This window comes from Hemibagrus wyckioides, linkage group LG17, assembly GCF_019097595.1.
Source record: "Hemibagrus wyckioides isolate EC202008001 linkage group LG17, SWU_Hwy_1.0, whole genome shotgun sequence".
In the NCBI taxonomy this organism is placed as follows: Eukaryota; Metazoa; Chordata; class Actinopteri; order Siluriformes; family Bagridae; genus Hemibagrus; species Hemibagrus wyckioides.
Window position 1 is genome coordinate 13,369,842 of NC_080726.1, and position 113,363 is coordinate 13,483,204.

At 39.1% G+C, this 113,363-nt stretch overlaps 7 protein-coding genes across 21 annotated transcripts in view; 5 read left to right on the forward strand and 2 right to left on the reverse strand.

Annotated features, from left to right (window-relative positions):
* Positions 1-743: 743 nt before the first annotated feature.
* LOC131367972 (galectin-9-like) lies at positions 744-5,808 on the forward strand. The gene is made up of 11 exons (XM_058413701.1): positions 744-881; positions 1,724-1,812; positions 1,967-2,174; positions 2,374-2,493; positions 3,305-3,393; positions 3,654-3,810; positions 3,990-4,124; positions 4,233-4,262; positions 4,355-4,443; positions 4,694-4,850; positions 4,996-5,808. Exons 1-11 carry the CDS (start codon positions 846-848, stop codon positions 5,140-5,142), a joined length of 1,257 nt encoding a protein of 418 aa, XP_058269684.1. The 5' UTR covers positions 744-845; the 3' UTR covers positions 5,143-5,808.
* Positions 5,809-15,841: 10,033 nt separating this feature from the next.
* Positions 15,842-20,763, forward strand: LOC131367973 (galectin-9-like). The gene is made up of 11 exons (XM_058413702.1): positions 15,842-15,965; positions 16,553-16,641; positions 16,833-17,040; positions 17,241-17,360; positions 17,990-18,078; positions 18,300-18,456; positions 18,563-18,697; positions 19,016-19,045; positions 19,141-19,229; positions 19,543-19,699; positions 19,873-20,763. Exons 1-11 carry the CDS (start codon positions 15,930-15,932, stop codon positions 20,017-20,019), a joined length of 1,257 nt encoding a protein of 418 aa, XP_058269685.1. The 5' UTR covers positions 15,842-15,929; the 3' UTR covers positions 20,020-20,763.
* A 1,274-nt stretch (positions 20,764-22,037) lies between these two features.
* nf1a (neurofibromin 1a) lies at positions 22,038-77,967 on the forward strand. Of its 3 annotated transcripts, XM_058413119.1 has the most exons (59): positions 22,038-22,315; positions 25,377-25,520; positions 26,109-26,192; positions 27,262-27,452; positions 28,553-28,659; positions 28,784-28,851; positions 28,937-29,012; positions 29,517-29,674; positions 29,951-30,124; positions 30,254-30,382; positions 30,675-30,749; positions 31,661-31,792; positions 32,646-32,774; positions 32,990-33,103; positions 33,218-33,297; positions 33,400-33,523; positions 34,138-34,384; positions 34,994-35,067; positions 35,150-35,233; positions 35,311-35,655; positions 36,147-36,286; positions 36,488-36,610; positions 36,748-36,831; positions 36,921-37,037; positions 37,321-37,502; positions 37,718-37,929; positions 38,013-38,174; positions 39,000-39,103; positions 39,278-39,413; positions 40,674-40,736; positions 43,598-43,756; positions 43,849-43,946; positions 44,307-44,453; positions 44,941-45,087; positions 46,007-46,117; positions 61,524-61,956; positions 62,060-62,400; positions 62,758-62,960; positions 63,074-63,267; positions 63,376-63,516; positions 65,299-65,578; positions 65,786-66,000; positions 66,120-66,181; positions 66,288-66,429; positions 67,606-67,707; positions 68,070-68,210; positions 68,386-68,512; positions 68,781-68,912; positions 68,998-69,133; positions 69,675-69,832; positions 70,031-70,153; positions 70,422-70,540; positions 70,905-71,005; positions 71,954-72,096; positions 72,472-72,518; positions 72,925-73,141; positions 73,471-73,548; positions 74,025-74,078; positions 75,825-77,967. In XM_058413119.1, exons 1-59 carry the CDS (start codon positions 22,256-22,258, stop codon positions 75,965-75,967), a joined length of 8,412 nt encoding a protein of 2,803 aa, XP_058269102.1. In that variant the 5' UTR covers positions 22,038-22,255; the 3' UTR covers positions 75,968-77,967. The 3 variants fall into 3 exon arrangements, with proteins under 3 accessions (XP_058269102.1, XP_058269101.1, XP_058269100.1); XM_058413118.1 differs by lacking the exon at positions 74,025-74,078 and having other exon boundaries at positions 73,471-73,614; positions 75,825-75,962; XM_058413117.1 differs by lacking the exons at positions 73,471-73,548; positions 74,025-74,078 and having other exon boundaries at positions 22,039-22,315.
* On the reverse strand, positions 46,104-54,350 carry omgb (oligodendrocyte myelin glycoprotein b). 2 transcript variants are annotated; one of them, XM_058413121.1, is made up of 2 exons: positions 51,699-54,350; positions 46,104-50,304 (listed from the first exon to the last, which is right to left on the reverse strand). In XM_058413121.1, the coding sequence occupies exons 1-2, from the start codon at positions 51,728-51,730 to the stop codon at positions 49,137-49,139; spliced, it is 1,200 nt and encodes a 399-aa protein (XP_058269104.1). In that variant the 5' UTR covers positions 51,731-54,350; the 3' UTR covers positions 46,104-49,136. The 2 variants fall into 2 exon arrangements, with proteins under 2 accessions (XP_058269104.1, XP_058269105.1); XM_058413122.1 differs by having other exon boundaries at positions 51,392-54,350.
* On the reverse strand, positions 54,495-59,079 carry LOC131367683 (protein EVI2B). The gene is made up of 2 exons (XM_058413120.1): positions 58,918-59,079; positions 54,495-57,417 (listed from the first exon to the last, which is right to left on the reverse strand). Exon 2 carries the CDS (start codon positions 57,385-57,387, stop codon positions 55,537-55,539), a length of 1,851 nt encoding a protein of 616 aa, XP_058269103.1. The 5' UTR covers positions 57,388-57,417; positions 58,918-59,079; the 3' UTR covers positions 54,495-55,536.
* A 2,551-nt stretch (positions 77,968-80,518) lies between the features above and the next one.
* akap1b (A kinase (PRKA) anchor protein 1b) lies at positions 80,519-95,884 on the forward strand. Of its 2 annotated transcripts, none has more exons than XM_058413894.1 (11): positions 80,519-80,679; positions 84,679-86,324; positions 89,037-89,158; positions 89,829-89,955; positions 90,051-90,178; positions 91,535-91,712; positions 91,794-91,944; positions 92,030-92,097; positions 92,195-92,268; positions 92,366-92,431; positions 93,322-95,884. In XM_058413894.1, exons 2-11 carry the CDS (start codon positions 84,704-84,706, stop codon positions 93,382-93,384), a joined length of 2,598 nt encoding a protein of 865 aa, XP_058269877.1. In that variant the 5' UTR covers positions 80,519-80,679; positions 84,679-84,703; the 3' UTR covers positions 93,385-95,884. The 2 variants fall into 2 exon arrangements, with proteins under 2 accessions (XP_058269877.1, XP_058269878.1); XM_058413895.1 differs by lacking the exon at positions 80,519-80,679 and adding an exon at positions 81,005-81,774.
* An 8,282-nt stretch (positions 95,885-104,166) lies between these two features.
* The window catches only part of msi2b (musashi RNA-binding protein 2b), a 246,492-nt gene continuing 237,295 nt past the window's right edge, over positions 104,167-113,363 (forward strand). For 3 of the 11 annotated variants that reach the window (XM_058413323.1, XM_058413322.1, XM_058413324.1), the window contains exons 1-5: positions 104,169-104,352; positions 104,707-104,747; positions 105,022-105,103; positions 105,867-105,951; positions 110,529-110,570. In XM_058413323.1, coding sequence (XP_058269306.1) covers positions 104,291-104,352; positions 104,707-104,747; positions 105,022-105,103; positions 105,867-105,951; positions 110,529-110,570 — 312 coding nt within the window. In that variant the 5' untranslated portion in view covers positions 104,169-104,290. Of the gene's footprint in view, positions 104,353-104,706; positions 104,748-105,021; positions 105,104-105,866; positions 105,952-110,528; positions 110,571-113,363 lie in introns of all 11 variants that reach the window. The other 8 variants (XM_058413321.1, XM_058413325.1, XM_058413329.1 and 5 more) reach the window with 5 other exon arrangements.

Below are 113,363 nucleotides of genomic sequence, written 5' to 3' on the forward strand. Positions count from 1 at the left end.
ACGAGAACCAGAGAGTACAGAGCTCTTCTGCAAATTTAAAATAGAAATGCTGAAAAGCCAGACAAGCAGACTTTCACAGTTTCCTCTTTCATGAACCTGCAACACTGTCTAATTGTCTGGGTTCATTTGCATTATGTAACTGGTGATGTTGCAATATTCTATACTGACCTTCCGCAGCTGGTGTCACTGTACAATCTACATTATGCACTTTGGAGTTTACTTTACCCTAAAACAACAGACTCAAGTAACTCAACCATTTGGCTAGATTTGAACATTAGTTCTTTGGTCTTGCCTTAATTCCATCTTTTAGTGTATCGTCTGAGTATATTTACATGGTACATGTATTTACACAGTAATGCATTATTTTAAGTTATATTTTGTTCTGACTTTTTAAGTATCAGTGGCATCCATATGAATTATAAGCACATCCCATTCACCAATAGGTTTCAGAACAGGAAAATGCTGTTCTAGCATTTTTTCCCCTATCATTTCCTCCATATTCCTTATCATATCATCCTCCCAGTAATGTGAGTGTGGCAGTTATCTCTGAACAACTTTAAGGGCAATCATGTTCCTTTTGACCACTCCTGGTGGATATTAAACACAACTGAGGCATTCATTTTAAGTTGACAATCTATACACAGTTAGAACTATTCACATTCTCTAATAAAAAAAACAACTGATCAGTGGTTATTATTAATCGGCTCTGACTGGTTTCAGCAAATCACCAGAACAATGATGAAATCCAAACGTTATCACATGAACAAAGTTCCTCTTTATAAGCTTTAAAATAGGTTGAGCTGACAGACCAATTTTCAGGTATAACGCCTGGAAACTCCTGCAAAATGGCACACAAATGGCAAGAGACGTTTTACAATCCTGTAAGTATTTTTATATAGTTTTGCTATATTTTCATACTAAAAACTTATAATACAGTCACATTATTCTTTGTGAATATAGTTGCAATTGTGATATTTAATGTATAAAATTTCTATATCATTTCCATTCCTGTATTATTTTGCAAAATGTGTTAATGAGACAAGATTTCATTTACTGAAGGTAATTTTTCCTCCAGATCTTCATAATCTTTAAGCTGCATGCACCATGATAGTCTTAGAGCTATTCACCCTAAAGTGGAAGTTACAACAGAAACAGTTAGACTGAAAAACAAAAACAATGTGCAAATAGACACGATTTTAATTGATAGATTAAGACCCGTGGCTTCTGATACACAATGCGTCCCTCATACCTGCCAAAGTTTAAGATTATAATGTTTTTATAAAATGATTTAAAAAAAACATTTTTTTTAACTTTTAAAATTATTAAACTTTTCCATTAAACTTTTTAAAATTATTAAATTATTAGACTAATCCACTTTTGCTCCATTTTGCCTTGGCATCACACACTATCCTTAACTATTAAGCAGGTGCCTAGATGTACTTCTGCATTGCCTGATTGGCCTCTGTGTTATCACCAGAATAATGAAAAGAAATAATTTAAAAAATCAGTCATGCACACACATTGAATGAAAATTATTGTTTTTTTATTTTTTCACTTAAAACACTTTCATTGTAAAACATCATAGCTTTTTTTTTTTAACTTTGTGTATTATGGACATATGCTGCATATATTTTTAAGAAGTTATTTTCTTTTTAATTTTTTGATATCTGTCAGTAACACTTGCTTATGTGAAATACTTCATCATCCTATTGTCTTTCAACAGAAAATACGTTTTACTGGATCAATTAAAGGAGGACTGCAGGACGGCAAGAGTATCACTGTAAGTGGGCGAGTTTTACCAGAAGCCAAAAGGTAAGATAGACTTTCATGTTCATATGGGTTGACAAATGCATGACTTTACTCAATGTTTTCCTGCCACCCCTTCCACCTATTTTTAAAGGTCCACCATTTCATTATTATTTTTATGCATAAATAAATAACAACGTCACTTTCTATATATTTTCAGGTTCTATGTGAATCTCCAGTGTGGTTCGACCCCGGATGCTAATTATTCCCTGCACTTTAACCCACGTTATGAATCTGGTTCAGAGCACACAGTAGCCAACACCAAGCAGGATAACTCCTGGGGTCCAGAGGAGATCTTGAAACTTGCTCTCCTCCCCTTGGGAAACCCTTTCAAACTGCAAATCCTGGTGACAAGCAAATTATACAAGGTTACATCCTTTGAATTTTCCCACATGAAAAGAAATGAAATGCTTAAGAGTTAGCTCATATCTCAGTGCAGCATTCTGTATTATATGTTACATGTAGAACATGTTTGAGGGTCTCAGTGTCTCATCTTCTGCCTCTGAATAAAATACCATAATGCATTGTTTTAGGATACATGCTGATCTTAACATTATGTTTTCATAGATAAGTGTCAATGGCATCCATGTCAAGGATTACAAGCACCGTATCCCATTCAACATGGTGGACACTATCGTAGTGGATGGGATGGTGGAGGTTAAGACCATCAGTTTCCAGGATCCTGTGGTGAGAAGGACCATACCCTTAACTTAAATATAAATACATACCTATTGCTATCTATTCATCTAGTGTAAAGTAGAGGACATGAATGTGGAACTAATTAACTCAATATTTCTTTTCTGTTATGGCCTACTAGTTTGATCATGACTTTTGCCCAATTACACATATACGTAAGAGGAATGTCAGAAACTAAGCTATTTTGACATTACTAGGCATAATGGGGTTCAGTTTTGATTTGGTTGAGAGTTAATTAAAATCTAGTTCATGTAGTATTATTTTCTGGGGGGTCAGTGGGTAGTGGAACACAACCACATGTAAAAACTACAATTAATATCCCGTGTTTATGTACAAAGCACATCAAAGATTTCATACAGTTGATACTAACATGCATGTCATTTTCTATCCAAATGCACTTCAGATGCAAAAATTGTCCTTAATATATCAAAAATCATTCTTGCACAATAATAACTAGTAATTTATTAAATATATTGTTATTTGCATATCTGAGGCTTCTAGAATATATGGTGAAAGTGATATAAAAAAGCAGAGGTGTCCAAGCTTAACTGCAAAGGGCCACATGGGTGCAGGTTTTCAAATTAATCCAGCAGGAGCCACACCTGAGTCCACCTGTTTAATCAGTTGATCTTGGCTTTCAATAGACTCAGTTGTAGTTTCTGTTTGGTTGGAATAAAAACCTGCACCCACACCGGCCCATTCCAGACAATTGGACACCCCTGTATGAAAGTATAGAAGACGTGAATTTCATTTAATCTCATGATTGCCTGCAATAACCATGTCTTGTATTCTTCATCATTAGTGTGTGCCATACAGAACCACCATGTATGGTGGAATGTGGGCTGGCAAAAACATTGTCATTCAAGGGCTGGTTAATCCTCAGGCTTCCAGGTGAGATGCTAGACTTGTTCTGTGCCTCTGCAAAATTATAGTCTACATATTTATCTTTTATCTTTGAGCTGAAACTGTGTTACCAAGTACCTGGAAAGCCTGATTGAAAGAAAGCCAGATTTGATCTAAAACAAGGATATTCTGGTTTGGAGAAGATCACCACCTGCAGATCAGCATGCCACATTCTAGGCCTAGAAGATTTTGGTATAAATGATGTGCAAAATATTTCTTGAAATTGTGTCTGGTATTTGTGTTACCAGATTTCAGATTAACTTGCGCCACAAAGATGGGATTGCATTTCACTACAATCCTCGCTTTGATGAGAACACGGTTGTACGCAATACACAAACAGTGGATCAGTGGGGCTCAGAGGAGCGCTCTGGAGAAATACCGTTTGAAAAGAGAAAAAGCTTCCAGGTATGTACTGCAAACTAAAAGGGAATTTTGTTCATTTTTTACCTTTGTTCATATTTTATCATTTACAGAACAAATATATTCAAGTTTGTTTGTGTGGCTGAAATAAAGACTTTTACTTAAAGTAAAAATTAATTTAAAACATCTGATCATATCATTTACCTGTGTCACATTCCTTTCAGATGATCATCTCCTGCACTACTGAGCAGTACAACGTGTTTGTCAATGGTAATCTCGAGACTACCTACAAGCACCGCTTCACCAACCTGTGGGAGATTGATGCTCTGGAGGTGTCTGGTGACCTGAGCTTGATTGATGTAAATGAAACTAGTTTTTGCTTTACAGTTACATTATCCATTTACTTTTGAACTCAATAGGATATGCTTAGAACCTACTTTTTAATGTTTATGTTTTTCCATCTCTAGGTGCCTTCATCTGATGCTGCAAAAAGCTATGTAAGACCAAAAGACTTCACATAAGTTAACATTATGTTTTACCTTAAAGTAATCAGCGTGTAATAACCATGTCCTGCATTCTTTATCATTAGTGTATGCCATACAAAACAAACATAAATGGTGGATTGTGGGCTGGAAAAAACATTTCAATCCAAGGGCTGGTTAATCCTGAGCCTTACAGGTCAGATGTTAGCATTTTTCTACTAATTACATTAATTACATTGGCTGACATAAATGAAAGAAAGCCATATTTGATCTAAAACGACTAGTTTCTGGACTTCCCACAGATTTAGTCTGAACTTGTATGATATTCAGGTTTGGGGAAGATCACCACCTGCAGAGCAGCATACCACAGTTTAGGCCTAGAGGATTGTGGTATAAATGATGTGTAAAATATATTTTTAAATTGCATCTGATATTTGTGTTACCAGATTTGAGATTAACTTGCGTCACAAAGATGGGATTGCCTTTCACTATAATCCTCGCTTTGATGAGAACACGGTTGTACGCAATAACAGAACAATGGATGATTGGTGCTTAGAGGAGCGCTCTGGAGAAATGCCGTTTCAAAAGGGAAAAATCTTCCAAGTATGTACTGCAAAATAAAAGGGAATATTTAGAGGACAAATATGTCTGTGTCTGTTCGGCTGGTTGATACAAATAGTTTTACTTAAAGCGAGAATTAATTTAAAACATCTGATCATATCATTTACCTGTGTCACATTCCTTTCAGATGATCATCTCCTGTGATCCTCAGCAGTACAACGTGTTTGTCAATGGTATACAAGTGTGTACCTTCAAGCACCGCTTCACCAAGCTGTGGGAGATTGATGCTCTGGAGGTGTCTGGTGACCTGAGCTTGACTGATGTATACGCTTAGCTAAGAAATTTTAATTGGATATTTTTGTGCAATATTTTCTCTGGCACAATTTTACCAAGTCACATTTTATCTGTAAACAGAGAAGCAAAAAAAAAAATCTAAATCAAAATAAATAAATAAATAAATAAACGAAATTGGTCGATTTCAAAATAGAGCACTCTTTAATCATGGCCTGCTTCTGTTTATTTTGTTTGTTTGTTTGTTTTTTTTTGTTTTGTTTTTTTCCCCATGAATTTATTGATTTAAATGTGTTTTAATGAGAATTTAATGAGTTAAATGTTTTATTAATAAAACTAATTAACAAGAAGTCAAGGTTTCTGTCATGCACTTCTATTTATGGCCTGTGTTTCAATACCCTCATATATTGGGCCGAGGCAGGTGGGCTCACACAAGGCATTACAAACACATTCTTACACACCCTGAGGCAATTCAGAGTAGTAAACTCACCTACCAGCATGTTTTAGGGAGGTATGAGTAAACTCAAATAACTGGAGGAAAGCCACTCAGACACAAGAAGTTAAATTGTTTCCGAGTTAATCCTATTTCTTTTCTATTAACATATAGAAGCAAAAACAGCGCCGCCTGGTGTTACATTTCTGTAACTATTCTGCTTTGTTGTACTCATGTCTTGCCTGAAGATGGTAGTAAATGTTAATACAAAAATGATGACAGTAATCTGTCCAGTTTTTACCACGTGTCTGGTCATTTTTTTTTTTTTTTTTTAAACTTATTATTAATTCTTCACATTGACAGAAATTACTGGAAAATCTGAAGAAGAGAACATAAGTTCATTAGAAAATGAGAACCAAGATCACATATTTTGCACTTACTAAAAATTGCTGCTTTAATCATAAAGACTGTCATGTGCTTATCCTCTCCATTTAGGGTTTTCATTTTATTTATTTATTTTGAACAGCAGTGACTTGAATAAATAACCAAAAATAAGATGATCAGATAGAAAACACATGGGGAAAACACATACAAAATAAATAGATAAAAATTAATAATATTTTTTTTAAAAAGAAATAAAAAATATAGGAAAAAGTAATAAATAAAAAATAAATAAATAAAAACACAAAGTATAGTTCCTCATTGATCAGTTCATTTTCAATGTATCAAGAAATGTAATAATAGGTGTTACCTTTGTATGAAAATGTCCAGGTTCAGTTGGAGTAGAGCAGTCATATATTCCATTTTATAAAGTTTTTCAATTCACTGGGACATTTTTGGAGGGTGTGGCTTCATCCAGTTAACTGTTATGGTTTTTCATGCACTAAATAAGATTACATGGGAATATATCTCTGGTTTTTCAGATTCCAGCTTTTTTTTATTTCTTTCTCTATTTCCAATTGTTTAAGTTCCTTTTGTTTTTTTATTCAGGTTTTAAGAGCAATTATTGTTTCCCAGCTTTGGCTACAACACAGAGGGAGAGAAAGATCCATTGTCATTATTTTAATATAATCATAAGTGAGAGATTTTCTTAAAGAGTTATGGACAATCTTCATTTGGTGCATATACATTTAAAAAAGGTATTATAGCTCCTCCAACTGTTCCCACAACCATGGCATATCTGTCATTTTTATCCTAAAACAATTTTTCAGCTGTGAAATAGACAGCCTTACTAATAAGAATGGCAACCCCCCTTTTTCTCCCTCCACCACAGGATGCACTGAAGACCTGATCCACCCAATTTGTTTTCAACTTTAAATGTTCTTTGTCTGAGAGATGAGTCTCTTGTAAAACGGCAACACTACACTTTAATGTATGGAGCTGGTCCGGTATTTTTTCCTCTTCACAGGGCTACCTATTCCCTTCACATTATAATTAAAACAAATTAAACTTTCCATGGTTATTATTAAAGTTAAATGAGTCTATTTAAGTATATACTTAAAGCATTACTGCTAACTTGAACATTAGATTGATCTTCACCACATCCAACTGTTTGCACTTTGCACAGAGTAAATTCCCCAAAACAGAAATAAAAAAGGCAACCATTTCCCAATTGAAAGTGGGCAGAGAGTTGGGAGTTGTCTCTCTAAGGGAAAAACAACACTTTGCCTGTATGCGACCATGTGATTTAAATAGTTTCCTTTAGGGGCTTGCACCCCAGCGGGCAAGTTTCGTCCACTCATTAAGTGTTATTATGTCTGCTATTATTGAAAAAACAACAAAATTCGGTATCAATCGCATTACAGACTCTATTATAGCCCTCCTGTTAACAGACAGGAGGTCTTACCTCACGTTCACGGAGATGGTAATGTGAAAAGAAATAGGAACAATAATAGATCTTGCCTGTATTTGTTCATGGAAACAATACAACTATATCATCTGCTCAGGAAAGAGAGCTTTAACATCTGTGTCTGACAACGCTTGAATAATCTGGCGACGGCCTCCTCTCCACATCTGCCACATGGCTTTTGACAGCTCCATACCCAATGCGTCATGTTCCCCCACTTGCATCTTGATACAGAGCTCCTGTAGTGTTGGCAGGGCATCTGCCAGAGTAGAGTCAAAGTTTTGTCACAGGTATTCAGACAATCTTCAATGTTCTGTTGGCTGTCTTTATTTTTATGTCAACATCGGTGAGAGAGTTCAAAGTTGTAGTGAGTAACAAACTCACTAACTCAACTGGATCCTTCCCTTCTTCACTGTTTTCCGGCACTTGATAAATTCTAAAGTTGTACAGTCTTACCTGTTTCGCAGATCGTAGCACCTGACAGATAGTTCTACCTCACGTCGCAGCAGGTATCGAATTGCCATCTCGTGTCGCATTACCTCGCTGTTGCTAATACACTCCTCAGCTCCTCCGATATTTTCAACTTTATTATCTGATCTTTAAATTCTTCAACCAATGTTTCTAGTCCTGTCTGCGACTCTTTTGTACTAGTATGACCCTGCTGATTTTCCCTTCACATTTGTTTAAGTTTGCCAACCAGATCTACAATGGCTGATTCGTAGCTAGCCCGCTTCTGGATAGGACTTGGAGACTTTTTCTCTTCATCCCTCTCTCTCCAATTATGATGCTTTGTCGCAAATTTGGCATGTCTGCCAGATGAACTCATTTTTAGGATTCAGTAGGTGTTTTATTTATGGTAAGGTTTTAATTTATTTTTATTTGGTTTAGCAATAAATTCACAGAGACCACATGTTCTGGTGTCTATTTAGTCATGATGTCACAGGAAATCCAGGGTTTTCATTTCAACAGCAGTACATGCTTGCAGCTCACAAACTTACAATTTTGCTGCATCTTTGTCTTTTCTTTAGTTGTACTATAGCCCCACAGCAGCCTCATGGTGGTACAGCAGCAGGATCCTGTGCTCTCATTGCTGTGGCCTGGGTTCGATTCCCGGGCAGGGAATTACCCCAACATTTAAAGAGTTAACTCTCAGTGCCAGTCCCAAGCCTGGACAAAATGGGAGGATTGTGTTAGGAAGGGTATCCAGCCTAAAATCAATACATGTGCCAAATCAAAACATGCAGACCAAATGATCTGCTGTGGGACCCCACAAAAGCACGCCAAAACTCGGTAGACAAATCAGGCATGTCGCTTAAATCTTCACCCTCCAAGAGAAGAAGGTTGAAGAAAGCCAAGCTCAGCACTAGGGGGAGGTAAGGAGTTGAGTTTGGGGTGATAGCTATTGGATGCTAACTCTCTGCTTGTTCTAGGCATGAAGAGAATCATGCTCCCCAACCTGCAACCCCAACCTACCCATGAGCGTAAGCCACACTCATGGGGCCAGCCTTGCTGCCTCTCTGCTTAGCCGCTTCACCGCCACTCCATTAAAGACTCTTCACCACTTCACCAGCACCTTCCACAGAGTGATGTCTTCCTTTATTTTGCTTTGCACCTTATTTTAAATAAAAGATTTTTTTTTCCTGGATCCCTGTGCTTATTTTCGTGTTCTCCTTGCTAAGCGCTAAGTGCGCTAAGTGTCCTGTGTTCTTTTGTGTTGTCTTTATTGTATTTATTGTCTTTTTTGCACTTTTTTGTCTTGTCTATGCTCTGTTTGCACCTAGCTGCACACTGTGCACTTTACGTGGCTAAGACAAACTTCTGTCCTAGCTCTGTGGTGTTGTTTGTTGTTTTGTATTGTACTAGTAGTTGTATGTTTATGTAGCACCAGGTCCTGGAGAAACGTTGTTTCATTTCACTATGTACTGCGCCAGTTATATGTGGTTGAAATGACAATAAAAGCTTCTTGAATCTTGAATCTTGAATCTTGAATCTTGCTACTAGTGGGTGTTACACTGGCGGAGAATGTGGGAAACCAATATAGAGCCTCTGCAAGGAGTAAGCATAAAGCAACAGCTACAACATCTGCTGGAGACCAGCATCCACCAGCATGCAGTAACCCACAAGCTGGCTTGAAACGTCAAGACCTCCACGCAGGAGCTGCTTGATTTAAAAATAACTTCACAGGCCGCTGCTGTCCGTCTCCCTGACCCCGTTTGTAAAGCACAGCAATCGCTGCACAAAATGACTGCTGAGGACAATGTGTAAGCTTTCCTGCACATGTTTGAATGCACCGCAGCCCGAGAGGGCTGGTGGAAACATGTCTAGGCTGATCTTCTGAGCCCCCTTCTGAGCAGTGAGGCCTGTCTGACAAGGAGACTTGGGACTACGACACAGTATGCAAGGAAATCCTCAGTTTGTGTGGCCGATCTCTGTGATGTCAGAGTTCTAGAAATGGATATACGCCCAGGCCTCAATCCACGTGCCCACATGGATGAGCTTCTTCAACTCACCTGCCACTGGCTACACCTGGGGCCCCAAAAAACCTTAGAAAAATTGCAGGATTATTTCACGTAGCTGGGATGGATGCTGAGGTGAAGGCTTTCTGCCAAAGGTGCCCCCAGTGCCAGTGCACAGGCCCCCAAAAGGCAGCACTGTTAATTCCTCTCCCCATTATTGGCATTCCATTAGAACAGATCGAAGTCAGCCTGGGTGAAGTTTATCCTGGTAATCATGAACTACACCACCCTCTACTACGAGATGGTCCCACTTTGGAAGACCACCTCCTGGAACATCACCAGGGAGCTCCTGACATTCCTCAGTTGAGTGGGCATCCCAAAAGAAAACCTGACAGATCAAGCTACGCCCTTTGTGTCCTGATTAACGGTGAATTTGTGTCAGTTGTTGCAGGTCAAACACCTGAGGATGTCCATCTAGCACCTAAAAACCGACCAACTGGTAGAGCCGTTCAACCAAACCCTAATGAGGATGCTGCGGAGGGTGGTAGATGTGGAAGGGTAGAACTGGGACCCACTCCTTGCCTATGTCCTCTTCGCCACCCAAGAAACACCACAGGCCTCCACAGGCTTCACCTTATTTGAACTCCTGTTTGGACAGCGCCCTAGAGGACTGCTGGATGTGGCCTACACAACCAAGAGAGTTCAACCCAGGTGGCCAAGTGTTGCTGCTAGTCCCTTGCACAGCATGTAAATTCCTGGCAAGATGGCAGGGCCCTTACACAGTCCTTGTGAGGGTAGGACCAGTGAACTATTGCCTGCAACAACCGGGTAAGCGCAACTCTATCATATCAATTTCTTAAAAAGATGGACTGCTCCTGGGCCTGTTGTGTCTGTGTTTGCTTCAGAGATCCTGGAGAGCATGCCACAGTTGGTCGAGCATGAGATCAAACACCCCCCTCCCCGGGATTGTGGTCCACCAGCGGCCTTACAGGGTCCCAGAATCCTGACAGCAGCTGCTTACCTGGACAATGTGATTGGGGTACTGCTTCGGTTGCAGGCTGCTAAAACCACAGGAGAAGAAGATTGAGGCCATCAAAGAGTACCCCCGAAGTACAATGAAGAAACAGGTACGTGCCTTTTTGGGTTTGGTTGGGTATTATCAATGGCTTGTGCCTACCTACTCCTCTGTAGCCTCCCCATCTCAGATTTGAGCAAAATGTGTCAGCTGAACCGGGTGCCATGGACCGTTCCTCAACAGCCAAAGCATAGGTAATTTGATGGTTCCTTTCTCTGCAAGTCTACTTATTTCATGTCAAGAATAGAGCAGGGACTCACTATGGGAATGCAGACAGCCTGTCCTGTAGGTACTCCTTCTGGGCGTGACAGCTGCTAGATGGGGACTTAGCTAGGGGGCCATGTGACGGTAGTGCTCACAGCACTGCACTCAAGCCACAAAAAAGAACTCCTTGCCCCATTAAAACAGCAGCTCTGAAGTGACAGCGGCAATTCAGCTGAGTGTGGCTGCAAGGCGGGGAGGCCAAAAGCGTGCCAAAACTCGGTGTGCCAATTAGGCACATCAATTAACTCTTCACCGTTGAAGAGAAGACAGTTGAAGAAAGCCTATCTCTCTGCCTATTTTTTTTCCCAGAGGCAACGCTTAAAGAGGATTACGTTTAATCTGGTTTGTCATTTAAACCCTTCCACTTGTATCGGCTCTTTGTCGAAGTCATTGCTCACACCGTGTTCACAATGTCTGCTATTGTATACTGCTGCTTTGGTTTTCCATGTTATGTTTATTCAGGATTGTGCTTTTGTTTCTGTGATATGTCTATGTTTCCAGGTCTTTGTGCTTTTTATGTTTTCATTAATAAAACCAAGATTGTTTTCATCCTGCAATATGGGTCTGGTTGAAAATGTTCTCCGAATGCATGACATCCAGTTTTCTCCCCCAGTAAAGAGACAAGCATTACAGGCTGAATATTTACTTAAGCCTCTTTGCATAAGGCATTGACAAATCTTCTCCAGCCATTTCTGTCCTGGTGAGTGTTGCCCTGGATTTGAAGGATTTCTGAAGATGTAGAGGGCATTTCCATAGCAAGAGAATTTTACACAATGGGTTGTTAGCCCAATGTGCAACCCTCGTCCTTTCACATCCTGGGCTTGGGAACAGGCAATGGCGGAGTTATTATAGGCTGATTGGCATCTCTAAATTGTCTGTAAACGTGGTTAAATGGATGAGTGATTGTGCCCTAGACTAGCAAGAGACTGTGTAAACGGATGAGTGATTGTGCCCTAGACTAGCAAGAGACTGTGTAAATGGATGAGTGATTGTGCCCTAGACTAGCAATAGACTGGCATCCCGTACAGGGTATATCCTGCCTTGTTACCCTGAGTCTCCTGGAATAGGCTCCAGCTTCCCTGTGACCCAGTAGGATAAGTGGTGTAAAGAATGGATGGATTATATATCTTATAAATTAAACTTGTACAACCTCATATCCTGCCTAAAAAACAATAAGTATTACTTTGTTGGAAATTTAATTATTTCACATGTAATATACAGTAGAGCATATAGCAATTTTTTTTTAATACACAACAGTTTTGATACATGAATATTTTTTTTCACTACTCTTGCTGTGGGATAATACAAGAGAAACCTTTAGCTCACTTACTTCCCACATTTATTTTCAAATCAGAACATGGTCTTCTTCCTTTCCCTTGAAGTACAGTCACATACTTGTTCTCATGTGACCAAGGTTAAAATTTTATTGTGACAGTTTCTAGAGGTTTCTGGAGTTTATATGCACATTTGTAGCCTCCAGATAACATGCTATAAAAGAACTCAGTTAATCTTACAAATTACTTTGATATAAGTAATAATAATAGACATGATTTGATTTTTCACATAAAATACTTTAAAGACTTGGATCACATACTTTTGAGGTTGTCACTCCTGTACCCCAGCTTCCTGTGTTTTAGACAAACAGTTTCTCTACTCTCTTTCTTCAGTGAACTGGTCCATTTTTATCTTTTTTCCTCTAAAGGCCCCAGCATTTCACGCTCCAGCAAGTAAGAACTCAAGGCCGTGTCACATAATTAGTTCACATTCTGTTTTACTGTAATGGAATGAGCTCATAATAATAATAATTACTTCTTGCATTCTTCATCGTTAGAGTGTGCCATACAAAGCCATCATCAATGGTGGAATTCAACCTGGCGAGGTGTGGTTAATCCTCAAGCTTCCAGGTCAGATGTTATTCTGCTCTTTTGCATAATTAGAGCATATGGATGTATAGTTTAATCTATAAGAGAAAATGTCTTAAGTTTTTAAGTTCTTTTAAGTTTCTAAAGTGTTTTTGTTCATTTACTACATATTTCCATACACTGACTGTGAGCCACTTCCCGCTTTCTGTGGCCGGAGATGAACAGATCCCAACCAACTATTCCATGGATTTTTGTTTTATGCTAAACAATTTAAGTCTTTCTATTTAGGGGGAAGAGTTCCATGTTTTTTTCATAAGCTGCAAATTTTGTTCAGTTTTATTTGGTATTTATATCACCAGATTTGCCATTAACCTGCATCACAGAAATGGGGTTGCATTTCATTTCAATCCTCTCTTTCATGAGAACGTGGTTGTTCTCAATACCAAAACAATGCACGTGTGGGGCTCAGAGGAGCGCTTCGGAGGAATGCCATTTCACAAGGGACAAAACTTCCAGGTACACAATGTTTTGGACCTTATTTCATAAAATATGTATATTTGTTTGTATAGGTGGCTGATCGACAAAGCAGTTTATTTTAATTCTAAGTGCTTTAACTGAAAATTAATGGATAAAAAGAGCATCATAGCCACATTTCATCACATCAGTGAGTCACATTTAGTAATGCCTATTTCAGATTATCCTGCAATCCCCATCATTACAATGTGTTTGTCAATGGGAACCAATTGTGTCTGAATTGGTTCTACTTTTTTATTTAATGTGTCTTTTCTAGAAATGGTAGTAGATAGCTGTGTACAAACATGCCCACATGTGATAGAGTTCTCTGACCCCATTTTCTCCAATTTGGTCAATTGCTAATTCCCACCAAAAAGCTAGCTCTCTCCTGTCACATGAAAGCTACCACCCATTGATGAGGAGGCTTTGCACTTACTACAGGACACATAATGCCAGCTATTGCATCTATTCAAACTGCTACTCATGCTACATCTCGGGGCAGCTGAACACACTCAGAAGAAAGCTCTAGCTACCTTCTTCCACATGCATGAGCCCACAGCTGATCCCACATCCATGGTCTGTGATACATTTGGCTATTGTATCTCTGATTAACCAGGAAGCAGACCTAACAAAAGGTGTTCCAAAGGGAGTAATGTCTACAGATTCCTAAGTTTTAGAGCAGGTAGGATATGTCCCCCTAGGGTAAGAACACTTCACAATTGATTTTAGAGTGGTCCTTCTGAGAACCAACAAGTTCTTGCCAGTTCTCAGACATATACCTGTTTTGTCATGCAATGTTGTGATGGTCAACTGTAACAATTATTAAAGTAACACAAGTTTGAGCTGCTCTCTGTTGCTTGAGCAGAATTACTTCGGTTTCAATGGTACAGCAGATGTATGATTAATGTCTGCACCATGAGGTGATCACTCAGATTTGGAAGTGGCTTGACAAGGTGCACATTAAATGTCCCCTGTACAAGCTTACGTGTTAGGCTGACTTTAAATGGCCATTTCTAAAACAACAGTCACTTTAACTCAAAGAGTTAGGGGTTCCATGTTCCGGTGAATAGCTCACCTTCTGTTTATTGGTAGCCAGATGACTCTATAAATGGCCAAGTAGCTAAATTTAAACCAATTGCCTGGTTTAAATTAGTTTGTTTATAGTTTGGGAAATATAACAAATTAGAGTACTGCTAAATTCTATCATATAGAGGTAGGACCAAAAGCATTAGTTTGATGACAGTGGAACAAGCGACTGCAATATTGGACTGCAACCATAACATGCTTGCACAGAGCACTGGGACAAAAGTACATGTTACCATATAAAAAGAATGTAACAAGGAAATACAGATGTAATTAAAAAATGCCTTCTTCGTGGAAGTGAGGGCGTGGTTGAGCACCAGTTTGTAAAATGGAGGGAGAAGTGAGTGGTAAGAATCACACATGTGCTAAATTGTATTAATGACTGTTCTCTGTTGCAGTGAGCTGTGGCAGGGATAAAAGAAGGGAAGAGGAGAACCAGAGAAGGAGAGCTGAGTATAGAATTCTTGTGCATATTTAAAATAGAAACGTAGAAAAGCAAGACAAGCGCACTTTCACAGTTTCCTCTTTCATGAACCTGCTACACTGCCTAATTGTCTTATTTCTACATATCTGCATTTTGTAACTGCTGATGTTGATATTCTGTACTGACCTGCTGCAGTTGGTGTCACAGTAGAATATACATCATGCACTTCTGAGCTTACTTTAACCTTAAACAACAGGCTCAAGTGACAACCATTTGGCTAGATTTGAACATTAGTTTTTTGGTTTTGTCTTAATTCCATCTTTTAGTGTATTGTCTCAGTATATTTACATGGTACATGCATTTACACTGTAATGCCTCATTTTAGGTTGTATTTTGTTCTGACTTTTCAAGTATCAGTGGCATCCATATGAATTACAAGTACATCCCATTCACCAATAGGTTTCAGAACGAGGTGAAGGATCCTGGTTTATTTTTTTTTTCTAGCATTTTCTCCATATTCCTTATCACATCATCCTCCCAATAATGTGAGTGTGGCAGTTATCTCTGAACACCTTTAAGAGCAGTCATGTTCCTTATGACCACTCCTGGTGGATATTAAACACAACTGAGACATATATTATTTTAAATGGACAATCTATACACAGATAGAACTATTCACATTCTCTAATAAAAAAAAAAAAAACACTGATCAGGGGTTATTGTTATTGGCTGGTTTCAGCAAATCACCAGAACAATGATGAAATCCAAACATTATCACATGAACAAAGTTCCTCTTTATAAGCTATAAAAAAGGATGATCTGGTAGACTGATTTTTAGATACAACTCCTGGAAACTCCTACAAACTCCTGCAAAATGGCAAACAACCAGCAAGAGATATTTTACAATCCTGTAAGTATTTTTATATAGTTTTACTATAACATAAGACATTGTTAACCTTTTTTAACGCTTACAATTATTTTTTTTACTCTTTGCAGCTCCACTAATCCACTTTTAATGGTAAATTTTAGGCTAGGCATCAGACGCTATCCTTAACTAATAAGTAGAGGTCTAAATGTACTTCTGCATTGCCTGATTGGACTCTGTGTTATCAGAAAAATGAAAAGAAATAAAAAATTAAGAGTTTTTGTTTTTAATTATGTATACATCAGTCATGCACACATTGATTTAAAATGACATTTTTTCACTTAAAACCCTTTCATTGTAAACCATCTAGAAAAGATACAGATACGCTTGATGTCAATTTTTGACTTTTGAAAATAGCTCAATTCACTATAGTTTATTCATCATAACTTTTTTTTTTTACTTTGTGTATTATGGTGCATATGCTGCATATATTGTTAAGAAAGTTGAATAAAGTAGAAGTAAAAGAAGTTTTTCTAAGAATTTATTTTCTTTGTCATTTTTTAATTTTAATTTAATCTGTCAGTAACACTTGCTTATGTGAAATACTTCATCATCCTTTCGTCTTTCAACAGAAAATACGTTTTACTGGATCAATTAAAGGAGGACTGCAGGAAGGCAAGAGTATCACTGTAAGTGGACAAGTTTTACCAGAAGCCAAAAGGTAAGATAGACTTTCATGTTCATATGGGTTGACAGATGCATGACTTTACTCAGCTTTTTCCTGCCACCTCTTCCACCTATTTTTGAAGGTCCCACCATTTCATTATTATTTTTATGCATAAGTACATCACAATGTCTCTCTCTCTCTCTCTCTCTCTATATATATATATATATATATATATATATATATAGGTTCAGTGTGAATCTCCAGTGTGGTTCGACCCCGGATGCTAATTATGCCCTGCACTTTAACCCACGTTATGAATCTGGTTCAGAGCACACAGTAGTCAACACCAAACAGGATAACTCCTGGGGTCCAGAGGAGATCTTGAAACTTGCTCTCCTCCCCTTGGGAAACCCTTTCAAACTGCAAATCCTGGTTACAAGCAAATCATACAAGGTTACTTCCTTTGAATTTTCCCACATGAATAGAAATGAAATGCTTAAGGGTTATATCTCAGTGCAGCATTCTGTATTATATGTTACATGTAGAACATGTTTGAGGGTATATGTCTCAGTGTCTCACCTTCTGCCTCTGAATAAAATACCATAATGCATTGTTTTAGGATACATGCTGATCTTAACATTATGTTTTCATAGATAAGTGTCAATGGCATCCATGTCATGGATTACAAGCACCGTATCCCATTCAACATGGTGGACACTATCGTAGTGGATGGGATGGTGGAGGTTAAGACCATCAGTTTCCAGGATCCTGTGGTGAGTAGGACCATACCCTTAACTTAAATATAAATACATACATATTGCTATCTATTCATCTAGTGTAGAGTTGAGGACATGAATGTGGAACTAATTAACTCAGTATTTCTCTTCTGTTATAGCCTACTGGTTTTATTATGACTTTTGCCCATTTACATATGTACTTAAGAGGGATGTCAGAAACTAGGCTATTTTAGGGCATAATGTCAGTGTTGGGGTTCAGTTTTGTTGAGTTGAAATCTAGTTCATGTACTAACAGAATTTTTTGGGGGGGTCATTAATACAGTGGGAAGTGGAAGACTATCAAAACACCCAAAATGTAAAAACTACAATTACTATCCTGTGTTTATGTACAGAACACATCAAAGATTCCATACAATTGATGCTAACACACCAAAGTTTTAAGAAATGCTCAAACATTTTTTAGAGATGCAAAAATTGTCCTTAAAATGTCTAAGTAAATTCTTGCACAATAGTTAATTTAGTAAATACATTGTTATTTGCATATTTGAGGCTTCTAGAACCTATGATGAAAGTGATATGAAAGTGATATGAAAGCAGGGGTGTCAAAGCTTATGGGTGCAGGTTTTCACACTGCAATAACCATGTCTTGTATTCTTCATCATTAGTGTGTGCCATACAAAACCACCATGTATGGTGGAATGTGGGCTGGCAAAAACATTGTCATCCAAGGGCTGGTTAATCCTAAGGCTTCCAGGTGAGATGTGAGATGTCAGCTTTGAGCTGAAACTGTGTTACCAAGTACCTGCAAAGCCTGGCTGAAAGAAAGCCAGATTTGATCTAAAACAATGATTGATATTCTGGTTTGGGGAAGATCACCACCTGCAGATCAGCATGCCACATTTTAGGCCTATAGATTTTGGTATAAATGATGCACAAAATATTTCTTCAAATTGTATGTGGTATTTGTGTTACCAGATTCACTATTGACTTGTGTCACAAAGATGGGATTGCCTTTCACTACAATCCTCGCTTTGATCAGAACACGGTTGTACGCAATACCCGAACAGTGGATAAGTGGGGCTCAGAGGAGCGCTCTGGAGAAATGCCGTTTGAAAAGGGACAAAGCTTCCAGGTATGTACTGCAAATTATAAGGGAATTTTGTTCATTTTTTACCTTAAATTGAGAATAAATTTAAAACATCTGATCATATCATTTACCTGTGTCACATTCCTTTCAGATGATCATTTCCTGCACTACTGAGCAGTACAATGTGTTTGTCAATGGTAATCTCGTGACTACCTACAAGCACCGCTTCACCAACCTGTGGGAGATTGATGCTCTGGAGATGTATGGTGACCTGAGCTTGACTGATGTAAATGTTTAACTCATTTTTTAATATTGGATTGTTGAGTGGCAGCAACACTACACTCTGCACTACCACGCTAATTCATTAAGCTAGAATTATCTGATCCTGTAATTTAGAAAACATATAATTATTTGCATGTTCGAGACATTTGTCTCATGATCGCTTGTATCTGAGGTCACTTCTTCAACTCTGGCCACAACCAAGAGCTCCCTGTTTTTTTCTTAAACTTCTTTGTTGCTTTACAGTTATATTATCCCTTAACTTATGAACTGAATAGGATACGACCTACTTATTTATGTTTTTCATATGTTTTTCCATCTCTAGGTGCCTTCATCTGATGCTGCAAAAAGCTATGTAAGACCAAAAGACTTCACATAATCAGTTAACATTATGTTTTACCTTAAAGTAATCAACTCATTATAACATTGTCCTGCATTCTTTATCATTAGCCTATGCCATACAAAACAAACATAAATGGTGGACTGTGGGCTGGAAAAAACATTTCAATCCAAGGGCTGGTTAATCCTGAGCCTTACAGGTCAGATGTTAGCATTATTCTTCTACCTTGCATAATTACATCAATTATATTGCATAATTATATTTCATGTTTGCACTGAAACTGTGTTACTAAGCACATGGATTGTCTTGGCTTAAATTAAAGAAAACCATATTTGATCTAAAATGACTAGTTTCTGGACTTCCCACAGATTTAGTCTAAACTTTTATGATATTCAGGTTTGGGGAAGAGCACCACCTGCAGAGCAGCATACCACAGTTTAGGCCTAGAGGATTGTGGTATAAATGATGTGTAAAATATATTTTTAAATTGTGTCTGATATTTGTGTTAACAGATTCAAGATTAACTTGCGTCACAAAGATGGGATTGCCTTTCACTACAATCCTCGCTTTGATGAGAACACGGTTGTACGCAATAACAGAACAGTGGATGAATGGTGCTTAGAGGAGCGCTCTGGAGAAATGCCGTTTCAAAAGGAAAAAATCTTCCAGGTATGTACTGCAAAGTAAAAGGCAATTTAATTAAAAGGAAAATAAAAAATAAAAGGGAAAATTTAGAGGACAAATATATCTGTTTGGCTGGCTGATGCAAATAGTTTTACTTAAAGTGAGAATTAATTTAAAACATCTAATCATATCATTTACCTGTGTCACATTCCTTTCAGATGATCATCTCCTGTGATCCTCAGCAGTACAACGTGTTTGTCAATGGTAAACAAGTGTGTACCTTCAAGCACCGCTTCACCAAGCTGTGGGAGATTGATGCTCTGGAGGTGTCTGGTGACCTGAGCTTGACTGATGTATACGCTTAGCTAAGAAATTTTAATTGGATATTTTTGTGCAATATTTTCTCTGGCACAATTTTACCAAGTCACATTTTATCTGTAAACAAAGAAGTATGCAACAAAAAAAAAAATTCAAATTAGAGGATATTTTGATCGTGGCCTGCTTCTGTTTTTCATGAATTTAATGATTTAAATGGGATTAATAGAAATAGTTACCAAGATGTTAACATTTCTGTCATGCACTTCTACTTCTGCCCTGTGTTTCAATACCCTCATATATTGGGCCGAGGCAGGTGGGCTCACACAAGGCATTACAAACACATTCTTACACACCCTGAGGCAATTCAGAGTAGCAAACTCACCTACCAGCATGTTTTAGGGAGGTATGAGTAAACTAAAATAACTGGAAGAAAGCCACTCAGACACAAGAAGTTAAATTGTTTCCGAGTTAATCCTATTTCTTTTCTATTAACATATAGAAGCAAAAACAGCGCCGTCTGGTGTTACATTTCTGTAACTATTCTGCTTTGTTGTACTCATGTCTTGCCTGAAGATGGTAGTAAATATTAGTATAAAAAGATGACAGTAATCTGTCCGATTTGTGACCACATGTTTTTTTTTTTAACTTATTATTAATTATTCACTTTGAAAGAAATTACTGGAAAATCTAAAGAAACATAAGTTCATTCGAAAATGAGAACCAACATCCAATATTTTGTATTTAATAAAAATTGCTGATTTAATCATAAAGACTGTCGTGCTTATCCTCTCCATTTAGGGTGTTCATTTGCATAGCAGTATGTGCTTGCAGCTCACAAACTCACAAATTTTGCTGCTTCTTTTTCTATGAAATTGTACTATAGCACCACATCACATATATGCTGACTGCATTAATCCACTTTCCAGTTTAATCTAGTTTCTTTTGAACTAAAAGAGTAAACATATTAGGTTACATACTATACTACTGATATATAATGGACTGATATTTTTTATAGAATCGTACAAAAACATGGGGTACATGATGAACAGATAAATTGTTTTTGTTATCCTTGACATCACATTAGTTAAAATGTCTGTTAGTGTATAGAAATTAGGTCTAGGAGCATTAAAAATGTGTCTACCAAATCCAGCACAAATCTGAACAGTGGCTAAGAATAAAACATATACTTTTCCACTAATTTAACCAACTAGCATGCATAAGGCTATCCAGTGGGTAAAATGTATGTACTCAGAGAGAATCTCAAAGATTAAATGGGTTGGCAAACAGCCCTTGAATTAGGTAAGATTAACCTCTTTTATACAGATATGACCTCTAAAGGTTATGCTCATGAATCTCCTAGAATCTCAGGTAGCCCATATATCAGGTGCCTATAAAAAGACTGACAGGAGGCGCATCGAAACACGAATATTCTGGACCAGCGACTTCATAAACTTTTGCTAAGGCCAAAGTTGTTGCATGTTCTACATGTTATCCAGGAATAAAAAAATCAACTATTGTACCTTTAAGAGATGAATTATCACATGATCATAAATCACATGTTTTGCGTATAGATAACACAATGAAAAAACTACACTCAAGACTAATTCAACTTTATACAACTTTATACAATTTAATATTTTAACTCATGCTGTATTGCCTCCTGATCCTTTATAGTATTGCATCTTGTTTTACTGATGCATATATATCTGATTCCCAAAAGGCCACAGATTAAAGCAGGTCTGAACAATAGTCTGCTGGATAGTTAGGAGTTAAACTCATTCATTTGAGAGCTTAAATCCCTGCATTTACTCCAGGGCTGAAGGAAATGTTGTGTAGGCAAATGTAAAAAAATGAAAAATGTAATGTGACCTGATACTTTATGAATTGAGAAACTGTCAGCATTACAGCGAGAAAGTTAGTTCTTTGGCCTCGTTTTGTTTCCTTCATAAATTCAGCCTCCACAGAGAGTACTCTGGCCATACAACGTATTAGACCCAATGTACGAGTCTGCCCAACACCAATGCTAGTGCGCATGCGCAGCACCAGATTGGGGAGAGTGAGAGAGACAGAGCGAGAGAGAGAGAAGGATTCAAACTTCCGGTCGTGTGTCATGGCGGCGCGGTGGAGTATACTTGAAGCGAAAAAGCTAAACCCTGCCACTTATGCTTTTTCGCTGTGAAATTTTGCGTGGTCTTGGGCTGGTTAGTGTGCTGCATTAGACGAAGCGGTTCGGATTTGGGACTGCCAGGCGAGGGAGCGCCTGCAGTTTGCATCCGCCTGACCATGGCGGCACACAAGCCCGTGGAGTGGGTCCAGGCCGTAATTAACCGATTCGACGAGCAGGTAAAGGGGCAAATGTAGCATGGCGGTATTGGAATAAAGTCAGCACAGAGGACACTGTTCATTAATCAGTGGTCTTTTGCAATTTGGCTTATGCATGATGCTGGGAGGATATAAGGATGCTGCTATAACCGTGTAGCACAGTAATAGCCTGTCAATAGTGTGTAATGCTACATCAAAAAAAAACCGCATAATAAATATTGTGCCCGGAAATAGCCCGCCTGTACTGGTGTATTAATAATTATTGCTTAACATATTGTGTATCCTAAAGTGCTGTAGTAAATGGATTGGAACCTAGCTACTAGCTAGCACACGAGTCTGCCGTTCACGTCTATTGGATTTGGCTTTTATTCTGTAACATTTCACGTTTCTGGGGAAGTATAATGCCGAACAGGAATGTTGTAGGGTTGAGTTTTGGGTTTATTTGCGATTTATTTGGCGTAGCATTCGTGCTTCGAGAGGAGCGTTTACACTGAGGCTAAATATAAACAACGGTAGCGGCCACGCACTGTGTGTTGACAAGCTCGGCTCTGCCAGGCAGCTGTGTTAGCTAGCTAGGTAGCAGTGCCTCCCATTCAGTGTGATGGCCAGGATGTGGTTTAGAGTAATGTCTTGCTTTTAAATGACTAGTTTTCTTCACGTGTCTAGCTGAGTAAAACTACCTGTTTTAAAGACGTTTAAAAAGGGCATTGGTAGAACTTTAAGTAAGTGAGCCAGGAGAGAACAAGCTGGTTTTCAGATTTAGGAGGTCAGGCTTTGAGTGTAACTTTAATGAATTAATCCAGGCAGCTTTCTGATTTCCTCCACAGAGCCACAATAAACCCGTGGAAAGTGAAAACCCGTGGGTTCAGTGGCTATTCATTTGTGCTTGTGTAGGGGCTTAGTGGCTGCCCGAGGCTCATAAGAGTTTGATGAAAATGTAATGAGGGATTTGTTCAGTGTTTACTGTTAAGCCAGCTTAGAGCTTTTAAATTCAGAAGACTGTGAAACAGTTGTTCAGAGCGGGCTGAGTTAATGTGCAGGCCATGCCTCTCTGCATCTACTCTTGTCTAATTTATTCTATTTTTTAGGCTTTTTGTGGGGTCAAGATATTGTAGCGCTGCAGGGAAAATACAAATGATGACGACGATGCCACAAATCAAGACGGCATCACCTTTTATTTACTCCGAAATTGTTGTGGTTACACGTTAACGCCTTCTTTTTCTTCATGCCTTTTCGGTTGTGATCAGAGACGGGTATTGCCATGTCAGCGGTATGAATCCAGAAAGCACCTTGAAACAGTGACCTCACGAATGTCTGTGCGTGGTCATGGAAAACCAATCTATCCTCTCTGGGGAAGGTTCAGACAGCTCGGAAACAGGAGCTGGTAGATTTGTATTCTATAAAGTAAAATTGATGTGAATCACAGCTTTCTGAAATTATAGTCATTGTACCTGCTTTGTCAAACACTGTAGAGGCTTTAAGCATTTTTCCAACAGCTCGTTATTCTACTTTTCTCAGCTGTTCTATTATAGTGGATGGATGGTGAGCACAAATACATATTTTAAGGCTTTAACGCTTATTTTTTCCAGAGTTCAACCACTTTTAGTAGGGATGGAGTTGGTCGATGAATTTAACTGAATTATTCTTTGAGACACAGACAGCTGAATTGAATTCTACTGAATTAGGACTGGAAAATAAATTTGTTGTAAGTAAGAATCCAGAAAGGGTTTATTTACGGAGATATATATATGTATATATAATATATACATACAATTTTATTGATCTTGCGGGAAATTGGCAATGTTACAGTAGCACAGGCATAGAAAAGTTCACAACAGGAAATGTTTGCTAAAATAAGATTGCCAATGGGAGAATCACATTCATAAAGTAATATTAATAACAACATAAAAAGGCAAATATAAACATGAAAAAGTGCAGAAATATTTAATTTCGAGTAATTACAATGCAAAAAATCCCCATGTAACCAGTATGGCTTTCCTTGTGTAATTTTACTCTATGTATTGTGTCTATGGAAATATGTAATATCCATATTGCACTAAAAGTGCACATAAGGGAAATGATTGGTCTGTGACCTTTGTGGAATTTTAAACCGTGCCTGGGAAACAAAGTGCTCGCTGTCTCTTGGCATCCTGCATTAAAATGGATGTCAACAGGGTTGGGCTGTGTGTGTGTGTGTGTGTGCGCCGGAAGCCTGACTCTTCTCTGGTCTTGGGACTTTCATTTGCAGCCACATGCTTTTCCCTTAGGGCTATGCAATGGAAGAGAGAGAGAGAAAGAGAGAGAGAGAAAGAAAGGGAACCCCAGGGGCCTCTCCGTCTCTCTTCCTGACTTTTTGTAAGATCCTCTAGCCACTTCTGTAGCCAGACTTTGCTGAGTCTTAAACTATTCATATCAGCTGTTTAGGACAGATAGATGTTTTCTAAAACAAACAGAAATGTGTAGCAGATGTACCAAAATTATATCTCCCCATGGCTGTTCATCTACTTAGCAAATCCAGAACGGTTAGTATTTTTGAAGGAGCTTGTTGCTTTTCTAAAAGTATCTGCTTGTTTGGAAATTGTTGTACATGTTCTGGACAGAGAGCTTCATGCAGACTGCTTTTTTTGACCCAGAAATGTGAAAGCAATGCACAAGAAACTGATTCCACATCAGGGAGCATTTAGCAGTAAGAAAGTCTCCCCACCCCCTCAGTCTCCTTATGGTTCATTAACGCAGCCAGGCCTAGTGTGCTTTCTGCACAAACGCTACAGCATGTCTGGCTCCAGCATGCTGTGTCTGTGTGTATTAGCAGATGTGTTGACTTGCAGGTGTGCAGCGGAACTCTGAGGGCGGGAATCACAAGTCTGGGTGCACTTTAATTCCTTTGTTTTAGTTTCTTAGGTGTGGGAGGTTGTGTTTGGAGAGGACGGGTGGGTCTTGAATAATCTCTGTGTTGAGCATGGTTTTATTCTATCCCATATGTCATACTATGGCTTTCTCACACAGTTGAGGTTCACCTAAACACACTTGAAGAGTGAGCTGCAAATATCTCACATTCCTCTTTTCTCTATATATTTTTTAGCTTCCTATTAAGACAGGACAGCAGAACACTCACACCAAAGTCAGCACAGAGCACAACAAGGAATGCTTGATCAACATTTCCAAATACAAGTTTTCCCTCGTCATCAATGGCCTGACCAACATCCTCAAAAATGTTAACAATATGGTAAGATCATGTGCTTGTTCTGTTACATATACATATATCTGCTTGGCTTGTCCCATGTTTTGGTTAACCATCAGTGCTAAAACGTTAGCTATTGTCATTTGTATATTTACAATAATTTTCCTGCAATAAAGTTAGTTTATGCCAGTCTCTGTATTTTAACTGGTGTCCTATTCGAAATGCTTGCAGTATATATTGACTAATTTGAAAAATAATACAAATATCAAGCAAACATTTTTCTTTAAAGAGAATTTAGAGCATTTCAGAGCATTTCTCTGATTGATGATGAGGGGGGAAAGGCTAGTAATGTCATATCAGCAGCCACATTAACTTGCCTGTCAAACAATGATGAGGAAAATTTATATAACACAAACACACAGAGACAAACTGCTTGTCCCAGCCTAGTTATTTGCCAACCCTTAATTTGGGATTTTTGAAACCATATGATGACCTCGTTCCCACACAGAATGTCTACACTGTGATTACTTGCGTCATGTGGTGTGGTAGGATTTTGATTGACAGATTTGAACCTGGTCCAGATTCTCTGACCATCGTACATTTTAAATAGTCTTTGTATGTGATCCTTCCCAGCGGATAATTGGCGAAGCTGCCGAAAAGAACCTCTACCTCTCGCAGCTTATCATCCTGGACACGCTGGAGAAGTGCTTGGCAGGGGTGAGTAGCCAATCATGTTTCACTATTGACCAGTCACCCAGTTACATACAAAATTACAGTTGTTTTTTTTTTTTTTTTTTTTTTTTTTACTACTACTAGGCTAAAGTTGACTGTGCAACAAATTACACCATGTAATCTATGAAGTAGATATCGAAATACAGAGTAATAAAAAGTGGACTTAAAGTAATACAAAAATGGTTCTGTATCCATCTTAAATCACTCCTCTGTCTTGCTTATGTCTGAGGCACAGGGGTCTGTTGATACAATTAGAGCTTGTTGTCTCTTCTTGTCCAGAAAGACTACTCTGGGTATGCCTGCACAGATTACATTTGCAGATGTTTCCTCATCTTGAGTTAGAATTTTCTTTGCTTCCAGAGGGATTGACAGGATTTTCCTCTATAGATATTTTATTAATGCTCTGTCAGATACGAGACAGCTGTTCCCCTTCTTCAGTTAGTCATTGCTTTCTGTTTAGAAAGATTATCGTATAGCGGATGGGTGGGTTTGCTGAGTTTTGCTGGGATGCTGACTTTTGCTTTATCAGTATGAGCGCACAGATCCATTTATGAGTTGGATATGCTTCCTAAAGCATCTAACTCTCATCAGTGAATTTCATTTCATGGGGGCTTCAAAGACATGTTGTATGTGCTTGACCAGATGCATGCAGATCATTTAAAAGAGCTAGGATTGTTTATTTGTAGAAGAATGATCAAGAAATATGAGGACTATTGCATGTGAATGTAATGTCTCTTTACTATGGAGATATTAGACATCCACTTCTGTGGAGATAATGTAGATGGGCATGTTCATGTTATACAGAGTAAAATAATGGTGAAATTGGAGCTTTCCCTATGGTACTATGTGGATTTCATAAATATGAATTTTCTACCTCGCCATGTGTTCTTTCCATAGTAATAACTGGAGTGATATCAGGCACACCAAATTTATGCAGAAGCCATAAACTAGTTAGGCCACAGGTTTAGACTAAACTTATTTTCCAGATGTTAGGCAGTCATTCTGTGTGTATGCGTGTGCGTGTGTGTGTGTGTGTGCGCGTGTGTGTGTGCAGCAAACCAAGGACTGCTTGCGTCTAGATGAGGCCATGCTGGTGAAGCAGTTGCTCCCTGAGATCTGCCACTTCCTGCACTCATGTCGTGAGGGGCAGCAACACGCCAACCAGCTGCGCAGCTCTGCCTCAGCCGTGCTCTTTTCTCTTAGCTGCAACAACTTCAATGCCGTCTTCAGTCGCATCTCCACAAGGTATTGATTTGGGTGGACATCTGTTAACACTATACGCCTCCTTAAACATCAAACACACACCCTAGGTAGAGTGTAGGCACACATCCGTATCCAAATCATGGAATTGAACAGTAGTGATGGAATTCAGGACTGGAGTGCTCTTCCAAATTACCGGTGATCCCACAATTTATTTTCACAATTATCCTGAATTTGTTTGCCCCTCCTGTCCAGGTAAGCATGCAAGCTGAGTCAAGACATATGGATAGAGTTAGAAATAGTGTAGACCATTGTTCTTACACAGTTGTTACAGAATCATCCTGTGAATGTCTCCGGCTAGAATAATTTTTTGAGCAGACAGTCGGGCATTCCAGGCATTACAATCAGTGTGGTGATGATCAGACAAAGTTTCTTTCTCTTTGAAAATCTAAACATTTGCTGCCAGATTTAAGAGGCAACTATAAAATGTTTTTCTGCAGTGTAATGTAGATTGTTGTTTTCATTGTTTTAGTCAGGATTTGACTTGACTCATATTCTAAATGGCTTCATATTCATTGTGTTTGATCTGTGTAGATAATGTATAATGTGCTGGATGTCATACATGGTGACTGTGCAGTAGAACATCTTTGTGGTTGATGCACATGACCATGTTTGTGCCTGTATGCTGCCTTTAAACCAGCTTTACCCTGTAAGGGAGACGTGCAGAAGCACAACACACAAAATTAATAATAATTTTGTATCATCTAAGGCATTAGAATGTAAATATGAGCTCATACAATTTAGACTTTTGACTAAATTTGTACCGAGTTCTTCATGTCCTGATGCGTTTTTGCATTCTAATGTTTCCCAAGCCACAGAACTAATTAAGATAACCAGAATATCCTTCCAAGTCTATGGTGCTACATTTAAGACTTGGACTCATCTTTGGACTTGACTTGGGTGTGGGTGTGATGACTTGGACTCAAACTAGGATTTCTGTCTTACCCTTGAGGCTAAGCATTTGTGTGTGAATTTATCCAGCGAACTCTTGTGAATCTATCTGGTACATTCAGACAATACTGACGTACAGTATGTTTTTCATAACATGTTGACACTTGTTTATGCCTGCTGTGTCCCGTTTGCAGATTACAGGAGCTTACGGTTTGCACAGAAGATACTGTAGATGTCCACGACATAGAGCTTATTCAGTACATCAATGTTGACTGCTCCAAGTTAAAGAGATTACTGCAAGGTAAACCAATCTCTAATATTTAACTACATTTTCCTCTTTACATAGAAGACTTTTAGGCTGTGCTTGTCTTCTCAGGAATTATCTAAAATCTTCCCTTTAACACATGGCATTTGTATCTCAACAGAAACTGTATTAAAGTTTAAAGCTTTGAAGAAGCCTGCACAGCTTGCTGTCATCAACAGTTTGGAGAAGGTCTGTGAAAAACAGTTAGAATTTCTCTAGCTGATGAGAATGATTTTAGATTATTAATTTGTCCGTCATGGGTTTGCTGTTTCAGGCTTTCTGGAACTGGGTGGAGTATTATCCTGATGAATTTACCATGCTCTACCAGAGACCGCAGGCTGATATGGCGGGTGAGTCTTCATTCAGAAACATACAGAATCCAACCAATCTGGTATTGTTTGTTTATGATGTGTGGTGTAAAAAAATGAGCTCATGAGTTTGCAACGTTAAGAGTTTCAACTATTTAAACCACGCACAGGGGAGACACTGACCTACTCTTTGTTCTTCCTCTTAATTCTTCTACATTTGTCTTTATTTCTGTTTAATTTTTACACCTATACAAGTACACCAGCATGCATTAATCCCCTGTTGACACGTTTATTAAAGTGGTTATTATAATAATAGCAGGTTTAACTTACTGCCACACTGTAGCCCCCCTGAGGTTTATAACCAGCTTTTGCACATACTGAGTATGTGCTTTAGAGCATTCAACATTTGTGTTTGTAAGCATACATGTACTTGTGCGGCATAGGTCTCTTTCCTTACACGTGGGTTTTTTTTTTGTTTTTTTTTTGTGAGTTTTTATTCCCCAGCCTTTATGAAAGCTAATCTGTATAGTTCTCTGTTTTACACAGACTCTGCAGAGAAGTTATTTGACCTGGTAGACAGTTTTGCAGAGAGTGCAAAGAGGAAAGCTGCTGTGTGGCCGCTGCAAATTATCCTTCTCATTCTCTGTCCTGAGATCACACAGAGCATCTCTAAAGAAGTGGTGGAGGAGAGCAAGGCTAACAAGGTCGAAATTCTCTCTCTGTCCCATGTACATACACACACAAAAAACTGACTACATTTTTCAACCATTTATATCAGCTGTTCTGTCTGTGACCTCCCGTTGTACCAAAATACCTTGGTAATTATTATTATTCCATCCGTTTAATTTGATGTCTTCTGATTTTTATTGTGTTGGAAACATTTTTTTTGCGCTTGTCTAGTTTTTCTTATCGTAGATTTACAGAAGAAAAAATAGTTTCAGTCAGACTCGGGTTTATTTAAATGTGCTGTCTCCATGCAGAAGTTGTTTTTGGAGAGTCTAAGAAAGGCCCTGGCTGGTCACAGTAGCAGTAAGCAGTTGACTGAGAGTGCAGCCATTGCCTGTGTGAAACTGTCTAAAGCCTGCACATACATTAACTGGGAGGATCATTCCGTCATCTTCCTTCTGGTGCAGTCTATAGTAATGGACCTCAAAGTAAGTTTATCAGTGTGAGGTTTTCCTATCAAAACCCTTTTCTGTAATGAGCTGTGCTGAGAAAAAAGATCTTTTGTGTGTTGGTATGCATGCATGTTTTTAACCTGTCTTGTGTGCATGGACCCCCAGGCTCTCCTGTTCAACCCCACCAAGCCGTTCTCCAGGGGCACCGGGTGCCAGAGTGCTGACGTGGACCTGATGATCGACTGCTTTGTGTCCTGCTTCCGCATCAGCCCACACAACAACCAGCACTTCAAGGTCAGCTGCGCTCTCGCAGTGCTTACTCAATGCTGGCTCTCAGAGTTCTGAGTAATTTTTAGCAAAACACACTGTACAGTGACCGGTCAAGGTGAAGTGTCTATTTGTAAATTAGAAACATTGGATTGGTTAATTTTTAGATCTTTGTGAAATAGGGTTTGAGGAGTATCTGTAGCTGAAAGCTCATTTTTGTTTCTTTTAGTGTGTTCAATGATTGGCTAGTTTTGTTTGAGTATTATTGCTGTGTGTGTGTGTTTTTGTAAGTAAATAAGTCTCTTGTCACTTGTTTCAGGTCTGTCTGGCGTCCACCTCCCCTCCCACCTTCCATTTTGTCCTGGTCAACTCTCTGCACAAAATCATTACTAATGTGAGTGTAAATGTAAAAATGGCAGATTTCAGCTGTCATGAGGAAGAAATCATTTATAATGCTGTACGCCTTTATTGCAATTTTAATGTTGTGTCTTTGTTCCTGATCCTGACAATATGTGACAAGATGTAAAACAGTCTTTTTTTCTTTTCTTTTCTTTTTTTTTAATTCTTTTCTAGTATTCCGTCTGTTTTTCATGAAAAGGGCATATATACTGTGAAATAAAAATGAAACAAATTATGTGGTTCAAAAAATCATATATATACATATATATATATATATACACACACAGTTCCGCTCAAAAGTTTGGGATCACTTGCATATTTCAGCTTGATTTTCAGCTATGGAGGAAGACTCCATCAGCCAATCCATCTTGTGAGAGATGCTCCAGGAAGCATGGGGTTGAAATCTCATCAGATTATCTTGAAAAATTGACAGCTAGAATGCCCAGGCTGTAATTGCTGCAAAAGGTGTTTGAAGAAAACATTCATCATTTCCATCAAAACCATTATTTCTAACTCTGACATGTCAGCATGTCCTGTTCTTTTGCTATATTTTCTATTCAGACTAATTTCGTGTGTGTTTCCTTTGAAAGCCAAAAATTCCTAAACTTTTGAGCATGTGTGTGTGTGTGTGTGTGTGTGTGTGTGTATATAATATATATATATATACACATACATACACACACATATATATATATATATATATATACACATACACACACATTATATACTGTGTCCTACTGTATTATGATCATAACATTTCAAAATATTTGCTTATTTAAATAATATTTATTTAAAATGATGTACATTCAGATTCCAAAATTATTAAAATGGCACTTGTTTTTTTTTTTGCCAAAAACTTTGTACTCATTACCAACTCTGGTTTTTATCTTCCTCTGATGTCTACAGTCTCACTTGGATTGGTGGCCAAAGATTGACACAATCTACTGCTACTCTGGAGAACTGCGTGCCATGTTTGCCGAGACGCAGGCCAGAGTCGTCCAGAGCCTTAGTGCCCACCCACCATTAAGGATGACACCAGTGAGAAATGCCATCCTTCATACACTTGTTCATGAATATGTTTTATCATAAAGCACTACACAGTACATGAAGAACTGAATGTGCCACTTTAAGTATGAGTTAGGTTTGGATCTTTACCATCTTGAAGCTTCGTCTTTACTTCCTTATATACCAAGCAGGCAATAAAATGGCTTATTCATTTTGTGCAGTACACTACATTTTCAACTTTTGACCAAATTTGGATTCAGCCAAACATTTTAGAATATTTTTAAAAATATTTCTTGTAAATAAATATTATTTACAAAATACATTTTATATTTTTTAAAGTATTGTTCAAACATATGATGGACACATTTCACACCTAGTCATAATCTAAAAGAAAAGAATTATTGATTTATTTATTTTTTCTTATTTTTGCATCACAGACTCTGATACATTCTTGGCATCTTCTTAAAATATTTTGAAATGCATTAACAAATAGATTTATAATTATGGGTAATGAGTATGTATAAATATTTTAAAGGTGGTTTGAAAATAAATATTCATATTTCTATATGTAAATAGTCCATAAATGAATGAACTGTTATAAAAGATTATATTATATTATATTATATTATATTATATTATATTATATTATATTATATTATATTATATTATATTATATTATATTATATTATATTATATTATATTATATTATATTATATTATATTATATTATATTATATTATAGGAGAAACGTCAACAGGGATGTTCTGGAATAATTAGGAGTATGTCTACAGCCAATGATTATTTCTGGATGTTATCATTTAGATTTTTCTGAACTAACCGTTAAGTGTTGAGAAAATAATAATCAGATAGAAATATATATTTCACAGAGTTTGACATTCAAAGAGAAGATGACAACCAGCCTGAAGTTTAAAGAAAAGTCTGCAGACCTGGACTCACGCTCTCTTCTTCTGGCTTTGGTGAAACTCATCCATGCTGACCCCAAACTAATGCTACATGTGAGTGATGTTCACCTGGCTCAGACACCTTGTTCACCCTCACTTGCTAAATCACTAATGAAAGTCCAACAAAGCTGATGGCTCTCCAGTAATGCTAAGTTGCTCAGTTCTGTGCAGTTCGGATGATGCATTTGGTTAAAATTATAGTAAATAGTAAAAAAAAAGAGATGTGATGTAAAATGTAAATAGGTTTGTGTGCATGTGTGTTGTACCAGAACCCAGGGAAGCAGGGCCAGGAGATCCAGAACAGCACAGCTGAACTCATCATAGGTCTGGTCCAGCTTGTGCCTCTTACACATACTTCAGAGCTCTCCCAGGAAGCCATGGAGGTAAAGCACTATATTTTTGCAGTTGTTGTGATTTATTTATTTAGGGATTTGTGAAGATGTTTTTTCCACTATGCCATGGTGTCAAGTATGCCTTTGCCTGTTTGTGTTCTTTAGGCACTTTTGGTGTTGCATCAACCCGAGACCATTGAGCTGTGGAACCCTGATACTCCAATTGAGACCTTCTGGGACATCAGGTAAATCATTCAGTAAACGGCTTATTCCCGTTAGAATCAATCAGAGCTGTACTGGGAGATGTGTGCATAGGGAGGGTTTGTCTTATCCTCTGAACCTCTCAGCTCTCAGGTCCTGTTCCTTATCTGTAAGAAGTTGATCGGCCACCAGATGATCAACAGCACAGAGATCTTGAAGTGGCTGAGGGAGATTCTCATCTGCAGGAACAAGTTCCTCCTGAAGAACAAAGTGAGTGCACTGAACATGTACTCCTTAAAAAGATCACAACTCCAGGCTCTGTATTTAAATTTTGCCGTCAGTACATAGTTAGTATTAACTATAAAATCATACTTGGATATGATTTTAATCTTTATTCCCCAAAAGAGGACAGTGGTCTTCGAATTACTGGCATGATGTATTAGCTGACATTGTGTCAAAAAATGTCTGTCTTCTGTCAAAAGTTGCACTTGAACACACTGTAAAGATGTATAGTAAAGTTGAATGGTCTACGAGCGGAAGGTCAATATCCGGTATCGCTGAAAGAAAACCATATGTCTTTTGGGGCATATGTTTTCTGTCTGCAGTACCGAGTCTTCCGTTTAACATTTTTTGATTACAAATACAGACTACTGCTGCCTCCTTGTGTGACTAGTCATTTCCTGTCACACAGGAGCAGATTGTACATGCGTACCGTCTATTAGATGTGAGCATTGCTTTATGTGCAAATCTTTCCACAATGATGCAAGGTGACAGAAAATGATCCTTAGTCAGTCAATGATCATTGATTGGTGGTACATCTTAAAATGTTGGCTTTGTCTGTTTCATTTTATAATGAAGTTCTTCATTTGTGTCCTAAACCACAGGAGAGTGCCACACAGGGGAGTCTAATCCCCATCAGCAGACAAGCACAGACCAAGCTGGAAGTGTGCCTGTATTCATTTCTGTGGAGCCCAGACGCTGAGGCTGTGCTAGTGGCCATGTCCTGCTTCCGGCACCTGTGTGAGGAGGCGGACATCCGCTGCAGTGTGGATGAGCTGCCTGTACACACAGTCCTGCCCAACTACAATACTTTCATGGAGCTTGCCTCCGTCAGCAACATGATGGCCACAGGTCAGGTTTCAAAGTAGCACCATCCACATTTATGTTAACTGTTTCCCAGAATCCTGGTATGAGCAGTGTTGCTTGTTTGGAATAAAACAATCTTAGTACAGGGGAGTGGGAAGGTGTGTTTTAAGGGGTGCTTTAGTTTTAAGCAGAATGCATGGGCTGCAGCATCTGTAAAAGTATATGGTTTCTTCTTTTCCCCTCCTCTTCTTGATAGGATTGTTTGCATTGTTGGCACTTCTAGTTATGGGACAGGAGCAAGAAGATTGTTCAGAAAATGTGATATATAAATATGATATTCTTCTGCTCTCACTTCTCAGTTTCATCTTCCTGTCTATTTACACATTCAAAAAATATTTACAGCACGCATTTAGTGTGTTTGGTTTTCCAGACATTCCTTTAAATAACATTCTTAAATAGTGTGTCATTACTCATGGATAAAATAATTAAAATGTTAGTTGCATCTTATCATGTTGCAACTCAGTACATTTATAATTCTTTTTTTGGCCTTTTTACTAGATAAATTGTGAAAATATTTTGTCACCCCAAAACTACAGGGGTTGTATGCTGACTGTGTGTCTGTTTCTCTAACCATGCCTGTGTGTGCATGTATAGGTCGCTCTACCCTACAGAAGAGAGTGATGGCACTGTTAAGGAGAATAGAGCATCCTACAGCTGGCAACATAGAGGTGAAGAGTGCTTTTGGTTTAATTTCTCAAGAGTCACTTTAGCTTTTGACTGTATTATAACCTTTATTCTTACCAACCTCAGGCTTGGGAGGACACGCATGCTAAATGGGAACAAGCAACCAAACAAATTCTAAACCATCCAAAGAACAAAGTTGAAGATGGTCAGGTGAGTGATGCAATAATTCATATTTTGTTCCCAAAAAGCTCTCTAACCTCTAACGCAAGGTTTCTCGTATTTATTAGGAGTGGATCAACATGACAGGCTTCCTGTGTGCTCTGGGTGGAGTGTGTCTGCAGCAGCGCAGTACTCCCAGCCTTGGTACCTACAGTCCACCAATGGGGCCAATGAGTGAGCGCAAGGGCTCCATGATCTCTATGGGCTCGTGTGAAGTGAACAGTGAGACACCTCTCAGCAGGTTCCTGGAGAGGCTGCTGTCCCTCATGGTGTGCACTCATGAGAAAGTGGGTTTGCACATCCGCACCAATGTTAAAGATCTCTTGGGACTGGAGCTGAGCCCGGCCTTGTACTCTATGCTGTTTACCAAACTGCGTAACAGCATCGGACGTTTCTTTGACACCCAAGGGCCGGTTAGTCTCACTGTAGCATTAATAGCTGGAATTATTTGGTGTGGACACCATTTTAATGAATATAATTGTTTTCTTATTCTTACTTATTTTCTTAGATGTTAGATGTTTCCAAGCATGTAATGTGTATTGTGTGGTGCATTTGCATAAAATTAAACTGGCTTAAACTTCATGTCTATAAATTGATCAAATATGCATTATTTATTTCCACCACAAGGTGGCAAAGTTGCTTTTCTTTCAGTATAGTGATTTGCAATTTTCCAAAATACTTCTTTGTACTGCACATTAATTTACATGAGCATTACCTTCATCTGTGATGCACCATATTAACAAACTAACTAACACTTAATTGTTACATGTTTTTTTTTAAATCAGGAATTTATTGCAGGAAATTATATTACTTTTTATCTTATTAGTTTACATTACAATAGTTTACAATGCAGTTGTTTACAGGAGTTTACGATACATTAACTTCAATGTGTTTCTCCCATCAGGTACCGATAAATGACACAAATACATTATTTGTGGAGCAGACTATAGCCATCATGAAGAACCTCCTGGACAGCCACACTGAGGGCAGCTCTGAGCACCTTGGTCAGGCCAGCATTGAGACCATGATGCTCAACTTGGTCAGGTCAGACCTGCTAAAGAATTTTATGCTAATGCTCAACATCGCAGTTATTCAAATCAAACTATTTACATTATTACGTTATAATATTATTTTGATATTCTTTTCTGATATGTAATGATCGATCACACCACAGTGTTGTTGAATGTCATTTGAAATTTAGTTGTTCTATTGTAATGTTCTGGTGCATTTTTTCTGTCCCCATAGATATGTGCGCATTTTAGGGAATGGGGTTCATGCAATACAGATTAAGACTAAACTTTGTCAACTCGTGGAGGTTATGATGGAACGCAGAGATGATCTGTCTTTTTGCCAAGAAATGAAATTCAGGTGAGTATCCTGTTAAGTATATCTAGTACTTTATTCAGTGTCCTTTATGATCATCTCAGTAGTGGATGATGATAAGTTTAGAGTCATTGATGTATCATAACATACAAATTAAAAATTGTGAAATACTTTGTTCCCAGGAATAAGATGGTGGAGTACCTGACTGACTGGGTGATGGGCACCTCCAATCAGGCAGCAGATGATGATGTCAAATATCTCACACGGTACAATTTCTGAATTTTCATTTATGATTCGTAATTTGCAACTTCACTTTGGTAGTTCACACAGGTTCTTTGGTGTATTTGTTGCTCAGGGACCTTGACCAGGCCAGTATGGAGGCAGTGGTGTCTCTGCTGGCTGGTTTACCTCTACAGCCTGAAGAAGGAGATGGAGTGGAGCTGATGGAGGCCAAGTCTCAACTATTTCTGAAGTAGGAACATTGCCTTCTTTTTAGGTTTTCACTTGTAATATCCCTTTATTCAGTCTCATTAGTATTTGTATGGTCCAAATATGAACTGTGATTTCAAGTTGCTTGAGCTGATAATAAACTTTGTTTGTTGTGTTTCTGTATTCATCATATTCTTTTAGATTTGTGGTACGAGTTTATGTAGGAAATGGATATTTTGTGAAGATGAAATATTATCTTTATTTTTAAACACCTGGATGATTATCCATAGTCCTCACCTTTAGCTTAACTCTTTGTTCTTCCTCAGGTATTTCACTCTGTTCATGAACCTCCTGAATGACTGCAGTGAGGTTGAGGAAGATGGGCAGCAGGTGGGCGAGAGAAAGCGGGGCATGTCCCGACGCCTTGCCTCCCTACGCCATTGCACCGTACTCGCCATGTCCAACTTGCTCAATGCCAATGTGGACAGTGGCCTCATGCACTCTATAGGTCAGTGCTGACAAACACTATAATGTGCTAAACTATAATGTGTGTTAGCCTGATAGCCTGATGTGCTTTTCAGTTGTTTTGAGCTACAATGGGGTGGTTAGATGCATTTTAAGAATGCTGTGGTGACCCATTATCATTATTTTACCTCCTTTGTGAAAAGGGCAATAGTTATCTTTGAAGTATCTCTAGTGACCGCTGTTTCTGTCTGTCTGCAGGTCTAGGCTACCACAAAGACTTACAGACCAGAGCTACATTCATGGAGGTGCTGACTAAGATCCTGCAGCAAGGCACGGAGTTTGACACTCTGGCCGAGACTGTTCTGGCCGACCGCTTTGAGAGGCTTGTGGAGCTTGTCACCATGATGGGGGATCAGGGGGAGCTTCCCATTGCCATGGCACTGGCCAATGTGGTGCCCTGCTCGCAGTGGGTATGTAACCACTGTACACTACAAAGGGTCATTGGATACCAAGGTTGAAATGGATATTGAGAGTTTGTTGGTGTCATCTGCAGGATGAGCTAGCCAGGGTGTTGGTGACGCTGTTTGACTCCAGGCACCTGCTCTACCAGCTGCTCTGGAATATGTTCTCTAAAGAAGTGGAGCTGGCTGACTCCATGCAGACTCTCTTCAGAGGCAACAGTCTGGCTAGCAAGATCATGACCTTCTGCTTCAAGGTAAATTGACGCTAGGTTGACCAACAAAGAAATGTTCTGCAAAGCACACTTGGATAACATGAACCACAGCAGATGTTTGACAGTTCTTTCAGTTGTTAGTTGTGCAATATGTACAAGGAGAAAATTAAAATTAACATCTAACAGTAAACGATTATGTTGTGGATTAATACAACTAGGACTATGGAATAAACGGTAGCAAGGAAGAGGGAGGAAAGCAAGGTAATTGTCCTCATTTTATCCAAAGACTGTTGTAATGAGGGCTCTCTTGGTGGACACGCTTCTGCTCTGAGGAGTCTCAGTTCCTGGGTCCTGATACAGTCATTTTAGATGAGCAACCAGCTTATCTATGCAAATGCATTTCAAGAATTATCACTTTAAATAGATTAAGAGTTGTTCCAGCACTGTAAGCTGCACTGCTGGGTCCTTATAAGGCTGTTAAACTGAGTGTTAAGTTGCTGTAAATAAGAGCATCTAACAAATGAATTGTAAATTTTTCCAACAGTGGCAGAAAGTGAGAAGCTTAGGAAAATGAAAGATGTAGATGGACATAGAAGTAAACAGATAAAAGAATAAAGCTGTTATTTCATAACATTATATTTGTTTTTATTAATATTGCATCACGCAAAATTTGAATTTTAAGGTAAAATATAATTTAAACAAAAGTCTTAATAGTAGAATAGGTTAAACTTGAATAGATAAATTGTAGATAATGTTTATACTGACATTTTTGCTGGCAGTGCCATTATTAGTATTACAAGTTCATACACCTCAACTCTGCATGAAGGATTGCTTAACCATAGCATTTGCTTGTTCTTACCTGTGCAGGTGTATGGAGCTGCTTATCTTCAGAAGCTGCTTGAGCCTCTGATGCGAGGCGTCATCACGTCTCCTGAGTGGCAGCACATCAGCTTTGAGGTTGACCCCACCAGGTAGCACTAGTTTTTACATAGTAAAAACACTGTTGTCATTTTTCACGAAGAGCAGCTTGTTAATCATTAATGTAGCCCATCTGAAATTCTCACAGCAAGTTGACCTCCATTCGCATTCTTCACGCATTTTGTAGTAATGCATTTCTTTAAAATCATCTCATTTCCTTTTTGTAGACTAGAGCCTCCTGAAAATCTGGAGGAGAACCAACGGAACCTGCTGCAGATCACAGACCGTTTCTTTCTGGCCATCATTAACTCCTCCAGCGAGTTTCCTCCTCAGCTGCGAAGCGTATGCCACTGTTTGTACCAGGTATGCTCTGCTCTGTCCTCACCCACGCTACCTGGCACATCATGCCGAGCTACTTCACACTTGCTACCGCATCACTCTGCTATTGGCTGCTCTCAAAATGGAGAGCATGCTTAAAAAAACTGCACTAACTGAAGCCTTCACCCAGTTTTCCTGCCTCCATTTTATACTCATGCAGCATAGTCTTGTACAGTTTGTGTGTGTTTGTGTGTTAGCATCATATTTTGTAGCTATTAATTTGGGATTTGTTAGGCACGTATAGGCTACTACATAGGGTAGATGGTGCTTGTTACTGACTTGATCAAGATGGTGTTGAATAGAAATACCCGTTCACTCGTATGCTGTACTGTCAATGCGGAAAGCTTGCATAAAATGTAAAATTAATATATTACTTGATGTCCTTCAGTAAGAAGTGTAATAACATGAACATTTAAAGCCTGTTAGTGTAAACTGTAAACATCATCTAGTTAATTTTACTTTGGTGAGAGACCTTGCATACCTAAAATAAAAATTTTAGACCTTGCATATCTAAAATAAAAATTTTATTTAAGAAAATTTCAAATTGGTTAGTTACCTGCTCTGTACTTTTTACAAAAAGTTAATTTATTGGCCACTTGTAAACATTCAACCCACGGTTTATATTTAGAGTCATATTCATATGTTTGGTTTGGTTGAGACTGCAGGGGAGGTAAACTGGCAGCAGCAGTAGTGCTGCATAGTGTGTGCAATGTGTGAAAAGCCTGAAAGCAGATGTTTGTGAGCAGGAAGGACACCTACTGCCTGTTTCCTTTCTGTTTACAGTATGCATACTCTTCTCATCTAGAAGTCACTCATTCACCCGTCTGCCACGCTATGCTTTGCATTCACCAGTGCATTAATAAATTATTTTTTAAAGCTTGCATTCTCAGGAAAAGCTCAGTTCCACAACTTGTGGTCTCTTCTAATTTAGTATTTAAAGAATATGTATCGTGTGTATGTTTGAAATCTCTGGCTTTGTTTTTAGTAGAATTGAACCATAGTAAATAATTTTTACCACATAGCTAAGGAACTAGGCCTGAGTAGATGGTAAGTAGTCAATGAAACCTAACATTAAACCTTACAGTAAAACTTAGTACCCGTGCAACTCACTTTGTGCTTCAGATTTCCGAACCATTAAGCTCAGATGGAGATCTCTCCTGTATGTGTTTGCATTATGGCTGTGTGCGCTGTGCTTAATGTTGTGTAGCCGCTGCTGTGACTTCTGTGCCCATCTCTGCCCTGTAGGCTACTTGCCACTCCCTACTGAATAAAGCCACTGTTAAAGAAAAAAAGGAAAACAAAAAATCCGTAAGTCACCCAGAACTTTAATTTTTTCCTAGCCACCATTTTTTTATTCATTCTGGAAATCAGCAATTTATTTTGTTCCTTTTTTGGCTTTTTTTTTGCCTCAAAACATGTTCATAAGCAACATGGCCCTACTAACCTCTTACTAACTTCAGAGTCATGGTTGAAACAGCATAGCTGTTTGGATCACCAGTATCCTGAGCCCTTCAGGTCTGGTTTGTGACTGTGAGAGGGCTGGCTGTGTGGAGGGCCAATGGGATTGGTCAAGCTTTTCCATTTGTCTGTATACAGGTTGACCTTTGACTGGATATTCTCCATAACATAGGAGCCACCACCTCTGCCATGGAGATCCTTGCACACCAGGAGCAAAAAAAAATAAAGATTAAACCAGATTGTCCAAAAGTCATATCAATTTACTGACCTCAATATAATCTCCCTGCTGTTGAAGAGTGTACTGACATCAAACACTAAATAACTGCTTATGATTGAGAATTATAAATGTGAACACCACTCTGAGACTGTGTTCTCTGACTTGAATCTGGCTTTAAACTTCTTGTTTTTATTTTTGCCTGTTAAAAAGGGTCAGAGTTTCAAAGAAGCTGGTTAATGACCTTATACTTGGTGTGCAATTAAATAAAGCATGTGCTTCTCTGTTGATGATCTAGGTATGGAGCAGTAGTTTCACTAGTCGTACACATGCATGAGCTATATTGGTGTGGTAAATATGCTTACGGTGTGGTGTGTGTGTGTGTGTGTGTGTATATGTGTATATATACACTCTCCGTCTACTTTAGATACAACTGCACATTCATACAATTATGTGATCAGCCAAACATGTGGCAGCAATGTAATGCAAACCATCAAATGGAGCTGCTTCACATGAAACATCAGAATGGAAAAAAATGGTCACCTCTGTGACTTTGATTGTGCCAGTAGGCTGGGTTGAGTATTTCGGAAACTGCTGAACTCCTGGGAATTTCACAGAGAACAGTTTTCAGAGTTTACACAGAATTGTGTGAAAACAAGAAAGAAAGAAAAAAAAACTGAGCAAGCAACAGTTCTGTGGATGGTCAGCAGAAAAAGGCCATATTTGCTGCTAGTAATTCAGTCACTAGTTACAACCACGGTGAGCAGAAAATCATCTCAGCATGCAGAAAACATCTAACCTTGCAGTGGATGGGCGAGAAATTTTGGGTTCATTTGAGCGTTCATTTCAGTCACTATAGATGACACATCAGCTCTTCCTTTTTTTTTTTTTTTTTGCACCATTCTGTATGAACTCTATAGACTGTTGTGTGTATGAAATTCCAAGCAGCTGAAATACTCAAGCCATCCCTCTGCTAGCAACAACCATAACACGATCAAGGTTGCAGAGATCACACTTTATCTTCACTGTGATGTTTGATGTTTTCTTGCATTACGCTGTTTCCATACAAATAGCTGATTAGATAACTGCATGAATGTAAAGGTGTTTCTAATAAAGTTGGCGGTGAGCATATATAATAAAGTCTTCTCTCTTATTTAGATATTTTCAAGAAATTCTGTATACACAGCTGGTCCCAGGGAACAATCCATTGCATGAATGTTTCACACTTTCTCATACTTTCATTTGTCGTCAGTGGTTGATTACCATGCTTTCTTAATTCTCCACCACAGCTCTTTAATTTAAAAGGTTTTTATTTGAGTGTACAATTTCTCTTGGAACATATTGAATCCATATATCAGTCTTTACAAATCCAAGTTATTTTATGTATGTTATTTCATCTGCATTTTTAAAACTTCAACTGTTATACCATACCTCATGGATCTGAAAGTGTGGAAATCTATTTAAATATATTTTTTAAAACATATACAGTGAAAGACTAGTGGTGTTTTCATTTAAGAGACTTATGCTTTTACTAACTTAGTCAAATAAATCTAATATTCTGCAATACAGACTATGGATTTTAATTATGCCAATGTATAGTACTTGTTTGCTGTATAGTTGGGTGCTTGGCTTTGGATTGCAATGATACCACAGCCATCCATCAGGCAGCAAAAATTTGACCATAGTGACACTGGCGATTGCTGCCTATAAATTTATATATGCAGAAGACAGCAAATAGTACTTTCCTCCAAGTGTGTTACACTGCTCTCTGTTGCAGATTGAGCAGCAGGTTGAAAAGCTGTGGTTTGCAGGTTTCACATGTTTTGGAGGAAGCATGTGATGGCCCTTACCCTACCTGGTTCATGGCTGTTGTATGATAGGGGAGACCTGAGTGGTGAAGGGAATTGGCAGGCGTCTAAATATGGAATACATTTAGGCATTTTCAGTCCTGAGGGGTATGTGATACTTGGTTAGTTGGTTAATCTTGGTATTGATGTTTTCCTATCCATTTAATACCAATAAATGGGGGGTTCTGATTTATTAAATAATAATAGATTTTTTGATCTCATTGTGTGACTTCTCGTTTGATCGTCATACATTCTTATTTGCCTTTTGCTTTAAATTAGCATTGTCTAACTTTTTTGATTCATTCCATATCTTTCATTTACAGCCTTTATTTTCCCCATCTGCAGCAAAACACTGCCTACTGTCTCTACGGTACCATGTCTGTTTGGCCATCTAACTTTTTTTTTTTTTTTTTTTTTTTTTTCCCCCCCATTGTTTTATTGGTCTTCCAATCCTAAACATATTTTATGGCTTAAGTCATTTGAAGGTTTAAAATTGGTTTAGCTTTTGTAGGTCTTGAGGCATTTTGTGAACATCAGGGGCAGAGAACCCTGTCTTTCTCTCTCTGCTTATTGCATTTTGCTTGCCTAAATTTTTCCCCTTCTTTTTCTTTCCTTCCTCAACATCCTCCATTCACTGTGTGTCCATGCAGGTGGTGAGCCAGCGATTTCCCCAAAACAGCATCGGCGCCGTTGGTAGTGCCATGTTTCTGCGATTCATTAACCCTGCCATAGTCTCTCCATACGAAGCAGGCATCTTGGATAAGAAGCCTCCTCCTCGGATTGAGCGGGGCCTCAAACTAATGTCTAAAGTAAGGCATTTATCCAAATGCATGTTTTGCAGTGTGATCATCCAAGTGATTGCTAAACATTGTTGTTTCTCTTTTTTTTTTTTTCCCCCCAGATACTCCAGAGCATTGCAAATCATGTTCTCTTTACCAAGGAAGAGCATATGAGGCCATTTAATGATTTTGTGAAAAACAACTTTGAGGCAGCAAGGAGGTAGTGTGTGCACAAAAGGTGGCAACAGTCATTGTTCACCTGTCAATGTGTACAAAGTGGTCAGTGAAAGAAAAAAAAAATCTTATTGGATATACTGCAGAAATGTAAAACTTGGGGACATAAATAGTATTGGGCAAATTTGAGTTAGTGCTGACCCTGTGATAGTCAAAGTATTATTTTAGCATGCAGATGTATGCAGTACAGGTTTAGCAGGGGAGGCAGTTGGTGTGCGTGTAGACTTTTCAGTTTAACTATTCCTACAGCCTGATAGTCTTGATGAGATTAAAAGTATATTCATGCATTGATGTCTTCAAATGTACTGTTTTATAATCTGTAGTTGTTTATTCCTTTCTTGTGCAGATTTTTCTTGGACATAGCATCTGACTCTCCTCCGAGTGATTCAGTCAATCATAGCCTTTCCTTTATCAGTGACGGTAATGTGCTCGCACTGCACCGCTTGCTCTGGAACAATCAGGAGAGGATTGGGCAGTATTTATCCAGTAACAGGTATGATAATACACTGGATGAGAAAACAATTGCATTTTCCATGCATCCTGGTTAGTCGATGAGCCCAGTCAACCTAAATCACTACATACTTGGATAAATAATTAGATTTAAGCATATAGCATTAAATAAGCATTGAACATGTACAGTCTAGCTGACAGAATTGAAGGTTCTTTGATTTCCCATTAAGTCTCTTGGTTTCAAACTTTCCTCCAGTTCCTTGGTATTATCTCTCTTCCTCTTCCCTTAAATGACTTTGTGCTTTAAACAGTACAGCCTGCTTGCATTTCTGCTTTTTTGTTAAACAGACCTTTGCTATACATTTACCCTAATGAAGACAGAAGTGTAATAAGAAAACTGCTTGTTCATCACTATAGTTGTTTGCAAATGAATATACCATTTGATAGCCTGTGTTCAGTGTTGACGTTACCTCTCAGGATGAATTTTATTCATTTTTATGCACCAAGAAACATTTTCGTGTGTTTGTCAGGGACCACAAGGCTGTTGGTAGAAGACCCTTTGATAAAATGGCTACACTCCTGGCATATCTTGGTCCCCCTGAGCACAAACCTGTAGCAGATACACACTGGTCCAGTCTCAACCTAACCAGTTCTAAGTTTGAGGAGTTCATGACCAGGTAATTCTCTGCTAGCTCTGTACCTACTTTAGCTTTAATGGTGTAATTTTCCAGCATATGTTTTATGCATAATTTTAGGGGAAGCAGTTGTAAGAAGTGGGTAGAATGCAAACAGTCCAGAAAAAAATCACTTCCTCTGAAGTGTTTTGAAGTTTAAAGAAAGTTGAAGTTTTCCCCCCATCACAGACCCTGTAAAAATACTTTCCAGATAGGCTCTGAAGTTCTGTAATTTTTTTATCACCTGACCATATATGAAATATCTTCGTTGTTAGTAAAGCATATAGATAGTATTTGCACAGCTAGGTTCTTAGCTGATATAATCGGAAGGCAGAAGTGGCGTCAGTGTTTTTATAGTTACAGGCTGAGTTTCATGTGAGATGCCTTTTTCACATCAGCACAAATGTGAAAAGCTGTGGCATCTTCTGTAAGGAAAGCAGCCTTTGAATACTAAGGATTTTAAGACTCGTCATACATTACGATTTAATTCTGAAGGTCATGCACCAACTCGAAGCTTGAAAGCCTTTTTGCTTGCACACTTTCCCATTAAACAGAAAAGAAAATTAGCTAAGTCATGTTTATGATTAAGATGCAATTTTTTTAATGCAGAGTCATTGTTTTATTCATTGTTTATGCATTAAGTAATTTTCTTAATTGTAGCATCTGTTACAAGTGTTGCCATTCATTCTCATTCATTCCCCAAAGAAATATTGTACCACTGAGACTGATGTGAAGGTGCTTTATTTCTGTTAAATGGGTAGGTGACTGTAGCACTTGGAAAATGGGATACATCTAAGATGTTTAACTATGTTAGGGTCTTTTATTGTTAAATTTTGATTGCTGTTTGTTGGATAGAAACCTGGCCATTAAATGCAACTGTCTAGTAAAAGTGTAGTCATAAAGGCTTGTTTGTTATACCCAGGCATCAGGTCCATGAAAAAGAAGAATTCAAAGCTCTGAAGACACTTAACATCTTTTACCAGGCAGGAACATCTAAGAACGGCAACCCTGTCTTCTATTACATTGCCCGAAGGTAAGATGTTTAGGCTTGTTGTGCTGTAAATTCATCTCTAATAAATAAAATAAAAAAAAAAAACACACTTAAGACATCAAACCTATAATAAGGCTGTATGGGTTGTGGTTTTATTTCTATACTTCTCAAAAATCTGTAATACCCAGTGTAGACAAATTTGCCCTCTGCCATTATAACCCTGACGAGCAGCAAAGCTAGCCTTTGCTGTTTAACATTGTGTTTAATGACTCAAACAAACTTGTGATGATACTAGCAGCATGTATAATGCTTGTTAACTTGCTAAATTAATATTTTATGTCTAAGTTTAGATTACATCAGATGGTCTGTAACATATTGCCTTCTACAAACACAAAGCATGAACAGTTAAGCAAAGGATTTGCCCTGCTTCATTTATCTAGTAGTGTTAATACTTATGATATCTGAAAGCCACACAAATGTAATATATTACAATACATCTACTAATGAATGCAAAAGTTCAGTTAAATGACTTCTGTGCATTAGATCTACCACTCTTAAATTCGTGTCCGTTTCTGGCCTGTAAAATGTCTAGATCAGTATTAACACATTTGTCGTGGTTAATTTTGCACTATGCATACCAATTAGTAGAGCATTTGCAGTTCCTCATGTTTCTTTGTAAATTATTTTGCGTTTTTCTAACATGTTGGAATCAATAGCAGGAGTTTGTGCTTAAGTGAGGTTAGGTTCTTGGCATGTTGCAAGCTGTAAGGTAGACCTTATTTCATGTGCTGGAAATCAAAGTGCTAAATATAGTACATTCAGATATTTACTCCTCATTCGCCTGTTGCTTTATTTTTGGTCTCTGTGCACTTCCTTGTGCAGTCAACCTTAATGTATAATATCCTGTCAGAGCAACACCCTTGGAACCAAACACTTTGGTATTGCACTTGATTTCTGCTTACCACTTTTTTTTTTCTTTTCTTTTTTTTTTAAATATTTGCATATTTTTTCCCTCTGGTATATTTCATTTATTCCTAAACCTTGATTCTTCAGATTAGCATAGTGTTGAATTGGAAAAACTGTACATTTACAATAGCACCTTTATCCTCAGATTAAATACCAGTGTTGTCTGTAATTACTGGCAAATGTGTACAGTAAAGATTTTTCCAAGATGTACTCAGCCCAACAGAAGGGTACTTTGCTCTCAGAGCGTTTCTCAAGCATCTTGTGCAACAGTGGTAACGGGTCATCACTGCAGTATTTACACACAGCTTTTTATCCAAGCAGCCATCTGAAAGCCATTCAAGGCTGAATCTCTGCCATTTGGCAATTTGCAATATCCACACTTTTTGTGGACATGTGAAATTGTGTTGCTTTATTAAGACTTTCTTTATTTTATGAATAAGCACATTTATTTTAACATTCTTAACATGTGTTCTGTGTATATAAATGATAAACTTTTACTGTTATCTCTAGCCTCTTTGTAAAGTATGAATAGGTGTCAACTATATTAGTAATCCCTATTCATGCTTTGTTGAAAACCATTTTGTACTTGAAGTATAAAGTAAAAATGTGTTAATAAAAAAAGCACTACATCTCTCAAGATTTAATTTTTTTTTTTTTTAAATAAAAAGCTTGGGCGAAGCTGAAGGTTTTTTTTTTTTGGTTGGAGAAGATCTGGTCAGCAAGCATTGCTCAGCTCTTACAGCATCATCACCTAGTGCTAAATGCTCTGTGATCTTTATGATACTGTGGGGTGTTTGGAAAGCTCTCACTGGAGTGCCTTAATGTAGTAGAAGCACTAAGAGAAATTGGCTAGACAGGTTTAAGTGAGTGAAATCCCACCTAGGAGTTTTAGACAGCTGAGACATATCAATCATATCTGTTTAGAGATAGAGCAAGCACAACACATGCAGCAATCATTTATAAGATCATCTGTTTGCATGATAGACTTTTATTTTTTATTTTTAGTGAAGTGTCTCTCGCTATCTTGGTCTCGGTATGATGTATAAAATACCATTAAACGTTAATCATTACATGTGACTGCAGTATGTGGATTCCTGGCGTGTCATGTATAACCTTGAAAGTGTTACCTATATGAAAATCACAGTAGACTGCATTCCAAATGTTTGGATTTCTATGGACGAGCATAATACAGGAGAGAGATTTTTTTTTTTTTTCCAACACTATTGTTTTAAGTCATTTGTATGCATTTCTATTAGTTTGGCAAGATAACTATGCATGACAGACATACTGCATAGAGAATACTTTTCAGTTTGATTAAAGCAGACAGAGACTATATGTGTGATGGCCAGGGAAACCCCTTCACCTAGTGACATTTAGACATTTTTTTCCCATGCATAGATCTGTGAACTTTAGCCTTTCCTGAGCTCTTTTTGTTTTATCTGTATCATTATTATTATCATTACATTATTGATGTCTGGTTACCCACAAGTGTCAAAAGGGGGATACCTAAAAATTCCTTTCTCTTTGCAGTGGAAGGGAACTTTAATGCAGTTTTTCTCCATTTGACATTTGGGGGTAGCCAATTTAAGAGTCAGTATTTGTTTTCAACTCGGCTAAACAGCAACCTGATCAAAATCTGACTTTCAGTGTGTGAGGAAAGACTTTAGACACTTTTTGGAAGACTTGCTTTTTTTTTTTTTTTTTAAACTCTCTTCTTACAAACATGAGCTTTGTAGAAAGCCTAGGCAAGGTAAACGTTTTCAGTTCATTTTGGTTAAATATACTTATGGTTCCTTCAAGTTGAATTGTCAAAGTGTGATATAAGCAGAAACCCCTATTTTGGTCTTTTTGTCCCCCCTCATAATTTTCAGTTATTTGCCAGAATTCAGCCACAGCATGGAAGGGTTTCCCTCAGACCAACACGCACACCATAGGCATTACCCATAGAGTCAGGAACAATCAAACTGTGTAGTTAACATCCAAGAAGATAAGAACCTCCTTTTGACCTTCCTTATATCCATAAAGGTGCAGATTTGTTTTAAATCCTGACCAACTGCAGGTTCTTGGGCAGGAATTATTCCAGCTTGATGCAAAATCAGAAGGTACTGAGGATGAATGCTGTGCCCAAAAGGTTTAATGCGAGGGTATGAAGTTTGCAGAGATGGATTTGGATGCTTGTGCTGCGAGCTCTGCCAGGCAATGCCTTTTTGGCGCTCCGTGTACGGATTGTGCTTGTCTGGGTTGAGAAACTGTACGGCGTGGACGTGAGCAGTCCCACACCCTTGGTCTTTGCCTGCTCAGATGCTTCAGAGGAATTCTCAGTACTCCAGTTGTAAGGAAAGTTGAGCAGTGCCGATTTGGACAGATATCCAGAAGTGACAACCTGCACATGTGGTTGATCACGTGTGTCCGCACCCAGTGGAGGTTCAGTGTATGAAGCCGAGTTCCGGGTTCTGGCGGTGGATAGGTGGGCTTCCCCACACGTAGGCCTGATGTAGCAAGGGCAGCCCAGCACTTTTGCTGGGGTCTGCTGTACCCAGTTGAGTAGATGTGTCATGTTTTCCTCATCCTCACAGGCCCAAGGATTATCCCCAAGTGTAAGGAGTTGCAACGATTCCAGTCGATTGAACACACCCTCACTCAATAAAGCAAAGCGATTAGCATGCAAGTAGAATCGAGACAGCCTGGGAAGGCGGTCTAGTGAGCCAGGCAGAATCTGTAGCAGAAAGTTGTGGGACAGGTCCACCACCTCCAGATTGTAGGGCATGTTGGTTGGCACAGTCCAGAACTTGTTGTGGCTTAGGTTGAGTGCTCGTAGACTGGGTAGTGTGTTGTTAATGAAGACCACACGCTCTAACTGATTGTTTGATAAGTCTAAGGACTGCAGGTTCCAGTGGAAAGCAGTGTCGTTTTTCTCAAGGTGGCGAATGTGATTAGCTGATGCGTGGATGTCCCACAGTGCCCGCGGCAGGCCAGCTGGAAGGTGGTTGAGATGGTTGTGGGAGATATCCAGAATTCTTAAGTGGCCAAAGTGGCCGAGAGCTCCATCTAAGTCTTGTAGCCGGTTGTGGGACAAGTTGAGGAAATGAATGTTGTGCTGCAGGCTGTTGGGTAGCAGTACGAGGCCTTGGCCAGAGCAGTCCACCACTCGATGGCCCCTGCCACAGGAACACATCAGGGGACAGATTGCCAGCACGGACACTGTACATAGCATCAGGAGCAGCAAGCAAGCCAGCATAGATGCAGACATTGTGTAAGCTGTCCTATAAAATAAAATAATTCAATTATCAGACATCAGAAAGGTTGTAAAGATAAAATTCTATGATTACGGATTTATGTTTTTGCACATGATGTGTTGCAGATTAGTTATTTACCAGCTTGCGTTGGTTGAAGGCTGAGACTGGTAAACTAAAATATGTATCGGTTTATTTGAACTTCTTGGTTCACCACAGATTGTTACTGCCTAAGCTGCTGTTGTGTTTCGTGTATCCAGTGAGTCAGTGTCTAATGTTTAGTAGTTTAACACTGGAGTCTGGTGCAAATTAACTGTTTATTCTCTGTTCTTTTGATTTGTGTTACTTGATAGAGAAAATGTATATTGACTATTATTTGAACTGTCTTGCAATCATGCAAATAATGTATTACATAAGTAGCCCTAAGAAACTTCTAGTGCCCTAATATGGCACTTTGATTGACTCAGTAATCTGATTTTTTTTTTTTTTTTTTTTTTACACGGCAGTGCTATATAAATTGTTCATCAATATCGACTGAATCTAGCCTCATGTTCTCGAGCACAGCTAGAGAAATATGAAGGATATTCCTATAAGGTCTTTTTGGGATGTTTGAGTAGGCTGTTTCTGCTGTTTGGCATAGTGAGCAGTACATGAACAGAGCACCTCAGTGCTCTCTTCAGCTCAGGCACTGGCTCGAGTTTGAGTCCCTGCCAGAAGCTACTCTCCCTTGCTGCTGTTTCTACTGCAGTGAGCGGTTAGCATTTAGCCTGGTTACCAGCGTCTCCGTCTTGTCCTTTTTCTTGTTAGCTGCCATCTAGGGACAGTGAAAATTTATAGTCCAGATCACACTATACGCCCATCTGGTATTCTAGATATTTCTTATCTTCTCTGAGAATTAATGATCAGCCAGTATGTTATGTGACAAATAGATGGATACATTACTGTTTTTGAGTTTTTGCCGGATGATTGTTATTATTTATCAAAGTGTAAAAGTCCAGTACCCTATTTGTATATAGGCTAGAAATATTTTAAGCAAAGACATCTTATTTATTCGATTTAAAGCCCTGTGTTTTGCAAAGATTGACCATGAATTTATTAAATATTGAAAATGCCTTACCGTATCCTTTCCATCAGTGTTCCATCATTTCTCTTCCTTTCTTTTCCACACTCTAACCTCTTCTTCCTAGCGCTACTCTAATCTAGAGCAGCAGAGGATAATTTCAGTTACTGTCTTTTTCTTTTTTCTGCTACTCTGCATGGCAGGTTAGTCCTTTATCACCCACATTCTGTCTCTCCTTTTCCGTCTCTTACTCTTCTGTACTCTCTATATTACCCCCTCCATCAGGCTCATTTCTTCCCCTCCCCTTTTCCCTTCTCAGCTGCAATAAGCATTAATGAGTTAAAAGGTGGTTCTCCTCTCTCACCCATGTCCGTGGCCGGGCTTCCCTCCTGGCATGGCAGGGCTGTGGTGGTGAGCAAGCCTCTGATGGCTCAAACCCCAAATGCTGCAAGCTGCTCATCCCACCAGCATCCGAGCTCTTTGAAAGTGGTGAAATGAGGAGTGAGCAGGAGGAGGGAGGTGGAAGAGACAGTGGAGAAATGCAGCATAGAGACAGCCCCAGCTGCTGCTGACAAGGTTTGGGGGTGGGGTGGTGTGGAGTGGGGGGTTTAGGGAGAGATGGGAGTGCTGACTCCAAACCTTTTATAATCACAACCAGTGTGCTCAATGAAATCATCTGTCTTTCCCCCAGCTCTCTTCTTCTATACACACACAGACATGCTGTCTTTGTCCAGTATACTATGTTTTTATACACATCAGCACATACCAATACGCTAACCTTGACTGCACTGCAGTGGCACTATTTAGTGTGAATGACTAACTTTATGAAACATCATGCAACCTGTTTTTTTTCCCCAGCAAGATGACGTTGTTCAGCCAAGTACTTAGGGCAGCAGGTGTCAAATGAGAGCATGTTCTGAAGGCCCTGTAATTGTTTCTTTCCGGTAATCATCACACATTTTTCCGGGAAAATCTTGGTCTGTTTTTGTTATTTTTGTTAAATATTTAAATACAAGCACCCTTTAATGTAAGATTTTTGACTTTTCCCTTACATTTTGGAAACTGTCAGTAAAATGTCTACTCTGGGGGGGAAAAAAAAAATAACAGCTGTCTCTCTGGGCTCCCTGGCTCAGTAACTGAGTGGAAAAAAATAATGTGCTGCTGCCTCACATCCCTGGGGTCCATGTTCTTCTCGTATCTATGTAGTTTTTCTCTGGGTTCTGTAGCTTTTTTTATACTGTTCAAAAAACAGTTTGTGGGCCTCTTTGGGCCTAGTTATGTTGGTCTACAATATTCATTTAATCATTTGTGGATCTGGAGTCTGATTTCCAGCCATTTAGGATGGAGCGTCTGTTCTCCGTATTTGTTGATTAGGTTCCTGTCAATTCAAATATCTTCCCTTCTTGTGCTTTATTGCTCAGAATAGAAGGTAGAATCAACAAAGCAGTTTTGCATTTGTAGAGGCAGTGTAATGTATGTACACAGATCAGCCATAACATTATGAGCACTGACGCGTGAAGTGAATAAGACTGATTATCTCATCATCATGGCACCTGTTAGTGGGTGGGATATATTTGGCAGCAAGTGAACATTTTGTCCTCAAAGTTGATGTGTTAGAAGCAGGAAAAATGAGCAAGCGTAAGGATTTGAGCGAGATTGACGAAGGGCAAAATTGTGATGGGTAGACATCTGGATCAGTGTGTCTCCAAAACTGCACCTCTTGTGGGGTGTTCCCGGTCTGCAGTGGTCAGTGTCTATTAAAAATGGTCCAAGGATGGACCAGTGGTAAACCAGCAACAGGGTCATGGGTGGCCAAGGCTCATTGATGTACATGGGGAGCGAAGTCTGGCCCATGTGATCCGATCCAACAGATGAGCTACTATTGCTCAAATTGCTTAAAAAAAAAAAAGTCAATGCTGGTTCTTATAGAAAAGTGTCAGAATACACCTTTCTATCGACGGGTCAGTGCTGTTTCGGCAGCAAAAGGGGGGCCAACACAATATAAGGCAGGTTGTCATAATGTTATGGTTGATCTGCATATGTCAGAATATAAGGTTCAGAATGAAGGTGCCTCATGGTTACATCTGACCCCGAAATCAGAATTCACTACTGCTTTAACATGCATGCCTTTCAGATTAGAGCAAGAAGTAAGTTGTAGTGAAGTTCTGCATTTTATTAAATCAACATAGAATATGCCTGTGTGAATTCATGCTTTTGAAATTTGTAGAGGCAGTGTAATGTATGTACACAGATCAGCCATAACATTATGAGCACTGACACGAAGTGAATAAGACTGCTTATCTCCTCATCATGGTTAGTGGGTGGGATATATTAGGCAGCAAGTGAACATTTTGTCCTCAAAGTTGATGTGTTAGAAGCAGGAAAAATGAGGAAGCGTAAGGATTTGAGCGAGATTGACGAAGGGCAAAATTCTTTTGAAATATTTTTGGTCGCTGTTTCATATTTATCAGAGTAGTTGGAAAGTGTGTGTATTGTACAGGTCTGTTCTTCATTCATGCATGAACAAAGTACAATAAAATAATTAATTTAGTACATTAAAATAACAAAATTCATATTTGTAAGATTACTCTAATGATGCATATAGTTTTGGTAGTGCATTGTGTTGTATGGTGGTCTGAAAAAGCAAGCAGGATTAAGATATCTCAACTAAGAAATGTAAAGATTAATTTAGTAAGGAAGAACACGGTAGGCTTAACATTATTGGCATGCATGCTCGTTGATCTTTATTTATGAAACTCCACATATTATTGTACTATAAATGTAATCACAATTGGGGAATATATAAGAGACCATCAGCTTCTTTCACTACTTGCAATAAACTTTCCATTTCAGTATGGCCTTTACCGCAGCAGTACATGCTCACAGCTTCTGAATAGTTTCCCGTTTTGCACTTCAACTGACTTAAACAGTGTATGTGTGTTCCAATGACAGTGGACCAAATAGCAGCAGGTGTGTGAAATCCTGCATAGCAACTTAAACTAGTTCTGTAAATATTAATCAAAACAAATGTGTAACAGGATGCTACCAGTAATGTGCAATAGATTCAAGATCTATTGCACATGCGCATAAATTCAAGATCTATTGCACAATAACACAGTGGAAGAACACTGAAATTTTTTTGTTATACAATTTTAGCCAGTTGTTTATAATATAAGCTTTATTTTTACACTTGCTTAAAGCCAGCAATTATAAGCTGTTTTTATAGTGGACATTAAACAAACCTGGGGGATTTCAGCTTCTTTGTGTAATAGTTCAGGTAAACCAGCATAAACAATCACACAAATTGCATCGATGCCCTTTAATACCATTTTAAACCTTTTTCAACAATAATCACTTTTTCACTTTGAGCGGCACAAACATCACTTTAGGTCAGATTGTCCTTTTGTGAAGAAGGAAAGACGCTTTATCACACATACAAACACGAAGCATTTGAATACTTTTCTCTGCATATCCTGTCTTGAACTTGTCCTTCTGCTCAGTAGGCCTGAACATTAACCACTGACCCACCACACGCTAGCAAATGCAAACGCAAGAGTGCACTCATTTTCAGTCGTTTAAAATTAAAAAGCAGGAATTATTTAAGACCATATAAAAAAAAAAAAAAAAAAAAAAAAAATTAGACATGCTGCTTTTGCACTCAAAAACAGACTTGAACACTGTCCCATGCAACACTGCTATAATTTACTTAGAAATTGCTTCTTACTCCCTTAGTCTCTTGCTCACAACTCATTCTGGTTTTATGTGCAGCGTCAGCTACCCCCAGAGTAAGAGTAAATCACATTCTACACAGTCACATTCTCTCGATGTAGTCTGAAAGGGAGTATTTTAATACTCCATGGCTTTTTATTAATAGTGTCTACAAATCACACATTTTTAGATTTCTGGGGGTTTGCTCATTTTATCTATCGAAATCGATTGAATAGAAATGAACTTAATAGCTGACACTGTTGATATTTGCCTTAAAGAGACTTTACTAATCACTTTACTATCATTATCGTTAAGTGATTTTTTTTTTTTTCTCCTCTTTTGGGGAGCTAATTGCCCATGCTGGAGTTCTGAGTATCTTTTTCCTTTTCGTGCTATGCTGCTTTTTTTTTTTTCCCCCAAGGCATTTCTTTTAACAGCGTACAAAATGCGGTCATCAACATCAGCATGTGGTTGCTAATCGTTTTTCAGCGTTTCTAAGATGGTGCTAGTGGTGGTGGAGAAGGGATGTGTATAGCATCTGATGGTGATGTGGATTCAGCATTCTTATCCGGAGAACCATTAAGATCCACTTCTTCAAATGGAGTCGGAGTGATGCTGTTCGTCTCTGCAGGTGGAGCTGGAATGATCTCATCATCAAGTTTAGGTTCTGGCTGGATTTTCTCGTTGTTTTCAGGAGCTGGAGGAATGCTCACAGGCTCAGGGGCGGTGGAGTCTGATGAGACTTCAGGAAGAGAACTGTTTGCGTCATGTGTCTGAGTTTGGTCTGGTGTTTCCTGTTCTTTTCCATTTAGTGGTTGGTCATTATGGTGCCCAAATGTACTGCTTACTTGAATGTTCTCAAGGGGGACCTCCTCTTCCATTGGGCTCAACATGGAGAACCGCTTGGAAAGCCGCTGGGGAAGGAATGAGTTTAGAGAAATTCTTCTGGAGTCACGATGGTTGAATGGTCCATCCTCACTGACATTTGGTAGGTTAGGGTGGGTCTCACCATCAATGAATGGTGAAGGGCCAGCCCAGTCAGTATTCTCCATCTTCTTTTTCTTAATTCGACGATTTCTTGCCAAAACCGCCAAAAATGCTATAAACATAAGAAACAGAATGCTACCAATCAAGCTGGCTACTATGGTTCCTGGGTGTTTATTTTTGCCACCGATGTGGGATATTTTTATGGTAGTTTTAATGTTATCTCTTTGAGTTGTGAGGGTGGTTTCAGTATTAGGGATGGGGTAGGGTTTACTCTCGCTAATCATGCCCTTTGTTGTTATTTCAAATGTTGCTGTCTTATCCATGATGTCAGTAGTACCACTTGTATCAACCTCTGTTTTAACAGTTGGTCCAACACTAGTGGAAAAAACAGTGGTGACTGATGTGTCGAGTGGGTAGGTGACTATGTCATTTCTTTCTTGATTGCTCAAAGTTCCATTTGTTCCATTGTTCAAAGTTCCATTTGAGGCAGTGATAGTTAGCATTGGAGGTTGTGTGCTTTCTTTTTCTTTAGGAGATGAAGACCATTCAGTAGTCAGTATTTCTGTAGTCTGTATGTCTACTACTGATTGAATTGTGGTAACCTCTTGTAATTCTAAATGAGTAGAATTACCAGTGTCTGGAGAGGATTCTTTCTCTACAGATCTAGTAGTTCTGTTTCCTTGAGTGTATCTATCAAGTCCTTTATTGGTGGATTTAAAATTATATAAGGTTTGATGATCGTTTCTAGTGGTAATGACCTCTTCTGGTGTATTCTGTGGCTGTGGTGTAATTGTCCTTTTTTGTGTAAATTCTGTCAAGAAAGGTGAGAGGGACAGATTAGAAGAGGACCTATTTTCTCCTGTAGAGGTCATCATTGCTTGAGTTAGATACTTGACATGACTCAAACTTGTGTTAGCTTGGTGCCTCAAGGTTTGTTGGGGCGATTCTGAAGATAAGACATTTTCATTTTCTTCAGTGGTGTACTCATCACCACCCCGAGTAGTTTTTTTATTATCTTTAGAGGTACCTTCATGCAAACCATTTGTTTTCAGAGGAAGTTTGATGTTTGTTGAATAGAAAATGGTTGGTTCATCGCCTCTTATGGTTGTTTCATGACCTGTAGAGAGACCTTGATGCAGCTGGGCGCTGTGTGGGCTGTGGCTTGTTTCTCCATTTGGTTTCAATGAATGTTTGTTGTTTGGAGAGAAAATGGTTGGTTCATCGCTCCTTATGCTTGTTTCATGAAAGTTAGAAGTATCTGTATACGGCCTGGTGATTCTTGGCCTGATTGTTGTCTGACCAGTTAGTTTCCATGGAAGTACCAGAAACAGTGTACATGTAGTGAGAATGGATTTCATGATGTCCTCTTCATAGACAGTGCCTGTAAGCTACCAGAGAAGGTTTATTAAAAATCTGTCATACTCTAATGATACCCTTACCCTATTAAAACTAAATGCACTTAGTCAGCTAGAACCATTCCTAGCAGCATAAATACAGGCTTTATTGCTTCATCGTATATGTTCTCCAAAGCCAAGTGTAAACACAACACTTGATAATCAGTGTTCACTGGCCATGTCTCCAATACACCTGGATACTTATTTATGAAAATCAGTTTTCAAATTTATAACATGTTTTACGTTGTAAATTATGCCTAGAACATTTGGAGCTTTACCACAAATGACCACATGCAGTGCAATAGCAAGTGAGACTATTGTATTTCAGGCTCTTAACTCTTAATCAGCTAGTAGCTCTTCACCAGCATATCACAAGAAAAGAGACTTACTAGGTAGTACAATTTCTCTTTAGTAATATTTAGGCGATCAATTTCATATAGGCCTTAAAATATTTACAGTTTGATTTGAAGCTTAAAAAAAAATTGTACAAATTTATTGTAAAGGATATGTTATCATTAAACATAGCAACAACACACTTTCCTGACTCCTTAAAGGAAGTGTTAGCATGTTGCAAGAGCTGTAACATGGTTGTGACATTTTCTCTTGCTAAGTTTACCCAATATAACCACATGTACCAGAAGACTTTTTGAATGCTTGAATCTGATTCGTCAGTAGGTATGCATTATTTCTGTATACCAGAATGACTCAGACAGTATTACGCATTGTAAAATGAATGAAAAGGTTAATGCACTTAAATGGGCTTGTTCCAATACCTTAGCATTTCTCTAGTAACAGCTCAGACAGAGGACGATCTACATAATCGTCCTTAATGAAGTATATACAATCATTGACTTGGTTACATTTTTCAGGAGATATTTATACAATTATCAAAGGAGTCTAAGTAAATATTTATTAAATGTGACACTAAGTGAAATAAAATGCTTTAGAATTTGTTGCTATATGAATATAATGCACACTGTGAGTTGTGTGTCCTGCTGCTAAAGGTTGGAATGGCTTGTGGTCTGTTAAAGAAAGGATGCAGTTAAGTTGTCTTTTTACAGAATAAACCTAGGCAAAATGTGATCTCCTGGACACCCATGACCAATAAATGTGTCCGACTAATATTTTTATCATAGTAAATTTTCAACTGAAGAAATGAAGGTAGGTTAACACCTTTGTAATTACCATCCCAAAAATTCACACCAAAAGTCAAATATTGTTCTGTTTTCATGTAATTCATTTAGAGAGCAATCTGTACATTACCGTAGAGTGCATTTAGGTTTTGTATTTCTCTGTGACTACAATGTTATATAATGAGAACATGTAATTACATATAATTAACTAAGCACATACTGCTGAAGGATAATCAATATAAAACATCATTTATATAGCTAAACACCCAATCTAATAAACACCTACAAAACAAAAAAAAAGATTTCCAGTGACATTTTTCTGTCATTGTTCTCATATACAGATATATCATCAGTTACTTACCAGGTTAACATATAGTTCACTAATGAAGTCTAGATGTTCCTCTTAAGAAGGGATTCGGCCATAAAATCTGGAGATCTGTTGTCAAGATTACGCTACGTACATATTTGCTACTCCACCGCACTTGTGTTTGGTCTTAGTGAAACATGACAGCTTGAAGTTTGCTGAATGCGGAACTCACATATTTCACTCACAGGAAATGAGAGCTGTGAAACCATTGCCTTTTTCTCTTGTTTTATTCTGACTAAACTGTCACTGTTCTGCAATTATTTGAAAGACATTTTATTGTAATGGAAGAGCGAAACAGATCTAAAGGAAGTTTTAACAATATTATTATGTTTCAGAGTCAGAAATATGATTAGTATGAACTAAATAATGCTAGTGGATTTTTAAGCAAGCAGCAATATGTAACTTAGAAAGCTTTCTGGTAAACATGGCCTAGCAAAGCAAATTGTATTCAAGTTTTTAATTTTACTCTAATTTACACTGCTACCCCTTTGCATTAACATACTAACTTTCTTCCTCTTTATTAAAACCATACCGTTTTGAGAATAAAATTTCCTTCAAATATGACACTTATTTCGCCAGTATGGAAAGGGAAATAATAAGTAGTGTATACATCAGTACAAATACAGAAAGGTAACCAGCATATACATACGCAAATACAATACACACACACATTCTATTAGCAGTTTATTTTGCCATGGTTGTTACACTGGAAATGAAAATGATTTAAAAAGCATGTAAAGGTAAGGAGAAAGACTAGATGTTGAAAAACCTGGATGACTAATAAACATCTGTCTTTGCATAAACAACAGTTTCTAAAACAAGAATTTCCATTAAAAAAAAGAGCTACTATGTTATCTATTCAGCTTAGACAAACATTTTTATTAATTAATAAAAACGCCTAAATTAATTAATTAAATCCACAGATATTATACAAAAAAGGTGTTTGTGGCATTCAAATGCTCTAAAATCCTGGTGAATTTAACTATAATATAAATTTAATTAATATATTAATTATCATCCATTCCAGACCTCTTATCTAACAGGTTCAAGCCTTTAAAAATAAATGAAATAATGCATGTGAGGAAAAGACAACAGGATGGAAAAAATATATATGTTACAGATTGCATTTTTAAGATACTGCCTTTAAGTTAGCATTCATCACTGAAGGAGAAGACATGTGTAAGCTCACACCACCAAAGGCATGTCCTCCAGATCCTTGGCAGGATCTATGCAGGAATCTCTGGATGTGGAGCTCTGCATGGTGACCAGGACATTTTCCGCACCCTTGTTTTTGGTGTTGGTTTGATGCAACATAGCCTCTTCTTCTTCTTCTTCATCCTGCACCACTGCATCTTCAGCATCAGCCCGAACTTCCTCAAGCAGGAGGTTGGTCTCGCATGGTCCTACAATGCCGCCTTCTGCTTGTTCAGCGCTCCAGTGACCCGATGCCCTCACATCCACATTACAGAGGTTTGGGCGTCGGGCCTGGCACCGACGCTTTAACGCGAAGACCTTGTATCCCAGCACGAAGACTGATATTAGTAGGACAAGCATGAGACTCCCAGTTGCTAGAACTACTATAAATGCTAGCTGGGGGTCAATGAAACAATCCTTTGAATTTCCTGCAGGGACTGTAGTATTTGCAGCATCTGTTTGGTTCAGGGAGCCATCATAGTAGGAGATGGTTGTGGAAAATAGTGGCGTTTCCATACCAGCTTAGAAAAGAAAAAACGATTTTATTTTCAAAATAAACAACATATTAATGCTTACAAGTAATTGCTTGAATGAATGACATACCACAAAAATAACCAGACAGCTCTTCTGAGGAAAACAAACTTTTATGCTGCTTCTATTTGAAATACATGACTGGTAAATAGTATAAACATTTCACTGTTCATTTTTATTTCACTTCATCCATAAATGCTTTGTGTTTGTTCAGATTGTTTATAGCGTTCTGGTTTCTTGCTTCTTGGTTGTTCACTATCAATAGAGAAAGCTATTAAGATCAAATCTCTTCTTCAGTGTTGTGTTTAAAGGTCAGGCTACAGTATACCTTATTGCCTTAAATATTATGTAATCACACTGTGGATTAAAAAAAATGAAATAAATGCATCCTGTAGCACATTAAACGCTATCATGAAATATACAAACGGTAAAAAATTGAGCACTTACCTTTGTTAACCTGACAAATGAACAGATGAGTCAAGCGGGTGTAATGATGCAAATACTGCCGCTTTCCGTCCTCGTCTAGTAGAGTTATTTAGAGGGATCTTTGAATTTAGAAGTCTTAGAGCTATGAGAGACAGTGGAACATAGTTGACAAACACGTATTTATAATCTCATATGTTGCCTTGTTATTTCATTAGATGTTTATCATTTGGAAGGCATTTTGGAGAATTTGGGCAGAGTACACATATCCAGTTTGAGTAAAAACACATTTGTGGATTGCCATTGTGCCTATGGCTATGTGTTGTTTATACTGAATCCAGCAAGAGGGTTTTTGGTGTAGAATGTTACGAATTTAGCTGTTCAATATGACAAATGCATTTCTTCTGAAACAAAAGCAATAACCTTTTTATCTTTCTATTACTTCCATTTAGGTTCAAAACAGGGCAGATCAATGGTGACCTCCTAATCTACCATGTTCTACTCACACTCAAACCATACTACGCTAAACACTACGAGATAGTCGTGGACCTCACCCATGTTGGCCCTAGCAACCGCTTCAAGACTGACTTCCTCTCCAAGTGGTTTGTTGTGTTTCCAAACTTTGCATATGAGAACGTGGCAGCCGTCTTTATCTATAACTGCAACACCTGGGTGCGGGAATACACCAAATACCATGAGCGGCTGCTGACTGGTCTAAAAGGCAGTAAGAAGCTGTTGTTTATTGACTCGCCCGCACGTCTTGCTGAATATGTGGAACCTGACCAGCAGAAGCTTCCTGCTTCAACCCTGGCCCTGGAGGAGGACCTCAAAGTTTTCCATAATGCACTTAAGCTTGCTCACAAAGACACAAAAGTGTCAATTAAGGTATCCTGGCAGACCAAATGCTTCTTGTTATTAAGTAAAACTGATTTAGTGGGATGTTCCTGTTAATCTCTTTTCAACTTTTTTTTTTTTTTTTTAAACCCAGGTTGGCTCCACAGCTGTTCAAGTGACCTCAGCTGAGCGTACCCGTGTTCTGGGCCAGTCAGTCTTCCTCAACGATATCTACTATGCCTCCGAGATCGAAGAGATCTGCCTTGTTGATGAAAACCAATTCACGCTGACTATCGCCAACCAAGGCACGCCCCTCACCTTTATGCACCAGGAATGTGATGCCATAGTGCAGTCTATCATCCATATCCGTACACGCTGGGAGCTCTCTCAGCCCGACTCTATCCCACAGCACACCAAAATCAGGCCTAAAGATGTGCCTGGAACCTTACTCAACATTGCACTCCTCAACTTGGGCAGTTCCGACCCCAGCCTGAGGTAAAATGCATAAATAATGTGGCCACATGCTATTTTTCTAGGCATGGATAAACCGGTCAGAGCGTCTCAGTTCTCAGAGTAACAGTGCTCCTTTTTACTGGCCAGCTTCTTTCTTTTTTGCTTTGAAATGTTTAGAATTGTTAATGTGGGTGTTGTGTGTCTTTTAGTTCAGCTGGTAGGCACTTCTTGAAAAAACCTCTTGTACATATTGTGCTTCAGTTACTTTGAGATATAGTCTGAGGTTGTTATGTCTTTCTTATTTTACAGAATCCATAAAGACTCTTTTTCTAGAGAGATATCTATCCATGATATCTATGTTATGGCTATGTGACAATGTTATTTTGATGCCATCCACAGGTCAGCAGCGTACAACCTTTTGTGTGCCTTAACCTGCACCTTCAACCTCAAAATTGAAGGGCAACTCCTGGAAACGTCTGGCTTGTGCATCCCGGCCAACAACACGCTTTTCATCGTGTCCATCAGTAAGACACTAGCTGCCAATGAACCCCACCTAACCCTGGAGTTTCTGGAAGAATGCATCAGTGGTTTCAGCAAGTCAAGTCAGTCCTACAGAGACACGCTTAATATATCTGTACATTTTCTAACAAATTAAGTGCATACGAGTTAATTAATCTTTCCTTTTCTGTCTGCTGGTGCTACTGATATTATACAGGTATTGAACTGAAGCACCTATGTCTGGAATACATGACTCCTTGGTTGCGCAACCTGGTGCGCTTCTGTAAGCACAATGATGATGCCAAGCGGCAACGCGTAACTGCCATTCTGGATAAGTTGATCACCATGACCATCAATGAGAAGCAAATGTATCCATCAATTCAGGCTAAGATCTGGGGCAGCCTTGGCCAGGTGGGTTTCCTAATCTCCAGTTCAATAGAATATCTAATATGCTTCTTAAAACTTGCGTCCCCTACACAGGCGCTCTAAGCCTAACTTGTGTTGGGGTTTTTTTGGTAGATATCAGACCTGCTAGATGTGGTGTTGGACAGCTTCATAAAAACGAGTGCTACTGGGGGCCTGGGTTCAATCAAAGCTGAAGTAATGGCGGATACAGCTGTGGCTTTGGCATCTGGAAACGTTAAATTGGTTTCAAGCAAGGTAAGCCTTCAGTGCCTGTTTTATAATAAATAATCACTTTAGACACTCATATGTTAGAGTGCTGTTAAATGGTTTTGTTCAATAGTGTGTCATAAGCTAGGATGACGGGGCTTAGAAACAAATAAAGTATCACTGGTTATTGATTGTTGACTATTTCCTAATAGGAGCACATCCCAAAGTGTGTCAGCCAGTGCCGTTTTTGTGGCATCATTTTTTTATTGATTTATATCATTCATTTAATTTTTAATCTCTTTTAGAGACATTGATTCTCTGAGAAGACACCAGAAATCACAAATTCCCTGTCAAGAATGCTTTCCTGTGGCAAAAGCATATGACACTGGCGACTGGTTCCATGGGTTTACTATTAGCCTTAGATTATTTGTGGCATCCTTCATATTGTCAGTATATAAACAATAATGTATTGGAAGGAGCACATCAGCAACCCTGTGGCTTGAATTAGTTGTCACTAATCAACAGCTTCTTACCAGTCAGATTCAAGATTTCACCGGCAGTGTGGTATGAAAAGTGTACAGGCTGTTAGTCAGGACTGGTTTGGATCATTGGCTTTGATTGCTAATAGCCATTATGAATTCTTTCCAGACATTAACTATATTTTCCAGTGCTCTTCATTCTACTCTACCAATATTACCAATCAAAACTCTATTAAATGCCTGGCATGCATAACCTGACATGCATTTAGTAAACAGTCAAATTCTAATTATAAGGCTTGTTTATATTAAGAACCTTGTTTGTTAATATGAATGCACATTTTCATCATTCTTAAAAGATGTTCAAAATCTCCTTTTCTCACAAGAATAATACAATCAATCAATTTAAGCAGCACCCCATAAAGCTACTCCGAAATAGTGGATGAGTTAGTTGTAAGGTTCCTTACCTTTGGTGCACTAAAAACATTTTCGCTGATCTTACCTGAGATTTCTTTACTATTCCATTATCTTGAGATATTCTATACAGATGCCTACCCTCCATTCATAGATGCACACACTATAGTAAGTTAGCGAGACCCACTGTTCCATTAAATGAACAACTGTTAGCTATTAAAGTGAATGGACATCATTGTTAGGCAGGATAGCACAAAGCTGCCCTTCTGATTTAAATTCCACTAACCTCAAGTGTCTCTGGCATTGTGGTCCTTGAACGAAGCGACAAAAGCATTAGGATCTCTTTTCGTGTTTACTTATCCCCATTTGTCATAGCTATATTTTTAAGCGCATAGTTGCACTGAGAGGGTGCTGAGCACTGTTTGGCTAGCATGTGCCAGCCACTGCTGATGTCACTACATGCCAGTTTGGGAGTACAAGGGCAGGCTTTGTCCAGTCATCGCATCTGCCTTCTCCCTGCCACACACAACATCAGACTTGGAGGTCAAATACAGACCCAAACATGACCTTATTCAGGAGGTCATAAGCCTCTGGAGAGTACTGTTTAGGTACATGACAGAGATGATGACATAATTTTACAGTCTAAACTAAGCTAGTTTGGATGATTAAAAAGGACTCTGGAGCTTGAAAACTACAGTAACACAATTGGTTGATCTTTGTGGCAAATATTGGCATTTAAGTTTGTTTAAGATGGTGTCAGTGAATTCTGCAGTCTTATCAGATTGTCACACACTGTTATATAATCCAAACATTATAATAAGACCATTTAATCTTAACTCATGTTAGTCTATGAAAATGTTACCAAAAAGTGACACTTTGCTTTTGGTTGGACAGACCACTGCGTTATGTAATACCGAACTTTTTCTTCTGTGCTTCGAAGGTGATTGGCCGAATGTGCAAGATAATTGACAAGACGTGTCTGTCTCCCACCCCTACTCTGGAGCAGCACCTAATGTGGGACGATATCGCCATCCTGGCACGCTACATGCTAATGCTCTCCTTTAATAACTCTCTGGATGTAGCGGCACACTTGCCTTACCTCTTCCACGTGGTCACTCTGCTGGTAGCTACAGGACCCCTGTCTCTCAGAGCCTCCACCCACGGCCTTGTCATTAACATCATCCACTCTCTGTGTACCTGTTCCCAGCTCAACTTCAGTGGTGAGGATGCGCCCTCACATTTATACATATATGTGCACACTGTTCTATGTTCTGTTTGTACGCTTCACCATTTCAAACTGAGATCTTTTTTCCTAAAAAATGCATTTTCACTACAGTCCCCTTGAAGTCCCCTTTACCTAGGGGCCCTATATTCGCTACAGTGTCACCTCCGCCATCGTATCATAATTCTCCTTGTGTCCTTTACAGAGGAGACTAAACAGGTGCTGCGACTGAGTCTCACCGAATTCTCCTTGCCCAAGTTCTACCTGCTGTTTGGCATCAGTAAGGTCAAATCAGCGGCGGTCATAGCTTTCCGCTCCAGCTACAGAGATCGCTCGTTCTCTCCAGGCTCTTATGAAAGAGAGACTTTTGCCCTGTCCTCTCTAGAGACAGTCACTGAAGCCCTGCTGGAAATTATGGAGGTTTGTCTGAGTGTTCTTTAAGCTCTTAGTAATGTTTTCCATCTACACCCTGTTTAACACAAAGGAAACATGATTGGTACAGTTTTGTTCAATGCTGAACTTACTCTTGTCTTTCTTAGGCTTGTATGAGGGACATTCCTGGATGCAAATGGTTAGACCAGTGGACAGAATTAGCTCAGAAGTGCGTGAATAAAAATTTATATTTAATTGTTACTGTAAATGCTACTGTTTTTTCTTTGGACACTTGGTATGTGTGCTCATTGATTGAGTTATGTGTCTTTGGCTAGATTTGCTTTCCAGTATAACCCATCTCTACAGCCACGGGCACTGGTAGTGTTTGGCTGCATCAGTAAACGTGTAACTCATGGTCAGATGAAACAGATCATCCGGATCCTTAGCAAGGCCAGTCCTCTGCTCAGCATTGACCGGGTGAGTGCTTCCCACAGCCTTAGTTCCATCTACTGCTTTACTGTTTACAGTTATAATCTGAAAACACAATAAAATGTCTGTCTGGCCTTCAGAGTTTAAAAAAAAAAATCGACCTGAACCCACTTGCACATCAGTCCTTGTAGTTAAAAAGTGATCTTCAGCTGGGCAAAAGATTGCTTTTGTAATGCAATGCTGAGATGGCTTAAGTCTAGACATTTTGGTCCGTTTCTATTTCCTAAATGACATACATTGCGGTTCGACTATCTGTCGATAGTGGTGCAAGTGGCATATAGCTCTTGCTTCTTCTCTACCTAGAGGGAGCGATGCAGCAGTGTTTTAGTCTGTCCAGCTGTCTCACCTTCTTCTCATCTGCATCAAGCTGAGTACACTCTGCTCAGCTTTAATGCTTAAACTTGTTGTCATCTTCATCATCTTGTACATAACTGACTGAGCTGAGTCTCGGCCATAACTCATAACAACTGCATTGTATAGTGACATTGCATTCTGGGACTTCAAGTCCAGTGTTCAATGTCTTGACAACTTTTGTGTTAGATTTTTAATTAAAATGTTGCTGGAAAGTGGAAAGCTCTTGCTCTCACGTTTTCTGAATATAACTGTGACCATGTTGAGTTTTCTTTGCTGTAAAACATGAGACGATATATGTGACAAAAATAATATCCCCCTGTGATGTTGACAGATGACCACTAAAACCAGTAAAATAGCACTAGAATTACTAAGCACATCAGTAGAGAGGAATCATTCCTTTCTAATTTTAAATAGTTTTACTAGCTAGGACAAAGCGGTAGAGTTTTCATTCTTTCTTTTTCTCTTCTCTCTCTCTATTACTTTTTAACATCAACCCTGTTTTTTATTTCATACTGATAAAATAATTTAGAAAACATCTGCAAATTGCTGAGTCACTTGCTGTCAGTCTTTAGACAAACTTGCACTTAAATAATGGACACTTTCTAGCTCAGTCTCTGCTCTACACCTTGTTTTCCTTTCTTGGGAGAGTTTAAAAAGGCTGTTTGTTTCTCAGTGAGTGTCAGACGGTTCCTATCTGCAGAATGCAGAGTGCTGTTGAGACTGCTGTAGAGCCATTTACTCTGGCTGTGTATCTGTAGCTGCTGGTGCTATGCTCCACTGGCCAGCCAGATTAATGCTGTTCCTCTGCAGGGGCTGGAGAGCTGCTTAAAGGGGCCGGATAATTACAACAGTCAGGTTCTCATTGAAGCCACTGTCATCGCTCTGACCAAGCTACAACCCCTCCTCAGTCAGGTACTGTGGTGCTTTAATTTGCTGTTATTGCTGGAGATAAAAAATAAACATTTTTGTGACTGTGCTTGCACTTTTTTAGATGTTTAGTAAACTGACAAATTATTAGTCAAATTTATAGCTGTGTTTGCTGAAACGGGAGCCAGTAGTGTTTCTTGCTCTAAACAAGTGTAAAATTTAAATGTATAGGATATTAATAAAACATGAAAATGTCAACCTCAACAAAGTGAATAATAGCTAAACATTTACATGCATTAGCTGTTGGTGAGAGACACAAATTTTCCCTGAAGATGTAAAGTTTTGGAGGGTGTTGTATTTCAGACTGCAGTGTGTATATATATGTGTGTGTGTGTTGGTGTGTTCAGGACTCTCCCATGCACAAGGCTCTGTTCTGGGTGGCAGTAGCAGTGCTGCAGCTAGATGAGGTAAATCTGTACTCAGCTGGGACTGCACTGCTGGAGCAGAACCTGCACACGCTTGACAGCCTCCGGGTGTTTAATGACAAGGTATTAAACACTGAGGGAGAGACATTCACACAGAGAGACGCATAGAAAATGCCAACCTTTTGGGTTTGCTTCTGTATGGTATATACACATATGTGGAGCACAGAAAACATGACTTAGTATTTAGTTCAGCTTTATGTATTTGATATGCTATTATTCTTTTCTCACTGTTTTCTAGAGTCCTGAAGAGGTCTTCATGGAGATCCGGAAGCCCCTAGAATGGGATTGTAAACAAATGGACCATTTCGTCGGCCTTAACTTCAACTCCAACTTCAATTTTGCACTAGTGGGGCATCTGCTGAAAGGTATAATATGACACAGGGAGCACTAACATCACCCTAAGCAGGATTATTATACATCATCTGATGGCTGATGTATACTTCATTTTAATTATTCTTCTGTACTTGTTTTTTTTTTTTTTAACACCAAGATATTTTCAAACAGAAAACCCACACATTATCAAGGTTAAATATAAAGATAGCAAGAGAAAGTGAGGTGTTCTGTTTCTTAGCACTTGTACTTCCTTTCGATGAATGTAAGCTTTGGTTCTACTCTCCGTTATATTTTCTGAAGGTTACAGACACCCATCCTCGACTACAGTGGCAAGAACGGTGCGTATCCTCCACACGCTCCTGGGTCTAGTGGGCAAACACCGCAACTGTGACAAATTTGAGGTGAACACTCAGAGTGTGGCCTACCTGGCAGGTGAGGGAAAAGAACATAAACCCTCCCACAATATTCACAATAACACCTGTCTTGTTTTTAATGCGTGTGCATATGCCTCTTGCAGCTCTGCTCACGGTGTCAGAGGAGGTACGCAGTCGCTGCAGTCTCAAACACAGGAAGTCTTTGCTTCTTTCGGATGTTACCATGGAGAACTTCCCTGTGGACACTTACTCAGTTTATCACCCCGAGCCTGGATGCAGGTGAGACCATCAACCCTTTGTTTAAAGGAGGTGGGGGGAGGTGTTACTGTTTTTGCATTATAGAGTTTTAAATAGGACTAAGAAGGACTGAAAAAGATACCATTAAAGATGATAAAAAAAAAAATTTAGAAGTATTTTTTCCATCCTTCTGTTTAATCATCTTTATTTAATGCTTGGATGAGGATTTATTTATTTATTTATTTGATTTATTACCTTGAGCTAGGCAAAGGTGCTATTTGTAGTAATACTACTACTAATAATAATCATCATAAATCATTGTCATTAATATAAGTTAATTTTTTAGCATTACAATCATAATAAACTGCTGATATTATTATTATTATTATTATTATTATTATTATCAGATATAATTATTAGTGTAAAAAAAATAATAGTGGCATACAGTGGACACTATATGACCTATTGTTGTTAATCAAATATCAGTTACCTGATTCAATATTTACAATTTTCAAATATTTATTTAATTCATACATTATTCGTTTTTATGCCTCATTATTGTTTTGTCCTTCTGATGTTTCAGGCCTCTGAAGGAGAGTCAGCCATGGACATCACCCAAAGTATCAGAACGCTACCTGGCAGCGTATTATCCCACAATGGGGCAGACCAGCCCACGTACACGCAAGTCCATGAGTGTGGATATGGGGCAGCCCTCACAAGCCAATGCCAAGAAACTACTGGGTGACCATACATATTTCTGCCTTTTTTGTGTGTCGAGTGTTTCCTGCTAAACATTAACTCTCGGATTAGTTTAGTTCATGGGGTAGTGATGAAGGATTTATTCCCATCCTGAATCATCTCTAAATCTGCTATCAGAGCTACAGTGCTGTTAAATATTGTACTGATTTGTCTTAATTGCACACTGTCTTTGTGTCTTAGGCACCAGGAAGAGTTTTGACCATCTGATATCAGACTCCAAAGCACCAAAGAGACCAGAGATGGAATCAGGCATCACCACTCCTCCGAAGATAAGGCGGGTGGCTGAGAATGACTATGACATTGGTAAGACTTTGCAGAGCTTAGTGCAGATCAAGGAACTGAGTATGGCTGCACATAATAAATGTGATGTTCAGATACAGCACACATAGTTGTATTCTACCCAGTACTTCCAGGTAGTAAGTTGAGACAATTTTATGATGTTTTTGTGTTCAGTGATATGAGACAGAAGTAATCAAATTATATGAATGTAATTGATGTAAATTAAGTGTTAGATTATAATTTTTTTTACAGCGTAAATGAAATAGCTCAATGTTGCCCTGTCCCCTTACAGAAACACAAAGAATAGCCAACTCCCATTTGCGCAAGGTTTCTGTTTCTGAGTCCAATGTGCTGCTGGATGAGGAGGTGCTCACTGACCCCAAGATCCAAATGCTGCTCCTTACTGTGCTGGTGAGAAACTCAGCTTTTCTGTCTTTTTTTGTAAATTAATATTCTATATTTATTGCCCTTTTCAATGGCAGAACACATTAGGCCCAAGCTTATTTATAATTATTTATAAGCTTAATAATAGACATTATTTCTAGGTTTACTTGTTTGAGAATTATTGATGTTTGGATTAAACCCATTTAATTCAAGCAACCAGTTAAACAGGTTAATAACTATGTATAATAAATTTGATAATGGTGAAACTTTGAGAACCACTGATGTAGACTACTGCATGTTAAGATTTCTTTATTTTCTGGTAGATAATTTATCAAATCTCCTTATCGCTGTGTTCAGTTATTTATATTGTAAGGCATGTGTTCTATTACAGGCCACACAAGTAAAGTACTCGACTGATGAGTTTCACCAGAGGATTCTGTATGAGTATTTGGCTGAAGCCAGTGTGGTCTTTCCAAAGGTGTTCCCAGTGGTGTGAGTGTCCTTTACCCATTTACATTGCATTTACATTCTTTACCCATATGACACAGTGGTTGGTAGGCATGACCAGACAGTTGCTCTGCATAGAATTTAAAGAGCTTGTGAACTGGAAGCTTTCTTGATGGGGTTTTGCATGAGTGGAAATAATTTAGTTCTGACATTATGGAAAGGAGGCACTGAGCACTTTGCACTTTTGCACGCAGCATTCATTTGCATCTCCTGACTGAGCTAGGGGGTCTAGTTTGTCAGTTTGTGGCTTTCTCTGAGAAGCTTTTAGGACTTCTTCAAAAATGTGCTAGACAGTTTTCGTTCTTGTCAGCTACAAGTGAACTGGCAGGTTTGTAACAACAACCTTCCTTCAAGTCAAGCTTAATCAGTTTCGAAATGCTCTGTAGGAAACGCATCACCTATTTGATAAGTGGATGTTTCAGTGTGCTTGTCCATTTGTGTTTTTTGTTGCCTAGAATCCTGATTTCCCAGAGTGGTAGCTAGTGTATGGTAATGAAGAATGGTGAGCTGGTTTGCTAGTGCAGTAATCTAGAAGTGCATTTATGAGCTCCTGCAGAGGGAACAACTGTGTAGCCATAGGTCATATGTTTTGGATGTAGTTTGTGTTTTTGATTTATACCAAGTTAAGGCATTGTCAAATGTTTTAGCAGTGAGGTGTCCTACATCTTCATGTTTGTTACTGTTACATGGTGTATTGTGTATCGGGCTCAAGCAGGAGTGGTGGATGTGCCTCGCTAGTTTGCTCATTTTCTTCAGTGGTTCTGCAATTGATCCACAGTACATATTGTTCTACCATCAACCAGATCGATGTGTGTAGTGCAGCAGGTGGCAGAAGTATCTGAAGTATATACACACACAGCATTATACTGTCTCATTGTGTACTCATTGTGAAAATAATTAATGTAATCATTGTTTGTGTTGTTACCTCAACAGGCACAATCTGTTGGATTCCAAGATCAGTACACTGCTGTCCATGTGCCAGGACCCCAACCTCCTGAACCCTGTCCATGGAATCGTCCAGAGCGTGGTCTATCATGAGGAGTCTCCCCCCCAATACCAGCCCTCCTGTCTGCAGAGTAATGAAAGACCTCTCACTTGTCTTTATTCTTAATGTTCTCCTAATCTCAGGCATTTTCCTTTTATGTTTTGATAGATTAAACAATTCATTTGAATATTCAATTTTAAAAATGCTACACTATGGATATTAATATTCGTGATTGAATACATTGGGGAAAATGTATTTTTGTGTCTCCTATTTGGAAAATGTCAGTGGATATCTAATAGTGGCTAAGTGGTGTTTAGTTTTAAATTAAACTAATTTATTGGTTGGTCTGGGTATGCTGACTCATTTTTTATTTCCTGTCTGCTTTCTTCTCCCCTTCGTCTCTCTGTCCCATCCCTCTTTCTCTCATGCTCGGTCATTGTCCTGCTGCCATCTCCATCTCATGAAGGCTTCGGGTTTAATGGACTTTGGAGGTTTGCCGGCCCCTTTTCTAAGGTATGATTCATCGTTCTTATATTTTCCAATCGTTTTCCTACAGAAGTTTAGGAAGGAAATTCAGCTTGCTAAGCAATTATGGCTTTGAATAACATCCCCAGACTTTGCCTCCTCATTTATACACTTGCTGTAGAACATGTATGCCAAAAAACGGTTTGATTTGTGTATTGCTCATAGAATCAATATAGTTGCAGCTTTCACTTACAACTGAAGCATTCTGTGGCCTGCTGGTGTACAGGCAGCAAGAGTCAATCTCTCTTGTTTAAACTGAAGTCAGACAGAAGATCCTTCATTCTGTTGAGTAGCTTGGGATCAATTACCCCATCCATTTAGTTCAGTCCACAGTGTGACCAACTAGTGTGTAGCTTCTTGTGCAATAGCTTTATTTTTTTCTTTCACTCTGCAGCAAACCCAAATCCCAGATTATGCTGAACTAGTGGTCAAGTTCCTGGATGCTCTGATTGATACTTACCTACCGGGTATTGAAGAGGAAGGAGGCGAGGAGTCGCAGCGAACACCAACCTCTCCATATCCACCCATCGTTCAGAGCCAGCTGAGCATCACTGCCAACCTCAACTTGTCCAACTCCATGACCTCATTGGCGACCTCGCAGCACTCACCAGGTCAGAGATTCTGCATGCAGAGACACATACAGAAGCATGTATATGCATGTTGAACTGTTTATCCTAACAGCTGAGAGGGTTGTCTTTATGTTTGGAGCTTGTTGTATTATGTTTGAGTTTGCTGCCTTTGCTACACTTTCACTCCATCCTTTGTCATGAATTGCCACTAACTTTTCAGTGTTCACAATATGTCTCGCAATGTTATACAAAGCAGCTTTGTATAGTGTGTGTGCATGTTTGTGTGCGTGTGCATTCTCATCTGTGCGTTTAAATCAACATTAACCTCACTGCACTCTCTCTCCTTTATTTGGGACACGCTGTCTATTCAGAGGGCCCAATAGTTTATAGACGCTCCCCAACTTTGTCCCATGCCAGGACAGCAGAAGAGATGCCACCGAAATCTTCTGGTACAAGCCTAAACTATAGAGCTGTGATGGGCAATTAATGTCCAGTTCTATAGTTTGCACACTTTGGTAACTGATTTAAGTGACTATCACTTGTCTACATTTCTTTTTCTGGTGGTACAGATGTTTGAAAGTGGCCAGTTAAAAAATTGTCTCTAGAGTTATTGATGCCTTACAGTAGCAGTCACATACTTCCCCAGTATTTGATTTTATGAATCCATCAAAGATTGATTATACTCTTAATATTTACACTTTCAAAAAAAATCAATCTAACACTAAGGTCCATGATTCAGACTGCTTAAGATCACCAATCAGACCCACTTCTCATTGTCCACCTTTCAAGGATCTTAAACAGCTGCACATTGATTTTGTTTTGTTTTTCCCCTTTCACTCATTCCCTCTGTTTTGAGTTGTAAATATCACTCATATCTGCCTTCTTTTCCACTCCTTTGTGTGTTTGTGTGCATGTCTGTGTCAAGCTTCTTTGCCTTGCTCTAAGTCAGCTGTGTTCCCACCACACCTCGTCTCCCCAGGTATATTCACCCTTTGCTGTTTTGTGACACTTGCTTTTACTGTGGTGATTAAAGTGAAGCTTATTAGTAATGGTAGAATAACAACTACTTCTTCATTTTCTGTGTTGATTCAGTCACTCAGATGAAAAAATAACGTTGCGTCATTTGAGTGTTTCACCGAAGGGTGTTAAAAGGTGGTCGTGCTTGTAGATTTGTGGGTTTGCACTCTGTGAGCAAGATCTGCTCATCTTTGTAGAAGTCATGTTTTGCACCACCTTCTGGTCAATACTGGTATTTCACTTGGTTTAAAGCCAGATTACTGGTATACGGACAAAAGTCAATAATAGAATAGAAATTTAATTCAAAAATAGAACTGAATTTAGATTTGAATATACAGTGAGTCAGAATAGAAAACGTTTGATTATTTTATATAATCTCAGTCAGTAGAAAACAGAACAAAACTTTAGATTACTCCTTCATTTACCTAAAATAGCAGTTTTATTCACTGAAGTGTGTTTCTCAGGGCATAAAATATCATGTTTGGTTTATTTAGGCAACCAGCCTCAACACATTTTAATTACTAAAACTCCTGTGTGCTTATTTATCATTTACTGTCCTTTTTATTTTTCATGTTACCTGTTTCAGGATTTCAGCATTCCTTGACATTTATCCATTTCCTTGCAACTTTTACTTATCATCTTACCACTTAAATATATGACAATAAGGAAAATCACCTTTTTTTTTTTGCCAAACCTGTCTTGATTCGAATGGATTCCTGCAAGCAATCCAGTTTTGTCAATAAGATCAACATTTTATTAAAAAAAAAAAAAAACTCGAGCAATATAATTTTAGATACTGGTCGTAAAGTCAATCAGTCAAAAACATATTACCTGAAAATAATGAATAATGTAAGAAATGATCTGTGTCGCTTTATTTAAACTCGTGTAACTTAAATTACATTGTAAACGTCTCTGTGAAGACATGTTTATCTCAAAGAAAGTATTCTAAAACATTGTTATATCGTCTCAGTGTCTTATATTTACTTATCCACAATAATCATCCATCTTGAGTATCTATGCGCAATTATTTTTGTTAAACCTTTCCAGCAGTCAGGTGAAATCCCAAATGACATCCTATTAATACACATGCTCTCTGCATAGGGAATAACATAATGGGATTCTTGGGGCTATCGCTAGCACGCTACCATTTGGGATTCAACACTAAACACCTTTCTATTGGTCTGGAAAACCTGGTAGATGTTCAGCAAAACAAACAGCTGTAACAAAAAAAATGCATCTGCCATATATTTTGACATCTCTGTTTTAAGTATGTATAAATATAGAGTATTTTACCATACCATTGATTTAGGTGACTTTTTGACCTAGCCTTGGCATTCTGCCTGCAAGGATCACTTTGGATAAGGAGGCAGTTTAACAGACACAGTTGTAAATGCAGTCAGACTGCCTGAAGAGGTCTAAGCCCTAGCTAGCTAGGTGGCATTTCCTCACACATTGAATATATATTGCACAGACTTGTTGGACAGTTACAAGCCATAACACAAGGCCTTACTAGAACCTCTACATGAAATGCATTCAAAAGAAAAGCACTTCAACTTTTTCTGAGCTATATATAGTAGAAAATGTCACCTAGGTAATCACACAATCGTAGAAAGGTCTAAATGATTTTTGATCTAAAGTGATGGTGCATGTGCTGTTTGTGGGTTTTGAAGGCCCACTTTTGTTTTGACGCAATGTCTCTCTCCTGCAGGTATTGATAAGGAGAACGTGGAGCTGTCGCCCACCTCCAGCCTGTGCAGCAGCGGCAGAGCGCGCCACGGTTCAGCCAGCCAGGTGCAGAAACAGAGAAGCACTGGCAGTTTCAAACGCACCAGCATCAAGAAGATCGTCTGAGCGCGCTCTGAGACCTGACTTGGCATTCAGGAGGCTGCATTAACCATCCTTCATAAACTGTTTCCGTTCCACGTTCTCCAGTCTAAGATGGTTCCTGCATATGAGAATTGCTTTAGTTCGACCTTAGTTTGGTGTGGAAGCCAGAAGACTAGTGTTTACCTGTGCCGGGATGTTTGCATGAGCGGAGTGTGATCTCAGCACTAATGTTTAGAATCAATCAAGATGCTTTTACGGGCGCATGAAGAGAAGTTTGTAAACCTTGCAGTTCATATCCTTTTCCACCCCACTGACTTTTCAGCTTCCGCTCTGAAAGTCGGGGGAACAAGAAGGAACCCACATGGTTATTAAGACAGTGTCTGCGAATGTAATCTTTAGTATCAGCAGAAGATTATACAGACTGTAGAACAAGGCACCAGCTTGCTCTAAAACGTTCAGAGAATTCGGGGCAAAACATCTGAAGGTCTGTAATGGTGGGTGAAGTCTGAAAAGACTATAAAATCAGTGGCAGACTTAAATAACCACTACAACACCTGACCAATCTGACTGTGGAGAACAAAGGCCTCAAAGTCAGGATTTACCTGGGTCCATTTATCCTGGATGATTGAATCCGTAGGTCCTCAGAGACCCTGTTATCAACAAGCTTGAAATCCAGACTGCGATCGGACGTCATCCTGATGCCGAGCAGATGTATATATGGAAACGATGTGTATGATGATGACAACGATGCTCACACATTTTGGGTTGTTGTTTTTGTCCATTGTGTGCCTTTGTCAGGTCTACCAGCTGTGTATACTTTGTAAGATAAGCTGAAGAAGGGGAAAAACAGGTACTAATTATTGAGAAATGTTCTTCATGTTATACATACGTCCATACATCGCTGCACTGTAAAACAAAAAAAAAAAAAAAAATCATATCTTTAAATATATAGGTATCATTACTTGCTGCATTTACTGTACATATTTATTCTGTGAAGTTAGCTAACTCAAAATCAGTGAAGGTATCCCTTATAATCACTGATGTCTTTATAACCATCTGTCATTCAAATAATAATATTGATAAGAACAATAATATCGACGAGTGCTATATGGCTAAATTCCCATTATACTGAGCATAGCAAAATGACATTTGGAAGCTAAAGTAATTTCAAATGACTTCTCAAATATATAGTGTCCGTATCTCTTAAATGTTTGTGTGATTGAAGGGCAAAAGACAGAAAGGGATGGAGTATGTGCTCTGCTGTTGGTACCCCTTCAGTCAGAAGGCATTTAGCAAAGCAGTCCAGAGGTCCCTGGACACTGCAAGCGAGTCATGGTGACACAGATTGCAGTAAGGAGAGTAGGACATGTTTTCCTTCATGACTGGTGAACATGTCTTATAACATTCATATGGCCTGTGTTCTTTTACATGTTCCATGCCATCATATGAAAGGCTCTCATCTATATGTACATACATGTGTGTTGTCCCTGCATTAGGACATTTTCACCTACAAATACCACTACAGTGGAGACTCCAAAATGCATTAAATGAAAAGGTCAAGGCCCGAGGAGGTTTGCTGATTATGTGCAATATTCTCTAAGATATTCCTACAGCCCTGTCCCTCTTTTTTTTTCTTTTTTTAAAGAGGAAACGGTTAAAATTATTTTGTCAATTTACCGTGGTATTTTTTTTTTTTCCTTTTCTTTTTGTCTTGACTGTTTTAAAGGGAAATTTAACACTAAAAAGGGCAACTACCAAATGCATTACCCAGTTCTTGTTTAAGAAAACCAAAGTTTTTTTTTTTTCTTTTTTTCTTTTTTTTCTTCTTCTTCATTAAGATCCAGTGGTAAGTTTATTTAACCACTATACCTGTTTTCAACCACTCAACCTTGAACAAATGGCTTTAAACAATTTACTCCGGTCATGTGAGTGTTGTTCATTATTAATAACAGAGGCTCATGCTTTGCTTTTTGTATCGGGACCAAACCTGTCTTGCAGTTATTTTCATCATTTTTTTTTTTTTTTTTTAATCTTTCTGTTCTGATTGTCTATACCTTATAACTACAGTATTTTATACTTCTCATATGTTATACCAGTGTCTATATAAAGCTGCAGTCATTTTAAAGTCTTTACAGTATTAGTCTTCTCATTTGGTGATTCTACAGCATTATCCTGTTTCTCTCACTTGTTGAAAAATTGGTAAAAAATAAATCAGTTGCAGGGTCACTTTTATTACATTACAACAAGCCTGTTCTACACAGAGGACTGAGGTAGATAAGGATGAGTCTGTTTAACCCTGTGATATTCCCTCTCTGTCCCTCAAGTTCATTATAATCCCAGATTGGACAGAGTTAAACCGAATCATACAAGTTCTCAGGATCTGCAGGAGTCTAATATCTAAAGCTATAGATGCAGGCATGATGATTTTCGGCCTGCACATCAGTTAGTTGGTAGCATGCTTGCCCTTAACTTGTGTATGAACTATGATGTTAGCAAAGTCTTTCTCATTTCCATCCCAATTTATGGCTAAAGAACTACATTGAAAATCAGTAACAATGTGTAGTTTATAATGCAAAACTGTGTTGGTCTGAAGCATTTACCATGTTTTAAATTGCACCAAATCATCTGTAAACAGCACATTAGTCATCTGTAAATATTTTTGTGTAAAATTGGAAGTTATATGATTGTAAATAACATTGTATTGCTTTTTTTGTAAAGCAGTTAGTTGCTGTACATGTATAACATGGCAATTTAATTATACCTGTGTTCATAATAAAAGTTGTCCACTACCCTGTCACAGTGATATCAAGTCAGTGTATTACGTGGTTTTTCTTTTTCTTTTGCCGGTTTGCATTTTCGGTATAATTTGAAAGAATTGACCGTCTACTCAAGTCGGTTATACCAAGATTACGAGAGAGTTTCTCTAAAAGAACAGTTTGGTGAATTTATTTATTCATTCATCTTTGTCATGTCAGTATATTAATAATCTAGGAGATCTTTATTTTAGAATACAAGTCTTTAGAAATTGCAGATGTAAGGAATGTATACAGACCGAATATGTTTACCCATCAAGTGAATCTTAGTGCACATATTTAAGCATTAATCTGTCACAACACCTCCGTCTGTATTTCCAGATTTTCTTATTGCATTCTCAGAAGTCTATAGTAGTTTTTGAAGTGTGTTTAACCTTTATAAAAATCAATACGTTCCCCCTTTCCATACTTTTCATAGAAAATGTTAGTTCTCTTTTCTGTGCTGTTTGAATCCTCAGGTAAGGTCAGCAAACTCAAAAGACAAATTTTGCACCCTCGGGGTTGGGGGTTCAGTTCATACTTCCACCCTGTGTGTGGAGTTTGCGTGTTTTCTGCATGCTTTGGGGTTTCCTCTGGGTACTCCGGTTTCTTCCCCAGTCCAGAGACATGGATTGTTGGATGATGTGCATCTCTAAATAGTCTGTAGTGTGTGAATGGGTGTGTGCTCCCTGTGATTGGTTGATCCTCCATTCTGGGTGTCCCACTCCTTGTCTCCTGGGATCCTGTGAAGGATGTTGTACAGAAAACTTGAGTGGTACTGTCAGCTGAAAATGAAAGAATTTTATGTTTTTAAATCTATTGATATATTCCTTATGTATTATTTACTACTACTACTAATGATGATAATAATAATAATAATAACTGTAACAGGACAACACAATGGTGTAATGGCTCATGTTTCTCACCTCACATTTCCAAGTTCCATGTTTTGATTTGGTTCTCTGCGTTTCTCCCACTTTCCAGAAACATATCAGTAGATAGACTGGTGACTGTCTATTGTCCAGCATTGTGTGTGTGTGTGTGTGTGTGTGTGATGAACTGGCCTCTCATTCCTCCTTTTGTTCCTGAGAAAAGCTCCAGATCCACTGTCAAGCTGACTAGAATAAAGTCGTCGTCTTCGTTCGGCTTTTCCCTTCAGGGGTCACCACAGCGAATCATCTCTCTCCACCTATCCCCATCTTTTGCATCCTCAACACTTGCACCCACTAGCTTCATATCCTCATTTATTACATCCATATACCTCCTCTTTGGCCTTCCTCTTTGCCTCCTTCCTGACAGCTCCATGTCCAACATTCTCCTAATAATATAGTCACTCTCCCTCCTCTGAACATGTCCAAACCATCTTAATCTGGCCTCTCCCTAACATTGTCCCCCAAATGTCCAACATGAGCCGTCCCTCTGATGTACTCGTTCCTAATCCTGTCCAACCGTGTCCCTCCCAAAGAGAACCTCAACATCTTCATCTCTGCTACCTCCAGCTCTGACTCCTGTCTCTGTCTCAGTGACACTGCCTCTAAACCATACAGCATGACCGGTCTCACCACTGTCTTGTACATCTTCCCCTTGATTGTCTAGAATAAAGTGATTCTCTAAAGATGAATGAATAAATACTACTCTTTCTAATCATCATTATTAACACCGTTATCATCACCATCATCATCGTGATAGCAGCCTTGACGTTAAACAAAGTTACGCGAGATCTTACCGCGTCGCTTAAAGCGCGGTTATCGCGAGATTTGAACAGCTGATCCGGCTCTGTTTAGCGTGCTGTCGGTGGTTCAACACGTGGGGAGGAGAGAAAGAGACAGACACTGAGCAGGGACGCGTTTGTGGATGGTGTTGGCTCCGGAGGACCGGATTAGTAACTGAGTTTTATCACGGCTGTGCGGTTCACAGTGGCGGTGGGAAGGACATACAAACACGGTGAGATTGTGTGGAGCGCCGGTGCAGCACCGAGAGGCCGGTCTGTGTGTTCGTTAACTGGGGAATGGATTGTTAGCTGGTCTGCTTAGCTAGCCACCAAGCTAGCTAGTTTCTTATAGTGTCTTAGTGTTGCCCTCTATTTAGCTAGCGGTGCGGCTATTGTGGCATTTTCTTTCTTTCTTTCTTTCTTTCTTCATGCCCGCTATTTTACACTTATGCAGCATTTATAATAATGTAACAATACCATGCCGTTAATAAGCTAAATGTGCACTCTTACATAATTAAGTATAGCTTTCTGAAAGGACTTTATCTGAGTCTTTATTATTATTTTTTTTGTCTTACAATTTCTTAAATGCTTCCACATTCAGATAACACGCTAGCTAGTAATAGACTTAATATTAATGATAATAATGATATAGCATAGCTAGCTTGCGTAGATCGGTGATGTTTAGGAACAGCCACTGATTTTGGGGAAAATTCTAGCATTAAACTTGAGAGCATGATGCTATCAAGGTCCACAGCGCGTGCTTCAGTTCAGAAAGACACGCCGCTGCGCCTGTGAACTCTGCACGATCACATCAAACCTTTTGTAATGCTGCAAATCTCAACGGTCTTCTAATAAGTCGCATTTCACCACAGACATGGTGGATTTATCTGAAGGGTTAGGTGTTTGTCAGCTCTTAACAGGACACCACAAATCCTAGCCAGTATGTTTGGTGTGATAATAGTTGAAAGTCAGGACACTTGGGTTAGTTAGTAGTGGACAGGTGCCCGCTTGCATGCTGTTCACTCGCGCTGTGCCTTGGCCTACTCGACGCCACTGTATTCAACATGCACTAGGTCAAATTCAGCTAGCTTATCCTCGCGGCTTATTCATCTCTGCACCTTATATCAGTTAAACCGCGGGTTTTGTGCCTGCTATACAGTGCAATTTTTTGTATTTTTTTTCGGCAGCAAAATTTCGCTTTCATGATCTTACAGTAATGAATAATATTGGTGTTAGCATTAGACGGCTAGTCCGTTAGCGCGCATGGAGTCCCAGTACGCTACACCATGCGCCACATGCATGGCATAATTTTGCACAGCGCACTTCTGGTGAGTTTCACACACCTCTTTCTACTGCTTTTATCATTGCATTATCTTAAAAGGGTTTAGAAATATATTTTCGTGCTTTTAAAAAATAAACATTGGACATTGGAAAGCAACGAGATGATAAAAACGAGTGAATTTGTGCCCCAGCCGCTAGTGTTTGGGTCCGCATATTAACATTACCTCACACTGAGCATGATAATCTCAGTGCAGACCACACAGCTAATAAGCAGCTTAAAACGTCACTACTAGGCGAAATGGCAGCGTTATTACGTGTTATAGGCATACAGTGACCCTAGTGGTACTTGTTATCTCCCCCAAGGTCGTACGTTGGCGTGGCGCGGTGCCTGACTCGGTGTGTGCAGGCCGCCATAGAGCCAAACCGGGCTCCATGTTCCCCTCTGCCTTTGCGTTTATTTAACCTCGGCCAAGGTGAACCGAGCTCCAGCTGCCAAAATGCCAATAGATATTTTACAGTAAGCGCGTGTACGTGCTCGTGTGCGCGCATCCTGACAATTATAACTTCTATACTTCATGCCCTATACATTCTTTTATTTATTTATTTATTTATTTATTTATTTATTTATTTATTTATTTATTTATTCACCCCCGCCCCCCCAGCATTTCTACCGAGAACTTGACCTGTCACCTTTATCTAAATATTTTGCCTTGATATTACCGATTTAGAAATATTACATTTTCATATTACATATTACATTTTTTTTTACATATTACAATGCCCATTTTCTCTGAATCCTGTGAGATTTTATTTTATTTATTTATTCTTATTGCAGAAACACTTGTAGAGTGAACACAAAACCCACCCCAAGGCTCTTTAACAAAACATTGTGAAGGTCCGGTTATGTAAAATGTCTTACTTACAAAGGTCCACATAAGCAGTTTAACATATTTACAATTAGTAAACATAAACAATTAGTTTATGGCTATAAAACCGTTCAAAGCTGTCATTTTGTTTCATAGTGGCACTTCACCTTACTGTCTCTTCACCTGACCTCTGAACTTTTTTTTCTTTAACTTTGTCATGATGATGATGAGCATTGTCTTCATTGACTTCTTAAAACAAGCCATATCATCACTTCTCTAATCAGACCAGAGAGAGTTCTTACAAACGTATAGATTTTTCGGTGTATTTTATTTACACTGTGAACCGACAAGGTTCAAGTTTCCTTTGCAACCGGTACATTTTCTGTAGTCGCGCTGGGCCACTGAAATACTTTGCCGGGTTTGCAACATCAGGACTGTAGTCCACCAGTTGATGACCCCTGACCTCCAGTACATTTAAGTAATTAGATTCTGTTTCAGTGAGTCCATTCTCATTGATTGGGTAATAGTTGCTTTAGTATTGATCCTGACACATTTTTATAGACAGATGTGAAACTAAATGGGACAATAGTTAGAATGACCTGCTCAGACAGATGATTGCCTGGCTTTAATCCCCACACACCCAGTGCTGCCCTCGCATCACCAATGTGTAAATGGCTGTATGCAAAATTCAGCAGATGACCCAGTGACTCAACCCTGATCTGTTTGAAAGCTGTCAGTCAAGTTGTTTGAGCACACACTTTCTGTCCTCAGTACTTGTTGAAGTTGATCTTCATGAATTAGTTTCCTAAACACCCTGGATTGATTGATCGAAATGTCCTTGGGTGTCATCTAAAGTGGTGACGACCCATCACTGCTCTCTCATAGCTACATCAATCATAACAAACATGAAGATAAGCTCAGTAATGTCATGTTTGACCACTGAAGAGAGAGAGAGAATTTTTAAGAGGTTTCTAAGTTGTTGTGAATTTAAGGGTTGTTTTGGATCTGCCTCACTTACGGCTGGTAACAGTATTTGTCTCGGTTTCAAGAGGTCCTTCATTAACCCTGAGGATTATGATGATTCCAGTGACACCAGTTGGAGCTTGATGAAAAATCAGTTTGGTTAGTTTGTTTTACACTTTGTCGTCTGTTTTAGCACTCATGCTGGTACGACACATGGCATGTGTCCTTCCTCGTGCCATGGGATTAACACATCCCATTTCAGCAAATCTGTTTGGGGGTCACAGTCCAAGTTTATAATATTATAAACACTGTGTCCCTTTATGTAGTGCCGTGTCTCCGGAAGCCATAGAGAGAGGAGACGCATTGCCCCCTGTAATGCATTCCTTTCTGTTCACAGCCTGGGCTTCTCTGGCTCAGTTAAGGAAAGGCATGTCTGGGTATCCTTTTTTAACATGGACTGACTGCTGGCCAGAAAGCAAAGCATGGAGTCCAGTCTGTTGTTTGGGCCTGTTAGTACTAGTGGATACACAAAATCTTCCTGGTCAGGGTAGCCATGAAGGCTGGGATTACATTTTGATGCTTTTCTGAACATTTTTACAGGACAATATTTTGTTATTAAAATGTCGATTGGCCTCACTCACACAGACTATTTTTTAGGTATTTTGCATATGGTGTGATTAGCTAGTGTTTCCACAGAGCGTCATATCAGCTTTTCACAATAATCAGCAGTTCTGTCATATCTTCAACTGATGTCCTCTTATACTAGCAGTCTCCACAATTTATTTTATAGACTTATAATTTTGATTTAACAAGCTTTCTTTCAGTTCATTCATTAGCATTCAATTAGGAAAACATGCAGATAAATCCATGTACATATCCACGTAACTTAATCATGAGTGTAATTTATTTTCATAATTATTCTCATAATTTATCATAATTCATTCTCTTATGGTAGGACCGGGTGTAGTAGCTGTAGAAATTAGTTCGAAAACACTTTATAATCAATTTCCTGAAGGTTGACACGTTTTTTAATGACACCATATTAAGGATTACTGCTATGCTAATTTATTTATACTGCGGCCTGCTAAGCTCTGACTCAAGTGTTTCTTCTTCTGTTCACAGGAGCAGTACTTAGGATCCACAGGAGATGCCACTCAGGTTTCGGTCCTTTGTCCCGTATACACTTCCTGGAGTGCTTGCACTCATAGGCTGGTGGTGGTACATTTCTCGCAAGAAAGCACGGATCACAAGCCATGACAGCGAGAAGGAACCAGTCGCGGGCTTGCTGGCTTCACCTGGTAAGGGCACCAATGGAATGGTGGAGACAGCACACGGCAGACCGTGCTTAGACAAAGTCAATGCCAAAGAACCGGCGTCTGCTGAGCCGGAGGTTGTAGCACGGATTCACACACTACCAACAAGCAGCTCAATAGAAGAAGCAGTCAGCTCTCAAGTGGTAGTGGAAAAGCTGGGCACTCCTCCTCCTCCTCCTTGCAGCATTGCAGCTACAGACTCCCAACAGAGCAGCTTTGAAGTGGTCAGGAAAAAGTCCCCCGTCTTAGCGTCGACGCCGTTTAGTCTTGTTGAGGAGAGTTCTCCACATGAGATACAAGAAGCAGTTGTTCTAAGCATGGAGTCAAACCAATTGCCTGCTGAAGCAGAGTTGGACACTTCTGGCTCACTCGAGCAGTCTTGGGATCAAACACTTGACAAACAGGAGACTGATACTAAGGAAATGACACCACTTATATGTCAGGCTGTGGAGTTGTCCAAAGCTGAGCGCCCAGAGCCTGAAGGAGAGGTGGCTGATGATGTACTGGCTGTTCCTTTTGCTGAGAACATCCAAGCAGACTTGGCAAAAGACGGTCTATCCTCCACCAAAGACGACTTGGCTGCCTCCTCGCCAACACCTGGGGATCAATACACTCAAGCTTCCTCACAGTCACTCTGTCTTGACAGTCCCATACTTCCTGCCTCATTTCCAATTTCCACCAGTTCACCGGTCTTAAACGATTTTGTACAAGTCCAGAACCACGAGAACGGAGACCTGAGCCGTCCAGTCGAGAGCAGCGACAGCACAGAGGAGCTTCAGCTCCTTGCAGCCGGTCTCATCACTGAAGTCATTTCAGCAGCTGCTCAAGAGGTCATGGCAGTCAGTAGCTCCACCTCTCAGCTCGGCGAGGATCCAGAGGTCGCTTGCAGCATCGCGACTACTTTAAATGGAAAGGAAATCGTCAGGGAAGAAGACGAGTCCACGTCTCAGGTGGGTTCCTCTTCTGAAGGCTACAAAGATCACGTAGAGCAGCATGCAGCACAGATTGCTAAGGAAGTCATCAACGGTTGCCTCACTCCCTCTGATTGGGAGAAGTCCGAGACGCAGGACAATTTTGTTCTCAGTGACCATCAGGGACAGTTAGAATCGACTCGGATCCTGCCCAAGGCTCAGGCCAAAGAGGAGGCTGTGATGGGAACGGAGGATTCTGGGTGTAGCACTTGCCAGTCAGAGGATGGTATCAGCAACGAGGACCTTGTCATCAGCACAGATTTATCATCAGCAGTGCATGACAGCAAAGAGGACCTTATTCAGATTTCAGGGATCACGACTTCAGAGGAAAAAGGTGACAATCATCAGGAAAGCTCTGATTCAGCGGTTCCGGAGGAGCCTGCGCTGAGCGCGGAGCATGCATCAACTTCCTGTGTGCTAGCACAGGTGAATGGGGAAGCTCTCAGGAACGGAACCAGTGAAGCGGAGGCTGATCAGTCCGGAGGCGAGTGCCATTATTTCTGATATGTAGAGCGTACTGGATGACTTTCCTAATAACTGATTAGCAAAAAACCTCATGCAATGCAGAAGGAAGTATATAGAATACATGCATTTTAATAATGTTTTTTAATCTTTATGTTTATTGCCCACACAAGTTAGTTAACTGTGTTATCATTAGTTATCGTTTTATCGTTAGTTAACTGTTCTATCATTAGAATAATGTCTGCTTCTTCCGCATCCTTTGGTTTCCTCCCACCTCATAAAACCCCAGTAGGTGGATTGGTGACGGTACATTTGCCCTTAGGTGTGAATGAATGTGGGCCTGACACTGACGTGTCTTCACACCATCGCCCCTGAATCTTTGGGATTCTCCAGACTCACCTAAAGCATTAATGAAGGAGTCTTCACTAGGATGTAAGCGTGTTGAATGGTTTGAAGGAAACACCTGTTGGTCTGAGCATTTGGTATGATTTATTGTGGTGGTGTGATGTTTCAGCTGCTTTGGCTGCTGAAACACCTTTTGTCTTCCCTGTAGTCTCTTCTCATCGATAGGATATCTTGCATTAGCATGATTATAGTGCCAAGCTTGAAAGTATGCTGCATGGTTTTAATCTGTACCTAGCCTAAAGGCTTTCTGTTTTTTCATTATACAGTATAGGAAGAGATGATAAATCTGTGATCCCACATCGCTGCTGTTTCCATTAAAAAGGACTGTAGCTAAGAACCTGTGCTGAAGTCTGGTATCCTTTGTGCCCAGGTACCAGGTGTGCCCGAAAGTGTGAAGGTGGACTGAGATGGAGTTTTGGTTTGGGGATCAAATGTTTTTCTTCAGCATTGGCTTTGTTTTTTGGCATCCTCAACATCATTACTCTAAACTTGGCTTTGTTCCGTGTTTTCAGACGGAGCTCTATTCAATAGACAAGTGATAGCATTTCAGTGTGTAGGCTCCCTTTTTAAAATTTTATTATGCAAGACTGTCGTTTTTCACTCACTAGTCCTCCACTCCTCCTCCATGAGTGTTATTCATTTGGCGACAGGTTCTGGATTCATATTAGTGCCATACCATCAACCATGCTTATGGTCACGTTTGCAGTGCGCACATGTCAACAGCGTCCATATTGTTACTCGCATGGATGGTTGGTAACCTGAGTTTTGCCTGTATTTGTTGCACTTTGTGCTGGAGAACGTATACAAAAATGGAATACAAAAAAAAGTTAGTAATTGTGAAAGATTGATATTGGTATAGGTTTATCTCAAAAGTATTTGAATGTATCTGACTGCATGTGATACAGAATCTAAAAATAAATGTTTCTCCTCTCAAAACATCTTTTAAAGAGGAATTTTGCTTTCATCAACAGGTTTCATGGAGTATTTCATGAAAAGGATAACACAAACATGGTCTTAATATGCATCATCTCAGTTCATCATATCTAATCTTAAATGAAAGTTCACATATTGTACATTAAGAAAAATTGGGACTTGTGTGTCCTGGAAGCTGTTTTCTGTTTCAGCTTTTAATTTATTAAAGTGGTGTCTGTTAAAACACTTCTCTGAGCTATTAACTTTTTTCAGCACTCCATTTCCTCGTATTTAAACACGTGCGGAGTGAAAAACAAAGACGTGAGAGAAGCGACACGGCTCGTCGTAAAACAAACACTTTGTGCTTGCAGGTTCTGTCGGGGTCACAAGCACAACAGGATTTATAAAGTCACGATGAGCTTTGATGAGTTAATGGATTTGCTTGTTTTCTGTCTGAGCTGTGAATATTATGAAAAAGCTTTCTGTAGGTGTCGGTCACTTATTTATGCTCATGCAGAAAAGTGCAGGACCGGAAAAAGAGTCTGGTGTCCGTTGTGGTAACTCATCACGTTGATGAAATGAGCTAATTTCATTTGTGTTCAGAGACAATTCATACACAAAGCTGTTAAAACGTTGTTTAGGGATATACAAAAAATTATACCGATATCACGGCTATCAGCAGAATCTGCTTTACTGAGCAGTAATCAAGCAGAAACTGCTTGACTAGATAAGCCTTAGTGTACGTGTTCATGAGTGCTTTTAGAAGAGTTTCAATGGAAAAGGCAGACATATCATTTGTACTACACTGTGTGTATGTTCTGTAGGCAGCAAAAACACTTTGTGCATTCCACTTTCTTTGCGTCATCCGTACAAAATGTCTATAAACAAATCTATGAAGGCATGAATTGATGAGCAACAGCACACTCGGTTATTTTAAGTAAGCGAGCCTCACCAGCTACAGTGCTGTTTACAGACCATCAGTAGACAAGTAGCTACAGATACCAGCTGACACTTTCTCACATCAGAGATTTAGCAGCTACATCCTCTGGAGCACCAGTGTGTGTGTGGAGATTCTGTGGAAAATATCTGCAGACAGCAACAACCTTTCTGACCCAGAGTCTGTCTTATCATTGTCAAGGGGTCTAACTTCTGGCACTGTAAAGATCAGGCTATGGATAAATGTATAACGCGGACATCAGCAGTAAACGTGTTATACAAATCATCCGCTTGTAGTTTCATGCAGAGGATGCCAGGTGAACTTTAGTTATTGATGTAAAAAATATTTTCTATGGGTTACGTGGGATCTTTTTTATTTAAAAAAAAAAAAAAAAAAAAATATGAAAGGTAAATGTCACTCATGACTCTCTTAGACTGTTAGACTTAATGTCCTGTTTTGCTCGTGTCTGTCTTGATGTAGGTTCGGATGTGAACAGTATGGATTCGGTAGACAGCTGCTCTGCTTTGGGGACAGGAAGTGGCAGCCAGGCCAGTCAAACACAGAGCTCTGAGCTGATTGTGTGGGAAATAGAGGTGCCAAAGGTGAGTTCCATGTTTAATTAAGTTCCAGTCTCTGAGTAGTAGTTGTAATTTTTTTTTTTTTTTTTTTTTCCAAGCACATAACCTATAATGGCAAGCATAGAGTCTAAGCATAATTGTAAAGCCCTCCCTTTTAGCCATGTTAAAAAGTTAGTTTGCTTGAACTCATGAACACCAGCTCCTGTGTAAGACACACACACAGCACCTGATCATGCAGGTCTCACAAGGCACATTTGCATAGACACTGGTGTAAATTCATATGGATACAAATACATACATGCATACCACAGAAGAAGCATTTATTTACCACATATGCATTGTTGCCCTGTGTGAAATGAATCTCACTTATTCCAGCTTGTTAGGAAGCTGTGGTCAGCACAGGGTCAGCTGCAGGAGCAGTATAGTGTTAAGGGAATTATACTGTTTTGCTTTAGAGCACAGCTTAGCGATGCTATGGCTTGAGCCCCCAACTTTCTGAACAGTTACTCTGAGCTCGAACTGTTGAGCCACTACTTTTTGTATCTGCGTATGAACTACAAGTGTGCATGTGACAAATAATCCTTAAATCTGGAACTAACTATGCCTGTAACAGTCTATTCAAGATATTTTGTCGTGTTTATTTGATCGGTAATGCTCACTTGGCTCTGATGTCCTTTTCATCTGTCATTTGCAGCATCTGGTTGGTCGATTAATTGGAAAACAAGGTCGGTATGTGAGCTTTCTGAAGCAGAGCTCTGGGGCAAAGATCTACATCTCAACTCTGCCTTACACTCAAGAGTTTCAGATCTGCCACATAGAGGGTGAGTGGTCCACTAGATGCTCCCATCAAGCTTGTTAGGTGTTCACTTGTGTTGAAATGTGCTGTGTGGTAATTACATGTATTATCGGTACTCAGGTGCCCAGCAGCAGGTAGATAAAGCATTGGCCTTGATTGGCAAGAAATTTAAAGACTTGGACCTGACCAACCTGTATGCTCCTCCATCGTTGCCTCTGTCATTGCCCTCCCTGCCCATGACTTCCTGGGTAAGATTCACTCTGGTTTGCTCTTTTCTTTAGTAATGTTGCCAGACAGGAATCCTTCTGCCTTTTGCTGGATTGACGGAATGTAAAAGTCACTCTAACCAGATATTTATTTCATTTCCACAAAACAGATACTTTCAAACTGGTTTAATCAGTGATTTAATGACATCTTGTACCACCAGGACGTACTGCAGTCTCATTAGCTACTTATACATACTACTAAACAGGAGACTGTCCAAAGGCTTTAAAGTGGAAGTATGGAAATAACCTCCCATTAACATGGTTAAAATCATCTTCCGTACTGATGCTACATATATAATTAACACTGACAAATAAATTAATGATGATGACTGTTATAGAACATGAGCGCAGGCTTCTGTCTCAGGTAGACAAAATACAGACTGCATCTATATGCATACATGTTCAGAGCACAAACGATAACAGTGGTATGGAAGACACAAGGATAAAAATACACCTTTTAGTTTATGTATTAAAGCACCTAGATACAATACACATTTTTATTTGAACAGCGATCCATAGAACACGTGTGTGGGTGGGGGTAGCTCATTTTCTTAATTGCAATAATAAGGTCTCCAAATCAATCACGAGCAATTGTTTCCACAGTAAGCTGTTAGTCTCTCAAACAGACACAAACATGTGGACCTCTCTGCTTTTCTCCACAACAAGGAGGCATATTTAACCACACTGTACCTATTGTTATATCTGTCTGTTATCGTAAAGGCTGAAAATATCTGATGGTCTTTCATTGATACCAGTAATACAGTGCATCACAGTGCATGGGTACAGGGTTACTGTACTTGAGCCGATTAAACGTATGGAATTAAAAACTGCCTATAGTTCAGCGACACTAGTTTTTTAAACATGATGCAGCTTCTGTAGCAGTTAATCTTTTACAGTTGATCCATCCACATGCATTCATGTAAATTATTTAGCTGAAGACAGACCGGAGACTAGCTACCTGGCTAGAAACATTAGGTCTGATTAGGAAACAGATGGCTTAGCTTGTCATATAGAGGAGTCGACGCTGAGAACAGAGCGTTTAAAGATGCATGGATGGAGCAGTATGAGTTTATTTTCCCTCTGTAACGAGCGTCTCCTTTGTTCCAAGGCATTAGTCAACAGTAGTAAAGTGAAGTGCCAATGTGAAAATAACCTCTTCAAATTATTTGTAGCTTAAATGAAACATGAATGGTTAAGAATAATAAGGTAATGTATATTGTGACTTTTCACTCGTGTTAGCTGCTTATCTGGATCTTTTGTAATCAGGGAATTTTATGAAACTGATCCTTCATCATTTTTTTTTTTTTAAATCAGTTTTTTTTTTCTTCCTTTTTAAAGCTCCTGCTTCCTAACGGTGTAACAGTGGAGGTGATAGTGGTGAACATCGTCTCAGCAGGCCACGTGTTCGTCCAGCAGCACACACACCCTACATACCATGCTCTGCGAAGTCTGGACCAGCAAATGTTCCTGTGTTACTCTCAGCCTGGCACTCCTGCCCTGCCTTCACCTGCTGAAAGTAAGAAACCCGGTCTGTCACAATCACGGGCCCAAACCGTGCATTTCTTCTCCACTAATCTGCATTTTGTCCGTTTGCCAGTTGGTGTGATTTGTGCGGCTCCTGCGGTGGAGGGAGCGTGGTGGCGAGCGCAGGTTATCTCCTTCTATAAGGAATCTAACGAAGTGGAAATCCGATACGTGGACTACGGCGGCTACGACCGAGTGAAGATTGATACTCTTCGTCAGATTAGGTTGCTGCTCCTTTTGCTTGGTGTTAAAGTATGACACCCAGGGTTTTTTAAGCTTTCCTCTTCATAAATAATTCGTTTCTTGCAGGTCTGACTTTGTGACGTTACCGTTCCAAGGGACAGAAGTGTTATTGGACAACATCGCTCCTCTTCCTGGTGTGTGTCTCACAATGGTTGCATAATTATTAGTTTTAGAAGTTGATTTTCCTCGTCGTCTATAACCCGCCTCATGCCCTCCTCTGATCCTCTGCAGGAGAGGAAAGCTTTTCAGCTGAAGCCAACTCTGCACTGGAAGAGATGACACAAGGGCTACCTTTGCTTGCACAGGCAAGTGCTGACCAACATGAGCTTCTGAACATTTTTTATAGTATAGTGTTTATTATTTATTTTTATTTTTTTTTAATGTATTTGTGTTTTGTTTTAGGTTACAAATTACGACAATAACACAGGCCTTCCGTTAGTACAGATGTGGAACATGGTTGGAGATGAGGTGAGTGTTCAGACTAGAGAATAGATCTTTATTCATTATTTGTGCTGTTAATCAGTATTTGTCGTGTTTTTCCTGGATTTAAGGAAGAGAGAATTTCCTTTGAAGTTTCTGGTTAGATTTTTAGTGTTAGAGTTACTATAATATAAGCTTCTGTAATGATAATAGTGACGGGTTTGGCTGAATTCAGGCATGGCAAACATGGGCTTTTATTTTAGGGGGTAGAACTCCTGGTTGTAGACAGTTTCGTTTGGTGAACTTTCACCTTCGATCAGCCTTTTAGTAAAGTTGTGTAAATGTTTGTCAACGCCTGATACAGCACACATTTTGTGATGCCCACAAACCATAAAAAGAACGCACACAGAGCCGGAAACAAGAAACCACTACTAAATGGAGAAAGGAAGGCAGACATGGAAGTTATTTTTATTCACTTGAGGATGGAAAAATCTACAGTGTACAATCCATTTTTTAATTTATTTTTTAATTATTATTATTTTATGTCTTGTCTGATATGCACAGAAGACAGTAACAAAGAAAAGTCTTTGCCTTCAGGAAAAAAAAATTTAATAAAAGGAGCACAGCTAAGAGAGATTCTTCAGAAATTCCAGCATTTTATGATTAATTTTTAGACGATTAAATTTCTTGTTTTAAATGTACCTATGAGTAAATCCATTCCTATTTAGCTGTTTTTGCGAACCAGTTAAAAAACAAGGGCAGGATTGAGGGATCTCACCAGTAAAAGTGCAGAGTAGAATGTGTTTGTTTATGCCATAGGCATGGATAATGCATGCGTTGATGCAGGCTATTTATATACATTTCAGTTTTCTCTGCCTGTAAGGATTTACATGTTAGCACCTGTTTTTGATATAATTTCTTCTTTCTCCTCTTTGCAGCTGGTTCTGCTGAATCGTACATTAGCAGAGCGAGGCTTAGCTACGTGGGTGGACAGTTTCTGATCCTTTGCCCCTCCTGTTCTTCTCTCACCCTCCATCCCCTCCTTCACTTTTTAGACCCTGCCTACCTGAAGTGCACATCACCGGCTAGCAGAAAATTACTCTTACATTTGTTTGTTTTTTATGGTTTTGCTTTCTACTCCCTTTCGAAATAAATTAATGTACTGTACTTGGGGACAACTAATAACAGAAAGGGAGACAGCCACGTTTTGATCAGAGAACATCTTGTAAAAGAAAACTGTAAGGAAAAAAAGAAAAATTCTTCAGTGGTGTAAATTTAAAGAAATCTAGTAAGTAATTCAAGTTGATTGTTTTCCGTCCAGCGAAGCTCCTTCAGCACAAATCAGACTGTGGATTTAAGAGCTGCAATTATGTATTTAAAAAAAAAAAGGTGTACATTAAAAATGTAATAATGGTGCAGTTTGTAAAGACTGTTGATGCTCGGGTTCACAACTTGTGCATACTTTTTGTAGCTCTGTCTCACTCGTTCACATTATTACTGGATTTATTTTTTAGTGGTTCACTATAGCAAGTTCCTATGAGGTCGAGGCCCAGTGTCCCAAACACCCGTGCACATTCAGTGTATAGAACAGGACTCGTCCATGTCACGAAGAAACGGTAGATCCACTACCACAGAGTCTTGTTCATCAATGTGGCCTTACAGAGGGAACCAAAATCCTGCTCTCCGCTGCGCACGGTCTGTGGGACATGTCCTACAAATTGCCTTCAGTGAGAACATCATATGCAGCTTATCTTTTGTTTTTGTTTTTTTTCCTGTTTGCTCTTATTATAAGAGTCCATTATTCAAGATTTTTTCATGTATCTCGAGGAATACACTAAAGCGATGGCCTGCGCTTCACTTGAACATGGCTTCACTACACGTTTATCCTGACCTGTGATCGAACTTCCACATCAGAGCACTGAGGTGTATCAGAGCTCAGGCTCCTGTTTTGGGTAGACAAACTGCATATAGTGTGCTGTCAGTTGTATGCATGCAGTCCTGTTCAGAGCACATCTTTGATCCACACGACACATCCCACAGTTCACTATCTAGCGTGGCTTTGCGTAAACACCGGAGGAGGTTTGCTCACTTGTTTGTAGTTTGCTCTGCCCACAGTCAGGTTCTTTACATCAAAACGGTCATCGTGGTCAATATCTAATGTCTGTAGTCCGGAATGTTTCGAATGTCCATCGTTTAATCAGTCTCATCACGCTGGCTGCTAGAATAAACATAACAATGGTTTGTTGCAAAACAAGAAAAGCTTTAAGAAGTCTCATTTAGTTTATTTTTTGTTTTCTTCCCCCTCCTTTAGTTGGCTTTGACTTGAGGAATGCTCTGTTGCCGTACCGGTATTTTGTTTAAAAATGAGTGTAAACCACTGGGGATTTTTATTATTATTATTTTTTATTATTATTATTATTATTATTTGTGTGCGCGTGTCATTCAGGGCTCACTCATCCAGTTTTCTGCTGCTATACCACTTCCATCCTAAGGTTGCCAATTCCTAAAATTTCACCAGCTGTTTTCATTTGGTCTGTTTGTTCATTTCTTCTTACATGAGCACTAATTTCCCTTTATGATTTGTGATTGTGTGTGCTGCTATAATGATTGATGAAGACTACATCTGTCTGGTTTCGGGCTAACGTCAAAACTTGAATTTTAGTTTTTCCCTTGAATTTTGTTTCTTGATCTAAAAAGATGATGATGATGATTTATTGTGTGAAACTGACAACCTTGTAAACCGTTATAGGATATGTTTCTATAGACTACAAAGGGAAGTGCACTATTCTGTAACCTCATTCTCTCTGAAATGCCATAGGATCTGTACTGTCTGTGGAATGGGTTTTGTTTTCTCTGTCTGGTGCTCAGGTTGTTGGGAGATTTGTCTGAAGCTGTTTAGGAAAAAACACCATGAACCACACCAGGCAGTTATGAACTTAAATGTACTTATAGAATGTAGTCTGTTAAGGTATTTCTGCACTGTACAGTCAAACATAAGGCAGCACAGCAAATTCAATGCAGGAACTTTTTTCCCCCCCTTTTTTTTTCTTTCTTTGTAATTCCCAGTAGATTTCTGACCATTTCTTCTGTTCAGTGCTCGAAGTTCATGGCCTTTTCTTTTCAAATACTTCCATTGCCATGCTCCATCACCCCTTCATACTTCACTTCGTCCATGTCTGTGTAAATAAAATTTCACTGTTCTTTTGTACAACACTAGGAAGAGTGTATCAAAACGAAGGGATCATGTATTTTTTGATTGTTTTTTCTTTTCTTCACCCCGATTACATATCCTGTTAATAGGACTGGTTTGAAGTGTTTTTTGCTTAGCTAGTTGATTAATTATTTGATTATTTGAGTGTAAAAGCAATCCTGCCCACAGCATAACCATGTACAGGTCAGTTTTTGCTAGACTCATGAAAAGGTTTGATTCTTGGTTGTACAGATCTAAATAAAAAAATATCTATATATATATAAAAAAGGAAATAAAATTATTAAAACATGCACTAGCTTGTTTTTTGCTCTATAGCTTTCATCAGACTGTTTATTAAAAATAGTTTTCTTTCGTTGCAAAACCTACAGTTTCTATATATTTTCTATACATGATATTTATTTAAAAAAAAAAAAGTTCAAATGTTGCACATGCACGTTTCTGTCACTAGGGGGTGATGGGATTCAGGCTTTGTCCTGTTAATGTACACCAGTCAGGCATAACGTTATGCCTACCTGCGTAATATTGTCTTGGTCCTACTTTTGCTGCCAAAACAGCCCTGACCCATTAAAGCATGGACTCCACTAGATCCCTGAAGGTGTTCTGTGGTATCTGGTACCAAAATGTTAGCAGGAGATCCTTTAACTCCTGTGTATTAACTTCTTCAGCAATTTGAGCAACAGTAGCTCGTCTGTTGGATCAGATCACACGGGACAGCCTTCTCTCCCCAGGTGCATCAATGAGCTTTGGACATGACCCTGTCGCCGGTTCACCACTGTTCCTTCCTTGGACCACTTTTGATAGATACTGACCACTGCAGACCGGGAACACCCCACAAGAGCTGCAATTTTGGAGATGCTCTGATCCAGTCGTCTAGCCATCACAATTTGGTCCTTGTCAAACTCGCTCAAATCTTTACGCTTGCCCATTTTTCCTGCTTCTAACACATCAACTTTGAGGACAAAATGTTCACTTGCTGCCAAATATATCCCACCCACTAACAGGTGCCATGATGAGGAGATCATCAGTGTTATTCACTTCACCTCTCAGTGCTCATAATGTTATGGCTGATCGGTGTATAATGTAGCAAAATAATACTCATGAATTAAACACGGCCCCCTTCAAAAATATTGGAACTGCAAGGTAATTCTTTGGTTTTTGCTACACACTGAAGACATTTGTTTTTTCAGTTAAAAGATGAATATGAGATGTTGTTAGATTGTAAATTTCAGCTTTCATTTCCTGATATTTGCCTCTCAGTGTGCTGAACAATTTATAACAAGGCACCTTTGGTGGCAGACCATTCAGTCTGGAACAGACTCTTAAATAACACAGAATTTGGTAACCTTAACTGCATCAAGCTGGATACCCACCAAGGTGACATCACCAAACTGTTTTCTCTTCTTTCGCGGTGCTTCTCTGGGCACGTACAGCAGCATCTTTCAACTGCCTGTTTTGATGGTTTGTCCCTTCAGGCTCCTCTTCGTGAGATGAAAAGCATGCTCAGTTGGGTTGAGGTCTGATGACTGACTGAAAGCTCCCAGTTTTTCCACTGATGAAGTCTTTTGTTATGTTGGCAGTGTGTTTTGGTTCATTGTCTTGATGCATGATGAAGTCCCTCCTCATTATTATGGATGCCATTCTCTATAAAGCAGACAGTATGTTTCTATGGAGTTACATCATCAGTGAAGATGAGTGAGTCTTTTCCAGAAGCATCCATGCAAGAGCCATGACACCATGGTACTGCCACCATGATTGACCAGCTTGGATGTTTTGGGTCCTTTCTTTCTCCACACTTTAGACTTTCCCTCATTTTGGTAAAGGAAAATCTTAGGTCCAAAACTTTTGCAGTTCATTTCTATAATTCTTTGCGAATTCCATTCTTGGCTTTTTGATTCTTATACTGCTGATGAGTGGTTTGCATCTTGTGGTATGGCCTCTGTATTTCTGCTCTCAAAATCTTCCTCGAGCAATGGATTGCGATATTTTCACTCCTGCGCTGTACAGGTTGTCACTGAATGTTGTTTTGGTTTTTTTCTTCACAGCTCTCACAGCGGTTCTGTCATAAACTGCTGTTTGTTTGTATGACCTTTATAATGTCTGGTTGTTAATACAGTAGTGTGACATTCCAAATTATGCCCAGTTCATGTTGGTTTGTCCTTTTTAACAACAATTTCAGAGACAAGAGACCCCTGTCACCTATCATCTGGTCTCATTCATCTTTTGATCTCAAACCCAAATGTCTTCAGCGTTTAACAAAAACAAAAGAATTGGCCTTGCTGTTCCAAGACAACTATATCTGTATGTGCTTATGTTAACACGTATATATGTGTCTTTTTCTAAAAGTATTTTATCTACTATACTGGTTCTGTAATTGTGGCACATCAAATCCTCTTTTGTTCTTTAATCAGGGTACAATCAATTATTCTTGTGCTGTGGTCTCTGTGGAGATGCCTGTCCAGTCAGAGGAAGCTGTACATTCTTATGAAATGTTAATTGATGTGACTCTGTTCAGCTGTTTTTCTCAGCTAGACGTCTGGATCAGAGCATCTCCAAAACCGCAGCTCTTGTGGGGTGTTACCGGGCTGCAGTGGTCAGTATCGATCAAAAGTGGTCCAAGAAAGGAACAGTGGTGAACCGGTGACAGGGTCATGGGCGGCCGAGGCTCATTGATGCATGTTGAAGGCTGGCCCGTGTGATCCGATCCAACAGACGAGCTACTGTTGCTCATATTGCTGAAGAAGTTAATGCTGGTTCTGATAGAAAGCTGTCAGAATACACAGTGCATTGCAGTTTGCTGTGTTTTGGCAGGGAAAGGGGGACCAACACAATATTAGGCGGGTGGTCATAATGTTATGCCTGATTGGTGTCTAAAAGGTTCTGTATTTGAGTTGCAGGTTATAAAACATCATTTGTCATTATTTCTAAGTTCAATTTATATTGTTTATATGGACATTGATATTATTATGCGGTTATATTAATTTAAATATGTAACACCACTATCCATGTTGTATATTTAATTAGAAAGTGCACTTATTAGCTTTCAACTGGATAAATGAAATTTATCTTTAAATCTGATATTCTTTTGGGAGTATTTTCTATTTCTACTATTATTTTCTAGCCTGCAACTCATGTATTTCTATGGGATAGCATCTCTAAATGAGACAATGCAAGTGCAACATTGAAACACTGCAATCTGGGGAAAAAATGCTAAATTGGTGTCCAGATGGTCTTTATTTTTATCCCCTATATAGAGACTCTTCAGTGTTCTCACCATATAGAATGTATCCTCTGGAGGCAGTAGGGCATAGTCATGATCAGTTTATATTGTACCACAACCTCAGGATGTGCGCCAAGTGGGTCTTAATGCAATAACACAACATGACCACAAGATGGAGTGTGAGTTCATCATTTGAACACCCTCATCATCATCATCATCATCATCATCAACTCTTTCAGCACTTGAGCACCACTTGTGTTGCATAGTAAATTAATCAACTTTATGCCTGTCTGGGTTCTCGGTCAAATAGAGGAGCTGCATGGCCTTATAAAGCTCAGATGGTTGTAATGAGTGCACTCAACCATATTTGCTGTTCATTCAAATGCCTTCACTTCATTTTTTCCTCATCACCAGATCAATTCAGTTTTTAGAGGTCACTGCAAGTCTTTTAATTCGGTGAAACAGCAGGTTCCTCAACTCTGAATTCCACATATAATGAGATACAATAGGGAGTTAGACATATTCATTCAGGCGAATGTTATATATTTTTATAGCGTTCTCGTTTCTTTGAGAGACCTTTGAATGGCTGCGGAGGCATATTGGATTTAAATCTAATCTAATAACAGAATAATAACTTACACTGTATAATAAAAGCTGAAACAACCTTATATTGCCAATCATGAGTGATTTATAATTCCCCACTATTCACTTACAGTCCTTTAATACAGTTTTGCCGGTTGTTGGAGAGGATCACAGAGGTGCACAGCAACAATTAGTTACAGTGCAACCAGATTCGCTATTGTGTCTGAAATCCATTCTAAAGTTCATTTCAGTGACTAAATTATTGGAAAAGGCTTTTAGAAAGTTTCATATCGTTTTGCATGATTCTAGTGGTAGATCAGTTGCAAAATGTTGAGAATCTCGCTTCTCATTACACTCTGGATAACAGTGTCTAATACCCACCAGCACTCAGGCCTGGAAAGACTGCCTGTGAAGAGGCAGACAGCAGACAGCAGTGAGTCAGGCAAAACAACTCGGATGTTTCACAGCCTCTGAGTAATCTGTAGTGCAGCAGTGAGTGAGGGATGGCTCAGCAGAGATGGACTTTGAGGCTGAGTAAAGTGAATATGCAGATAAAAGCATGTTAAAGGTCTTTAGCACCTCTCCGTATACAGGCTTCATCTGCTTACTGAGCCGTCTCACACTGGAAAAAGCTCGGCATGCATGTGTGAAGGTGCATGTGAAGGCCTTTTGCAAGCTGGTGAATAGAGCAGCTGCGTTGTTGTGAAGAACCGTAACTTATTGAAGGGAAAGCAGCGGAAAGGACAGTGTTCTTGTCCTTGATGTGAGTGAAACTGAGCTGAGTGAGTAAGAGCAGCTTTCACTGCAACTCACTGACTGCAAAAAGGGAGTTATGAGTCTCTCATACCACACTCAAAGAAAAAAAGACACCTTTTATAACTGCACATCAAATTACTGCACAGTCACCGTAGTGTAGCTCGGAGAATAATTTTTATGAGTGTTGAGAGTTAAAAAACAATAACAAAAAAAAAACCCCAAATGTACCAGAGAAGGTAAATTTCACCACTTTTATGATTTTGCTGTTTTGTTTTTCCATTATAAAACAACAGAGCAGAGCAAAAAAAATTGAAAACACCACATTCCAACAGGTCAACTGATAAAAAAATGTTTTATTTATTTATTTATTTGTTTGTTTGTTTGTTTTATGATATAACCTTTAGGCTATCAAATAATCATTACTCAAGGTCATTAAAACATGACACCACATTATTACATATACGTTATTGATATCCAGGTTTCATTATTTGATTTATTTTATATTTAACTCTTTATTAGACGTGCTCACTTTTGTACCAGTGACACCATCATTACTGTTGCCTCTAACATTTGAGGTCTTTTATTAGAGAATGAACACACACAAGATGCCCCTTTTTATATAGAAATAATCTTTTTGCTATTATCAAGACTCCCCAATCCCCAATGCATTTATATTTTTTTCTATCTACATAGCACACATTACAGGAATGGTGCAAAGACATTTAGGCTTTGTGTGAATAGGTGAAAAGACATTACATAAAAAAACAAATTGCACTACTCCAACAACTCCACGAGATACTCCTCAGACACATCATGTCATGGTATTCATTCATGTGTTGAAGGTTTCCCTCACTTTTATTGTCAAATTCAATTTTACAGATATTTGGCACATTGACTTTACCTCTAATTGCGAAAAGCACAGCCTCTAATTGGGCAAAGCTCCATCATGCACTTAGTCTTCACTTTTATCGCAAGCTCTGAATCTGACGTGTTTCTGTACTGTTTCTGAAGACTTAATGGACTCTTGGAAACATTACAGATAATAGCGGGGTTGCAGCATAAATTAGCAGTTACTTTATAAGCCACATATTCTTGTACATACATTTAAATCATCTCCTGATTTGTAGTTCATTTACATTCATCAGACCAATCATGGCTCAGGGTATGTCACAGATAATGTGAATATGCATGGCACATACCATTAGGCTAATACACTGAACAGGGAAAGCTGGCGTTCTCTGCCTTATGCTAATACTTGAAGCTTTGTCTTTTATCAGTAACATGGTTTATATTGAATAAGAATGAGTTTATTGTTGTAAGTCCACTGGGAGATGAGAATAACCCATAATACTGTTTAATATGAATTATTTTCTATTGACAAACATTTATTTGTTTCACAGCAGTCAAGCCTATATATATATATATATATATATATATATATATATATATATATATATATATATATACATATATATATATATCACCTAACACCAGAGGAGACATTAAAGACTTCAAGTGTACATATGTGTACTAAAATTACATGCTAGATGTTATTTTCAAGTTAATTCTGTATGAAAGGTGACCATTTTATACAAAATATGCTGCTGACCATTATGCTTATCAGATCTTATTATGAAATGATGTCATTTAGATTACTGTAAATAGCCTCTAAACCGTTCTGCCAGGCCTAATCTGAAATGTAATTATGTAGTACATTACAGTGAAATGAAGCAGTAGTAGTGGTGCTTATTCCTATTAAATCTGAAAAAACATTTAAATCAGGAAGAATTAGCTCTGTTTAGCATGTTTCTCTCAGCATTATCCCGATTATTATTGTTAAACAATAGTGAATGATTATAACGTTTATATTTTTTAAATGTTATATTCAACAAATAGAACTAATAGAATTTTGACCTGATTCACAATTATATTAGTTCCGTATATACAATGCTCTCAATATTGATTTATTACAATAAGCAGCCATCCATACTGGGACTCTGGGAGATTTTTCAGCTTTAAGTCAGTAAAAGAAAAAAAAAAATGCTGGAATGAGAGAGATGTTTTGCTTCAGGCTTGTGCCCCATAGGTGCTTGTGTGTCAGTTTACCAACAAGCAGCCTGTCAGGCAGTGAGGTGAGACGCTGGAGTTCACCTGCCAATCAGTAGCATCTCAGCCACGCTCCTCTGGACATTAACTCGATGTGGGTTCTTCACTTCTGGTGGTGAATATGTCGTCTAGAATCTGTCTCAGGGAGGGGAGAAGACAGAGACGAGCTGTCTTTGGCCCACGGATCCTCTTCTTAAATGGACCTGCAAGAAATAAACTGCCTTCAGCGTGACATAACTGAGTGTCCAAAACTCTTTCCCTGAGGCTTCTCTTTTTCACTTTTACATGTGGAGACCTTTCTTTCACCTTTCACTGGATAATAAGTTTCACTTTCATGAATTTCAAGTGATTTTTGTTGCATATTATTAAATGAATCATTTGTGATGTGTAAATCTACGTAAGCTGAGAATTGTGGTCATAATTACATGTATGTTTAATGTCCTTTTTCTAAATGCTTGTAGTCTCATGTTCTATTTATTTTCTTTTTCCTCTGTGTTCCAATTCTGTTCATTTTCACTTGTACCCATGTTTTATCTCTTTAATCGCATTTCAGGTTTATTTAACGCAATATTTTCTAAATACAAACAGTAATAAAGTGCCTGAATGTATGTAATATGTTTTGTTTCATGGTTCTGCTCTCCAAATGTATGCAGCACCACTGTGGACCTTTGTATATCCACACTAGCCATACAAAGATTGATTCAGGCTTTGGCGTGTAAAATAAATATTAAGCTTCCCCTGTGTTTAAATTTCCCCTGTGACACACATGTTGATTGCTTTTTAAGTCATCTTATTGAAAGTCATATTGAGTGTGAATCTGATAGTTTGAATAGAAGGGAAAAACGTCAGTGTGATGCATCAGAATGCAACAAATGACCACAAAACCAATTAAGGCGTTTCACCACACTTTAGCTTTCCAATATTTCTTTGTTGGTAATGCATTCTGTCCTCTAACTTGTCTAAGAATAGCTCAGATTGCCCATGATAGCACTAGATCCCACGAGAGTTTCAACTTTCTAAGCATATAAGCTTAAGGCTGCGCTATTCAGCCTGTATGAATGTTACACACAATACCATTCTGTGATAGCACTACATGTAACATATGCAACTTTGCACATGAACATACTCTGCCACTTTACATTTACACTTTACCCGTCAGTGTAAATGCTGCCATTGTCCTTATCCTGCTGACTGCAGTGTGAGTATTATTTGCATTAATAACCCATGCTGCCTTTAAATCTTTCCCATATAATTTTTATATTGCACATCTCTTCCTATTATGTGCAGTATTCTTTTATTTCTATCGCCTATTAATTCTTCCTTCATGTAACAGTGGGAGATGCAAACCTCATTTCACTGCACTCTGCTCTCTTCTGATGGTTATTACTGGTAGATATTGTGTTATAGGATCCCCTTGATTAATGAAAGAAAAATAAATATCCTGTAATGGTATTCCCAACTGCCATAACTCAGTATATAAAGAATTAAGCACACTTCTTTTCTTTAATGCGATGATGAACAAACTCAGTGCATGTACTATTTTAAGTTTAATTACCTGACGTAGGAAAATTCACCTTCTTGGGCTTAGTGTGGCTCCGTTTTGTTCACACTGTTGTTAAACTGGAAATGATACTAAAATAAAGCGGGTTGTGTTGGATCTCGCGGGAAAGTTGAAAAGTGTCGTGTTTATCATGTTAAATAGACTTGTACTGTCGTTAATGGTGACGTAATGGCTGTGTGCCGAGTGCTCCCTACGGACACATTATAATAAAACCAAACACCCCGGCGCCGTGATGTGGGCGTGGCTACCGGCGCTACGTCAATGTATTCGGGCTTGGAGTGACGCGCGCTGTGACTCCGCCCCGCCTCTGGGAAGGGGGAGGGGGGCGGAGAGTGGGAGGAGTCAGGCAGAGCTGAGCCCACGTGTGACGCGCGCATTCCCGGCTCAGTGCGATTCGCTTTAGCGGCGCTCCGGGCTCCGTTCGCTCTGACTGCGCGCCTTTTAGTTTGCTGCCTGTTTTTAGTTGGGTTAGCGATGGAGGGAGACGGGAGCCAAGCCACGTCCGGGAGTCCGACCGATTCGCAACACGACCCAGGGTAAGAAGGCGCAATTTTTATTGTAACAGCACTTGACTTCACTCTCATGTCATTGGGCGCGAGCGCGTTAAAGAATCAGCAGCTTGTTTGAAAGCGCGCTGGTGTGTGGAAGCGGTGCAGGGCAAGAAGGCTTCCGGCTGCGCTCAGCTACACCTTTGTTTGGTTTGTATCGGAACCTGGCCTGCCCCTTTACCACATAGCTCAGTCAGGGCTCACAGCTCCTTTACACATCCTACTGTCTGCGTTTAGCGCTTTTTCTAGGGGGGGGGGAGCTAGTAGCTGAGTTAGTTAGCTCCACGTCAAAATGGCCGATGTGACATCTGGACTCACTTCTGCTGTGTTTTCCTCTTCCAGTAAAATGTTTATCGGTGGCCTCAGCTGGCAAACTTCACCAGGTAAGAACATTCGCTGGTTTTTGGGCTTTGTCTTGTGTTGTGCTGTTTGTCATGCTATGGTGTGTTGTGTTGCTGGATTAAATGCAGTGCGCTGTACGGGACGCGTCGCCCGAGAATCTCTTCATTTCTAGTCATTTGAAGTCCTCTATTCGACCCCTACATGCTTTAGGGGGCGTTTAAACACACACACACACACACACACACACACTAACTGCACTTGTTCGAGCCGCGATCGGTTGCTTATGTGCCTCTCCTCTTTCCCTTCTCCTTGCAGACAGCCTTAGAGACTATTTTAGTAAATTTGGAGAAATCCGAGAATGTATGGTGATGAGGGATCCCACGACCAAGCGCTCCAGGTAAATTCAGTGTGATGTGTGTGAGGTGAGCTCTGTGTGCGTGTTGATTTATTCCGTGTCAGGAATCGCAGGAACACAGCGCTACACTTTCCCTACCTACTGGATCAGTGAATGCAGTGACATTGAGTTTTAGGAGCGCGCGCGCGCTCGCGCACAACACGCACATATCCATGCGCGCACACACACACACACACACACACACATATCCACGCGCGCACACACACACACACACACCCGCGCACAGAGTGCTAGTTCTTATTTAGCCTGCTGTTTTCCGTAAACACACACACTCTCTCTCTCTCTCTCTCTCTCTCTCTCTCTCTCTCTCACTCACTCACTCACTCACTCACACACACACACACACACACACACACTCTCACTCTCACTCTCTCTCTCTCTCTCTCTCTCTCTCTCACTCACTCACTCACTCACACACACACACACACACACTCACTCTCTCTCGCTCTCTCTCTCTCACTCACTCACTCACACACACACACACACACTCTCTCTCTCTCTCTCTCTCTCTCTCTCACTCACTCACTCACTCACACACACACACACTCACACACACACACACACACTTCCAGCGTGATTCTTCTTCTGTAAACGTCACTGGCAGTCTCATGTGCTGTGTAAAAGTTACCCAAAATCTTGTAAATGCACCTGAAACACAACTGACTTTTTATGTTGTTTATCTCAATAGGTCTACTTATTCACCTGTGTTCTGTGTGTGTGTGTGTGTGTGTTTATTTTTTTACAGGGGATTTGGGTTTGTTACGTTTGCAGATGCGGCCAGTGTAGATAAAGTTTTAGGTCAACCTCACCACGAATTAGACTCAAAGACGGTATGTTTCCTTTTCCTTGTGTTATCTTTGTGTAATCATTTCCTGTCCTGTTTGATTCCTCCATGACATTTCTGCTTGTACTCCACACACACACACACACAAATACACACAACAGGATGCTCTTAATGCAGATGCAGAAGAGCTGCTCAGTAATGAACTCTTTCACCCCTTTGCATTTGGCTCGTATCTCGAAAGGTCAATAGGAACACCGACTATATACTCTGTGCTTTAATAGCGAACATAGCGCACACTGCTAGAGATGTCCGATGTTCATGTTTGACGTTTTGTGTGTTTAATCAGTATTGCCATCTTGAAGCAGTGCCAATTCAAGCTAAGCTGCACACAGACAGTGATGTATGACTTGAGTGCCTGTTTTACACGTTAGACACACGTGAGCCGATCTTACGCCATACGTCACCGAGACACGGTTTAAGCGGTTTTGCGGGTTTAAGAGTTGTGCAGTTGTAAAGATGCGTTTATGGCTTCTCTGGATTAAATATGGAGCATGTTTTTTTTTTTTTTGAAGGTGACCATGTGGTTAAGAGATTGTCCTGTTCATTTAATTTACATTTTAACAAAATATGCCAGTTTATTTTATTTGAATGTGCATTCATGTCTATTTGTTTCCATGTCATTAATAACACATTTATTGCTTTCTTTCTTATGATTTTGTCAACAATTCTCCATTTACATTTTTTTTTTGCACGTCTTAAAAATAAAGATTGACACTTTCCCCACAATCTGCAAAGATTTGTGTTTTTATGCTTAGTTATAATAGTGTAATTAATGAGAAATATCTGAAATTCAGGTTTACAGTTCTCATGTATTCATTAAAATATAGTAACAAAAATCTGTCAGTCTGCCAATTTTCTCAGGATGTTTATTCGATACGAGCAGTTTATTCCTTAAAAACAGCACCATGTGTCTGTTAGTCACACCGCAAGCAAGATTTACACACTTTCTCCTGCAAAGTGAAATTCTTAGGATCGCCGGATAGGATAGGTGTGTTATGAAAAGCGCACTGAATATGCCCTGACCATTTGCTGTTCCAGGTCCAGTAAATGTTTCTCGCTGTATTTCAGCTGCTTTATTGTTTGGAGATTTGTCATTGAAAAACCAGTGGGAGTCAAGAATGAGTAAGCTTTGATTTTGAATAGCAAGGCTCTGGACAAACAGCCCAGAACATCATTTCCTTACCAGTAAAAAAAAAAAAAAAGCTTGACATGAATGTGCTGAAGGAAAATTAGAGTGCAAAAGTACTTATGCTGAAATCAACAAGGGATTATGTTGCTGTTATATTTCCTCAGGACTAGGTGTTATTCTAACCGTAATTCCCACTGCTTACTGTAGCTCTTCTATGTCTTTTTTAGCCTTGACAGTTTATCAGAATGGTTCTAAACCATGCGTTTGAAATAAACACCCCGATCAGACAAAATTCGAAGGAAGGGTTGTGTATTGTAATTATAATTAAGATGTATATTATATAGCACGAAGATTAAAAAATTAGACTCAGAGTAGTTATAGTCTTTGTGTAAATTAAACTGTTATGAGGATTATGAGGATTAGGCCACCCACTGATGTCATTTATTTATTTATTTATTTTAAAAATCCAAATTCATTTTTTTTTTTATCCTTGTTAATTTTACATGATCGTTTAATAAACTCAAAATTAAATTACAGATTGAATTTAACCAGCTGCCATTTTCACATTCACTTTTATTTTGAATTCTGAACTTCTTCCTAATATGGACGATATTTTTGGTGCACTTTTTTTTTTTTTCTTTTCTGCTGGAGTGCTGATTATGTGAGGATTTAGTTTAAATACCAAAAAATAAAAGAGACACAGCTCTGTGTTCGAGTTGCTCGATTGAGGTTATGATGCTAAATTAGTCTTCTGCAGATTAACCTGTTAAATTTATTTCTCACACAGAGACCCGTGGTAGATTACTGTGAATCATAGTGTTAATCTTATTTAACAGCAATCATAAGTATGCTCTATTAAGATGATAGCGATGATTAATGAATATTGTGAGCGTGACATGTGAGGAGAAGAACGGAAGAGAGGAATATTGACGATGTATAAAACTAGGAACGTGCAGCCGACAATCCAGACGTATCACAACTAAGGACACTTGGCTCAAATATGTCTTATGCCCGAAACCCGTCTATTTTAGAAACTGGGCTGTTGTATCTCTGAATCCTGTTCCTGTCCGATATTTCAGACGACAAATCTGGGTCAGCTGCATTACATAATCGCTCTGTACAGACATACCCCTAGGATTCTGGCTCCAAAATAATAAAAAAAAAAAGGTCAAGGTTTTTGTGGTGTTTGCAATGTTTTTGAATGAGTGGTAAAGAACAGGAAAAGCACTACAGTGGGCATTAGCAGCCATGTGTCCAGGATTGAGAGAGATTGAGATCACGAGGACGGCAGTGATGGTGGCTAAAGCAGGGATTACTGCGACTCGGATCGTGATGTCATACCCTGAGCTGAGACACGGCTCAGTGGTTCAGTCCTGAGGTGTGTGACCTCATTCATAAAGGTGAAGCCGGGAGCTGAAAAGCCTGACTAATGCAAGAGAAGAGAAAATAAAGACGGAAAAAACGAAAGATCAGAATACTCAAAATGGCAGTGGAGTGAAAATCCTGGCTAAAATGACACTGTTTAATCTTGCTGTTTACTAAAATAAAGCTTCATCAAGGACATTCAGCCTACATTTACTGGTTCTTTATCTCTCTCATTTTTCTTTTGGTTACTTTGCCATTCTGTTCTTTTTTTTAATTCAGATATTCTCCCAGTTCTGCTACACAATATTGCCTAATTAACTACATTTTAAGCATGATATTTTCCATTTTGTGAGTAGATTTATTTTGTTGTATATGTATTTAATATAAATTATTTATTCCTTTTTGACTGTTTGTGTTATATTTCCTTTGTGACATATTATTGTTGTTATTATTATTATTATTATTATTATTTATTTTTTTTTTTTACCACCCGCCTCACTAGCACTGGCAATTTCCGAGGTGCTGAATGTATGAGAATAGATATGAGGCGAGCAGCACGGCAAAATGTGTGACACACTTTAGTATTTCACATTTGATTAAAAAATGGTTACATAAGCTGCAGATGTAAAACCTGGAGTGAAAATTGCATTGTGTGTTGACAATTGGTTGCCGGCTGCGGTCCTCTCTAAAAGCAATCTGTTTTAGATTAAACACTTTTCTGGATGAATTAAAGTATAATAAAAACAGCCTAGCTTTTCCCCTGGAAAGAGTCTTTAAAAGGCAGTACATGTTACATTCTATTCAGACCAAATTCATTCAGCAGAGGACAATTCCTACCCCAGCAAAGCAAAAAGAGCCATGTTTACTTCATCTTTTCCTTTGCGTACAGTCATGTCTTCAATTTCTCACCTTTTTTATGAAGTGACAAAGTACTAAGACATGCTGTATATTGAAGTGCAATATTCCACTAATGGGTTTTTTTTCCCTCGAGTTGTTTTTTTATTTTTTTATTTCCTCCTTGCGTTTTCCTCCACGTTCGATGGAAGACTTCGGCTTCAGTGTGACCGTCCTTGCATGCGTGATCATCTGACATCGTTTTAGTTAACCGGGCATTTCTGTGCAAAAAATATTTTGGCTTTCTCATTTCCATGAGTTTGCTTGCTGCATGTCTTGAATAAATTCTTGCAGAACACGATGAACCTTTAACTGATGTCTATTTATGTACCAATTTGAATTTTGAAAAGTTCTTCTGTTATGTTTCTCACATCATTCAGTTCTTCCCCCACAAACAAGGAAGTGCTGCTTATATTAGTTAAAATCTTTTAATATACCGTCATGTCACATGACCGCTGATGTATGTATATAGGTATATATGTATGTATGTCTGTATGTAATACAGCTGAAGAACAAATTTAATTGACTTTTTATTTCAAAGTAGGTTGTAATTTTCTTATAACATAATACTTTTGTGTAGTTCAGTGAAATATAACCATGCACGACTTAATGTTTCCATACTTGTGGATTTGGATAAGAGAACTCATAAGCTTTGTATGGCATGCGTATCACAGTGCATGCTAGGAGTGATCAATTGTGTGTTTTATAAGCTTCCACGATTGATTCTTAAGAAGAGAAATGTCTCAAACCTCTGCCGGTCCATAGACCTTTTATTCAGACGGTAACTGTGTAGGAAGGAGTCACCAATAATGACGATAATCCCTCTAGAGGGAACAAGGTTGTGGAAGTATTGATCCTGTGCCTCTTCTGATTCTTCAGCACTCACCAATACATACTCTGTCACGTCAGCCTCGTCCCCCGGATCCCAGACTGCTGTGTCCATGAAGCTCTTAATTACTAAAGATGCTTTTGTTTAATATGCGATATCTGATAACTGATTTGTTTTTTTTTTTGGATGTATAATAATACCTGCCACTTGTTGTTACAAATGCAAACAGGTCTGCTGCAACAAGTATTGTGCTAGAACACATTGTATTGTGTAGTATACATTATTTGGATTTTTTTGCACAAAGTATGTTACTTATATGATATTTTCTGTCCTTCTGTCCTATTAGATTGACCCTAAAGTTGCCTTCCCGAGACGTGCTCAACCCAAGGTAAGAGGCCATTTTCTGTAACTGAACGAAAAAAAAAAAAGTTATCTGCTGATCATCTGCCTAATTGCAAAAGATGCTGCAATTGGTGTGGGCTCAGTAATTGCCAAACAAAACACCAAAACAAACAAATGTTTATGTCTTTTAGAGCTACAGCACAGTTAGATTTCAGCATGGATTCATCTGAAGTTAATGACTAGCAATTTGACCTCAGAGTGCCTGTTAAGATAAACAGTAAAGGCTCTTTCCAGGATAGTAAATCATCTTACCTCATCAGCCTAAAGTTTACATAAATGTCTGAAATGCTGTGGTCCTTACTTAAAATGAGATGATTAGCCGAGATGTTATTTTTATGACCTAGATAGATGAACGCTGCCACTGGCGTTGACAGTTTATATTATTTGGCTGGCTTTGCTGGCTGTATTATATTAGCAGAGACGATTTCCTACGGATTCAGACGTGTTAGCCATGTGCTCCGTGCCCTACTTTACCGTTTGATGAGCATTCGTGCCATGGCCTTTACACCTGAATTGCTTCTTCCTGGTTGTGCCTTGAGCCTTTTGAGAGCAGTTCTTTTCTCTGATCTGAGATCAGTTTAAGGTCTTCTTAAAGACTGTTTGGTTTGAGCTTTTCATGAGACAGACTGGTTGTTGATCAGCGTATGGAAGGCAGCATCTTTCCAAACTGGGCAGGAGGCGGTGAGGAGAGAGAGAGAGAGAGAGAGCTTGCTAGGTGGCAGGTGTCCATAGCACACTTGGCTGGCTAATTGAAATAAAGAACTTTTTCCATTCTGTCCAAAGTGGGGGAATCAGTGGAGGGGAAATGACGCACTGTTTCTTTCGCTCCCATGCCAGTGAGGCTGGTCCAAACGCAGACCGCAGGGCCCCAGGCCGAATGCTGCTTCTTGGCTCAAAGTGGGTTTAGGATGAATGGGGGTATTAAAGCGCCAGGCTCCAGCAGCTCCTCTACTGCACTCGTGTATCTCTTCTATTCCTTGTGCCGGGAAATCTGGTAAATGATGAATTCCAGGCAGATACATTAACACCCTCTCATCCAATCATGAGAGGAGATTCACGAGCTTGGACAACTGGCAAAGAGTACGTATGATGCAAATACATTACCGCCTTCTCCTCCAGCCCAACGACATGAAGCGTGTAAGCATGTGCAAATAAACAAGTGCAGCGAAGTAGAAAAAGCTCTAAATAGCCACACTGTTTTGTCTTTCCAGTGCTGGCCTGCTTTTTATTTCCTAAATGAAAGCATGAACACTGACTATCCCTTTAGCACCATTTCAGTGACAGTAGTTTTACACAGGTAGCCTTGGAAACTTTATTCTTTAGACAGTATGTGCTAAAGTGACACGATTGCTGCATCATCTGGGCTCGTGGTTAAATAAACTCGAGAGAAACTCACTTCGCCCGTTTTGATTCCTATTCATCCATGTAAAGGTGCAAAGCTTTTGTGTTTTTTTTTATTATTATTTTATTTTTTATTACAGAGTAGACATGCAAATATTTTTTTTTTTTACAGATGAGTGCCGGCTGAATAGGTCTTTTGTTTTTGCCATCCCCGTTTTTAACAGCGTGTACTGCAGACGTTACTGGAGATGTCTTTTGCTGCTTTTGTTATTGCTATTTTTATGTTTTTGTCTTTCACACCACATTTGCATAACACGTCTTTGCATGTCCTGACAAGATTTTAATTGATATTCGGAGTGATATTGGGCAGACGAAGGATTCCGCAGATCTGATACTCCCTCAGAGAAAACTGTCATTACCCCAAAGCTATGTATTCTTTTTAATTAAGCTATCATGCTGTTATAACAAGCCCGTAGGTGGAATCAATCCAGGTCGATCAAATTTTTCATCGCTTCAGTTCTTTTTAAGCTTGGCTCTTTCCTTTTATCTTTTGGTGAAAGCATCTCTATTGTCTCGTCCCCTTTTGTGTCTGATCATTATGGTGTGGACAGGGTGAAAACTATATTTTGTGCTTCTTAAACCTTTTTCTAGTCCATGTACTGGAAAGTCTGTAATCTCTTAATCATATTACAGGGTAAGCGTGTAGTCCAGTTATAGGCTGATAGAAAGCTAGTATGCTAGCTGAGAAAGCTGAAGTTTTGTCCTCGCTGGAATTTGGGCCTCTGTTTTCTCCGGACCGCAGGAGATCTTACCCTTTTCACCCCTCCTTTGTGCTTGTTCTTAGCGCTTCTGGCTCCCAGCCATTGCTTTTGCAGCCTTTAAAAGATTATTGTGTCATTTTGCTGACACCAGTTCCAAACACTGTTAGACACTGTGTAATGAGTTTGCGATTGAAAGCTCCAAGCAGCCACCCTCTGTTTCACCGACTTTATTTCACCAGCGAATCCACGCCACTGGCAATAATCAGCCTAATGAGTGACGTTCTCTTCAAAAATGCAATCTATGCTTGAAGTGCATGAAGAGAGAATGGATTGGGAAAAAAAAAATACAGGAAGTTAAAAGACCCAGCACAGAGCATGATAGGATCCTTCAGTTTCAGCAGCAGCACAACAGACAACAAGCCTGAGTGGAGCGACGTCCTGGCATTTACCACCACGAGAGCTGTCAAAACAATGCCTGCACTTGTTCTGCTCCCTGAGCTACATCCTCAGCTCTGAGACATCAGCCTGGCTCGGGATTTGCCACGGGAGATGGGAATTGAGTTTACTCCTGCTGTGGTGTCATTTTTTTTTCCCTCCCCAATTTAATTCTTTCCTATCCCACGCATGCGTCCACCATGCTGTTTTTTTAATCCTCCGCCTCACTCCCTGCCTTGTGC

What these genes read in the sequence shown, in the direction of transcription:
- omgb (XM_058413121.1), bottom strand. Translation starts at nt 51,730, where the DNA reads ATGCCAGGAGGGAAGCCCGGCCACGGACATGG. An exon ending in AAGCCCGGCCACGGACATGG is followed by an intron (nt 50,305 to 51,698) that starts GTGAGAGAGGAG and finishes TTTATTTTATAG; the next exon opens with GACAGCTTACACAATGTCTG.
- LOC131367683 (XM_058413120.1), bottom strand. Translation starts at nt 57,387, where the DNA reads ATGAAATCCATTCTCACTACATGTACACTGTTTCTGGTACTTCCATGG.
- nf1a (XM_058413119.1), top strand. Translation starts at nt 22,256, where the DNA reads ATGGCGGCACACAAGCCCGTGGAGTGGGTCCAGGCCGTAATTAACCGA. An exon ending in ACAAAGTTGAAGATGGTCAG is followed by an intron (nt 35,234 to 35,310) that starts GTGAGTGATGCA and finishes CGTATTTATTAG; the next exon opens with GAGTGGATCAACATGACAGG. An exon ending in CCCTGCTGGAAATTATGGAG is followed by an intron (nt 66,001 to 66,119) that starts GTTTGTCTGAGT and finishes TGTCTTTCTTAG; the next exon opens with GCTTGTATGAGGGACATTCC.
- akap1b (XM_058413894.1), top strand. Translation starts at nt 84,704, where the DNA reads ATGCCACTCAGGTTTCGGTCCTTTGTCCCGTATACACTTCCTGGAGTG. An exon ending in GGGAAATAGAGGTGCCAAAG is followed by an intron (nt 89,159 to 89,828) that starts GTGAGTTCCATG and finishes TGTCATTTGCAG; the next exon opens with CATCTGGTTGGTCGATTAAT. An exon ending in TCAGATCTGCCACATAGAGG is followed by an intron (nt 89,956 to 90,050) that starts GTGAGTGGTCCA and finishes ATCGGTACTCAG; the next exon opens with GTGCCCAGCAGCAGGTAGAT.
- LOC131367972 (XM_058413701.1), top strand. Translation starts at nt 846, where the DNA reads ATGGCACACAAATGGCAAGAGACGTTTTACAATCCT. An exon ending in GTTAATCCTGAGCCTTACAG is followed by an intron (nt 4,444 to 4,693) that starts GTCAGATGTTAG and finishes TTGTGTTACCAG; the next exon opens with ATTTGAGATTAACTTGCGTC. An exon ending in AAAAGGGAAAAATCTTCCAA is followed by an intron (nt 4,851 to 4,995) that starts GTATGTACTGCA and finishes CATTCCTTTCAG; the next exon opens with ATGATCATCTCCTGTGATCC.
- LOC131367973 (XM_058413702.1), top strand. Translation starts at nt 15,930, where the DNA reads ATGGCAAACAACCAGCAAGAGATATTTTACAATCCT. An exon ending in AAGAGATATTTTACAATCCT is followed by an intron (nt 15,966 to 16,552) that starts GTAAGTATTTTT and finishes GTCTTTCAACAG; the next exon opens with AAAATACGTTTTACTGGATC. An exon ending in GTTAATCCTGAGCCTTACAG is followed by an intron (nt 19,230 to 19,542) that starts GTCAGATGTTAG and finishes TTGTGTTAACAG; the next exon opens with ATTCAAGATTAACTTGCGTC.